General features: G+C 47.0%; 1 long non-coding RNA gene across 1 annotated transcript; it reads right to left on the bottom strand.

Moving 5' to 3' along the window:
* Positions 1–30,376: 30,376 nt before the first annotated feature.
* LOC135395324 (uncharacterized) lies at positions 30,377–119,717 on the bottom strand. Its single transcript, XR_010423024.1, has 5 exons — positions 119,686–119,717; positions 44,661–44,912; positions 42,312–42,372; positions 42,073–42,241; positions 30,377–30,451 (listed from the first exon to the last, which is right to left on the bottom strand). It is a non-coding gene; the product is annotated as an uncharacterized LOC135395324 (long non-coding RNA).
* Positions 119,718–122,487: the final 2,770 nt, after the last annotated feature.

Genomic DNA, 122,487 nt, shown 5'->3' with positions numbered 1-122,487 from the left:
ACAACTTACATGTACGATTTATTGCAACGCAGAAGTAGTTGATGTTCAAAATTTTTAATCGGTGAGCTTCGCCCGTTGGGCTGAGAGGACGCCTAATGACCAGTGAGTGCTCCTTGTCAAGGTTGATAGAGACGGTGACCTTTTATCTCATACAGTACAAATCCAAAAACCCAAGTCCTTGGTACGTGTTACTTGTTCAGAGGGTAGAGGCTATTTTTCTGCCGCTTTTGCCCCATTCGTCCGAAAAATACCAGAGGGAGTGAAAAACAGAGGTGGTAAATAAAGGTGACCCCTCAACCAGGGTAGGTCAACAACCCTTCTTTTGCGTTCTTCGTGGGTGTGGATGTGACCTTCTTGTCATTGTTGAAGATGGATAGAAAAAAATGGGGATTTTCCCGGATTCTGCAGGCACGGTCCTCGCTCAAGCTTTCAAGTTCCCGAACACGCAGTAACGCATAACGCCGTTACGCGTTAGTTGTTAAAAATGTAATGACGTTACGTTACTCATTACTTTTCTCCCAAATGTAATGCGTTACCATATTTCACTACTCGAATGTAACGCGTTACCGGTAACGCACTACTTTGTAACGCGTTACTCCCCACCTATGCCGTACGCTATCGCCTTTGGGTGCGTAACGCTACGCCGTAACGCTAACGCCTTTGGGTAGGTGAACAAACCGCCGTTCCGCTAACGGCCTTAGGTTTGCCGTCTGACTAGGGTATAGTTATCGTCTGTGGAACAGCTGATTCAAGCAGCGCGCGCATCTCATCTTCGTCCGTCCACTACAATGTTAAAGGAACATGGAAGTCACCCCCCAAAAATATATATATTGTTTTTTTCGCTGCGGCATCCTCTGCAACGAATAAAGTGAGCTCCCACGAAACAACAATGAGCGCAGGTGACCTACAGAGCACGCCCAAGGCTATGTCCCGCGCACCTTTAAAAAACCCTCTCCACGTGCAAAGAGCGCATCGGCGAACGAGAAGACGTTGTGACGTATCACGGGATCCTGCACGTGACCAGTGACGTCCAACGACACAGCTCAAGCATGTATAAGCGGCGCGTGAACCGAGAAGAAAAAAAAGAAAAAAGGCACCCAGCAGTTTCTGCGTCACGCGAGGCACGTGTCTCTCGTCCGCGACTGCTTTCTCCCACTGTCTTTTGTGAATTTTATTTCGCAGTGACAATACACAGCACGGATCGAAAATATTTTGCATGGTGACTCCTGGTAGACAACTTCACAGATGAAGCACGGTTTGGAGCCACGTTAAATGTCACTTCCATGCTCCTTTAAATAAACTGCACTTAGGAAGAAGTATATGGTTTTTTTTTTTCTCCTGGAAATGAACTATTATTTCATTTGTTTTTTATTAGACGAAGATATCGGATTCTGCTCCGAAACACTTTTCAGCGAAAGTGTTTCTCCCTGGCCTTTTTAAACTCTTTCTTCTTCTTCTTTCCTTTTTTTTTTTTTTTTTTTTGAGAAAGGATTTGAAAGATTCGAGATTCGTAGGATTCGTGGATTCACAGAACCGTCCATGGACTTAGCGTATACCATCGGAATGAAGGAAAGTGAAAACCTAGCGTTAGTTAGCTTCAATCTAAAGAATATGTGTTGCTGAAAGCACACTTGGTAAACGCTCGTCACAAAGTTTATCCAACGGTTCGCAAGCATGTGGTGAACTTTTTTTTCTCTCTCTCTCTTTAGCTCTCCGGTGGGACCGGCAGAAGCAACTGTGGCGATGAGAAGTGGTGCAGGCATGGATTGGGGGAACGTACACTCTTAAAAATGAACTTCACCGCATAGCACGCCCCTAGCCAACCATGATCTCGAATGTTATCGTTCTCTGCCCTGGGGGCTTAATCGCTTCATCGTCGTTACGGTCGTTACAAGCTAACGAGTGGCGGGAAATTCAAAAAGGCGGGCGGGAAATTTAAAAAGGTGGGCACGTGATAAAACACGTGCACGGCACTCTTCGCGCGATACGTGAAGGCCGTGGTACACGTCACGCGCAATCTGTCACGTGCCCACCTTTTTGAATTTCCCGCCATTCGTTAGCTTGTAACGACCGTAACGACGATGAAGCGATTAAGCCCCCTGATTTGCTGAAAACAGGAGGCGTACAGCTTTTTTGTGACACTTATGCTGTTCATAATTGTCACAGAAAAGGCGTACGCCTCCCATTTTTAACGAATCAGGGAAGATAACGATATCACTCGAGATCATGGTTGGCTAGGAGCGTGCTATGCGGTGAGGTTCATTTCTAAGAGTGTAGCTGCACGAAGGAATGGGTGAGAGGACTGCGTGAAAACCGCCCGAAGAAGCTCAGAGAGGACGCAGGGGGATTCCATCACCTCGCAGTCTTTAGCACTACGTTGGAGTCCCTATACCGAGGAGAGGAGGTTGTGTCTACTCGGTTACGGCGCTGCTATGCATCTTGCACAGAGGACTCTGTCTAAGGGGATAAGGCGATCGGTTAAATCATTTTTGAGTGATTTTATTGAAACTTTTCTCGTGAAGGAAAGTTCCTGGCCCCATCAACAAAAGAAAAGAGAAGGAAAAGCATAACGGAAAAAGAAATCATCCCTAAATATGCTGATAAGTTGATGAGACACTCAAGTAGCCAGCTTACGATAAGTTTCAAATGCCAAGGTATGGTACAAATTCGTGTATCTCCTTTGAACACTGCCTGTCTCGCAGAAATAAAGTACCGGTGCCCGCGGTGCTCGTAAATGATGTATGCAATACCACCGAGGACGTTAATTCGCCGCCAAATATCCCGAGTAAAGCAAGTTTGGATATCTCATTTACATTTTGAACGGCACCTGCGTCCCGGGTGAAAAGACGTCGATGATGAGAAGAATTTTTCGAAAAAGTAGTCGAGATATTTCTCTTGTTTTTTTTTTTCGACAACTCGGAGCAATTATGCAAATAAGCGGTGGACACGGTTCTCGATTCGTCGCAAGACGAAACGTTCCTCGAAGAGAAATTCGAAACACTCGTCCACGATCGAAGGGAGAAGCGTCTGCACCGTAATACGTCACATGGGCGTGATATAGTGAATGCTCGAGTAGAACTTGAGATAGATGAGATCGAAATGTATCAAATAAAGGCCGAATTTGCTTTTGCCATCGGATGAAACCTCGCGAAATATGGGCGTCACCCTCCCGATCTGATGAAGCTCTTGCTCCAATTCACCTCAGCCCGATGGCTGAACTCGTCACTTTTCAACATTATTTAACAATTCGTAAAACGCATGCACTGGTGCATATGGTTCATTCCTCGCACTGCTCTGTCCCTTGGGAGTATACTGTCTGCGCATAGTCTTAGAACACGTACTATGACTGCATAACCTCCGACTACCTAACTAACGATTTCGAGGATCAAATAGAAACACACAACCCACAATGTGGGTGCGAAATACGGTAGTACAGCGGCTGAGCACTTTTTCGAGCTTCCTTCGCCAAAACAAACAACGCTCATTTAAGCCCCCCCCCCCCCCTTCTCCGCCAACCCCCAACAACCGAGAGCTTATGCGCTGAAATCCCTGCGTCGTCATACTTCCACGAGATTCCAATCTCCTGGTTGTTTTTGTTAACAGCTCACGCACGAAGTGAGACACAAAGCAAACACTTTCTACAAACGCGAATATATAGTGTCACATTTCATTTCAAGTCTCTTTGCGCCAGAATGGAAACGTAGGAAAGGTTTACGAGCGTGAAGATTACCCTGTATCGCAACGAAATAATTGCATCTCCGTGCAGGGCACCGGTTCCAGTAGCGCGTCGTGTTCTAAAAATTCCGTGTCCTGTGGCTTTATAGAACAGCCAAGATGTCGAGAGAAACATAAAACAGGGTGCGAAGGCAGCTGACGCAAACTAATATAAATATCCCCGCATTTTTTGCGCGCATGCGAAACACATTTGGTCTCCATGCTGTCGCGATATGCTCAAGTCAAATGCACGTGGCGTTCTGCAGGAGTCAACGACCCTTTGAAGTCCAGCCATTTGTCCCTTCAGGTGGGACTTGACATCTCTCTCTCTCTCTCTCTCTCTTTTTTAAAACAACTGCGTTTTGTTAGCGTGCAGAACGTGTAAGAGAAAATAGAGACACAACAACAACTATATCTTTTTTTCCTTGGGTCCCCATGAGTCTGTTTCATTCGCTTTTCCCTTGTTGGGTACTCTTAATGTCTACGATATTTTGATGCGCAAAGTGGCCTGTATCATGCACACTTTCTTCTGTACACCATTGCACAGGCTTCAGGTTCCACTACAGACTTACATCACCCTTTATTCTTTAAGTCACTCTGCAAACACTTTCCAGTACCCGACTTCTGGCACTAATTTCGGTTTTCGCTCTGTCCTTTCTTCCGATGGGCAAATATGGAACGTCCTACCTTTACACATACGCTCTAACCAGGGCCTGCATCTACTTTTTGGTCCGGGGTGGGGGGGGGGCACACTGCGAGATTTGCCCCCCCCCCCCCCCGGCAACTACTGCAGGAGGGAGGAATGTCAATGTCCAGTAGTAGCAGCCACCGCCATCGCCATCGCTACCACAAGACGCCTGCCCTGGCTCCCAACCCTACGTCATTTAAAACAGTCGTTAAGGCACATTTCCTCACCGGTACATAGATTTCCCCTGTTTGTGTCTAATACTTCCCCGCTAAGATCTTCCAGGTATTTGTTTTTCAAGTGTCTTTTGACATCCTTCACGAGACGTATGTATTGTCAAGTGTAAACGTTTGAGTACCTGGACTGTTCGACAGGGCTTGCCCTCTCAGTCCTGTTTTTTTGTATGTATTTTGTATCGAAAAAAGAAAAGAGAAGAATAAAGAATCAAGTGACGATGAACGAGGGACAAAACAAAACAGAAAATATAAAACTGTAAGTTCTGTTGTCGCCGCGGACGCAACCTGTGGCAGGTGCCAAATTAACTGCGTTTACATGGACGGGTATTTCGACTGAAGGCCCCAGTCGCCTATCTGCAGCCACATATCGCAGCGTCATCGTCGACCACTTACCAGCACGCTATCGCGCATATTGCGGAGAATGAAATCAAATGTCTCAACGGCCACTCTCAAAATACTCCCATAGGCGCTTGGGTCCTCCACACGGATAAGGCTGTTTTGCATTCCATGACGTTTCTCTAGCATCCATTCCTTTGCCCTCAACTTGTCTCAGTTTTTCAGATGGCTGCACTTCGCATCATCCACAAGGAGCGCAAGTGTAGTCAGTTTTCTCTTTCGTTGGTCCGTTCAACGCTAGACACAAAGAAGATGAAGCGCGAAGACAGACACAGAAGAGATCGGGAAAACTCACGGCCTTTAGAAAACCAACTCTTGTGAATGCTAGAAGACGAGTGGCGTTCTTCAGGCTTGCGGGTAACCCGGTTTTCCTCAACCACCCTCTCACTCCTTCCAGACGGTCTTTTGGCAGAAAACTGACTCATGGGAATACACGGAAAGTCCTTGTACGATGACATTCATTTCTGATGACCCCTGCTCAACTCGGCGCAGTCAATGGTCTCACGCAGTCGAGGGGTGGCACCATTGTGGCGAATGCAGATTTGTTAAATTATCCGGGCCACCCGTCGCAAACGTTCACTTTGGTGGAATGGTTCCACCGCATCCCTGGCGAGAGTCGTGAGCCATCATCTGCTAGAAGGCATTGCCCCACAGAATTCGGTCCGACCGTCTCTCCACCACCTCCGGCATTAATACCCTATGCTAATTCTGCGATGCCCACTCGTCCGTTTGAACGAGTTCCCTTCCGACGCTCAACGGCTCGTCAATTATGAGATGCGGTACAGCGACCGTCGCCTAAAGGCCTCCATTGGAGGTATAATGATGATTAGGTTTCGAGCACTCCGAAGATAGCAATTTTGATATCCGCGGGCGGAGGGGATACGTTTATTATGAAGAAGGAAATTTTGATATACGCGTCCGAACGTACAACCGTGAGGCAAAGACCGTTCGATGCGTTCACTGGCACGGCGTTCACGTGGCACCGAAGGAAAGAAAAGCGCCAAGTAAAGCTCTGGAAGAGCACAATCTCTCTATTATTTTTAACCCAAATCCAATCCACTCGTCTTGCATTTTCTACGAAGGTGTCGGAACTGTTATGGGTACTAAAACCAAAGTTTCCCGTGTAGCGAAAAATTCTCTCTCTACTCTGCTGTTAGCGGATATTTTATCCCCACATATATAGGAGGGGGGGGGGAATATATTTATTAGAACAAAGAGAAAAAAAAGGAAGAAAGGTCAGCAAAACGGGCCGTCGGCTTGCTATTCCGCAAATAAAAAAAGAAAAATAAATGAAAGAAGAATAAAGTAAATAAAAAGAAAAGAAAGTAATTAGGAAATACACGACAAACTAACTATCTATAGGGAACGAAGTATCAAGCTGTAACTAAGGGACATAGAATTGCCAGCTGTGACAAGTTTAGAGTGTGTCTTCAAACTCTGTCTCGTGTATCATTGCTTTATCTTTGGTTTCATGTTTTTTTGTTTTTTTTTTTGCTTCACGTAAAAAATGCGGCCATATCTCTCGAGCGCCGAGAGCCCCCTCAATAACACCATCGACAGACACGACAGGAACCTTGAAGGGCGCTGAAACTACGACCGAAGCGACATGGCACAACTTCCAGCATGGTGGTGTAAGAATGGCGGTGGGGTAAGAACAGACTTGTACGTATTTGGAGTATTGTATTTAAAATACTGTATTTTAAATACAATTTGCGGTATTTTGGTACTCTACTCAATACTTTTTGTTTTGTGTATTTGTACTCTATTTAAAATACATTTTATGGTATTTTCTACTCAATACTCTAATTACATATTTTGGATCTCCCTCTCAAACTTTCTGTGTCTCGTCTTTCCATTATCTTGCGTGTTCAGTGGAAATTTTCTGAGTCCCTCGGACTTGACCCGGACATTGGCCCTTCTTGGAAGTCTCCATTTAGAGATCTTGCCCCATATGTACTAATCCTTTGCGGATGAAGGTTCTATTATGTGTGCCCTAATGTGGTAACACCGAATTCTGACCTCGCCGAGCAGGGGGGGGGGGATATATTTATTAGACGAAAAGGAAAAAAAACGGGGAAAGGTCCGAGCAGGGCCCTGCTAGAAGTTTGCTTTGTTCTGGGTCACATATACTTAGTGGAGATATGTGGTATCTCTTTGTCATCTTTTTGGGACTTCTGTTTAGATGACTCCTATCATACAGGGACGGCTTGCATAGTACGCGGGTTTCAGGTTATTCATGTCACATAGCGGCGACTCGCCGCATTGACCAGTGACTGGTGACTTTTTGAGTTCAAGGATAAATAGTATCTTAATTGTATTTCAAATACTTTTGAAGTATTTCGTACTCTATCTTAATTACTTTAATTTTCATGTATTTATACTCTATCTTAATTACATTCTAACGTCAGTATTTATTATCTTATCTTAAATACATTTTTGAGTAACTTGTACATGTCTGGGTAAGAATGGTAAGAAAGGTGGTGCGGGATGAGAAAGACAGCCCCTGAAGGGCGGGAACTTGATAACGTACCTATACTATACCAGCAGTCGAGCATCTTGCACATAATTATAGGCCCATTATGCGATCGATGAAGGCCGTAGTTCAGAAGGTTTGTGTTCAAAAAATTATTTTGTTCTGCGCTGGCGTCGCCAAGCAACCGAAATCGTGAGCGGATTGCATAGACGTGGGCAGAAGACAGCAGAGAGGAATCGGAGAAAGCGTTCTTATTACGCGTCCTGGGCCCCCATCAGGGGTATCCCCACCGACGTCCGTCTGCCGTGAGACACTGCGAGATTCAATCTCCCATCCTCTAAGTCTTCGGTACGACTTTGGAGGCACCACGAACGATCGAATACTGCATTCCCTCCTCCACGCAAGCGCTACCCTTGTCTACCTTTCCCGTCTACCAGGTCGACGACCGTACATTTTCGGCTAACGATACCCGTAGGAAATTTAACAGCGTATAGAGCGCTGACGCTCCACTGAACGCGTGTCATACATCCCCTCACATTTGCATAAAACGAAGTTGCGGAATGTCAGCAGTGACCGCACATTAAAGCACACATAATAGCACGGTCATCTTCCAAATGATGGGAAAATGGTCGTCAAGTGCACGCTGCGTTCTGTTCTCCCGAATAAGCCCACCTTATCTGCCCGCCCTAATTACCGGAGGGCCCTGCACTATATTAACTGTTCACTTTCGTTCGTTCTCCTCTGTGAGGTATGTCACGTTTCGTGTTACTCAAACAAGCTCCCTTATATGTGCGTCGACCTTATTACTCCCTTCGTTAGTTAGGACTTCCCGGGTATTCCTGGCTGTCCGCCCTCTTGTACTGAGGAAAAGTATGTCAAACACGTGCTGCGAACGGGTAATGTGCAGGTGCCGTTTAATGTACAGCACGATTATACGGCTATGTTATTTACTTTACATTTGAGTTGCCCAGAAGAAGAACAGTCTCTGTTCGAAACATCGGCGGCTCCTGTTGTTGTTGTTGTTTGTAAGTGTTCAGAGAGGTCAGCCAATATTTGGCTTGCTACTCTTCAGAAAAGAAAAAAGAAAAGGTTCACCCGGACAAAAAAAAAAAAAAAAACACAGGCGGCTGCTGTCATGAGGCAACTCCCTTCGTCCTTCTCTAGCGGTTCGCTGGATTTCTACCCGTCTACATAACTGCTTTGCAACTTTATAGTACATGATGCTATGGTTACATCATATATTAGGTTTACATATGAGGATAATAATTATTAGTACATAGCTATATTTACATGATTACGTCTCATGTCCCATCAGTATCTTCAGTAATTACGTCACTCATGCGCCATAAGACATTAAGTTGTCATAATTATTAAATAGGTTTCAGAAGGGTTGAGGATTGGGCTAGTTGGTGTTGAGACATCTGAGCTGAGAGCTGGTTCGTCCGTGTTTCTTGCGCTCTCAGCTCAGATATTAAATAGCTTGGTCGTTTGACACGGGTGAGTCACCTAGATGTCTGTGGTGACATGCTTCATGAACTGCAAGACAGGATGGCGCATAATTTCAACCGCTTCTGGTTCTTAAATGCTTTAGGTCTCCGGCAGACGACGCTGGTTCCCATCCCGACGTTGTTACCGCCCTCCGTCGGAAACGAACCCACTTCATCAAGTCATCACCTAATGTGAACGCCACTGTAGGCACTAATCCTTACAACCAGTCTTTCTCTCTCTCTCTCTAAAAAAAGTTCTCAACGAAAACTCATTAAGTAATCTACCGTTCAAGAAGTTTCGTGACCTAACCTCTAAACCTTGCACACGTACGCACGAAAATGGTTTTGTGTGAGAGGGAATAAAAGGAGAAAATTGCGATGATGGCAGCTTTCAATTCTCATGAGCGAAACAGCATTTTCGCAGTATAGTGGTCATTCAGGGATAACCCTGGATAACCAGTCTGTGTCAATGTCGCCGGGTGGAAAATAGGATTGCGACAGGCACTTGAAGTCTCTCGGAATAAAAAGTGTGGCTCGGGAAGCACGCCGGGAAAGATGCGAGATTGGGGTGATGACTATATTTCGCAGTGATATCAGACTACGGTGCACGGGTGCGCTTTACATGGCGGCACCAGCAGCGACGGCTTTGGATAGTTATAGCATAGCTTTAACATAGGGGGTGGGGGTGGGGGTAAACCAGAGCCCTTTGGGGACCCAATGAAATTGGATGTTGCCGCTGCGCACGCAAAAAACCAATCGATGTTACGCTTTTGGGGGCCGTACGCTACTTTTCGAAACAAATAGCGTGGGTACCCAAACTTGCTCAAAGTGATCTTGCGCCGTTGTAAATGTTCCGAGAGAGTCAAAGCCCCAGACAGGAAGTAAAAAAAAAAAGAAGAAGAAGAAAAAAAAAAAGAAAGAGAGAAAACGATGCTGCCGCTGGAAGCGCAACATGCTTGCGTCTTGGGTTGTTTTTGGTGGGGAAACCCTTTTATAATGCCCTTTCGCGTTGCCTTCGACTATACGCCCCGTTGACTGGGTACACTAAAATTGCGCCATCTATTCTTAAACTCCCAATGAAAGGAGCAATGATGTGACATTTAACGTCGATGGAACTCATGCCTCATCTGTGAAGCTGTCCACCAAGAGTCACCACGCAAAATATTTTCACTCTGCGGTGCGTTATAGCTGCGCAATCGAATAAAAAAAAAAAAACAGTCGGGGCAAACAGCCGTGGACGCCCGGCACGGTTCTCGCGTGACGTATTGGAGGTTCCGTGCCTTGTTTCTTTGTTTTTTCTTCGCAGCTCACGCGCATCTTATACATGCTTGAGCTGTGCCGCTGTACGTCACTGGTCACGTGAGGGGAGTCGCATACGTCACGAAGTCCTCTCGTTCTCCGATGCGCTCTTTTCACGAGGAGAAGGATTTTTTCCAAGGTATGCGGAACGGAGCCCTCGTGCTCGCTCAGTAGGTCACCTACGCTCATCGTTCTTTCGCAGGAACTCATTTTATTCGTTGGAGAACACTCTGCACCGAAAAAGAAGAAAAGAAAGTTGGGAGTCACTTTAGTGCTCCTTTAAAATTCCTTATTTCGAACAACTTACCCCACGACTCGGCTTTTGGACGCGCGCACCATCTCCAAATAAATTTCCGTTTGTTCCGCCGCATCCTCTCCGTCCTTGTGCCTGAGTAAAGGAATATACGACACGATGTCGTGTCATTCAGATTTGTCTTCTAGAAAAGGACTAATTGAGCTGGCAAATTGCTTTCATTCGCTTTTACTCGCTAATCGCGTAATCGGCCATTGAAATCAGGAGCAAAACTTCAATTAGGCGTCTTTGAAATCTTCAACGATTAGGTGAAAAGGATAGAACAGAGGGGGAAGTAGCGGAAGAAGACGCGAAATTCTTTTCCGTCCTATTGACGCTATTGATTACTGGTGAGTGGTTGCTCTCTTATCGTTTAAACGGGGCGCTCGCGAAAAGCGAACGAGGTTCCGTGTAAAGCTTATCACACGCGCAGCTGCATTCTGAATGCTCGTCCGGCACTTGAAATGTCCAAATTGATTTCTGGCGACATTTCTCTTTATCTACCGTCGTTGTGGGGAGAGGAAAAGAAGGACGAAACGAAATTAAATGACCGGTTATTCAGTTGGTTGTAGAAACGGGGCAAAGAATTAGCCGAGTTCAAATTTGGGGAGTCCAAATTTCTTTCTCTACCCTTTAACTTGTTGTAGTTTATGAAAGATTGTGCTGAAGCGAAAAGAAACGGACACGTGTTTTCGTATTCAAAGGGTGTAGTCCAGACATGTGCAAAATACTGCGCAAAAGTATTTAAAATGAGATACGAAATACTCCACGTAAAAGGTACTTAGAATAGAATATAAAATAATCAAAACTGAAAGTAATTTGAGTAGAGTAGTAAATACTCTGAGAAGTATTTCAGATACTATTTAAGGTACTGCAGTAGTAGCAGTAAGTGAAACGCGTATTCTGAACGTGGCCGCACAAATGAGAGGAATAACCTTCATGCGCCATACTTAAGCATATCTTTTATTTGCAAGGTCTCAAGTAATATATGGTGAACTTTGTTGAACTTTGGTGAACTCGAGTAAACTTTAGTGATATGTTCTGACACAAAACATCGTAATCACTATCCTGCAAGTCGGCTCGGGTGTTTCAACCTCTGGCGCGTGTTTATTGCTTTGGTGACCAAGGAAATTAATGCCGGGATTCTGTCGTACCAAATCCACTGGGGATTTACCTGGCAATATGAATAGGAACCGTCTTCTGACCAAGGGGTCGGGCTATTGACAAGCAAAGCCAAGCGTGGCACCAGCCTATTGTGCAGGAGGATAAATGACAGATGCGCGAATTCCCAAAAAGGAAAAAAAAAGGAAAAAAAAGAGGTTAAGTTCGAATGAGCTGAAAATCTGGACACGGCGGCGAAGTGCGCTGAATACGGCTTGACCAGGAAGGAAAGTATTTTAAGTACTGAACAGCAAATACTAAAAAAAAAGGATTTTAAATACTTTTAAAATACTCGTCGCAATAAGTATTGAGTAGAATGCCAAAATGCCGGGAAAAGTAGTTAAAATACTGTATTTTGAGCACGTACTCAAGATACGTATAAGTCTGGTGTAGTCGGACGACCTCGCCCACTCAATCCAACTTCGGATGAGTTCGGCCAAACAAAATTTCCTTTTAAGCGTGCAAAGGAGGACTGGAAAACTTCCGGTCGTGTAATCTCTATGCGGTTTTGTCAGCCCCCCCCCCCCCCACCCGCCCTCTTAATCGAACTACCCATAATATCTGCTGGTTTACAAAGCGGAACCCATGAGTGGATCCGACGAAAACTTCCAGACGCGAATGGGATGAATGGGAGAGAAAGAGCGGAAGGATTGCGTTACCGAGAGTTCCGGTACATCAGGATTCATCAGAAACGTTGCTCGGGGCACTGGCTACTATTTATGGGGAAAGCGGATTCCCCCGAAGGACAATAGATCAATTTGTGGATTAGCGACAAGACAACTGAAATCCTGGAAGAAGACGATGCGAGGAAACCATGTAGCACTCCAGAAAGGGGACCAGAGGAACATTTTCATATATTCAACCCATACAAAACAAATCGAAAACATAGAAAGACCAATAAAAAAAGACAGCAAGAAATACGCGTACGACGATAATTATGTGACAATCCGTAAATACTTGAATAACCTTCTTGGTGAAATATACTTTCCATAGAATGCGCCATTTAAACTATACGCATAACTGGCAGACGCAAAGTTATTAATTTATATTATTCTTTGTGGATATATCTGAAGCAGAAATCCTTCACAGAAGCAACTGCATCCTCTTCTTCCCTAGCCTCGTTTCTGATCACTAAGCTAGAGTCTCGGAGTTGCCAAACCCTATCTACTAATCAGAGCGGTGAGAAGACACTCTGACATCGTCCCCGGGGCAGTCGAGCAATCAAGATCGCTCCGTAGTCAAGGGCGTGGAGACTAATTTGGGAACGATGATCACAACGATAGTCGCTATGGCAGGCAAACGAAGAAAGGCCCTTTGGCGGACGGAAGCTTCTGGTGTTTCGCGGAATCCCGCTCCTGCTTCACTCTCCTGTCCGTCCGAAGGCGAATCATCAAATTCGGGTGATGACAGCCGTGAAGAAAATTGTTTCCCCGTCTTCTTTATATCTTCTCTTTTGCTTGGTTTTGAGTTAGGTTTTTCACCTCGGGACGTGGCTCGCTGATCCATTCCGAACGCCGAGACGTGAGGAGAAGCAACACCGGAAGTGAGCCGTCGTCGTTAACGTCGTATGTAAAAAAGCAGGAGGTATTAGGTGCTGGTGGGGAGGCTGCGTTGCAAACATTCTCTGTTGTTTACCTCAAAAGATTCTCCCCACGGAGCCATTGTTGGGACTTCGCGGAAATAATGAAGGGTTTTGTGCCTGGTCATTTTCTACAACGTGTTTTATTTGAGAGCTGACGAGTGCGTTCTCGTGTTACTCAGACGCAGCATGACTGCACTGGCTTTTCTTTCGTTGTGGAAGAAACTCTGCTCTTACCGTTCCACGTACTTATTCGTTATTAGGGGGCACGAACAACCTTCTTTGGCACGCAGGTTCAGTCTTGTATGTCTTGTACGTACATTCACTTTCAACTAGAGGCACAGGTACAAATATGTGCTTATAGACGTTCAAGCAGTGTACATAGTGTCGATAGAAACGTTTTGATAAACAGAGTAAGGAGCTTTAGAATGGCTGTTCTCAGATGAGCAAACAAGCTTCCTCAACAACAACAACAACAACAATAAATGATGGAGAAGTGATGATGACATCGGATGTTTCCCCGGGGTAGCCACAGTACCCTACTCCACTTCACACACGTTAATATGAGAGGATGAATTAATGATGAGCGCGACGCGAAGACAGGTCGGAGTTCTGTTTAGACCGGCCTCGGTGGCTCAGTCGGTAGCGTGTTCGCCTTCTGATCCCGAGATCGCGGGTTCGAACCCGGCCGAGGACGCCAGCAACTTGGTGGCAGGGTACAAGTTGCTTAGACACGCCGTCTTCCGCGAGGGACATTAAACACGGGGTGCCGCGTGATTAGCTTTCATCGCACGTTAAAGAACTCTCAGGTGGGCAAAAGCAATCCACAGACCGACCGCTGTGGCGCCGATCATCTCAGTTGTCTCGCAACGTAAACACCCAATTATTAAAAAAAAAAGTTCTGCTTAGAGCTCTTCGAGGAGGCCAGTGGCATGCACGAAAGCAAAAAGGGAACGAAGAACCCGGCACTGATGCGCAGGGGAGCTCCATGGGGAGCACATACTTTGGACAAGCTAAATACTCTATGGTTAAGAAGCTGAAGTTGTCGTCGAAACATCCGTCGTTTACACGTCTACCGGTCACTGTCTTCGATGATATGGGGAATCGTAGCTGGATTATGGCAAGACGGGCACAGCGCCGTGTTACTCTAACCCAGCTTAACCTGGAACACAGGGGTGAAGGGGACATTGAGTCGTACACGCTGCAGAAGTGACGTAAAGCTGCGAGGGAAGGGACCTGGCTTCCCCAAATGAAATAGATGCAATGGCAAATGGCAGCCACGTAACACGTAATATGTATCGCATTCGGTTCAACAAGTTCATCACCCGCTTCAACGTGAATGATATCCTACGCGAAGAACGTCGAAGGCATAACCGCATGCAAGGACCTACAGCAAGCCCTGTCGTTTTTCGCGGTGACGCGGGACGAACGAAACGAAAACCTCATTCCATCTTGTTTTGAAGCCCCATTACACGTTTCTCTTAGAGGTGCGGCATAGGCTTTTATGCGCATTGGTCTGGGAACGTAGCACGACATGTCCCACTTACGCTCACGTCACTGACAAAGCCGAACTCGCACAGCCTTCGAAGCCTTCGATTCACTTTCGAAGCTTCGTTACATAAAAGTTTGCCTCTGCACATACCTCGCAGTCGCACACAAGATATCAAATTTGGTTTGGATTCTGAGTTAGCGCTGCGAAGTGGCTATGGCTATAAGCGGCGTACCGACGTGGGCTGCAGAAAGCAATGGAATGAGTGTACGTCCTGGGCCGACTTCGTGGGGAACTATGTCAACATTCGTCGTCTGCAAAGCATGCTGTGAAACCCAGGGAAAACTTAATTCAGACACCCGGTTGTAGGATTCGAACCCACCACCTCCCAGTCTTCAGCACGACCTTTGCTACCACAAACGGACGGGTGCTTCAACCCGCTGGGCCATATGCCGCTGGCAGTATATCGAATTCCGGATCGTCAACAAGAAGGACGTTATACTCAGTACTTCATAGATTCGGTGATGCTTTGTGCACGAGCTAAAGTCGTCCGCGCTGCTGAGAACTGAAGAGAACTGCTGAGGAATCTTCTCAACGTTCGTGCGAGCGAGCTAAGATATGGATGCGTCTAATCCTCAATACAATCTACACCCTAATAACCCTAATAAGAGCTAGCAAATTAGGCGACGCTGGGTAAACCAGACAGGCTTGCACACAATATTCACGCGATGAATGACGAGAGACTGAGAAAAAAAAAGACCAGGTGCTGCCGTTTCCACATAATCAATCTTCCAGGGAATTCGCTGGCAAGTGCGCACAAGGTGCTTTGACGTGCAAAGAGCGAGGGTCTTCGCACGAGGAAAACGATCTGCACTCCAAACGCAAACCACCCGCTAGAAACGGTCCTCCAGAATAGAAGGAAGCAAAAAGAGGAAAAACAATGAAGAAGGAAGCGGCTGCGCTATACGTAAGTGTTGCACGAAAGAATCTAAAAAGAACGGCGTCATCTTCTTGTGAGAAGCGAAGATAAACGACTTGGGTGGGTTTTCAAAGGCGGTGGACGCAAAAAAGAATGAGGCCGTGGGAGGAACACGGATGGAACTTGTGGGTCGAAAATCCAATATCGAGAAGACGTGTTGCTCGCGTTATCCTTGCCGCAGTTGGGGCGATGAAAAAAAGAAAAACATGCGGCGTTTATCTCGGGGACGAAGCTCGTGCTTCCAGGTTTCTATATCTACGCCGCCTGATAACCTCACGTGCTAGCTATAGTGCACCGTGCTGCACGAACCACGATACAGCTGTCGTAGCATTAACCGTGTCGTAATGGTTCAGCACGCAGTGGGTTTAACCAACACCTTAGATAGTAGAAGGCCTGCGCACTACGAAATTCCCGGAGCCCTGCGTGAGCTTTGCGAACTGCTCCGAGCTTTTCTTTTGTTAGCTCTTTCATTGACGTCATAGCAGCATCCGCAGCGCGCCTTCCTGTGTGACGCTATGCCACGTGGGCGCAGGCCTTCTGCTATATAGGTGGTGTTGGTGTAACCGTACCGGTACATTTTTATATCACTTTTCTGCACTTTCGGTTACTTCTTGGTTACGACCGAGTTTATTGGAGAAAATACTTCCACAACAGGCCGTTGCTTGACAAGTTAGGAACAGAAGGCTAGGCTTGCCGTTGTCGGCCTCACGTACGTTGCCCACATACGTGAGGACGACAACGGCAAGCCCTTTCAACATCACCACCACCACCACCACCATAGGAACAGAAAAGCCAATCGTGCTCATCCTTGTGAGGGTGATGCAGGAACGAGAACAAAGTCGGGGTTAGTTGGTGGCGGTGGTAAGGTAAGGTAATTGGAATAGATTTAGACGTAAGGCGTGTCAGCCTGTTTGTGTGACAACATGCTGCACGTGCCGCAGGGTAAGACTGCGGATAATTTGGACCACCTGGGGTTCATTCGACGTGCGCCGGAGATCTCCGACACATGGTGCTGGAAGCAATGTAAATACTGCTTCCAGCACCCTCGCTTGGTGCGGTTCTCGTCTGGGATTGAACAGGCCATGAACGGCTCTGGGATTGAATAATAATTGGGAGTTTACGTCGCGAGACAACTGAAATCATGAGCGGATGCCACTGCAGTCGGTCTGTGGATGGCTTTTGCCCACCTGAGGGTTCTTTAACGTGCGATGAAAGCTCACCACACGGCACCACGTATATAACATCCCTCGCGAACGACGGCGTGTCTGCCCTGCCACCAAGTTGCTGGAGTCCTCGGCTGGGATCGAACCCGCGATCTCGGGATCAGAAGGCGAACACGCTACCTACTGAGCGAGCTACCGAGGCCAGCGGTAATTGGTGGAACAATGCATGGCACTCCCTTTAGACGAATCAGATGATAAAGAAAGCGCCAGTGAAGGCTACGCAATGCTACAGGGATGTCTAATATTTTAATAAATAATGTTTTGGTTGCAAACGACACAATTAAGAGCACAGAGTGAGGAGTGGAAGTTCGAACGACGCGCCACTTTGTAGGTTCCTTACTACTTTGAGCAGGACGGAAGAATTTAACAGCAGCGTGTCCCCCCCCCCCCCTTCGAATTTATCACTTTTTTTTTGTTTTTTAGCGTTTACATCACCATCCGTGACAGGCAATACGATTCTGAACTTTGTCCAATCCTGTACTGCGAGTAAAAGCTACGACAGAAATTCATGGAAGACTGCCTTCAGTCAGGTCTGTCTTTTCGCGCTTTAAAGTTGCACGTGCGAAGAACCTGAATACAAGGAGCACCCGAAGGAGACAGGCTTTTTACTCCATTTTTTTAGCCTAAACTTCCAATAACATTTATTTTTCGAACCCTTCGTAGAACCCCTTTCGAAGACCACAACTCAAGACCGTGTCGTACATTGAACCAGCAGCATCATATGTTTTTTTTTATTTGTTCTAAATACGACGAGCGAAACAAAACTTCCGGCCTTCAAAAGCCCGATCTAATTTATTAATTGGTCAGTGTATCGGATAACTGGCAGTACACGTTCAGAGTGCGTCGAGCGTAAATTTCAAGCCTACAAAATAACGCGTTACTATTTGTAGACTATACGCAATGGGATATACACTTGCTATAGCCACGCTACGCTTTATCGATTGCTTAAAAAAATATGAAAAAATGAAATATCATCATAACCATCGCAAGTCGCCAGGGGGCCGATACGTAAGCTTGCGAGATAATCGCGACCCATACACTATTAGCAACCCTGAGATAACGCCGCTCATCACTGGAACACACGGGGGATAGGGAAGCAGCCTAGCAGCGACGAAGCATTCCAGAATCTCTTCAAGAAATTTCCACGGAAACAGGAGACATACGCCGATGGGCGTCAGCTCCAGGAACGTAGAGTCGATCAGGGCAGCCAGCCTCGGAACCTTGAGGGCGAAGGTAATACTCGTAAGACCGTAAGAACACGTGTAATAGTGCATGGCGTCGAGGAGACTCCACAGCAGGCTTACGATCACTTGCACGAGCCCGCAAAGGAAAGCTGTAAGCAGCAGCAGTATCGAGAAGGACAGGTGTCCCAGCCTCTTCTCCAACGGCAGCGCTTTGCACAGGAAGGATAGAACGGCGTAACAGAAGTAGTAATCCCTATGGCCGTGCATGAGTGGAGCCGTGAAAGGGCTATACCAGTAGTATTTTCGGAAGAAGGCGTGTGGGCTTATGCACCAGGCTCCGGGTCGTTGTTCTAGTAAGGCATCCGGAACCATCTTGATATGTACGATAGCTGAGAGCAGTAACGTGCTTAAGGTGACCAATGATGCTTCGTAGACGCACAAATGAAGGCAGAGTGGTACGGCGAGCCGAGATACCGCCTGCACTATTCCCATGTCGTGGATGGTTCGTTGTAATGTTGCCGACAGAGACTGCGCGCCGGTCCCACTTTTAACTTCTTCTTCCCTCCTCCTGTCTTCATCTACTCGTACGAAGTGAGATTGGCCAGTGCTAAATAGTAACTATAAACGTGACTGTATTTGCCTCTATTTGAACGTGTAACACCACGGTACCATCATTATTATTATTATTTTCGCTCCTGAGTAACAGATGCTGTGTCGTAAAGGTGCACGGTGCCTTTTCTCCTCCTTATTCTCCCCCTTCAGGTGTTCCTCAAGGCGCAATTTTGGGTCCGATCCTTTTCAATGTCTTTATTAACGACTTCGCTGGGCATATTCGTCATTCTCATGTCCTTCTGTATGCCAATGACGATGTTTTTTCCCCCCTTTTAGTGCTATGTACTGTATATCTGTAAGTCTGTATGAATGTGAATACCTTGCTGTTACGTTCCTGTTCCTGAATATGTTATGTTTTGTCTAATCTGTATATGTATGTATATATTTGTAAGTACTGCATTGTCTACGTGCGCCAATACCAAGGCTTCGGCTGTTCTTGGGCACATTAATAAAGGTATTATTATTATTATTACTATTATTATTATTATTATTATCTTTGAACGTGCCGATGCGGATGTTATATGCGCTGTTGTTGGATGTTGTTCTTCCGATCGAAATCATCACTGCACGAGTGAATGTATGGATATGGATATAGGAGACTGCAGAAAGCATAATGTTTCGAGATAAAAACGAAGTGATGGAGAGCCCCCGTGCTAGGACAGCAAGTTTCACAGACGGCTCGACGTCAACGTCGGGGTCTTCATCAGCGGTTGTTGTACCACAGCACTCTAGAGAAGTAATGGTAAGGCCTTCCCACAGAACATCGTCGCCAACAGCGGAATTGGTAGCCACGCAGCTGGCAATGCAGTATGTGGCCGCACGCCAGGTGCCTGCGCAATGGCTCATATACAGGGTGTCCCAGAAAACGAGCCATTGAATTATAATAAAAAAACTACGCCACCTAGAATCATGCGGTCAAGAGCATTTGTTCTTATTAGGTTTTTGCCACCTCTTCATGTTAATGTCGTGTAACGTAAGTTTAATTATGCAAATTTTTGCGAGCTTAAGTCAGAAATTTGCCTAGTAAAGGTCACTTTTTTTACCCCACCAATGTGAAGAGCGTGTCTAATTTAGTTAAATTAATGATAATTGACAGGGATATTCAGGAGCTATCCCATCGGAAAAAATAGCCGAACATCATGCTCTACGGAGGTCGCACAGAATAGCGTACGATGAATTTTTCAGCGCAATCTTTGCAGTCCGACGAAAGGAGGTTGGAAACCCAGCCCTGCCCGATATCGCAGAAAGAGATAAAAGAGGCACGGCTTATCACGTCCGACTTTCGCTGGGATAATGCTTTCCCTCTCCCAATTTTAGGAACTGTCACTTTTTCTACTATCACTCTGTGGGCTGGCTTTGGAACCTCCTTTCGTCGCACTCGCAGCGATTGCGCTCAAAAAGTCATTGCGCGCTATGGTCCGGTGCTCCGAAAAGCATGATATTCGGCTATTTTTTCCGACGGGATAGCTCGTGATTATCACTGTGAATTATCATGAATTTGAGTGGATTCGTCACGCTCTTCATATTGGTGGGGTAAAAAAGTGACCTTTACTTGGCAAATTTCTGAGTTCAGTTCGCAAATATTTACATAATTAAACTTGGAGTACATGACATTCACATTAGGAGGTGGCAAAAACCTAATAAGAACAAATGCTCTTGATCGCATGATTCTAAGTGGCGTAGTTTTTTTATTATAATTCAATGACACGTTTTCTGGGTCACCCTGTATTGCGATTCAAAGGCCGGTCTCCAAGCCATAACATCATTCTTAGGAAGTGGCTGTATGGCACCAATAGTGCGGGACGTTCTCATAGCATACAATAAAGCAGTATACGGGTGATTGCTCTAACGTGTCCAGAAATTTTATTTAAAGCGAGCGATAAAAGAGAAACGAGCGCTACTTTTCAGCTACTTGACTAAGAAACAGGTGCTACTAGTGAAGAAGAACCTGTTTCTCACTCAAGTAGCAGAAAGGTACCACTTGCTTTTCTTTTATCGCTTGTTTTAAATATAATTTCTGGACACGTTAGAGCAAACACCCTGTATACTGGCCACGACATACTGCTTCAGTGGATTCCTGAACATATTGGCATACGGCGTAATGAAGCTGCAGATGAGACAGCAGATATAACGCACCTATCGTCAACGGAACACCCGGTGATATATTCCAGGTCAGACGTGAAACACATGTTAAAATAGCTGACAGAAGACATATGCAGAAGACACTGGTTACAAGTCGACAGACGGTCATCCTTGCTGAAACTCCGTGTTCCCTCCGGCGTACCGCGACCAATACAAACGCTTTTGCATGGGTTTCGCCTTAACGTTCCGTATGGTCAACAGTTTCTCCATAAAGTCGGCAGGGCTAGTTCAGCAAACTCTCCAGTGTGTGCATCTGTGGAAAACACGGAACACATCGTTATGCACTGCACAAGATATCCATCCCAAAGAGCTACATTAAAGACTGCTCTAGACCGCTTGGACAATAGAACCTTCGATATAGACATGGTGCTGGGTGTATGGGAACCCAAGAAGAGAGGTGCGGCGTTATCAGCGCTTGCCAACTTCATAGTGAGCAGTGATATGGAATCTCTATTTTAGGACCGCATTCTAGGCATATATCGTCGAGTTCCCAGTTCCTGTTAGATTTCTCGCAATTCATTTCATTTCTAGGGGATGTCGCCTGTGCGCGTACAGTTCGATGACCTGGCGCGATGATGGTTTTCTATTTTTTATCTTTTCATTTTTTTCATTTTTCTTTTTCCTTTCATTTAGGGGATCTTTGTGGGAGTAGCAGAACAAACCTCTACCCGAGAAATGTCACCATGACGTTTGTAGACAGACTGAAAACGAAACATATACGAAACGTAACATAAACGTTACGAAACATAACATTTCAATATCGTCAGTTTTTCTTTTTTTTTTTTTCTATAATCAAACTCATACCCAAATTCAACGAAGTGTCACTTGTGGCTTGGCATAAAAGCAAAACTACTTCGAAACGTTAAAAACGGGACCTGTTGATAACTGGCGTCTTTCAAACCGCACCTGATGCATAAAAAAAAAAAAAAAAAAGGAAGAAAAGGCTGCCTTTTGTCGTCTTCGCTTCATTTCCGTTCTCAAAACCTTTAACCAGTTATCGATTTAAAACATATCACCCGGTTATGGGCAGCGAAGACTCGTGTGAGGGCGAAATCTCTGTTACATATAGTACATCCTCCTCCAGTTTTTGTAATCGAATTCGATGTTTAGAACAAACACTTATATGTTCGCTTGCGTCGTATGATCATATCGATCGAAATCCAATGATGGTGTTAATAGAACACCAGTATCAAGGGCGTGTCAATGCGCTTTTGTAATCAAGAAAAGCGGCGTTCTTCTATAATTGAGCGGAATGGTCGCGAAACAAATTTGGAGATTGATATGTAAGGTGAGTCACTCTGCACATGTGTGGAGGGCACGGATGCTAGTGAAGCAGGGTAGGACTGCCGATAAGTTCAACAACCTGGGGTTATTTAGCCTGCGCTAACAATTTCCGCTACACGGTGTTGGAAGTAATATATAGCTCCACTACATTGCTACTCTTGTTTGCCGGGAATGAACCGCGATCTTGAGCTCAGCAGTCCAGCACGATACGGACTGAGCTTACCTCAACTTACCCTCCCCTTTCTTTTACGCAACACCTATGCTGAAATGCTGCCTGGTGTTACCTTCAGCTTCCAAACAACAACAACAACATATATATTGTGATGATGAAGTGGGGAGGTTTTCCACTCTAGGAGTGGAACGCTACCCCATAGCTAGGGGTCTAATATGAGTGGTGACAATGATCAGTGATGACGATGAGAGATGACGGGAATGATCGAAGTGGCGATGACGATGCTGGACGTGATCGTGGTGGTGGGAGTGTCCGAGGGCGCTGCTGGGGTCATAGTGAGTCCTTTAGGCCTGTCGCCTCAAAGAAGTCAACCACGTGACGTAAGGCCGCCCTGGAGTCGGCCGCGGTGTCCCAAGGGCCGAGGATGGTCGACAAGTTGAAGGGGCGGCAGCCAAGGGTGGCAAGCTGCGACTGCAGTGTACGCCTCTCGTTGAGATAGGTCCGGCAGCGGAGGAGTATGTGCTCAACGTTGGCAAGTACGCCACACTCGTTGCACATAGGGCTAGCCTCACAGCCTAGCTGGTATCGATAGGACGGAGTGAAGGCCACATTCAGACGTAGCCTGTGGATGAGTGACTTCAGAGGACGAGGAAGCTTTGCAGGCAGTCGGTATGACAGCGTTGGGTCTACATTCCCCAAAGAGGACATAGTTGGAATGTCGTGTTGCCACTGTAGGGTAGACCAGGAATCGGGCAAATGCCTGAGGAGGGATCTTCTGTCTCCTCTCGAGAGTATAATGGGCATAGAAGGTCGTTGTTGGTGTGCAGCGGCAGCGGCAGCGTCGGCCTCGTGGTTCCCAGTTATTCCGCAATGACCTGGAACCCACTGAAAGGCAACGTAGTGGGAGCGATCTTGTAGGGACTTCAGGGCGCACCGAATGTCTATCACCACTGAGGCAAGGGAACCGCGGATGCCCATGTTTTTAATGCACAGGAGAGCTGCTTTGGAGTCTGTGTAAATTACCCAGTGCCGCGGTTCACAGTCTTCCGCATATGTCAAAAATAACAAGATAGCATAAAGTTCAGCGGATGTCGATGAGGTACGGTGAGATAGACGACACCCACGTGTAACAGACTGTGATGGAATGGCAAAGGCTGAAGATGAAGTGTCCCTGGTCGACGATCCATCCGTGTATACAGCGGTACTGTTGCGGTATTGAGCCTCGACGAAGTCAAGGGTAAGTTGCCTAAGAATAAAATCAGGATAGTTCTTTTTGTTGTTCTTGAGACCGGGGATGGAGACAGTGACAGACGGCGATGGCAACGTCCATGGAGGCACCTTGGGTGCCGTCTGGTCGACTATGAATTTGGGGATATGAGGTCTGAACGATGTCACAGCAGCATGAACCGTCGCGTTCCGTCTAGCGTGAAGCTTGCGAATCAGAGTGTGACGGTTATGATGGGCACGTAGACGGAGATAGTGGCGTGCAGTTTCCCGAGTACGGAGAACCTCAATGGGGATGTCCCTGGCCTCAGCCACTACTAGACGGGTTTCAGCGCCTCGTGGGACCCCAAGACATACACGAAGGCTGCGCGCTAGCATGGCTCGAATCATTTGAATCAGTGTCTGAGGAAGTCCGTGTAGGACGGGAAGGCTGTACATCACTGAGCCACGAACCAGGGCATTGTGCAGCATGAGGAGATCCTTCTCGTCTCGCACCCATCTCATACCTGCGAAGTGACGAATCACGTTGACCCAGCGTTGGACTTTCTGTTCAATGACGTCTATGTGGCGCTTCCACGACAAATTCCATGATAGAGTCACGCCTAGGAACTTGTGATGTGTCACCTGCTCCAGTGGGCTTCCACCAATATACAGGCGATATCTATGCATGTCTTTGCGCGTGAAGGCTAGAACTGCGCTTTTCTCTACGGATATCTCCATTCCTGCCTGGAGTAAGTAGAGGCGAATGGCTTCTAACGTGCGCTGAAGACGCTGACGGAGTGCTGGACGGGAAGTGCCTGTAGTCCAAACACAGATGTCATCGGCATACAGGGACAAGTTGACTTTCCGCTGAATGCAGGTTCCAATGCCCGCCATAACGGCATTAAAGAGGAGCGGACTTAGGACGCTTCCTTGTGGTACCCCCTGAGAGATGGGGAATTGCTCTGTGTCGCCTTGTCTTGTCCGGACGAAAATACTTCGTTGACTGAGGAAATCGGCTATCCAAAGCAACGTTGTACGTGAGAGCGCAGCGCTGTATAGAGCATGTAAGATTGATGGATGGCTAACGGTGTCGTATGCTCTCTTAACATCAAGAAATACCGCCGCCGAGATCTTCCTGCCTCGCCGTGCCTCTTCCACCGACGTGACCAAGTCGAGGACAGAGTCTATCGAACTGCGGTGCCGTCGAAACCCAGCTTGCTCTTGAGGGAAGAAGGCACGGCTTTCGAGCCACCACTCAATTCTACGCAAGACCATTCTTTCCATAACTTTCCCCAAGCAGCTGGTCAGAGTTACCGGGCGAAATGATGCCAATTGGGATGTGTGTTTTCCTGGTTTTAGCAACGGTACCACTTGGCCGACTTTCCACTGCCTAGGAACCTGTCCATGCCTCCACGAGTGATTGCAGATGTTCAGCAGGGCCTGAAGGGAAGTAGGGTCAAGGTTTCGAATCACTGTGTATGTAATGGCGTCCGGGCCTGGAGAAGACTTCTTGCATGCAGCTGAAATGGCTGACGAAAGTTCTGCCACGGAGAAGTCCATATCCAAGGCAGGGACAGCTGCTGGGTTGGCATGCTCGAGAATAGATGTCACATGGGCTGTATGGGTTAGGTACTCCTCGGTGCTGGTTACATTGGCTCCCTTCGTAATGACACGGCAGAATTCCCTGGCCACCTCTTTCTCAGACGTAGATGTTAGGAGCGCAAGAGCTCCAAGTGGGTTCCGAACTGGAGGGTTCTCCTTTAAACTTCTTGCGACTCTCCAAGGGCTCTCAAAAGGTGATAAGGAGCAACAGAAGTGCCGCCACCGTTGACGGTCAAGGTTTCGGAGTTCTTTCTGGACAAGCCTACTCGCGCGTCTTGCTTCCTGTATATCAGAAAGATCTCCTGTCCGTCGAGCTTTACGTTCAGCGCGCCTTCGGACAGCACGTAGTTGCCCCACACGAGGGTTAGACCCTAAGTGACCAGAACACACGTTGACTGTTTTAGAGGACGAGGCAAGGGCATCGGCAATGACATTCTCTAGCTGATCCACAGAAAGCAAAGGGTGGGCCCTATCTCCACATGCTGTACGAAACGAACGCCAGTCTGTTAATTTCGCCGTTCTACATCCCGCTATCGTTGAATATCTATCATACGTGATGTATATGGGCACGTGGTCGCTTCCCCTGCCATCAAGGTCCGTGTATCAATGGAGCTTCCTATAGATATCTCTTGAGCAGAAGGAGACGTCCAGAACGTCCGTAGTGAAGGACCTCCGCAAAAACGTGTGTGATCCATCATTCAGGATGCAGAGATCCATGCTCTCGATCAGCTCCATCCATATTTTCCCTCGACGATCAGTTTTGGTGCTCCCCCATGCAGAGTGGTGAGCGCTAATATCACCGACCACTAGATAAGGAGACTCTAAATTGTCAAGCACAGCCTTCAGATCGGTCTTGGACACCTTAGCTGACGGCGGCACGTATAAGTTCACCACAGTGACGACAGTTTTACCCAAGCGAATTCTACACCGGATACAGTCTAGACCAGCCACTTTCGGCGTTGGAAGGGCAGCTGCATTGAAATCGCGTCGAACAAGCAGAACCGTCCTTGAGAAATCTGCATCTTCTTGCGTGACCAACCTATAACCGCTGAGTCTGAAGTCCTTCTCAACATAAGCTTCACTAATAGCCAACATGGGAAGTAGAAATTCTTTAGGATCTGGCAGCTTGTTGCGCAGCTGCGCGCGTTCCACTGCATTAAGACAGCATTCCTATAGATTTGCTCCATGACCGAGGAAAAGGCTGTCAATCTCTAGAAGAGCCTTGACTTCGTGCAACCGCGCAGCCTCAGGGCAACAAGCAACAATGGCCTTCATAGCAGCAAGAACTAAGAGGATGATGACACAGGAGTCATTCGAAGACTGGGGGGAGTGCCATTTCAGCCGTCGAGGCGCTGCTGGCAGAGTCTCGTCGGTCTTCCTTGGACCTCGCACTGCGGCCGCGAAAGTTGCACGGAGAGGAGTGGTAGCATTAGGGATGTCATGCTGGCTATCTAGGAGCCGCACATGCCTACTCGGTTGAGGCTTAAATGCTTGTGGTTTGGGGGTTTTGACTGTTGGTTTTGAGACCTGCTGAGGTGCCCTTTGGGATCTCGCAGTAGTTTGTGGTCGACCATCACTTTTGGCCACCTGGAGACCTGAAGTTGAACCTCCGTCCGTTTGTGCACTACGTCGTGCCTTCCTGATCCCATGGGAAGGGGTGTTGGTCAAAACACGAGCCTGAAAGCGCCTTGTAGCTGCCCTCTTCCGGGGACAAAAAGAATGCGATGCAGCATGCGGTCCCTCGCAGTTTGCACATTTCGGTTGGCGCCGCGCTGTACATTCCTTGAGCGTGTGCGGCTGAGAGCAGAACTTGCACCGTAGTGGCCATCGACAGCTTCGAGCAAGATGACCGAACCTCTGGCAGTGATAGCATTGCACTGGGCCTTCCACATACTCATGCACCTTATGCGTTGAGAAGCCAAACTTAACTTCCTCAGGTATCCTTCTGTTGGACTTGAAGGTCAATATGACATTTCGAAGGGGGATGTACTGGTCCGACCCATCTTCATGAGAGACATGCCGCACTTGACGCCGAGCGGCTATGACGCCATCCTCTCCCAAATACGAGGTGAGTTCCTCGTCGGTATAGCTTCCAAAAACTTTATAGAACTATATCTACACAGTGCATTATTGTTTCATATCCATCATAACGCGATGCAGTTTGAAACACCCCGTTCCCCTCAGGCATAAACACGGGACTGGTACATCATGAACACGAAGACATCAACTTTTCGAAACTTTTCCAACTCTTTCCTCAGGAGTGCGACTTTTCAGAAGCATAACATAGTGTATTCTCCCCTTTCCCAAGGTACTCAACAACATCCACACGTATAGTTTAAAGAGGGTGTCTCCAAGATCTATGGTAAGTTTTTAACGAGCGAAAAAGCGATAAGGTCCTCACTTCACACCCAACACTCGATAAGCCATGCCTCGCACTCTGCTGGAAGAGGGCTTTACTTATTGCCTCCGAGCCTTTATCAGGGAGCTTGTAGAGCATCCACTGCCTCAAGCAGATGAGCCGTGAAACGAGAAGTGTCAAAGGCTGCCGTGAGCACTCCCCTTAACCCAAACGTACTGATATCGCAACCGCGTGAAGCACCGACGTATAGTTGAAAAGTTTACCAGCAGAACACTTCCAGTGCCCCGAGAGATATTGAGGGAGCAAGAATCCGCTCATATAAGGGAAGTTGCGCGAGTCAAGTATAGAAAGAAAGGAGCTCCGTCGGGTTTCCGGGTTGATAAGCGAGCCTTTCTTTGGCATGTTTACTTCCCTTGGGCATTCCCACTCATACCTCGAAAGGCAGAAACGCTATGCCGTTCCGACTTCGCATAATTGGCTGCCTGAGCATGCGTAGGACACACGGAATTATTACGTAGTATTCTATTTAGCGTTATACTTTTTTTGCGCAGGAACTTGGAAACGTGTTTCTCGGCCCACTATCATATTGTACGAGGACGGGAAATATACGCGGTGAGAGGTATTTCCCAAGCTATACGGTTTATGAGACTACGAGGCTTTCTTCACTGCCACCGCTTAAGCGATAGGAACTGCATGAGATTGACGGACACAACGCATTCTGTGCACGAATGCTGAGGGTCACTTGGGGATGAAGGTTCATAATTCGTTGCTTTACGCGCTGGGAGGCGACTATCATAATCAGCGGGTGTACAGCGGTCGGTTTGTGGAATCGTGTCCCTGGGCGTTCTTTAGCGCTACCGCGGTACACGCCGTATTTAACGCGTTTTTGTCTGTACCTGTGTCTGTATACTTGGATGTGCCAGGAAGCTGCTGTTGCGCACTGCCGAGATTGAACACAGAACTTTGGCCAACTGATCCACCAAAACAGCGGGAGAAAATGTAAAGTAAGTTATAAAATTATGGATCTGCATGGGGTTCAAAAACCATCACTCCGTGTGACAAAATGTGAAGGGATTTGGCAGAATCGATAGATGGGACAGCGTGTCGACAAACAACTACGGTACCCTGCAGGATATTGTGCACCTCAGGTGTACATTCCCAGGTACGTAACCAGAAAGTCAAGAATCCTGCAGGATTTTCCTTCATGGAACGGGGCTAGTTTGAAGACGTCCACGATGCGTTAGATAAAGCTTGATCTAGACTTGAACTTGGAGTACTCATCAGCTATCAATTGATCCTTAATGCCTTCTTACCCCTCCTCTCTTTCCCTCACCTCATATCATAATCTTTTCTTATGTTCGAGCAACGGTCGTGACGATGCCCACAAGCGTGAAGCCAATAAGAATTTCCCACCATAACCACAACCACATTCCATTGCACGGACAGTATGACCCAGTAACGCATCAAGTCAGGCGGAGAAAAGTAAATCAAGAGATCACCGAAGGAAATCAGGCGGAAGCGCTGACGCCCCTCTTCTCTACAGAGAGTTGTCAGGCCGGCCAGTGAGCGCCGTCTCCAAATTAAGCAGAGTGAGTGTCGCGTCCCAAGACAATGATAGATGCAGGGTGTCTGAGAGAGCTCATCAGTATTCGTCTCCTGCTGAGACAGCCGGACTCTTGGCACCCCGCGAACGTTTATCGCGCTGCTTATATACGCGCGTATGCGGTAGCAGTCTTATTTCCTTCCGGGTGCAGGCAATAAAGGTGGAGAAAGATAAATAATAAAATATAATAAATATAATATATAAATAATATATATTATATAAATATAATACATCATAATATAATATAATATAACATATAATAAATAATAAAATAAAGAAGAGAAACTGAGATTTCTTACTAAAACAATGCTTCCATAAAACCATTTGCACTGTATCGTTTCGAAGCCGAACCTTCGTCAGAGCCCCTACGCGGGCGATGTCCTCCTCTCCCACCTCCCACGTGTTCCCTAGCTGGTTGGAAAATAGACGTGAGGAAGGAGGTGGATTCTACCTTTTTCTCCTTCATTAGCGCGCATGCGCGTGCTGTTATTCTTCTCTCCGTAAGAGGTCCGTTAGAGGTTCCTGTAGAGGTTCGTAGGATATAATGACAGTTGGGATACTTGCCAAGCAGCGAAATGTACACGGAGGTGACTGGCAGTTGTCTTATGAGAGCGGTCCTTCATTTCGCATATCTGCCCGCGAAAAAGAAAAGAACCGCCCACTTCTATGCACTCCCACTTGCGGTACACTGTGGCTAGACGCGATAATAACGTCCGCGATCGGACATTAGAGAGTTTTAGTACATCGTACGCTATCGCCTTTGCGTACGTAAGGGATAGCGTTGATGGTTCTACGCACGTCCATAACAGAAAGAGAGCGTCGCGCAGTGCGCAGAACAACCAACGCTGTCTGTTACGTACGGTATCGTCTTCGCTACGACGTACTAAAATTCTCTATTATCGCGTTCGCACGAACGGAAAATGGCACGGCAATTTAAATTAGTTGCCTCGGAGTGAGCTCTGTTAGTGAAGGTTATTTGCGAGCCGTTCGTACAATATCGGGTATTGGCATAAAATAACCAAAGTCATTCATGGCTCATAAAAAGCAATTGGAACTACGAACGACATACAGGCGTAAGCAGATGAAGGAGGGACAGTATGAATGAATGAATGGGAGACAGATTGGTTTATTACGCCGACGTCCGTCTGGAGACTTGGCAGGAAAACCTTGGACAGCAAGACCGATGATGGGACTCGATCCCGCCACCTGCAGTGTTTAGTGTGACCTCGGAGCCATTCATTGTGAGCCCATGCTGCATCCACTCAGCCACTTGGCTATAGTGGAATAGAAAGAACAACTTTTTCAACTTTTGCAATGACAATACGGATGACCGGAACAGCACAACTGTAGTAAAGATAATAAACAAACAAACATGAGGAACGAGTCAGCCAGATTGCCTAGAGAGAACATCCTATAGATGGCTGTTACGATACCATTTCTCCCCTTCTGACAAACGGAGCTTTATTTCTCCTACTGTATTCTTTGGTAATTTTACTTGTAGCGCCTCCTGAAGGAGTGTTATGGCCTTGGAATTGGCGTTTTCTCCCGTGTCGCGCTCCCAATATTAACAGGGAACCGATAAAATGGGCTCAGGGTCGTTAGGGAACTGTTTACGAGAGAAGCGTCGTTGAGAGCGAAATTGGGGGGCCATGCGCTTCATTCAATCCATGCGCTTTCATTTCAACCAGCGCTCAGCCAGATATCTTTCGGCGTGACATTGTTGTTAGTTCTCTGGTTCCTCTCACTTTCCGTTACCTATTAGTTTCGACTAGCGGAGATAAGCTCCAGAGTTCCTTCGGCCGGAGCTCCTGTTTCATTTTCGTAAATGAAACGAGCTCTTCGTGTGTGTGTGTGTGTTATCATCAGGGAACTCGTATATAAGGACTGTTTTGTGTTTACCCGTTAGAAAATGGCTCTTCTTCTAAGTGGTGGCTGCCGAAAGACGACCGTGAAATGACGTTTTCTGATCGCATATAGCGACCTTCAATGTACTGCGCAGCCCGGAAATGTTTATACTTCTCTTTAAAAGAGAAATGCGAGGCCTTAAAAACGAAATATGCTTTCCGAATGTGGGTTCCATCTGTGGTCGCGGGAAAAGGATTTCAGAGTAGGACGTACTACCAGTGCAGCGTATTCACAGGCCGCATAAAACATTTGAGTGCCGTTTCCACTTTTCCCAAAGCTCAGGAGCAGTCACGTGTGTATACGCCATAATGCACCGAAGAACGTAAACGTAGTTGAAGACTCGTGTACACATAGGAAGGAACAGTCACAGTCTATCGTTGTCATAAATATCTCGCCCAGCGTCTGGAGAGTACTGAATACGCATCGCGCAGAATCACTAGCAAGGAGCCGATGCCGTGTCGCTAGGTTGGTTGACTGAAACAGAGCAGTGACGAGCACACGTTCCACTTTATTCCGCCATCTTCATTACCCCTCCAAGTCGGCAGTTTGTTGAGCTATGTGCAACTATATACAGTCCCAGCAGTGGTTCACTTGGTGATACATACAGGTGCACTGTTACCTCAACCTCTCCTCTGCCATTCTTTCTTTCACTCTTACTCAGATAATTATCGAGCAATTTCTCCGAATTCTCCACCGAAATATCGCCCACGAGACGATAAAAAAATATAGCGTAAATAGCTCCAAACTATCAGGCCTTACGGCCTATGCATATAAGCAATGAAACAATAAGTTACGGTGATGGAGCATCGATAACATGCAACGCATGCAATTCAAACAACAGCAACAATAACAGAAAATTGGTGGGACCGATACACGCATCGTTTTAGCCACGTAGAGCTTTATCACGAAGGGCGTAGCAATGAATCAAGTCGCTCCGTTGGGTATATAATGCACCATGCCTCATTCGCTATCTTCGTGGTCATTTATCTTGATCTAGTTAGGAGGCAGCGAAGCCCCAATAATTAGCTGCGCGTACTGACGCTTCGCAAGTGCGAACGCCTATTAGGCTTACCGCGGTCGAAATGCATGAATGCCGCGCAGATAGGTGCATACAGAATGCCTGTTAGGTGCTCCGGAACAAGCCGCGCGCGAACACAAAGAACTGCCTGGAAGCTATTCTGAAGCTGGCACTACTAGACTATTCTGAGGCTGGTACGTACGAAGTGACAAACAGAACACAAGCCTCAATATGCCTATAGGGTGTTTTCGCATGACGTCAAAGGAACGCGGTTGGCCGCCATGGTGGTGGTCATGTTTTCGGCGCAGCTGCCGAGATTATATAGCATTTGTTCGAAAACGAAGCCTTGAATGGTGTTTGGAAATCCGGTCGCGTCCGTACCTTTCTTTTATCCCGAAGACACCTCGTCATTGTCGTTCCTACATTTTCTTTGGAAACTATGGTGGTCGCATTGAAAAATCGCGCAATTCGTCATCTTAGCTAGCACGAAAAGTGACCACCAGTGGGAGGAGAGCTGATCAGCATGCCACGTCACTGCCACGTCACAATGTGACGCAGGTGAAAACTCCCTATAGGAACATGGAAGATCGCAATATGGCAGACGTCGAACCAGTCAGACGGCGGTTTCAGTCAAGTCAACAGGTTTCGTTTCTCGTTGTTTCTCATACGTATCAAGTCATTTGTTTCTTTTTTGTTTTGTTTTTTGCATTTTTCTTTTTTTGCTGTATAATACAGTGCAAGAAGATAGTAGAGGGAATCGCCACTGTCTGTGTCTAATCACTCGGCTGAGCGAACCAGTTCCCCTTTTGCCTATTTGATCACCGACTTCGTTCTCGTTGTGCACATCGCTACGGCGTGTGTTTAGTTCACACTCGCAGAGCGCAAAAAGAAAACGCCGAGATAATCAAAGAAACGTGGGAGAGTGAGACGGGAGAGTTGCTTAAAACACAGAAGGTATCGCTGTGTGGAGAAAAATCACTACCCAACATAAAAAGTGGAAAATCGAGTGATCCGTCGACGGTGAGATCAAAACAAAAGCTATACATGTAGAGATTATTACGAACCAATAGACTATTCTCGTCATGGGCTAGTACAACACTGCACCTTCCTCATCTCCATTTAGAAGAAGCCGGAGCTATTCCCTGAAGGCATTCATCATATGAAGGCCACGTATACAAGCGTCGCATCGCTGCCAAACCTAGCCCACCCGCCTAACCAAGTCATGCTGCATATTCCTCGTCCTCTCGATAAATCGGTTGCAGCAAATGTACACAACACGGGACAGTTGGCATGTTCTTACGAATGGCATTAGCATACGCATCTCATATCCCTGTGACTCAAGACCATGTACGTAGCCCCGATACTGAATGTAGAGAACATATTTCCATGCATATGTACCCAAAAATTCTTGTCCGACGACGTGCTCGGAAAGATGCGATATTTCGTTCAAAGATCACTCGGAAGCGGCTTCATTCAACGGAGAACAATTTGGATGCCGCATTCCCGTTGCGTTCAGGTTGTTCAAGGTTGTGAAACTTATTCATTGTTCTATGCATAAAAATGTACACGGATAAGATGAGAATGGATAACGTGAGAATATATATGAGACACATTTCGTAAGAAACGGGACATCGCGGATTTCTGACAACGTTCGTAAACTTCTAAAACGCATAAACGCATTGACATGCGCATTAAAATTAACTACATGCGTAGAACTATGAGGCGAATGAATGGTCATCAAGAACCCTTACACGGCCTTGAAGCCTGACCTTGACTCACTAACCTTGCATGCGCATTATTAGTCCTCTTATTACTCACGCTCTTAACAGGAAAAAAGGAAAACGAAAGGCGAATAGATTTACTGCTGAAGAAGTGCGATTCTCCGCCATGACCAGGACAACAAGCCTTCATTTACTACACAACTGTTCGCAAAACACATGCCGAGAAGCACTGGAGAGGGTCGCTTCGAGCCAGTGAAGTTGGCGTCTGTCCGACTGTCGCCGCAGCTAAGAAACGAAAAACCCAATGGCAGCACCAACCGCATTCTGTCCGTAACTTCTCCGCACTTGTCAGGGACTCCGAGTAGTATACCTTTTTGTTGGTGAGCCTTAGAGAAGCCTTCACGAGGGACGGAAGGATACATCCATCCCCTCACATCTCCCCGGACACCGTAACGAGACGACCACCCACAATCATTCTTCTTTCTTAGCCGCCTGTCAGTTTGCGAAGCCCCTTTCGCAGAGCCGTTTATAGAAAGAGTTTGGCCACTAGGAGGAGCCTAACTTGAACAGCGTCATACGACGTCACGCCTGAACGACCTCCCTCGCCGCGCTTTGTTGTTGTTGTCCAGCCGTCAACCGCTCGCCGACGCCATGTCGATGGCAAGCGTTATTCACGATGCAAGGGGGAAGACACGTGCATATCGCGTCCTTCGAGAACACTTCGTCCTTGAATCCTTGCAGTTTGGTAACAAAGCCCCCATACCAGAGGCCCCCGTGGGTCATAAGCCGGCGAATTTGGTACATTGCATTGAGAGCGACAAAAGTACCTGTCGACCAGCCGGTGGATTGCATCAACATGGTGCCTACCTGCTGACTGATAAGCGGATCTCGTTTGGATTCAGGCTTTTTGGGAGGTGCAACAGCGACTCTGACGTCAAAACAGGCTCCGCCCGTGAAGCGGCAAAAGATCAAAAGATGGCCAAATTCTCTCTATATACGGCTCTCCCTTTCGCAAGGCCACAAAATAGAGCATGATAGTATGTGTGAGCAGCACCGCTTTGTTAGCGATGCAATGTTTACCTTAACACTGCAACGCAACAAAGTGCAATAAAATGACTTAAAATGCACAGGGAGCCTTAAGCAACAGTGTAGTGTTTGCCTTGAACATTGCACGAAGTTAATGTAATGTACAAAAAGAAAAGAAATTTTATAACTTCGTGTTTCACGCGTGTAGCATCCTCTCAGAAGTCAATGTGTTCTTTTCTATTCTTATAGTGGGATACATTGGAATACGATGCAATGTAGTAACCGTTTCACAACGTTCTCACACGGCGTTCTATGAACACGTAGCTCTACAGAAAACGATGGCTCGAAATACGGAGGATCATACAACCTAGAACGAAAGTAGCGTTGCTGGAAAAAGCGTCCTGTAAAGGGTGCTCTGCCATACTAAGGGTACATATGTGGCAGAGCCAACTTTCCTACCTGGGCCACCGCAATAAGTCGTGTCACCTGGATCTTAATTTGAAATTTTCTTCACGCTACCAGGTTACTTCGCTTCTCCGTCGTCAGACATGATTCGCTAGCGTCAAGAACCACGTGATCTTCTTATCTTCGGAACCTTCAATTATGTAACTGAGATTTGGCATACATTACCATCTTACATTACATTGCCAAAGCTAGAGTGCTGTTCCGTTGTATGGAATTGTATTGGAAATGGTTTGGCATCAACCATAGAAAATATATAACGCCGATTTACTAGAATTTACTTTGATAGATATCTCGGGAGACGCTATTTTTATGAATATAACAGAATACTTAGCCGTTGCAATATGGACACGCTGGTTGCGAGACGCAAAAGTCGAGACCTTATATTTTTCCGCAAATGTGTTCATGGCATTCTCGATAGCCAGTGTTTGATTGAATCAATTAGTTTTCATGCAGCAATGAGAACTTTCCGTCAGTGTCGTGTTTTTAAAGGTCCAAGATTTAGCTCACTGAGTCACCCTGGCCCGTGCGCAGCATCTTTATAATGATGAAACTTGTGACATTGATGTTTTTGATTGTACAATGTTTAGCTCATTAATTTTCCACTGTTTTCTACTAGACATTGTACCGTTTCAGAAGACCATCGTGCTGTTTATGGATAAGTTAATAAAACTATATAAAACTATATTACGTGCGTGACCCTCCCTGAAATAGCAGCTGGCATGAGTCTACGGTACAAGGAGCCGCATAACAACGCGACTAGCACACCCTCAGGATATGAATATTTAGTTGGGACCTTTGCGCGAGTTACTATCGGCGAATAGTGCGCGAAAAGTGTTAGATGAGTCTCGGAATACTCCGGAAACAGGGAGGACGAGACACGGTCTATGCTGTACCGCCTTAACGAGAAAAGCCTTTGCGCACAATAAAGTCTCTTTGTCCGGCGTTTATTGACACAGACAGCATTCACGAAAGTGAATGAATTCACACGCTAATTGCTTTACTTGACCGGGCTTCTTTCATGCAAATTAGCCCCGGAGACTGGTTCACCTGGCGAGCAGTCACAATTGTGTCAGTCGTTACGCAACTACACTCAACTAAAACTTATTATCCCAACAGTGACCAGAGCTATGCTAAGCAGAAGCCAAAGAAAAGGTGGTAGAAGGCTGGATAAAAGTTTCTCGGACGCGGGAATGACGGTATTTCGCTCCCTAATCGACCACCTGGCGGCGAACAGAAGCAGCACACTCTTAAAAATGAACTTCACCGCATCGCACGCTCCTAGCCAAGCATCATATCGAATGATATCGTTGTCTGCCCTGATTTGTTGAAAACGAGAGGAGTACGCCTTTTTTGTGACACTTATGCTGTTAATAATTGTCACAAAAAAGGCGTACGCCTACAGTTTTCAACAAATCAGGGCAGATAACGATATCATTCGATATGATGGTTGGCTTAAAGCGTGCTATGCGGTAAAGTTCGTTTTTAAAAGTGCACGTCAACCCAGTCATGAGAATGTGGATAAGTTAAATTCCCCGGATGCTTTAATTATGGCAAAGTTTGGATGCGGCGTAGAGGGCCTTCACTGGGTGAGAGCAATACAGCAACCAAAATTGACGATGTGCCAGGTTCCTTTTGTCGCGCGCATGTACATACGCAGAGCGCGTAATTAGGGTGAGACTGAGTTTCGCGTAAAGTGCCCGATATTTACTAAAAAAAAAAAAAACGATTATGCACTCTTAAAACGAATGTTTCGAAGATTACCTTCAGACTTTGCACCTCTAACCGAAAACAAAACACACACACACACAAAAAAAAGAAAACACGAATACTGAAGGCAACAAAATGTACCATCATTTGTACAGACCCTTAAAAATTAACTTCGCCGCATAGCACGCTCCTAGCCAACCATCATCTCGAATGACATCGTTATCTGCCCCGATTTGTTGTAAACGGGAGGCGTACGCCTGTTTTTGTAACATCTACGCTGTTCACAATTGTCACAAAAAAGGCGTCCGCCTCCCGTTTTTAACAAATCAGGGCAGAAAACGATTTCATTCAAGTTGATGGTGGCTAGGCACGTGCTATGCGGTAAAGTTCCTTTCTAGGAGTGTAGGTAAGCCAGTCACCTGTTCGCAGCTCCGTACACTCTTAAAAGTTAACTTCACCGCATAGCATGCTCCTAGCCAACCATCACCTCAAAAGATATCGTTATCTGCCATGATTTGTTGAAAACGGGAGGCGTACGCCTTTTTTGTGACACTTACGCTGTTCATAATTGTCACAGAAAAGGCGTACGCCTCCCGTTTTCAACTAATCAGGGCAGATAACGATATCATTCGGGATTTTGGTTGGGTAGGGCGTGCTATGCGGTGAACTTCATTTGTAAGAGTGTAGGTAAGCGAGTCACCTGTTTGCAGCTCCATACGGTACCTTTCGCTGCGAGCGTGTCACTCTGAAGAAGGAATGCGCCGGAGCGTGAACCGTAAACTTTCGCCCATCACAGTACAACCACGCAGGGCCGCTTTTGGTAGACCAGAAACACTCCGCGAAAACGAAGGGAACAAAGCTGTCAAATCAAAGGACAACAACGTAATGTCCCACATTTCATAGGAATACGGGGACTGGCTTATTCAAGTTTTCTGAGCCGTTATCCTTAACACCTTCCGACGCACTAAAGATCGCTATGCCATGTTGAAGAACCACAAACTACACATACATCTCTCTAGATGCCGTAACTGTGGCTTTTTTGCTTTAATCGGACGCTACCCGTAAACATAAATAACGCTCTATGTCATCACGGATTATATTCTAAAATACTGCCCTCACGTTTACACCGCGACAATGCGACTTATCCGAAAAAAACATACGTCGGTAAAACGTTAAATGAATGGGATTGAACTGAAAAACTCCGTTTTTTGGTGTTCCAGTAACCGAGAGCTCAACAAGAAAGGTGATGCCCGGGCAAGAGACAAATTGCAGTGTAAGAACCGAGACGAGTTCGTTTCTTCTTTTTTCCCTCGAGATTCCCTGCTATCGCGAGTCAGCAACCCCAGGGATAAGGAACGTTGGCTCTCTGGACCCACATCCGCTGTGTCTTTCGCTTAACGATGTCCAAAGCATCCCCCGTATAATGTGGGTGAACACCATCCTTGCCTAGGGACATCTCAACATTGGAATCACTGAATAGGGCACCCCATTTAATGGCTCTACTTGACATGAGGGCCATTTGAGGTCATTTCAGCCATTTCCTAACTATTTTAACTGTCTGAAAGTTCTCTGCTTCTCTTTCTTCTTCTTCTTCTTCTTCTTGTTCCCCATACGAACAAAAACGAGATGTTGTTATAGGAAAATTTAATGAGACAGGTATGAGACAGGTATGGTCACATGTTCAGGGGCTGCAGGATGACGCAACGATTATGTACAACGGTTATTTACAACATGGTGATCGATGAAATGATATGATATAGTTCACGGCGGCGTGCCCTTGATCGTAACGCAGCCACCTCGGGCTGAAAGCGACGGATGGAAGCGCCATCGACGAAGAAACCTGTCATCTCCAATAGCGAACAGTTCCCGCTGCAACTCAGTAGTGAGCAGTATGCGCGCTCTCCGCACCAAGCAAAAATGGGCACATCTCGACGACGTTGCGCGACTGCCTTACAACGAGCCTCCCAAAGCACAACCGCGCCGCAAGCTGTGAGAAGTACACTAAGGCGGTGTGGGTGACGTTGGTTAAAGCGCACTGGGCATACTATGTTCGTGCTTCGTCGGACAAGGTTCCAAAAGACGCGAGCAATGCGGCAGGCAAACAACACGTGCATGTTTGTCTCGCGTTCACTGCAGTAAGGGCACAAATCTGTCGCTGTTACGTGCCACGAGTACAGGCGGTCCCGTGTGGGTTGCACGCCCCACGCGAAAGACCACATGGTGTCCCGCAGAAATCCTGGGAGCCATGTAAACACCGTCCATGCTATGTTTGACGCCTGCTCAACACGCACTCGAAGGCTCTCGCTCGCTGACACGGAGTCCAGCAACAGCGCGCCAGCCATCGAAGAGGGGGAAGCCGCAACGAGGCTGCCATCAGGAACAAGGGGCGAGAGCTGTTGGTAGTACGTATGAACCGCGGCGTGAAACCCCAATGGTGCTACCGCCCGTGAACCACTGACAGGGTTTGGCCCGAGGAGTTCCACCCAGTAGGTGAGCAGCACTTTCGCCGGCGAGTCTTCCTCAGCGTGCACAATTCGCAACGTGGTGCTGAGAGCGATGCCCCGATTCATAAGCCCGATATCTGGAAGGCTCATCCCGCCCTTAGAATTCGTAAATGCCAGCATGGTCCGTAGGACAGGGCCTCTCCGCTTTCTCCAGAACAATGACAAGAGGCAAGAGTGCACCCGAACGACGACTGCACGTGGGGCAATAGAAACGTGACTAAGATGCCACAAGCGTCCCGGTAAGACAGTACGTGCGAGGAACGATCGTTCACAATACGACAGGTCAAATGCCTGTGTCGCATCACACTTCGTCTGGAGCTCCTCCAGCGCCCTGAACCAGTTATCGACCTTTGGGCCGCGGCAGTCGAACACAATGCCCAGTATTTTTAGTGACGCGCTGAGCTGGAAAGGCAGTGATGAATACGGAGAAAAGCTCCCGAGTGGCATCAACTTGGTCTTGGCGAAGTTGAGCATCCCACCGGAAAGTGCAGCATAGGACTCGTAGACTCGAAGGACCTCAGACGCAGAGCTTGCATCGCGCAGAAGAACCGTGATGTCATCAGCGTACGCACTGACCTTCCATTCCCCGGATCTGGGAAGCGGAAAACCGCGAATGCACGGGTTGGTCTCAATGTTCCATAACAGGGGATCAATTGCCAAGGTGAACAGAGCTGGAGAGAGTGGGCAGCCCTGCCGTACGCCCCTGGAGACTGGGAACTCCCTAGACAACTGCTGCATCATGTACAGGCTGCTGCGATGATTGCGGTACAGCTTGGCGATGGCACTGATGAGCCATCCAGGGAACCCGTACTCTCTGAGGACAGCGAACATGTAACTATGCACCACACGGTCGAATGCTTTCTTCTGGTCAAGTGAAAGTAAGCAACCATCCGGTACACGTGGAGTGGCGTAGCTCAGTGCGTCTCTCAGCCCTGACAGCGCGGTGTACATCGTGCGGCCTGGCACTGAACAAGTCTGAGAATGGTGGATTACTGCCGGGAGAGCATTTTGGATTCTATTGGTCAATACGGAAGTCACTATCTTGTAATCGCTGTTCAGCAGCGTTATTGGCCTCCAGTGTTCGGGACTACCAAGGTCGCCGCTTGTCTTCGGGAGCAAGACTATATGTCCATAACCAAACGACTCCGGGAAGTCGGCACCTTCGAAAGCCCTTCGAACAACGTCGAAGAGGAACTCCCGAATGCAAGGCCAAAACGTAGCATAGAATTCGGAAGAAAGCCCATCAGGTCCTGGACTCTTGCCAACTGCCGCACATCGGACCGCCATGTCCAGCTCTTCCAAACGCAGAGGATGTTCTAAAGCGTCGTGGTCGATCCGGGGAAGGACCGGAAGGCCCTCGAAGAATGAGCTTCGCGAACTGCTGACAGACTCGTCAGTGTACAAGTTCCGAAAAAAGTTTTCAAAGCCGGCGAGCACCTCCCCGGGGTCTTCAGTCACACTGCCGTCTGGTCTTCGGAAACGAGGAAGCTCACGCTGTTCGGTGCGGCGCACGGAATCCAGGTACCGGACCACGCCAGGGCCAGCAAGCGCCTGAGACCTGAAGTAATTTTGTCGCGCCCGTCCAGAAGAATCTTGAAGCAGTAGACGGTAGCGGTGCTGCAGCGTCGCGAGATACTCCTCCATCATGGGTGTCAACGGCGCTCCTCTGCTCACAATACGTATTTTGGCAGCTAAACGCGCAAGCATGGCTGTTCGCGCCCGCGCTTTCCGGCGTCCCCACGTCTGAAAGAGGTCGCGCACCCAGACTTTGAACTCATCCCACTCTGCTGGAGTTGGCGACCGACTTGCTAGGTACTCTGCGATTTTACCCTTGATCTCCGAAACAACATAGTCGTCATGGAGAAGCGAAGAGTCGAGACGCCAACGCACTGCATGCCCAGTGCTGCCGGGAAGCTGTGAAACATCTAGAATCAAGATCACAGCATGATGATCACTAACATGAGCGCCGAGCTGGGCAGTGCTGATTACGCTGCAGCCAGTAACGTACGGCTGAAGGTCCCCAGGTATGTAGAAACGGTCCAGACGGGACGCAGAGCCTGCACGTGACCACGTTGCCACGAATGTATCCCCATGCACCATCGTCCAGGCGTCGCGCAGACGGTGCTCCTTGACGGTGTTACCTTGAAAAAAGACTTACTGTTGCACTGAGCCCTTTTCAAGGCAGCGCCTCTTCTTTTTCTATAATCAAACTCAAACTGACCTCTTCTTTTCCCCCTTTTTTTTTCGTTTTCGCGTACGTCATTTTGCAGTCGTCGTTATCTTTTTTCTTCTTCTTCAAATGTAGGATATTAACTGAGTTGAAAAAACTCCGAATTGTCTGAAGGTAATAAACCTCGAAAAAACACCATTCCGAATATGCAAAAAAATAAAAATAAAAAAACACGAAATCACCAACTCCTACTTATGATATAGTACACATGAATACTAGGATGTGCAAATGTAACGGCAACACGGAGAAAGTAAATATTGTATAACGCGCGCGCCCGCCATCATTTTCGTCCTTCCTTTGCCTAAAATAGCTGCATCACCTTTTCGAGTGACCGCGTTCCGTGAATCAATAAGTGCAGTCCCCTTCTCCAATCCTGGGAACAACAACGGCCCATATTGGTTCTTCTTTTTCATGTCAGTTTACCCGAAAGGAATGGAAGGTAGATCGCATTCACGCTCCGCTCACGTTCCAATGGCATTGGGTGCCGCCTGGAATCCGCAAACCGCATTACTTCACCTGATGGATCCTCCTGCTCCAGTTGAAGGAAAATAAACTCACTGATTCGCCATGCGGGCTCACGCGGACTTGTTGAATCCGAGTGCGCCGCGAATCCAAGTTCCTGCAACGAAGAAATGTACATACGTATAAGTGGTCTTAGTTCAACACCATCTTCTGGATTCGCCGCATACAGGCATTTTCACGTGCATTGTCGCGTATTGTTGCGAAAGATGTAAAGCATTGCGTCAGCTCCAACGTTTCCAAAGCTGGTTTCGATTCTCAAGAGAGAGAAAAAGAATAGACGGGTTTGCGCAAAAATCGCGTCTGGAAAAGATGGCGGAGTTTTCGATGCACGCAATCACTTTTGCCGTTCAATCTTTCCCTACAAGTGCAGTGGAGTAGTCGGTTGTATTTGTGGAGTCACAATATCCGCATTATTTTTCTTTCAAATCCAATCCAAACCGACCTATCCCTTTTTCTTGTGCCCGTCTCACCAATGACTCATATAGAACTGGATAAATAATATATTGAGCAAAACACAAACACGGCAGTACATGAAACAGGCACCATGTTACACGGGTAACGGGTTTAACTAACTTTGCACCTGTTCAATGTGAATGAAGATCCGAACAATGATAAAATAAAAGCCAAATATCGATAATAAATATCAGATAAAATTCCTACTGGTTGCAATGCCGGTTCTTTGTGCGCGTCCGCACAAACCCAAGCACCACAACAAGCTTTGCCAGTTGTCCATACAGTTCCGCTACAGTATGCTGCGTAACGATGTTCTACATTAAAAGATATGTTCCCTTTTCTCTGCGACTGCGATCTCTTTGGCAGTAGTTCGCCTACGGAACCTACACGAGTTTGCGTAGGAAGCGGCATCCATAAAGCACCTTCAGACGAAGTTTGTTGAAGAGCAGTGCGACTGATGAACTCATTCCAAGTTTAAACTTTCTTGATATAGCGAGTGTCAAAGCAAAGCCCTCGCTCTGTTGCTTTGGCACGGGGTGCTGTAGAACGCGTTGATGCAAATACGAAACTTCTCAAAGTGTGTTTAAAGATTCAAGAGTTGGCGTCGTTATTCTGCAGATATGACCGTGAGTTGGAATCAATTTAAGTGTAGTGTCTCGATTTCAACAACCTTATTTGAAGATGATGAAAGGGGAGTTTCAGCGCAAGAGGCGATACTCTACCCCATTGCTGGTGGTGATTGGAAATGAGATAATGAGCTCCTTCACAATAAGTATCAAAGTCCGGTTGTGTCGAGAAAGGTCAGAAGAGCTTTGAGCGCAGAGCGTTGGCGGGCCGGATTCGGCCAGGGACCGATCAATTTTGATAGGGAGAAGGGGCGAGAGTCCAGCTGACTAGGAGACTCGGAGAATGCGGTTGAGGAAGGTTGGTAGTGTGGGCAATGAAGAAGAAGGTGCTCCAGATCCTCTAGAGCACCGCAGTGACAGCTGTTGAGGAAAATGAGGGGTAGGACAGGACCCTGCCACCGGCACGAGGGCAGGTGTTAACTTAGACAGTTGCACGCGAATAAACATTCTCTCAACCAGCATCACGACGAGTGGTCATACTTTGTATAGACCCATCTGGTGCCGAAACCCGGGACCTAGGATTGCTCTCGGTGATGCCCAGAGACGCGCAACCTGACCGACTCGATCGGGGATCCGCGGCATGATCACCCGCACCATTACGCATCTCAGTGAGATGCTCGCTCAGCACGGGCAGACGATATGGAAGTCGACCTGGAGTACCTTCTCGCACGACAGGCCCCATTGGAGGACTTCAACCGCCAAATCCTTGAACAGACCGCCGAAGACAGGTACGACGAGGAGACTCAAACGATACTGGAGCAGGAAAAACAGCTCGCAGCAGCTATCACCCTAGCCCGGGGAGTCCCCCTCAGACTGTAGCAGCAGACAGCCGCAGTTGGTACAGCATCCCCTGTCTCATCTGTCCAGGCAAGCCGCAACGTGTCTTCACCCAAGCTCCAAATTCCGAAATTCGGGAGCAAGTTGCAGGAATGGCAACGCTTCCGGGAGCATTTTGAAGCCACGATCCATCAGAACGCCACCCTAGCTCCCGTTGAGAAATTCAAATACCTCCTAACGTATGTCACAGAAGACACCAAGCGCACTATAGGTGGCATTAGTATGAGCAGCGACAACTATGACACTGCGATTGCAGCTTTGAAGCAGCGCTTCGGAGGCACCGACCTGCTTTCCGCGGAGCACATCGACAAACTACTTTCGTTCAGTATCGTTTAGACCTGCAATGACACAGCGCAGCTCCGTCATCTCTATGATGAAGTGTCACGCATCACCAAGGCTTTGGAGTCTTTAGGGGTGCCTCGGTCCAGCTACGATGTCATCTTATTCAGAGTTCTCACCCGCTGCCTACCTACAGACCTTTTCGTGCAGTTCATGCAGAGGAGAAGCGACCCTGACACGTCCAGCAGTTACTTCACGTCCCACGCAGCTGGCCAGACAAGAACATCCTCGATGACCGAGCAGGTGGGCGCTCTCCTGTCCTTCCTACGAATCCAAGTGGAGAGCAGAGAAGAAGCCCTTCTTCACCGTCAGCGGCATGTACGAAGGGACAAGGACAGTACCGACGACTTGCAAGCTCCCCAAGCTTTGGCAGCCGCCCTTCCTGTAAAAGGCTGTAAAAGATCAACGAGCGGCAGGGCATGGTGCACGTTCCACAGGCGCGCAAAAGTCACAAAGGGCTTGCGCCTTATGCCGCGGAAATGATCACGTAACGAAGGTCTCTGTAGTACGCATAGCGCCGGAAGAGAAGCGTCGTCGCCCCAGCACAGCGCGTCGCTGCTTCCGATGTGCAAAACGTTATCCGCTGGTTTAATTTGTACGAAAGGCGACGGTCATCACTTGACAGTGCTATGCGAAATCCAGCCCAGACCCAGCCCAGGTGTATCTGCCCAGCCGACGCAAACTGCAACAGTCTCGATGTCCACCAGAGGGACGTTACTTCAAACCGCAACAGTGCAGGTCTTTGGGCCCGCAGGCAGCGCTTTCGTACATCTCTTGGTCGACAGTGGGAGTCACAGATCATTTGTAGAGAGAGTCTCACACGCAAGCTCGGCTGCCCAGTCCTTGACTAGTAAGAATTGGCCATATTCTCCTTTGAATCAACTCGACGGCCCGCACGTCACAAGTTCAACGTCAAGTCGCAAATTGCGCTCCGTCATAAATATTCTGCTTTTTTGTTGCAAAAAAAAGTCTTCTACCAATTCGCTGTTCTAGAAACGGAGTGTTCACGTAAGCGAGATTTGGATGTCGCCGATGTCGTGCAACTTTTTCGTATATCCAGGAGAAGAGCCAGGATTGCGTGCCGCACTCATAGGCAGGCACACCGCTCGAACCCCTACGCCCCCCCCCCCCCCTCCCCCAGAACTCATACATTTTCTACGAATCGCAGGGATTGCACTCCTAATTCCTACTCCCGCACACCCCTTTTTTTTTATCGGATCTCTCCCATGCTTCTTTAAGTAAAAGAGAAAAATGTTCTGTTGTCACTCCCGGCCGGGTCAGGACTGGCTACTCCAATACTTAACACGTATCCTTGAGCAAGGCAACGAAAGGAACGGACACAGACAACGACGACGCACCAACAGGCCCCATACACTCTGTGACTTAATACGTAATCTGAGAAATATGCAAGGACAAGAGAGCGTCTAAAATGCCAACAAAAGCTGGCTAAATTATAGATAAAGAAAACCACAGTTAGGAACAATAAAGGGGAAGGGGGAAATGGAAATTGACGGAATCCATCCTGAGCGAATCTCACGACCATAGGTCGGCGCAATCATGATCGCAATGCCTTATCAAATCCTGATGATCGCGATCATGAGGGCGATCACGAAGCACTGGCAAGGCTGCCGCGATCATGATCGCGCCGACCTATGCTCACGACATAATCGAATGTCTATAATACCGTATGTCTGACGCCAACAAGAGGAATGGAAATAAGGTCGCAGGATATCAATAAGATGAGATTACTTCGAAAACTGCACGAGTGCATGCATTGCAGGGAGTTGGTGATGCGCGGATCATCGCCCTTTTCTTATGCTGAAAGGTCTATTATCGGGGTCGGGTAATCAACCACACCACCGCTCAACGATGGTCGTATTGTATTTTGAACACTATTCGTGGAAATGCTGTGAACCCTCTACTGGCGGTGCAGTAGTTCCTACATTTTTGCCATTTTCGCTGTTTGTCAATAATTATAAGTGGAAGCGACGGCTCACGCACAGCGTATAAGCTATAAATTTAAAAACTGTGAAGGAAGTATACACTCTAAGAAAAAGAAAAAAAGGTAGAGTTTCCTACACAAGCTGGTAAAGCGACGGTACACTCTTAGAAATGAACTTCACCACATAGCACGCTCCTAGCCAACCATCATCCCGAATGACAACGTTCTCGCCCCTGATTTGTTGAAAACGGGAGGAGGAGCCTATTTTGTGCCGTGCATAATGGCACAAAATAGGCTCCTCCTCCCGTTTTCAACAAATCTAGAGCGAGAACGTTGTCATTCGGGATGATGGTTGGCTAGGAGCGTGCTATGTGGTGAAGTTCATTTTTAAGAGTGATACTTCTACAATTTCGGGCCAATCCACGCGCGCCTACTGCTCCGCGGGTATAAGCGACGGTGTGCCTTTCCTTTGCTCCTCTTTCTCACCTTGGCTCTAAGAAATCAGGGTAGAATTACAAACCGAAGCTGGTAGAACGACAGTTTCTACTCTGCAGTTATACCCAAAAGGTAGAATTTGTTTGAGTAGAAATGGTGGTTGCAATACAGCTGTACTGAGATGGGTAGAAAATTCTACCTTTTCTTTTCCTTAGAGTGTACTTTTTATTTATTTATTTGGAATACTACTGGCCCCCTTTTGAAGGCCCAAGTCGGAGTGGAACAAAACAAGAGCATCAGCCACGCAACAAAACACTCCAAATGATCCTGAATACGCGACATAAAATTAGCAACAGATTCAGACGACGTAACACTGTCCGGAAGGCTGCTTCCATGTACGCTAACTCTCATGATGATCATTATTAGGTGCCGGCCTAAGTGGCTGAGTCGGCAGCGTGTCCGCCTCCCGATCCCAAGATCGCGGATTCAAACCCGGCCGAGGATGTTGGCAAACTTGGAGGACGGGTACAAGTTGCCCAGACACGCAGTCTTCCGCGAGGGACGATAAACATGGCGTGGGGTGTGTCGAGATTTCTGCGCGCGTTAAGGATGGACAAAATGAATCCACAGACCCAACCAGTGGGGCGTCGCGCTCATGATCACAGTTGTCTCGCGACGTTAAGCCCCGAATTATTATCATTATTAGGTGTTTTGGAGAAGTCAGCCATAAATACGTGGCTTGCTCCTTCACAGAAAGAAAAAAAGAATGAAACGGGAAAAAGAGACGTTCCTATACTCTTAATCTTCAACTAAAGTACACTTGGTCATTTTATTCTGTCAAGGGATTTCGTACAACGAGGACGTTTATTTGTTTACGTATTTACCGAAGTATACGTACCCCTTTTCGATGGGTACTAGGAATTACGTTAAACAGATGATACGGTTTCGAAAGACTGCGGGCGAAAAGCATGACTTGTAAGTCATGCGGTATTTCACCGGGGAGAATAGTGTTCCAGCACCGCGCACCCTTCACGCGCGTTCGGAACCGTTTTGCATGCGCAAGGTTACAGCGAGTGCACACTCCGCGTGTGCCGAACGTGGCTTTGCATTTAACGAGCGCGAACACACTATTTGCTTGCGTACGCAAGGCGATTTCCATACGCGACAACTAACTGTATCTACTAATTAGGAACTATTAGAATTAGAAAAGGCAGCGCTACCGCAATGGCGAAACACAGGAGGCAGAACAAGTCGCGAACGCCACGTGGCGCTATGTAGAGGAATATTTAATGTGTAGCGCTAGGCAACCTTGGGCAAAATATATCCGCCTCCCGCAGGGAAGAATAGATGGGGGCCGCAATAAATTTCCACTTTGAGTTGCCACTGGGGAGAAGAATGCGAATTGAGCTTCTCCCTAAAACGTTGCGAAACTCCGGCAATCAGAGACTGCGGAATTGGCTTTCTATCACGGCGCGCACAGCCCAGCCAATGTGTTATAGAAAGTTTGCACATATTTGCTTGCATTCAATGGAATGAAGGCCTTTGAGGGACCACTGTCAAACGTATTTTCCAACTTCCCAGAAGTGTATTAAGGTCTGAATGTTTTACTTGGCGCGTGAAAGCAAAACAGGAGGCTGCCGATGGCGTGAAAGCCACTGAATGTATGCAAAATAATATTCCTACCTTTCTGGTATAAAAAAAAAGAAAAGGAAGAAAGAACGCAATGTGTTTCGAATTCAATTCATTTTCGTGTTGATGCAAACACTTCGGAACCCTTTCGTAAGAAAAGTCTCGAAGCAAGTCTTCTTCAGCATACAACCACCGAAAGAATTTTAAATGCCTTTCGGCGTATTTGACGCTTCTCTGTATGGAATACATCCATTGACAGCTTATGCGCGTGAGGTCACGAATGTGGCTCGTGCGCCGATGGCGTCACTATGGTAACCTAGCTTCACCAGTATGGCGGGTCAAATTTACGTTTCAGAATTTTGCTTTCTTCCCCGGTTTTTATATGAGTTTCGGCATTCTGGAACAAGTTCACTACGGTAATCTAGTAGTCTAGTAGTAGTGTAGTGCTAGTCTAGTAGTCCTTCTAGCCCGCCGTAAGTTTACTTCGCATTCTCAATACAGATACCTCTTCTTCCTCTTCTTCATAACTGTGTTGTGTCTGGAACTATTTGGTTCATATACAGATACTTCCGCAAATACACTTAAAAAAAAAGGACTGCTGGAATTAAACAACGGAATCCCACTCTAAGCTTGCGTGGCTCACTTTTCTTCTTTCTATCCGCTGTGTACCAGGGGAGGCTGCCCGCAGCTACTCGAAGCCCCCGTAATTCACTCCAAGGGTAGAGGCGACCATAATTCCTGCGCACTTGCGTAACACAAGCCCCGCTTATTTCGCGCGATTCAAGGTATGAGCTGTCATTTTCAGACAGCATTTACCTTCCTGTGTGATCGTGCCAGTAATGAGGCCTTCGTGTCCAGATGTTGTTATCTAGAAAACACTAAGGCATTTCATCGCAAACCCGCGGTTTCCTTTATCCATTTGGAGCGAAATTCGCCGAAAACTCATTTCAAGAGTATAGCAGTCGACGTGGAAACTTGGTGTAATTGTAAGAGCCCAGAAGAGTGTACAGGATAAGTATACAGAGAAGGATACACGAGTCTGTACCTTTCTAGAAAAATGTCCTCACTCCAGCACCTGTTGTTTCTGGACCATATTGCAATAATATTTTCAACAGCTTGAGATGAAATCGCACCTAAGGCAGCTATGCGGCAGGATGCGCTTTTACCCGCCAGGTGCCCTCTACGACGCTACTTATTCGGGACAAATTTAACCCCCAGCATAACCAATACTGACTAAACGGGCCTGCCTATATTCCGAGATGGGACAGTCGTACGGAATAAATCGTAGGAACGTGAATCGAATCGAATGACGTCACAAAGACCGGATGAAAACACGGAGCCGGAATCGCACATATCTTGCTGACAGTTGCGACGCTGTACACAAAGGACGATGAGACAGACGATGTCGCACTTCCGTCTCTTGTGTCACACTTTTCTCTCGTCCTTTGTCTACTGCGTCGCAACTGTCAGCAATATGTACCAACCCGCCCGGTCTTTGTTACAATGTTTCGCACATATATGATCTACAGGACGTGAAATGTTCCTTCGGAACCGACTCCATTTAGAGAGTCTTCGGGAACCAGCGCGGTTCATACGATCCAGCGCCAAAGAGACGATCAGAGCCTCGCCAGAAAGCAGTTTTCAGTAGAGTCACTAAATAAGTGAGGAACTCAGTGTCGTTACTCTGAAGCGTAGTGACTCTAGTTTTCAGGAAGGGGGGGGGGGGGTCGAGGTAGCTTGCCGGTACTGGCCGCACTCAAGTGGGCATCTAGTTCTCAGGAACCGGAGTGGAACAACGGAGCGGCACGAATACGAGATGGTCATTCTTCCGTGGCACTGTAGAGATTCTTTCACAGAGCACTAACAAACGTACTAACAGGGAGTTTCTGGGAACCGGTTGAGCACGTCCGGTACGATCAGTCAGGAGCGACGCGCACGCGCTTTACCGCGTGACGATCCCCCTGACCGCTTCGAGGTCACTGTCTGTTCGCTTCCGATCTTTCTCCTTCTGGGACTCCCGAACGAAGCAGAAACATGGCCGACGCCAATGCGATGGATCCCATCTACTCTGCAGCAGTCTGGTATTCCGCGGATAGCGTAATGGTTCCTCGCAAATTTTCCGCCAACCTAGCGGTATATTAACATTTCTGGTACATCATCAGTCAGACTAGGGATCAGAAACTTGCCGTAGAAAATATTCAAAAAGACCGCTCCGCCATTGAGATTGCATTTCGTTGTGTGGGGATGCTGTGCCGATTTAGAAATTTTCAAAAGTTCCATTTCGCAAATTGTACAATGTCATGTTTTATCAGTCGAACATACGTGTGGGAGTACATTTATTTCTCTGAAAGAATATTTGCAGTGCCTCAGAGAGAGAGAAAAAAAAAAGAGTTTTTCTTCTATCCTTGACCAGAGATGGCGCCAGCGCCTATCGCTGCGATTGTTCAACTCCGGTTCCCGAAAACGTTTTCTGGCGAAACTCCGATCGGTTCCTTCCCACTCGACAACGCACCGACCAACCGATCGACCGTATGCACCGCGCCGATTCCCGCGAAGTTTTCGATGAGCGAAACTTTGTGAGGAACCATTACGCCATTCGTGGAATACGGAATCCATCGCGTCTGCGTTTGGTTATGTTTAGGGTTCCGCGTTTTCGATTTTTTTTTTTCTGGATTCGACGTAAGTTTTTCGATGTTGAGTGATTTTCACGAAATCTGCGTTTTTCGATGTTTTTCCTGGCGTGTACACGTTTTACCCGACAGTTATTGGCGAATAGAAATCACAATGCAATTTCCGCACGACGCTCATTCAACGTGGCGTTGTTCGCTGCGGTGGCGTTTTACGGCAAACGAAACAGTAAACGGACATTTTTCACAACCATGGGTATTTCTGTATATGGTTTTCTGATCTGTATCAACAACTTGCTGGGCGTGTGCAGCAATTTATCTCTGCCATGTCCTTGAATGTCCCTCTGTAGTTTTTCGATGAAAACCGAATGAGGAAAAATTTACCGGGCGTATGTTTTTCGGTGTTTTTCGATTAAAACCGAAAACACGGAACCCTAGTTATGTTTCAGTGGGCTCTGTTCGGGAATCGCCGTTGGAGACTGACCGGAAACGAACCTATCTTCACCTCGAAGCGGTCAAGAGGATCACCGCCACTACAATGCTGCGACGACGCCATATCGTAGCTCTACTACTGCGCTGCTTTGGATGATGCCGCTCGCCTCAACCTGCTCGTGCACTCTTAAAAATGAACTTCACCGCATAGCACGCTCCTAGCCAACAATCATCTCGAATGATATCGTTATCTGCCTTGATTTGTTGAAAACGGGAGGCGTACGCCTTTTTGTGACACTTGTGCTGTTCATAATTGTCACAAAAAAGGCGTACACCTCCCGTTTTCAACAAATCACAGCAGATAACGATATCATTCGAGATGATGGTTGGCTTGTAGCGTGCTACGCGGTGAAGTTCATTTCTAAGAGTGTGTAGGTGAGCGTGACTGGGAAATATAAACAGGAGGATGGTTGGAGGGTGAATGCGTGTATGCGACCGATGCTTGTTGCGTTGATGAGACAGTAACGAGCATGATGTAAGGTAGAATCCTGTCCGGAGATCGGAAGAGCGCTCCGGGTTTTAGGCCCACTAAAGAAGCTTTTCCATCAGCTATTGTTCTTTAATTGAAATATGCAATTGGCCGTTGTGAGCCTTAAGTGGTCTGTCTGTCCTCGTTGCCCTCAGCTGCCACCACGCAGCCGCACTTTAGTAATATGCTGTTCTACAAATCAAGCGTAATACAAAAGTTTCGTCTGTATTGGCCAATGTATAATTTCCTTTTCTTTTGTTTCCTTTCATAAAGAGACCTAATATTGTCGTTACACCAGCTCCCGTGACATAGTGGTTAAGATGATCGCTTTTCCACGCAGAGACTGGGATGTGTCACGGGTTCGAATCCTTTCACCGGCTGTGCTGTCTGAGGTTTTCCCTGGGTTTTCCGAAGGCTTTCCAGGCGAACGTTGGCACAGTTCCCCCTTAAGACTGCCCAGGACGCATACTAAGCCCTCTGTCCCCTACTCCTCCCTGCTGTCCTCTCTCCATCTGACCACGTCTGTACGCCGCTCATAGCCGCAGTTACTTCGCGGCGCTAACGTGGAATTAAAAAAAAATGTCGTCAGAAAATTATTCCGTACACTCTAAGAAAAGAGGAATGTTAGTCCTTTTTAGGGAATAGATCTAGTGCCCTTAGATCATTAGTCACATCCGGGACTAAGCGCGGCAAGTTAAGGCAGCTTAGGGACTATCTGAGGCGATGGGAACTAAATTTCAGGGTCAAGAGACTCAAGTGCAGAGTAATAGCAATGCACACTCTTAAAAATGAACTTCACCGCATAGCACGCTCCTAGCCAACCATCACCTTGAATGATATCGTTATCTGCACTGATTTGTTGAAAACGGGGGGCGTACGCCTTTTTTTGTGACAATGAACAGCATGTATGAACAGCATAAGTGTCACAAAAAGGCGTACGTCTCCCGTTTTCAACAAATCAGGGCAGATAACGATATCATTCGAGATGATGGTTGGCTAGGAGCGTGCTGTGCGGTGAAGTTCATTTTTAAGAGTGCAGGAGAGAAGAAGCGGTTGTTGTCCCTCAGTTTATTCATTTTCTCTTGTAATGTAGCCTGCATGGGGTGCAGTGTTATGGTGACCGAGTCGTGCAGGTTCCTTTACGTTAAACGTCTTGAACGCATCCTTCTGCTCGTTTATCGTATCTTTGAATATTCATGAAATCGGGGACGAGACAGGGACTTTGCACATGGAAAGTAACACGAATTTGTCCAACGGTTACAAACAGGACGGCATATTTTATGTTGATGTTGATGAAGAAAGAATAACAGGGAGAGGTTGAATCCGGTGACACGACAAATTCGGCTACTCCGATAAACAGACACCCTTCCAAAGGGAAAAAAAAATAGAAAAGAGAACCCCCCCCCCCCCCGCTTTCGCGATAACTATCGGCCAAAGGCCAAATCACCGGTTAAAGTTGCGCACAATGAACGACATATTTTGTATTCCGTCTGGGCGAAGAAGATACCCTGAAATTAAAACACCATTAGCGATGAGTTGAGTGCGCGAAAAACTTGCTCACACTGCTCCGACACATTTATCCCATACTTTCGAGCGACGTTAGAGCGCTGGCCTATCAACAAATGGCGACCCTCCAAACTATTAGCTTTTTTCCCTCTCTGTCCCTGTGTTCGTCGCAAAGAAGTACAGCAAGCTTGATAACGAAGTTTCACAGTATCGTCCCCGCGCCCACGGGAAGAAGAGCTGTTGAGAAATTTATCCTGTTTATCCTGCACCAGCACGTAGTATATGTTCGCCCCTCGCAACACGAGATTAAGCGCGAGGAGCAATTTTTCAACTTTGAAGTATGGTGTGTGTCGACACTTTTACTCGCAAACAAGCCATTTTATGCCGTGTACGCGCTTTCCATCACTCCCGAAAACTTGCATCGCGAACGAGACTACAAAAGGCAATTCGGGGTAGAGACTGAGTTAGCGTTACAACGAGGTAATATTACGGCCCTCGACTGTGAAAAATAATGTGTACAGCTGGAGAGCACGTAACTCAGTCTGCTCCCCAAATTGTAAGTCATTTGAGGGTAACTCAAGAAAATATCCTTCTACTTGAGTGCCCCTTCCCACTAGTGTCTTTCTTCTCTATTTATACGTATACAAGCACATAGTATGTGTGTTTATGCGCGATTATTCTCAGGCCCCATTTTGACCTCATTTGATCATTTATGACCCAGAAATATGCACGGAGTTGTTATTTTAAGGTACTACGGGCAACGAAGTGTATTTTGAGACAGTTAAACGCTACTGTGACCAGGATCCGTTTACTTCTCTTTCTTTTCTTTTTTTTTTTGTTTTTTTCGTGTTAGCGCGGCGAAGAGATGGAGAGAGGATAGCAGGAAGGAGTGGGGGACAGGGGGGTTAGTATGCGTCCTGGGCCGACTTCCGGGAAAACCGGTGGGAAAATCGGCCATGCCGCTGGTGATCCACTTAAGTGTCTTAGTATAAGTCCAGTTTCACATTCATATCGAAGTAAAAAAACGATGAAAGTAAAATAAAAAATGTAAGTAAAAGAAAGTAAAATAAAAAAAAATAAAGCAATGTAAAGCAAAGCAGAAGTAAAGAAAATTGGCACTTTCCTGTAGGGCACATTTTCTTTTATTTATTTCGAACGTATTTTCGTCCCATATATGTCAACATTGGCAGAAAATTCACAGTTGGGCGCACTATTTCCTATATAACCTTCGAATGCAAGATTGTTTTTTATGCGGAATACGAACGGTTAGAGCCCGACAGGACGAATGGTTTGACACCTCATTTGTTTTGCTGCGACACACGGTACGTGTGCTACGCGCAGTGATCGCTCGGTGACTGACGACATTCCTGCCCTCAACGAAGCTTGTGCAGTGACGTCACGTTCGGTCATGTGACTTGGGAAACATATTGCCGCACAGGAGTCGCCACTGATCTCGATTGTAAAAGGCTGGATCGCGGATGGGGAGCGCGAGCGTGAGGAAACCGGCCGCCATCTTACTGTACCCACAACAGTCGCCGCAGCGATCATGGCAACTTCTTGCAATTACGGTCGCACCAACCGTACTGGCAAGGATACAGGGCCTCAATTTCTACAGGTGAGTAATTCTTTATCAAGGAATAAATAGGCGTCCATTCTGTATATTTAGTTGACCATTATGAAGTGTTTTTTTGTTCAAAACGAGCACTGGATGCAGGTTGTTTGATCGCTCTTCCGACGTTCAATCGAGCACACTTGCATGTTACCTGGTGGCAAATACAGTTTGAGTGCATAATGTGCTTGAAAGAACATGTTATAGTACACTGGTAGTGTTGTCATCAATATATGTGCGAGCACTCGAGCGCTTTTTTGCATGCATTGCTAGCATTGTACACGGTGTTCTCTACGGAAGCGAGTGCACATTTATTTCTTTGAATTACCTTCGCGCACAAGTTCGGTATTACGTCGTAACTAGACCGAGATTGTCACCTTTTTTCATGTATTGGTATTGTTTTGTGCCTTGGTTTGATTTGTGACACAGAGTGCTACGTGACGGTGGTGTGGCGCGACTTGGATAACGCCTTGTGTCTCACCTGTATCGTCAGCTTGTTACGATAATAATAATTTGTAGCGTGCCGTGCTATTTGTAGCAGTTTTTAAGGCAAAAGTGGTGTCTCGTCAATACAGGTTTCGTCATGTGGACTACCCAGTGAATAATCTGTGCAGTGTGATACGACTGGGTGTACAGATAAGTATCAAGTTCCTCATCCACTGGTTTCTACTTTACAGGGAGGAACCACCTCAGTGCACGCACTGTGGTTAGCCTCTCTCAAATTTGCACATTTTCATACATGTTGACATCAGAAACACACCTTAGGCTCCTTCACCCAGCAATATAATAATTATAATTCTTTTTAGAAGAGTTCCCCATATTCTTTTTAGAATAGGTTTTAATCTTTTCAATTTTTAGAAGATACAGGGATTGTAAGCCATGTTTTAAACTGATGTTTTAACATTTGTCCAATGCATTTATTAAACAACATTCATTTTTAGCTGGTTGCACCCAAACCAATGTTCTGATGTATTATTGCCTTTGTTGTCGATGCACCATAAAAATTAGAATAATCATCCATACAGGTTACTTCACAGCTGCCTCGACATACTCAAGAAATGGGTGCAGAACCTGCGTAATGCCCACAAACTTTGACTACCACAGCACCTCCAGAAAGTAAAAGCATATGTGTCACATGCGATTTTTAAAGGCATTCACAGTATATAATACCTTATGTGAACTGTTGTAGATCTAAGCAGCCTCTACAGTACACTCTCAGAAATTAAAACATGTCAGGGAACTGTGATAAGCGTTTCAGTTAATAGGCATGCACATATATGCTATAAGAAGAAATTTATTTATTGAGGATGCATTTCTCTGGTACTGATGTTGTTTACGTCTACCGTTGATCACATTAAATTTAAAATTCAGCATATATGAGAAAATATCAGGAGGGAAGTTGCTATTCTTTGCTCATTCCAACTTAAAATTGAGTGCTACAAATTTAGAGTGTGTACCTGTCCATTGTCATCCCTAAAATATATGTTGTCATTGTAGGAAGGTCACAAAACAATAAATGTAGTCTTTTGCGACCTCCCTGCACGTTCATTGTATCCTGAAATGCATAAGTGCAAGAAATAAATGTTGAACTTGAAAAATGTATACTCTCTTTACTCATCATCAGTGATCTTCTTTACAAAAGCATATCGTGTTAGACTTTTTTGTTTACGCTTCACAGACAGGATACACGAGGTCCAAAATGACAAAAGCACAACTGTTTCAAGCTCCAAATCGTTCTGTTGCAATTTGCAGACCATACGTGTGTAGTGCAAGAGGGCCCCTGCACATCAAAGGGTAAGATGGGAGTCATTAATGAAAGTGGTTCCTATGAGAGACTTCGATGCTGAAGAAAATTGTGCAAACTGCGGAAAGTGCCATAGAAGATCTCCAGAAAGCGTGTATGGTCTCACAACGGTGCCCCTTTTAGATGACGATGATACTGACTGGTGTTTCAGATGTGGAGCTGCATTTTTTGTAACGTGCTTCACATAACAAGCATGACAAAGCCAGTGCTGGATGGACATTCAGTTTGGCACAACCGCGCCTGCAAATACGCAGAACAAATGAAGGAAGCAACAAACAAACATAGAAGGGCCATTTTTTTCTTTTAAAATCAATCAATCAAACATAGAAGGGCTGTACTTCAAAAAGAGATAACTCCTGTGTCTCAAGCAGGTGTCACCACTTCCTAAGTAAGTTAATTGATTAAGCTTACATCACTACCTGACTAACTGTTCTAACGAGCGCGAACGAATTGCGTGAAGTAATTATTTGAGCTGCTTGACGGTGTGTCCATATGTGCGAGGCATGGCACCCATGTCGTTCACTAAAAGACTCTTTCTGCGGCGATGCTTGATATAAATCATACTAAACGCATACACGGCTAAAACAACGGCTGAGAGTCTACAGAACGATATCTTTCTGTCATGCGAGTATATCTTTTCCCGGACCGTTCGTGACGGAAAAATTTTTGTCCAGAACGCAGCACAGGATATCATATACATGGTTGTTGTTAACCTCACATCGTTTCTTATTGAAATATTGGCTGGGAAACGTGCTGCAGTACAATTCCCAGCGCTGCACTGCAGTGACAGTCTAGTTTCGGAATGCAAAACATAACGTTATTAAGAATCGAAAAGCAGGGCACCTGCGAAACACTGTTAGGATACATCAGTATACTGGCACCTTACAAAATCGCGTGACGACAAACAATGATCAACGCCTGTAGCGCAATAAATACTCACAATCTCTGTTGCCTCCCATTGTTTCCAATGGGCACACACAGCGTTTTAGGGCCCACCAACATGGCGGCCCGAATGCGTACCTCTCTCCCACGAGCCCCTCTCCCATGCGTGATCCAGCCTCTATGCATAGAGATCAGTGGGAGTCGCAGTAGGAAGGCATGACGTGAGTTGTTCCGGTATGCGCGCAATTAGCAGAGAAAATTGTAAAAACACACGTTGTGCCTCATTCGGCCCGCAGTTTGACGTCTTTGACGCACCCTAGGTCACGTAGCCCAGAGGCGGTCAAAAGCTGCGCGTGACCCAATGTTCCAAGCTTCATTGCGCAAAGTAACTCCCTTCCATGCACTATTGCCGGTGGCGCACACATGATAGCATGAAACCTTTACAATGCCACCTCACTCATCGCGATACCTCGAATAGAGAGGTGAGCAAAGTCACGACTGACGCTCCGGGGGAATGTGCGTCCTGGGCCGACTTCTAAGAGATTGCCGACATATGTCTGAAAGCGTCTGAGGAAAACCCAGGAAAAACCCCAAACATCTAAAATCTACAGCAGCGATAGAGGTGTTCACTTGAGCTCGCTTGTTGCGACATGCATGGTTCACCCTCTCGATTATGGTCCGTACTAATAGAGAGCTGTCTTATAACGTGCACTGTCGCCTTTGTGTGCGCAAGGGATAGCGTGTTGGTCCTACGCAATGCACAAAGCTCCGCTTCTGTCTTGCGCGTGCGAAGAACCACCAGCGCTATCGTACGTAAAGGCGAGGGCGTACGATATAAGTGAGTTTTAGTATATCGTACGCTATCGCCTATGCGTACGCAAATGATATCGGTGGTGGTCCTGCGCGCGCGCAAAACACAAGCAGATATTTGCGAATCTGCGTACCCAAAGGCGACAGCGTACGATATATTAAAACTCACTATTATCTTCTTCCGTTCGTACACTTCCTAGGACGGCCCATAATGCCGTTGTTCACCTCCGCGCACAGACGTAATACCGTCTACGCTGCGGCTGCGGGCGACGATAAGCCGGTACGCGCGCGGAGCAACTCTTCCAATGCCCTGACACAACACTTCCTAGATAGCAGAAAGCCTGCGCCCCGCGTCACGCATGGAGGCCTGCGTGAGCTTTTCGAGCTGCTTCGGGCTTTTCTCTCGTTCGCTCTCTTATTGACGTCGTAGCAGCATCAACAGCTGTAACAGCAGACCTCCCTGTATGACTTAGGACTCAGGCCTTCTGATACCTAGGAGGTGCTGCCTGACATGTGAGGCGGCAACCGGCACTGCCACTTTTTGACGTGGCGTCAACGTCACAGTCAACGTGACTCTCTGAAATGACCAACCTGTATCGCGCGCCAAGGGAGAGAAGGGTTTTCGGCGATGCGACGTACGGACAAGATCTTTACGAAATCGAGTCCTTAACAGCTGTCGCTGTAAAATTCGAAAAGTACTCTTTGTTCAACTGACAATGTTATTATTATTCTTTCTTCCTCTGGTTTTTTTTTTCTTTTGCTTTTTTTCTTTCGCACTCAGGACGTAGGCTACGCAGCGCTGTCGCCTAGTATAAGCGCACGCTGCTCCTGCTGTCCTCGGAAAAAGTAGAATAAAACTGAAATTATTGCAAAAGAAATGCAGAGGAATTGAGACCGTTCTCTCAGCGGATTAAGTCAATATAAAAAGTGTGATTTGCCTATCGACCTTTTTCGACCGCCTCAATATCAGGGTTGCAAGAGGCCTCAGGGTCGCTTCAAGTGCGTTTGACGGCTGTTTTCCCTTTTCCCCTTTTGGCCTTTGCCGCCATACGACCATAGAGTTCAAGAAATGATGACCGCTGGAGAAAATGCACCAGCAGTGAGATTCGAACCCACGCCATTCAATTTAAGTATACAACTGGGCGTTTTGAGGCTTGTGTTTTGTTTGTCCTTCAATGTGAAACTACCTCATCCACTGGATCCCAACATAAAAGATTTATTGCTGCCTGTAGGTCTCGACCTTGTACACCTTGCATTCACTCTTGGATTTCCAGCTGGTTCCTTCAAACCTCAGAATTTCTTTTAAAATCTTCGTATGACGCTTGACCAATGAAAACGTGCGAATTTTTCAGCACACTGCGCTGAAATTGTATACCCACAACAGAAATAACGCGAAAAAATAATCGATTTAAGATAAGAATATATTATTAAGAATATATTAAGAGGCTCTAATAAAAATTAACAGCATTTTAAAAATAGTTTCGCCAAAAAGTTACCGCCACGGTGTTCCTGTGAAGCTAGCAGATTTAAACGCGTTTGACGCAATGCCCAAGGACGCAGCCAAGAGTCCAAGTCCAGAGTCGCCTATTAAATATATCAAATGCGTTGAGCATTGTAGTTTTGTAATGTATACAATAAAACGTTAAAGGTGCTGTAAAGCAGTAGACATGCAATCTCAGAACCGCTCGATAGCCTAAGGCCGCAGTAATATTAAGCCACGACTTTCATTCCAATTTCGCTCACAGCTTTCTTTTTTTTAATGTGTATAACAACTTGTTAATTCGAGGCTGTTTCTACCCACGCTCTTGTAGCCCCAGGACCGATTTCGTCTTCAGAAAGTAGGGAAGACTTGATTAGCTGCAGTATATGACAAAGGATAATCGGTGACAACAACAACTTTATTTGGAGGTGATGAATGGGAGTTTCATCGCCAGGGGCGATACTCTACCCCATTTCTTGGTAGTGATGTGGGGAATGAAACAATGAGTCACCTCACAATAGGGATCGAAGTCCTGTGGTGTCCAAAAAGGTCAAAAGAGCTTTGAGGGCAGAGCGTTTGTGGACTGGATTTGGCCAGGGACCGAGCAATTTTGAGGGAAGGGTGGGGGTGGGGGGGCGAGAGTCGTCCAGCTGATTAAGAGACTCAGAGAGTGCTGTTCGGGAAGGTTGGCAGTGCGGGCAATGAAGGAGAATGTGTCCTAGGTCTTCTAGAGCACCGCAGTGACAGCACCTAAGAAAGTTAACTTGTCTCAAGCGGTAACGCCACTGAACTGCAAAAAGAAGTATATACGGCAGCAAATCCTACATCGGCTGCGCATCAAACTGGGTCTAAAATAAAACAAGTCCTGCTACGTGTCGTTTTTCTAGTTGTCAGGAGTAGCAAATTATTCTTGAGGAGATAGATCATTGTTGCTCGACGAATTGGGAATTATTTGCTACCTTACGCCGCCATGAGGCATTTTGCCGCAATGTTTGCTAGCGAGTTAAAAATATTTATCTTTCCCTGTCCCATGTATAACGTGTAGCGCTGAGTTGGCAAGCAAGAAACTGTTGAACTGCGCCGCCATCATAAACTGTCTCTCTTTTTTTTTTTTTTTTTTGCGGTACCTTTAATGACGTAATATATCGACCGAAACTCCGTTTATATTCCGTAATTCAGGAGGGCGTAGTTTACATATAAAGGAGCCGTTCACTGCGTTTGCTCCTTCACCCTCTTTATGTAGAAAGGTTCATCCGGGGCGAGCTCGTATGCGGGACGAAATCCCAGGGGCCGAATGGCATCCATCTTGCTTATAAAAATTGCTTCCGTATCAGAACTAAGTCGGCTGAATGAACGGCAAAAAGGAATCGTCTGTGTTCCGTTGCTTTGGAGTGGTATGCGCTCTGACAGCTATCGCATTTCTACAGATGCGGGCGAGCACAAAGGATCACGGATTGGGTCGCGTTATTCACTTTTCCTATCGCAGGACGAAAGGAGCAACCCAATAAGGTGATTTCGTACGGAAGGGGGTACCCAGTGACGATAATACAACCAGGGCTGATGCGCACGTGCTCTGCCGTAGCGACGCCGCAGAGATTCTAGGAACAGTTTTTTGAAGAAAATATTGGCGTTAAGACTGCGAAGGAACTGCGGCTGTGAGCGGTGTACAGACGAGGACAGATGGAGAGAGGACAGCACGAACAAGAGACAGAGTGTGGGAGCCGGGCGGGTAAGTAAGCGTGCTGGACCGACGTCAGGGTAAACTTATGCCGGCATCTCAGTGGATACCTCAGTAAAACACCAGATGGCACAGTCGATGGTGGCATTCTAACCCCACTACACTTCAGTCTCCAGCATGACTTTCAAGAGAGCGCATACTCTATGAACGACGCTGGAAACGCCGCGATAGTAAGGAAAAACAGATTTTTACATTAGAAATAGTGTTTTTTGTCGTTGTTGTTTTTTTCTGCGATCACGTGCTGATGGCACTGTCTCGTGGTGCCACATGGGTAAAAAGAGGTAACTGGAGTGGCCATACAAAGCCGTGGGCGGACCCATAATGGGGCCGGCCCAATACAATCATCGTTTTAAAATTTGCAGTCAAACGAAAGTGGATGTACCGCGTGACAATATTTCGAGAAAGCTTTTAAGCGTGCTATCGAACAAACAGCATCAAATATAAACCACTTATTGACACCCGGATCCATGCAGCTATAGAAGGGTTGCGCAATACGATATATTGTACTTATTTATTTACAATACTGTTGATCCACATCGCGGATTATTACAGGAGATGGCTCGATAACAGGTATTCTATTTTTTTGCGACAACCATATGCTCTACAGTGACAGCATCTTCCGGAAGGCTGTTCCAGTCACGTATGGTTCTTGGATAGAACGAAAAAAATTTAGAATGTCAGTGCGACAAACATATTCCTTCAGTGCGAGACCATGCTTACGTCTTGATAATCATCAATCTTTTAGTAGGTAGCCAAAAAGGGGGCCATTGTGAAACATATTGTATATAAATGTGACAGCTTTCTTAGTAGTAGTTCAGTATACATGTCGTCCATTACTCCTTGACTCACATACTACAAGTTTCGAACAGCCACTGTTGCCCGTGACGTGAGACACGCTTGGAAACTGTCCAATAATTGTCGACACAACAGGGGATGTCGCACGACTGGAATAGCTCCAATGACCTAACTATTGTCCAGCGTGTACTATAGGGAAACCTAAGCTGCGCGGCTAGGAAAACAACATGTCGAGGGAAGGCAGGACCGATCAATACTAACGCAGTTGCGGCCCTGTCTGAGGAACTACTCGGTCGGTATAATGAGTTGACTAACTTCTTTCTTTGCTAACCCCACGGAAGAGATTAAGACCGCATGCTAGGGTCGCTAAGCAATTAGGGGAGAGCACTAATTTTCTGCGACACAAGGTGAAAAACTGTAGCGCGAGAAGAGCTGACCAAATCCCACGCATCAAGTTTGTCATTAGATTAGATTCTAATCTAATCCAATGTTTGTTAGATGATATAAACGAAGGGGGGGGGGGAAATAAAGACGTCTGGTCATCCTCTGCAAGACCGCTTTCCTACAACTCCAATGGTGTCCGGTGATAACACGTAAAGCAAGAAGGTCTGGTGTATCGCCTCGATGCAGTAAAAAAAAAAAAAAAAAAAGAAAACGAAATTTTAATCAATCACGTACTGTCTTCGCGACTCAAAGCCAGCTTCCGTAGCTTTGAATACTAGACAATAGTAAAGACGTTGTACGCAGAATTCCCTCCTGTCATCCCCATATCATCGTCATCATGTATCTCTCTCTCTCTCTCTCCTTTCTGTCATATTTCGCTTTGGCAAAAGTTATCTTCACATTTAAATGCAATAAAAATATATTAAAAGTTCTACTTCAGCGCAAGGAGGCCGTCCTGAGTTTGAGCGCGACTATAGTTTATGTCATTATAATCTGCCTGTCTCATATTGTATCCCCCAAAGCATTGGTTTTCCATGTCTCATTTTAATTAAATTTTTAATATAATCAACTAATTTTTTTACGCGTATGACCTCACGATGTGCGCAACCTGGCCGTATAAGCAACCTGCAAAAACGGTATCTATGCTGTTCTCGTAGCTTTTTTAAAAGATAAAGATCTGTAACAATAAAAAATAAAATAAAAAAGACACCCACTATAGTAATACCAAGAACAATTCTATTGCTATATTTAGAACCAGCGGATCTGAAAGCGTAACAAAGAAACACCTTTTCAGAGACTCTCCCATACAATGTCTACATTCGGAATGAGTCCCCGTCACAGCATGAGATGGCAAGGAAGAAATATCCCCACTCGAAGGCGGAGTGTATTCCCCAAGGAGTCTCTTGGCGAGCACATATTGACCTCCTCCGAGTGAACTGTCTTTCCTTGGTTGTCGCGTAATGACGCCCTTTTCGTTGCCAGGGCAAAATCAGTGGCAGCGGCTCAACTAATTCATGTTGCCGCTTTCAGCTTTTGCTTCGCAGGATTCCTCGCCCATTTATCGGGACTGCCTTCTTGGATGTCCCCGGGGAATTCATGCCTCGCTTATCCGTTCTGTCCGCTAGGGGGCTTCAAAGAGACTCGTTCCTAACATTTCGTGCAAAGGGATTGAAAGTTTCGTTGCACTTCACGCACGGGGAATGGTGGGGCGACGCTCTGTTTCTATCGATGGAGTGACGTCGTCTTAACAACAACCACCACAACTAGAGAATACATTATATGACGATGCTACGGGGTGTCTAACAGCTTTATGGGACGGTCAGGGTCTGCGGACTGATTTTCAGATATGTGTGGATACCACATGCAAGCTTTTAATCCTTCAACGCGGTGTATTTTTTTTTAGATAAACAAAAATAAGAACATCAATTTCATATCCAGTTTCGGTTTCACACACAGGTACCGTGGCCTTGGCGGGCATCTTGAGGGTGAGAAGCCGAGATAAAGGTGATTGAAGGCTGTTTCGAGACACCCTAAGACGTGACAACCTGGCTAACAAGTTTTGTCTCGAATCGGTGGAATTTTTCGGACTAAAGTTCGTATCCTCAGAAACTCAGCATCCTACCTATAGTCGTGCTAGGAACAGCATTGCCGGTGCCTTTTGTTTCTCCTTGTATTTACCCACCAGATGCAGACATAGTGTTTGAAACGATGTACGCAGAATTTCTCCCTGTCATATTTCGCATAGGTTATTTCGACATCCTAAATGCAATAAGAATATATTAAAAGTTCTACTTCAGCGCCGGAGAGGCCGTCCTGAGTTTGAGCGTGTAGAGCGAGAAATGAGGCGACCAGGCTCTACTGAGGTTGATGGGTTTAATGACGGTTAATGGCGATGAACCGAAAACGAAAGCTCGGGTCACGCGCAGTGCTGCGCGTAACCGATGGCGGTGCTGGTGATGATTATGACGCTGCTTCTACTGAGGTTGATGGGTTTAATGACGGTTAATGGCGATGAACCGAAAACGAAAGCTCGGGTCACGCGCAGTGCTGCGCGTAACCGATGGCGGTGCTGGTGATGATTATGACGCTGCTGCTACAGGGCTCCCCCCCGTGGCGGATGACAAGGCTGGCGAGGAGGGCCGAGGTTGGCGGAAAGGTCGGGCGCCGAGGCCAAGGAGTGCAGGAGCCGGACCCGAGGCGGCGGGCGGCTCGTAGTGTGCGAGCTGCGGCGCCCAATGCACCCGACGTGGAGGGGAAGGAATGCTGGAGACAGGAGGTGAGGACGGACGTAGGGAGGGCGGGTCGGGCGATACCAGAGGTGCCGACTCCAGGAATGCGGGCTTGAGCCTGTCGATGGCCACAGTGTCAGGTCCCCGCGGAAGATCGAGGCGGAAAAACTTCGCGGCTCGCGAGATGACCCTGTAGGGGCCGTCATAGGGAGGCTGCAAGCTGGAGCGCACAGAGTCCCGGCGGACGTCGCCCAGTCCCGGCGGACGTCGGACGGCGCCCAGTCACGGACGTCGGCATTCATGCGAGGCCATATGTAGCGCTCTGCGACGATCTTTTGCGTGCCGCGCACGCCAGGGTGGAACAGCGAGTGGAGGGCGTTGAAAACATGCCGGCGGAAGGCCAGGGGAACGAAAGGGCGCGGGGTACCAGTAGAGGTGTCGCACCATAGACTTGCCGTCGAACCGGGGAGCGAGATCTCCCGAAAAGTGGTGGATGAGGCGGGGGATGAACGAAGGGCGGCGAGCTCTTCATCAGCCTGTTGCGCCTGGGCGATGCCGTCCAAATCGACCGCGGGGGGCGGATGGAGAGCATTGACGTCCGGCCGCGAGAGTGCGTCGGCAGCGGCATTGTCTTCGCCTGCGACGTGTCGCACATCGGTCGTGAACTCCAAGAGGTAGCACATGTGGCGGGTTTCACGAGGCGAGTGGTTGAGGGAGGCCGATCGCAGGGCGAACATGAGAGGCTTGTGGTCGGTGTACAGCACAAACGGACGGCCCTCGAGAAAATGGCGGTAGTGTCTGCATGCCAGGTATGCGGCGAGGAGCTCACGCCCGAAGGTGCTGTAGCGTGTTTCGGCTGGCGAGAGGCGTTGGGAAAAGAAACCGAGAGGTTTCCAGTGGCCATCCTGACGCTGCTGCAAGACTGCGCCGACAGCAGCAGTGGAGGCGTCGACGAACAACGCTGTCTCGGCGTCAGGACGAGGATGGTGGAGCAGCACAGCATCTGCCAGGGCCTGCTTGACCTCTTCGAACGCGCGTTCTGCTGCCGGTGTCCACTCCAGAGTGGCAGCACGGGCCTCTTTCGGATGGTCAGCGCCGAGAGCTGCGTAGAGAGGCTGGAGCAAGGCAGCACAGCGAGGCACAAAACGTCGGTAGAAAGTCACGAGGCCGAGGAATGAACGAAGTCCTTTGCGAGAAGTGGGGGCAGGAAAGTCTCGGATGACCTGGACCTTGGATGCGAGTGGCCGGATGCCTTGCGGGGTGATGGTGTGTCCCAGGAAGGTAAGGGTGGTAACGCCAAACTCGCACTTCGCGGCATTGATGGAGACTCCGTAGTCCTCCAGGCGCGAGAACAGGGCGCGCAGATGGGCGCGATGAGCCTCCGGAGATGGACTTGCGACGAGGATGTCATCCATGTATGCGAATGCGAAGTCCAGGCCGCGGAGCACTTCGTTGATGAATCGTTGGAATGTCTGCGCAGCATTACGCAGGCCAAAGGGCATCCGCACGTATTCAAAGAGGCCAAAAGGGGTGGTTATAGCAGTCTTCGGGATGTCAGGGGGATGGACGGGAATTTGGTGATAGGCTTTGATGAGGTCTATCTTGGAGAAGATGGTCGCTCCGTCAAGATTCGCGGTGAAGTCCTGAATATGGGGAAGCGGGTATCTGTCCGGTACCGTGACGATGTTGAGTGCACGGTAGTCCCCACATGGGCGCCAGTCACCAGGTGTTGCTTTGGGCACCATGTGGAGAGCGGAAGACCACGGGCTGGAGGAAGGCCGAATGATCCCCAGTTCGAGCATGTGCTCAAATTCCCTCTTGGCAATGACGAGGCGCTCCGGAGCCAGCCGTCTGGGGCGAGCGAAGACAGGGGGGCCCCGTGTCACGATGTGGTGAGTGACGCTGTGGCGAGGTGGGCAAGAGGCGTGCGATTGGCGCAGGACAGCGGGGAACTCCGTGACAATGTCGGCGAAAGCAGTGGGCAACGGTAGCCGTATGGTGGGACTAATGGCGGCTATATGCGCTGGAGCGCCATAAACGTGCAAAGAAGTAGTGTTGTCGACGAGGCGCTGGCGTCTAATATCCACAAGAAGGTCGAAATGGTGGAGGAAGTCGGCGCCAAGGATTGCGAAGGGGAGGTCGGCGATGGTAAAAACCCAACGAAATACTCTGCGCAGGCCGAGGTCAAGGGTGACGGAGCGTTGACCGTAAGTTGAGATGGTGGACTTGTTGACAGCCTGCAAAGCCAAGTCTGGTTGTCGGTGTCGTTTTTCTGCGGGGGTTGGTGGAACGACGCTCACGTCAGCCCCGGTGTCCACCAGGAAGCGACAGCCGGACACGCGGTCCGTGATCCGGAAGAGCCGGCTGTTGTCGCCCCCAGCCATGCCAGCCGTTAATGGTTGGGGGGAGCGTTTCCCGGCCACGAGCAAGGGGCCTGGCAGTTCCTTGCGGCATCGCCGAATTTTCGATGATACCAGCAGAAGTGGTGCTGAGAGGGCGAAGGAGACCGTTGACGGGATGGCGAGCAGCGACGGCAAAACGGGCGCCGAGGGGAACGTGGTCGCTGCGGGGGAATGGCGTCCACCCGGTTCACCAGGGCCGCCACCGTAGTCTGGAGTTGCTGGAGCGACGTGCTGATGGCATTGATTGCAACGTCCACCGGTGGAGGGGAGGTGCGGGGTGCCAGGGCGGCAACGGCTCCTGGTGATGGAAGGCCAGCAAAATCCAGAATACGGTCCGCCATCTTCGCCAAGTCATCCAGGCGGGAATTTTCGCCGGCTGCCAGGATCATGCGTACGTTGTGGGGCAAACGTTGTAGGAAGAGCTCGCGTAGTAGTGAGTCGTCCGTGGTAGGGTTGCCCGCGAGGTCGCGCATGCGGCGTAGTAGCTGTGTGGGCCGTCGATCGCCGAGCTCTTCCCTGTTCAGAAGCTGCTGCAATCGCCGCTCCTCCGAAGCAGACGTGCGGCGGATTAACTCGTCCCTTAAGGTGTCGTAGGGTAATTCGGGGTGAGGGTGGATGATTAGGTCGCGGACTTCCGCCGCAGCTTCGGGAGGAAGGTTTGCGATGGCGTAGCCAAACCTCGAGGCTTGAGAAGTGACGCGGCGTCCGTCGAAGAGAACCTCCGCCTGCGCGAACCACAGCTGAGGGTCGGAGATGGAGAAAGGCGGCAGGCGGAGCGGTGCCACAGAAGCCTCAAGCGGTGGAAGTGGCGGTGGCCGGCTGGGAGGCGAAGAGCTGGTGGAGTGCTGGTCACCGTTCATGATGGTGGAACGCTAAGACATCACGTTCGGGTCACCAGTTGTAGAGCGAGAAATGAGGCGACCAGGCTCTACTGAGGTTGATGGGTTTAATGACGGTTAATGGCGATGAACCGAAAACGAAAGCTCGGGTCACGCGCAGTGCTGCGCGTAACCGATGGCGGTGCTGGTGATGATTATGACGCTGCTGCTACAAGCGCGACTATAGTTTATGTCATTGTAATCTAGCCGTCTCATATTGAATCCCCCAACAACAACAACAACAACAACAACGACATATATATACTGATGATGAAGTGGGGAGGTTTTCCACTCTAGGAGTGGAACGCTACCCCATAGCTAGGGAGTCTAATATGAGTGGTGACAATGATGAGTGATGACGGGAATGATCGGAGCGGCGATGGCGATGCTGAACGTGATCGTGATGGTGGGAATGTCCGAGAGCGCTGCTGGGTCATAATGAGTCCTTTAGGCCTGTCGGCTCAAAAAAGCCAACCACATGACGTAAGGCCGCCACGGAGTGGGCCGCGGTGTCCCAAGGGCCGAGGATGGTCGACAAGTTGAAGGGGCGGCAGCCAAGGGTGACAAGCTGTGACTGCAGTGTACGCCTCTCGTTGATATAGGTCCGGCAGCGGAGGAGTATGTGTTCTACGTTGGCAAGTACACCACACTCGTTGCACATAGGGCTAGCCTCACAGCCTAGCTGGTAGCGATAGAACGGAGTGAAGGCCACATTCAGACGTAGCCTGTGGATGAGCGACTTCAGAGGACGAGGAAGCTTTGCAGGCAGCCTGTATGACAGCGTTGGGTCTACACTTCCCAAAGAGGACCTAGTTGGAATGTCGTGTTGCCACTGTAGGGTAGACCAGGAATCGGACAAATGCCTGAGGAAGGATCTTCTGTCTCCTCTCGAGAGTATAATGGGCATAGAAGGCCGTTGTTGATGTGCAGCGGCAGCGGCAGCGTCGGCCTCGTGGATCCCATTGTTCCACAATGCCCTGGAACCCACTGAAAGGCAACGGAGTGGGAGCGATCTTGTAGGGACTTCAGGGCGCACAGGATATCTATCACCACTGAGGAAAGGGAACCGCCGATGCCCATGTTTTTAATGCACAGGAGAGCTGCTTTGGAGTCGGTATCAATTACCCACTTCCGTGGTTCACAGTCTTCAGCATATGTCAAGAATAACAAGAAGCATAAAGTTCAGCATTGGTTCTCCACGTCTAATTTTAATTATTTTTTTTAATTTAATTAGCTACTTTTTTGATAAGTATAACGTCACAATGTGCGCAACCTGGCAACATTGCTCCTTCAATGGCGCTCTTCGCCTCCTCACCCCAGCTACATGAGGACTTCGAGGTGCGGAGAGCAGTGATGTTTTGCCGGTTGTTTCGAAAACTCGTTGAAGCGTGCAGTGTCCACTGACGGCGTTTGTATTTTGCGTACCGGAGCTTTGAATGAAATTGAGTTATGATACGAAATAAAATAAATATTTTTGGATGGTACTTTAAGTCAGAGATCGGAACCGAAACTGAACCCGAACCGCAAACCGCTAAAAACCCGTATTTTGCGCTGAACCGGAACTAAACAGAACCTTTTTTTTTTCTCGCGTTGAACCGAACCGGAACTGAACCGGAAAAAAATTAGGCGGTTCAGATGTAATGTGCGTTGTGAGAGATCGGAACTACGATTCACACAGCGGATTGAGCAGCGTTGCCAAACAAGTTCGAAACCTAAACTGAACAAAACAAAAGCTGCAACCCAAGTGCGTCAGGTATTTCCTCCACGCAGCTATTACGTTCATTCAGTTGTGTAATACCCCTGTCACACGGCAAATTGAATGTCATTTCCAGCAAATGACATTCGCACTGAATGACATTCGTTTCGTGTCACACGGTGAAATCAAATGGCAATACATGCGAGTGATATTCGCCAAACGAATGAGTTCGGTGAACTCATTCGTCGCTTTTTCCTCTCGCACCGACAGCGTATCCTCGCAGTAGAGAAGTAGCAAAAACAACAACGATAAACCGTTTTAAGAAACGAAAGACGAATGAAAAGTTGTACTCCAATATTTTATCACGAATTTGGTAAGTTTTTGCACGAAGGAAAGAAGGCTAAACACTGCTGTTTTTCAGAGAACTACCCTCGTTCCCAGTCGCCACGTTGCCAAGTGCGGTGCACATAGGCTTCTTATTTGCCTTTGCTTATAGTACTTAGCCAATTAAGTGTCTTTGAAAAAGCAACGAATTTGTGAAATAATCTAAAGTTTTTGTCTAGTTCCGAGCAAAAGAAATAAAAATATAAGTAATGTACCTGTATAATGCTTTACATGTTCGGCCCTGGTGTCTTAATTATCGACACTGGCGTCATTTGCAAAGGACAATTTGTTTCTTTGTGTATCTCGATGCACGACAAACGAATTACATTCGGTGCGACTGTCACTCGCTGGGAATGACATTCGGTTTGCTGTGTGACAATGGTATTAGTTTTGCGGTTCGGCAGTGCTTGATTTCACCAGCTGAAGTAACACCGATCATTCATCGCGTACTTCGGACACCAAATGTAAGGTGAAATGACATTCTAAACACAATTGTGTTGGAGATCGTGCTATGGAGAGTCAACTTTCTGGCTTCCGAAGGAAAAAGGTAACGTCTGACTGCGCGTTCGGGAAGGTGCCGTTCGGTCCAACGGGCCTGAGCCAACACTGAGCGTGCATGCTATGTAATGTTAGATGGCACAATTGAATATATGAATATACGTGGTCAAAAAGGACAAGAATATTGGTCGTGTTTTACTTTTTTCTTCTTCCTTTTGGCAGTCGTAGGCTTCCTACACTCTAAAAACTGAACTTCACCGCATAGCACGCTCTGCGCCAACCATTGCCACGAATAATAGGGTTATCGCTTCTGGTTCGAAGAGAGAGGGGGGCGCACGCCTTTTTGTGTCAATTTGGATACATGATAATTGACACAAAAAGGCGTACGCCTCCCTCTCTCCTCGAATCAAAAGCGATAACCCTATCATTCGTGGCAATGGTTGGCGCAAAGCGTGCTATGAGGGGAAGTTCAGTTTTTAGAGTGCATTTTTTTACCATCCAGCAACCTGAATCTTTAATTTTGGGCTGTGAAAATAACGGCCAGTTCCTGAGGAGGGGGGGGGGGGATATGTTTATTAAGAAAAAAAGAAAGGAAAGGTTAGCCAGGCAAAGAGCCGGCTTGCTATTCCGAAAAAAAAGGGGGAAGGGGCAAACGAAAAAGAAAAGGAAGGAAGGAAGGAAAAAGAAAAAAAAAGGGGGATCGAAACAGAGGAAAGAAAGAAAAACAAAAAACAACAGAAAGAAAGGAAAGAGAAAGAAAACAAGAAACAGAACGAAAGGGAAGGAAAAGAAAAGAGAAACAAAAAGAAAGGAAAGGGAAGAAAACAAGAAACAAAAAGAAAGGAAAGGAAAAGAAAAGAGAAACAAAAGGAAAGAAATGAGAAACACAAAGAAAGAAAAGTGGAACAACAAGAAAGAAAAGAGAAACAAAAAGAAAGAAGAGAATAAACACTAGCACAACGTTACAGGCAGTTCACGAGTCCTGAGACTCGGAGAAAACCGAGGAGAGCGGCAGTGACAGCCCACTGGTTGGGGTGCAAGACGGGGCCAAGAAGAGCGGCCAACGAGAAGTCGTTACAGCCAATCTGGAGCAGACGGCAACGGAGGGTGTCCCTATGTTGAAGGTGCTGCTGGCAATACAGGAGTTGGTGTGGGATGTCCGCTTCCACTCCACAGATATTACAGTTTGGTGAATTTAGCCGACCCATCTTGAAGAGAAGTGATGGTGTACGGGCAACATTGAGACGTAGGCGGTGGAGAAGGGATTCTTCTTTACGGCTGCGGTGGCAAGTGATGACGAACTCCATCAATGGGTCGATAGACCGTAGGAATGAGTTGTAAGTCGTTGTTTCGGCCTGAGGAGGATGTAACCGGGTGTATATGACGAGTGAACATAGAGACTACTGTATACAGGGTGTCCCAGAAAGCGGGTCATTGAGTTATAATAAAAAACTACACCACCTAGAATCATGCGGTCAACGCCATTTGTTCTTACTTGGTTTTTGCCACCTCCTGATGTTAATGTCGTGTAACGTAAGCTTACTTATTTAAATTTTTGCGCACTGAAGTCAGAAATTTGCCAAGTAAAGGTGACTTTTTTGCCCCACCAATGTGAAGAGCGTGTCTAATTTACTCTAATTAATGATAATTAACGGAGATATTCAGGGGCTATCCCATCAGAGAATATAGTCGTACATCATGCTATACGGAGCTAGCGCGCGACAAACTTTTCTGCGCAATCCTTGTCAGGCCGACGAAAGGAGGTTGGAAACCCAGCCCACGCCTGCACCGCAGAAAGAGATAACACAGGTATGGCTTATCGCGTCCGACTTTCGCTGGGATCGCACTTTCCCTCTCCCAATTTGCTTGGAACCTCCTTTGCGATTGCGCTCAAAAAGTCGTCGCGCGTTATGGTTCGGTGCTATTAAAATCATGATGTTCGGCTATTTTTTCCGATGGGATAACTCGTGAATATCACCGTCAATTATCATGAATTTGAGTGAATTCGGCACGCTCTTCATATTGGTGGGGTAAAAATGTGACCTTTACTTGGCAAATTTCCGAGTTCAGTTGGCAAATATTTACTTAATTAAACTTACAATACACGACATTCACATCAGGAGTTGGCCAAAACCTAGTAAGAACAAATGCCATTGACCGCCTCATTCTAGGTGGCGTAGTCTTTTTATTATAATTCAATGACACGTTTTCTGGGACATCCTGTATATGCTACCGTGGCGTTGAACCTGAAATGCAGATCTGTAACATTAATGTGCTGTGTCGTGTGCTGTGAACCATTGGTGTGTCGGGTCGGCAACAACAACAACAACAAAAGTACATTTGTGTTATTTGACAATCGTAAGGACGTGCTTGCTTTTAAACCCATGGCAATCAGCTCAAAATTCACTTCCCTAAACCGGTTCGAATCGATATTTTGCGCTGCTGCGGAGCTGAACCCGAACCGAACCAATATGCCTGAACCTGCTGAATCCCTGCTTTAAATACGGAAATATACGCCGCACCGTAATGTGTCTACAAATAGAGCAGGTGTTCAGTACTGCCGCCTGAATACACACAATGGCAAAGCAAGCACATCATCATCCAGAACCGTAGATAACGTGCGTTGATGATGATTAGAGTAGACTGAACTGGAGTTACGAAGGCCTGCACACAATTTTCGCAACCCGCGGCCGTCACGGTAAAGCTGTAATATATTTGAGTTAGAATGCAAACCTCGATCCGAACCTCTATACTAACCACCCCGCAGACGGGAGAACAAAAATAAAAAAACGAATGCGAAACTCACTGATAAATGACCTGATAAAGATGTACGGCTGCGATGCAGTGAACGCTACTTTGGCCAATTAAGCCCCGGTGAATATTGAAATAGGTGGTTGATTTATGGCCTTCATGATGTGATAATCATGTAGTTGTATAGTTGGAAAGTTAACAGTAAAACCGAAGTCGTAAAATGTTGCGTTGATATCTATAATATACCCCCTAATATAGACATCGACACAACATGTTACGAATTCGGCTGGGTATAACATATTTCTGCTTCGTGTACGGTGGTGATAATGGTGTGAACAGTTTTCGCCGTTGTAGGTCTCACGATGATGGGCAGCGTCACGACTGTCGCTGGAAGATGAGACCACAAGGAGATTAGAGAAAGGGCGTTAAGGTAGATCGACCCATTTGTGGTCCGTATACGTACAATAGGATGAATCAAGGGTGACATAAAATACCGTGAATGGATGAACAGGTTTGTGGCAAGGTGAAGTCACACATGGAGGTGTTGCACGCTGTTCTTGCAGAGACCATCAGATAAATCGAGAACCGATTCGTACGGATTTTTCTGATCTTCCGGCGCGAAACATATTTTTATTCCGTATTAGCACCGCGTATCAACTGCGGCTGTAAACACATTAAGTATCTGGGCGGGTACACAGAGGACAGCAGAAATTAGTGGAGGACAGGAGAGCACGCGTCCAACATTTGCGTGAAAAGTGTGCGGGTATAACTCTCATAAGCCATAGACAGCGCATCGGTGAAGGGACTCGAACGTGCTACGTCGCAGTCGTCAGCACGAGCTTGAAGCCACCAAGCGCAAGCTGTCCAGGCCGGCGGTTAGGAACAGTAGATATTCAGGTAACAACAGATGCTCCAGTGAAGCGGCTTCGTCCTCGACTTCGACCCGAAAAAGCGACCATGTTTTGGGGGAAACCTGTTTGGTGTTAAGCTGGTCGTTTATCCATGTATTCGCACGGGCGACATCCGCAAGGAATATGCCAGTGGAACAAGAACCAAACACTGCTCACGGGGAGGAGTTCCGCCTCGCGGTATGTTGAACATTCGCACGGTGCCGGAATATCGGGGGTCACGTACTGCGCAGTTAGCAGACGACACTATCTTTGTGTTTTCCTGTCGTCTGCTACGAAATATCTTGTGGCAGCCACCGCTGTGTATACCCTACGATCTCTGCTGGAGTATTCTGGGGAGTGTCTATTCCTGCAAAAACAAGGCATTGTGAACGAGCGATTGCATGGATACTAGGAGGAGGTTACATGGACAGTATGAGCAGTATGAGGAAGGGGGACATAAGGGTCGCCTTAACAGTCATGCATGGGGCTGATTGTAGATGGCGCCACTCGAATTATACATACACAAACACGTTTACCCTCATAAGCTTGCTCACCAGTTTGGACTTCATTGAAGAATCCCGCGGAACAGGTAAAATCATGTGCCCCAGAATGCACAATAAAACTTTCCAAAGCACACTGCAGCCATAAAAGAAAAACCCAGAACGCTGCTGCTGCAAGCCCGTTGTGTGGTCTCCAATAGCGATGTCATTTGAGCGAACGGTCAGGGCCTCGTTGTTTTTTTGCCGTCAGTTATTATGCTCGACGGGCGAATATTTGACGTGGGAATTGGCCTCCAGCAGACGTCTCGTATTCACGCTTGGTAGCGTTCCTGATTTGTGGGGCCGTCCCAATTCTTTCGGCCGCGCTTTCGAATCATTGCTCATTGGGGCGAGATTAAACTTCATCTCGAGGAACGATTTCCGGTCGCCTGTTTTTACCCCCAGGCTTTTTTTTATTTCCTGCCACGTTCGCTACGTGCGTGCCTCGTAGCGTCTTCAAATCCGGATTATGTGAATATCTAAGGTCTACAGATTGCATGGTTCCCAATGAATTTTGAAAGAAAAATTCGAGGGTCTTTCAAAGACATTTTAAGGCCCAATCGTCCTTTTTTTCTGGGACGGTGTAAAACACAGTGGATTGTGGTAGCACACAGTTTTCACAAAGGGGTACATAGAGAATACATGAGGGCCGCACATTAGTGATCCGGACATTTGAGGGACACATCCCTCTCTTCTGACGTGTACACTTTACACTCCGAAGTACACTTCTGCGAGAGCGTGTGCGCAGGGGACGGTAGAATTTGCTTGCCGAGAGTGCCAAGGGACAGTCGCATTTCCTCTCGTGCGCTGATGTGACATCTATATATTGATTTAAAACGGAAGATGTATGCATGTCTGTGCGATTATGAGTGTTCCCGTTTTGTGATGTCTGTTTGTCACTTGGGGGGGGGGGAACCAGCCTATAGAACTCCAAGTGCCGTGTGACAGTCATTTCCGGTTGCCATGGGGCCGCCGCCTCGTGTTGGCTTACATGATGATGGTGCGCTGACATTCGTGGTCACAAAATACTCGCACGGCAGTGTTAGCGCTAGGGGAGTTGTATGATCTGTCTTCTACTAACTGGGCTCCAGTAAGACATTCAACTCGCTACCTGTCGCACGCAACGAGCAAAGGCAACTGGCTTTGCTGCTTGCCGGCAAGTGTGGAAGTGTGGATTTGTCGGATGTCGTTTAGCATTCAGTGTCCCAGATCGTGGAAGCGCGTGTTTCCTCCGGGCAGATCATCCTATACTTCAAGGACATGAGTCCGTGAATGTTCTCGTCGTTATGCTAGTCCGGCATAACAATACCGCCCTGGGAGGCGGTTCGATCGTTCAGTCTAGAAATAGCTTGATGCGTCCAGAAATTCAATCAGAACGCGTCTATTGGACAGCGGGGAGCACCATGCGCAACGATGTCCAACAGGCGCGTTCCGATTACTTATCTCGACGCATCAAGTAGTCTCTGCACTGAACGAACTTATAGCGAATTCAGCTGGTCGTTTTCGCGCAGCCAAAGTTGCACTGGCTCCAGCGAGCATGTTCTGCTGGTCGTTCGCGTGCAGCGTGTGCTCGCGAGCACCGAATCCGTGCATGTTTGGCCACACCGATAATATCAGCTGTGTGGACCGGAACACGAGCCCTCAAGTTCCGCTTTCCGCTCCTTCTCACCCTCCTTTTCATTGGGAGCGTTAGGCAGGTTCCCGAGCCATACCCCGGTTTCTCAGGGGAACCTTGGAACCTAAGTAAACATAGTAGTAGACCATAGCAGTCCTCTATAATCGTATAACTATTTACCGCCGACATATCCGATGATTCCGGAAACACAAAGAGCATGGGCGGTTGCAACGTGTTCCAACGGTTGCGCCATTTCCAAAGGCAGTATACACCGGAACATGCGTCACGCTCCGGAAGTGGCCTCGCTCTTCCCCAGCGTCCTCCGGCTTCGAAGAAGGGGTGCGCAGGGTGCACCCGGGAAGTCGCTTTGGAGGTATTAAGTGATCCCCTGAAAGAGGGAATGTTCCCGGAGCACGAACCTAACGCGCCCAATATTGTTTACACTTGCTCAACATGGCCGCCATGGAACCGGCAGATCTACTGCAGATGTTGGATGCTTTGGATTAGTTAAGTTCGTCGAGTTCAGTAGCAGCAGTTACACCTCGCTTTATGCTGAGGAGTTCAACAAACTTTCTTTTTTGTCCACGGGCGAAGCGTCCGAAGGCGGAGAACTATGTGGGCACTGTTTCGGGCTACTCGGACGATGAGGTATGAATGTGGTTTGTGGTTATGAATGTAGGTTGCGAATGTGGATTCTGGCATTGTCATGTATTTTATGTTTAAAGTGGTTATTAAACTGGTTGTCCTGCGGCTCCATCTTGTACATCAGTTGCATGAGTTCCCCCGTTGCCGGTGCTGCCATTGCGGTGCAGCGATGGTTGAACACGGTTTCGCTTTTTTGGCCGACACTGGCACCGTCTAGCATGATCGGCTGGGCGGATCGGTGTAAGCAGCACTGGCGAGGTTTTCCTGCACAAGTTCTACACCGGCGCACTCTACTGGCCTGCACTTGAACGACCAGCTGAATTCGATAGTAGCCTCCCTGCTGCAATTGTCCACGCGAACGGTAACATTGAAAATGCCTCTTGGAATAACATCTAGCGCGAACTGATTAGATGACATATTTTCAGGCTTTTACACCACATTTCTTGCACGCTGACACACATCCTTATGAGACAGATTCGTACGATGCAGAACAATGGTGCGTTTTCGTCTTCTATATTATCTCTATGTACTGAAGCGTCGGTCACCTACGGTGCAACATTACTGAGGTAGAGCTATTGCATCCCGCCTACCTTTCCCTCCTTGAGGCACTGTCGTTAAGAGCAAAACAAAATTTCTGCGTGACGAAAGTTTGTATGAACTCAAATGTCTCGGAAGAGAAAGGTAAAGATCAGGGCTAAAAAATTCGAAAGACAGCAGCAGTGCAAAGATTTTAGTATACGTAACGGAATATCATCAATTCAAGCCCAGCAATAATATATTAGATAACAGTGACGCACATCAAAATCAGCCAAGTGACGTACTGGAACTTTGGCTGGACTGAATGTGAAGCACAAGAGTGTTGGCTCCAGAGCATGTCATGCTTGAAGGGGCAGGGAAGTGACTCGCACTCCGTTGTCAAAGCCTTTCAGATTTCACTGCGACAGGTATTGACATCCACAAGAAAAGAACAACTCTTCTGAAAGGAAACGTCAAACCGGCGTTGAATGAGAGGCATTTTCTTGGCATATCGAACACGTTGAGGAACAAGCAGAGTGAAGGGACATCTTCGTGACTAAATCTCTCACTTTTGCTGACGTGTCTTTACGGTCTGACTTCGGTTTTCACGTTCCCTCGTTTCCTTCACGTTTCTCTCAATGTACGAAAGCAAAGTAACAGTGCATTCCAACGGCGATCGATATTCGTTTCACGAGTGGAAGACTATAGCGTAGGAGAGGCTGTAAGGGGGGGGGGGGGGGAGCGTGCGACATTCGGACAGCTATGAGGAAATAGCAGCTAACTTTCGAAGGAGCACTTTGGTACAAACGTGCAGAAATAATTGCCGAAACCCCGTTATTAATTGTAGGATTCGGGATTATCTTTAATCGCTTAAGAACGACTTCACAAGGACGTTATATGTAATCAAGAAGTGTTAGTACAGTCATGCCGTTGACTACCTTACTTTACCTTCTGTATTATTTTTCGTTTAAGCCTCGTTAACGGCGAGAACACGTTGTCGAACTCTAAATCGAAGTACGTAGTGGTATAATTATTCCGCTTCGCACTCAGACTCAGAAATCTTGTGTCGTGATTCTGAAAGTAGAGAGAGAGAGAGAGAAAAAAAAAAGATTTCTGTCGTCCCGGCATATACCACTTTTTTTTCTCTCTTATTTATTTTGTTTCTTCTTCCAATTACAATAATTGGTGTCCCTTCATAAGCGCCACACAGTTCGTTTTATTCTTTCTTCCAACGAAACAAACCAGACCAGATAAAGGAAGAAAATATGTATAAAAAGAGATAAAGAGGAACGAAAGTAGAGAAATAATAATTGGGAGTAGATTTACACGTAAGGTGAGTCTACCTACACTTGTAGGTAATGCTAATTGGAGTTGGTTTACACATAAGGTGCCTATAGTGTGGCGACATGCTGCGCGTGCCGCAGGGTAGGACTGCAGATGGTTTCCACCATCGTGGGGGTTCGACCGCTCGAATCCCCACGTCCACCATTTTCCTGGATTTCCTGCAAGTCATCGGTCTCCTTTATGTCCTTCAGTGCACCTCTCCACATTCTTTGCCTCTCGTGTCTTCCTTCGTTTACTGGGATATTCGGGTATCGCCGAAGATGCTCATACACTCTTGCTACCATATCTCTCATCCATCGTCATCACTTTGTCATTTTAAATCTCATACAGTCCTGTCGGTATGGGGTAGCGGGCCACAACTCAGGTTTCGAATTTCCCCATTCATCATGATCATCATTATATTTGTTGTATATATATATATATAGAACAAATAGGTTAATATATCAGACGGCTACGAAGTTGAATAAAAGTGAAATAATAAGACTTGGACTACAGATTACAGGAACGTTAACAAAAACTAATTTATTTAATGGGCAATTTAGCACATAGATTAAAAAAAGAATGGTCGACGTTTCGACAGTGGCACTGTCTTCGTCAGGACAAAAAAGAACAAAGAAAAAGACAAAGAAAGAAAAAGAGAGAGAGAGAGAAAAAAAGAGAGAAAGAGAAAAATAGAAAGAAAAAAAGAAAGAAAAAAGACAAAAAAAGAAGAAGTTTTTGTCCTGACGAAGACAGTGCCACTGTCGAAACGTCGACCATTCTTTTTTTAATCTATGTGTTAAATTGCCCATTAAATAAATTAGTTTTTGTTAACGTTCGTTAACAAAAACTAAAAAACTCGTTCGTTAAAAAACTCGTTGTTTGGATGCACATATTACAATGTATAGCCGAGTAATGCCGACGTCCCATTTGGCTGACCTCCGAGTAATGCACAGTCCCCGCTGTTAACCATGCACAGCTGAAAGAGGAACAATGCTGCCCTTACTATTAAACGGATGGCTTTCTTTTATTCGTGTTATTCCACCCCAGGTCCAGTTCTTCCAGTTCGGTTGGTAATTATATTCGGGACAGAAAAAAACGAGACGGAACGAAAAGTCTGTCAGGAGCAGAACGCACTCATTTGGAGAAAGCAATTTGCCCGTAACGATGAGAATCAACCGTAAAAATGATGGAGATCTCATAGAGAACTACCTGAGCGTTATATGAATGCATACATACGATTCATAGTACTTTGTCAAGAAGGACAAAAGGCAATGGAAGAAATCGAATAATGGAATTATTTCTCACCGAGACATCGACAAATCACGCACCGAGATTTTACGTGCCAGTGCTCTCGTCGTCGGTGTGCATTGAATTGAGATGCTGACACAGTGCATGTTAGCATTTCAGGTATATTGGATTCGGGAGCATCGATGCCGCATTCGTTGCTTTTTGTTTCAGACGGGTTATCTACACACGAACCAGATCCACTGACTCATCAGATGCCAAGATGGGGTCAGAAGAAGGAAGGGTGCCCTTCTTGAAACATGTTGTGATTCTAATTTCATTCTGTTCGTGGAGGATTCGCCTGTTCGCCTTGTCAGTGAACTGTAGCGCTGCTAACCGGTACCAGAATCACTAACCCAGTGCAAGTCACGTTTAATCAGTGTATTTACGACTGCTATGGAACCAAGTGAATAAAAGATACAGAAATGGTGGTTCCACTAAAGGTGAACGGAGTACTCCAGATCAATTGCTGCTAATAACTAACAGAAGGGTCGGAGTCTGATTAATATCGGAAAGAGGGGAAAGGGGAGTAAAACGAATGGCGTGACAGCAGGGGTGTCGAAAGTCACTCACGTCACGTGGGGGGGGGGGGCGAAGGTTCGAGCTCTACCCCAACCCAACCCAACATAACCTAACCTAACCTAACCTAACCTAAAGGGGCCATTGATGTGCTCATTAGAAACGACTCGTCCATGCAGTCCGACGACTGTAGAGGGCGTAACGCACATAGGAAGGCTGGGGAGCCTGCATGCGCTCCCTAGGGTCACCTCGCGTTCTTGTTAACCTTGGCGCGAAAAAGACATTGGCGTTCGAGCAGCACAAACTGAAATATTGGTTGATTGTCTCATAAGGCCCGGTTCACCAACGCCGATTAACTTCCAACCAAGATCCAGCGTCTCCTAAACTTGAAGATAGCCGTCAATTCTTTTTCAATAACGCTAGTCAATGGCGTAAGGTGAAGTCCAGCAACACCAGCTACCGTTACAGAAAGAGGTTTGAGTCGTAATTTCAAGTTCAGGAACTCTGGATCGCAGATCAACTCTTAACCGGTGTTGGTGAAATTGGCCCTAAGGTCAAATAGAAGTAAGCGATCGGTGGCCGTGTTCCTTTATTTTTTAACTTTTGTTCTCGTCAAAGGCGCAATGGTGTCGTCTGCAAAAGGTGTCATTATTGTTGCACTAAAAGGCTCTGCCCGGTGTTCTGGCCATGGCTTAGGCAAAGACAGAAGACTTCCAGTGGTCCTTTCTAGCCTGGAATGCTTCCCTGCGTTGATGATAATCAAGTAGACGTCTTTTGCTGTAGCGAAATCTGCGTTTTCCCGTATCAAAGCAATGCTACTGAATGACGTGTCGCGACTCTTCGCGCAGTAAGTCCGCTCATTTATAGTACCGCATAGTGTAATTGTGTGGATGGCACCTATTCGGTGAATTTAGTCTTCTACTTTTTAAACGGGTGTTCGTTTTCACTCTGCACGGAAACACAGCTGACTGTCTTGGACGACACGCACATATGAAAAATTGGGTGTGGGGACCCTAGCTGTTGTGTGGGTAGCGAAAGTTCAAGAGGAGTGGAGGGGACGGGCGACCGCTCCCTCTGCCCCAACAGTCCGACGTTCCTGCACGCAAGTGTCCGAGACCACGGAGTGTTCAGGTATACATTCTAAATCAGGCACCCCATATGTACCGCACGAAAGACGACTCGCACTTGGGCCAAGCGGTACACATAAGGTACAGTCCTCAACCAGCAGCTACAGTTCTCAGTCGCAAAATTAAAACGGCACAAGGGCTCCGACACCCATCCGTACCGGCTAGGTACCTTTTAACCGCGGTGTACCAGCTGTACCTTGTGTGTACCGCGTGCTTCGGGCGCATGAGTACGAACGGCTTCTCACGATCTTCGTCCGCTGCAAAAACATTTCGCGTGATTCGGAATACCTGTCTATAAATCCCCTTACGCAGTGCAAGTGCCCCCCGCAATTGACGAAACTGACGACGAAGTTCTGTTGTGCGCGCACGCTCAGTTCTTCTGCTCCGCCGTCCTTGGTTGATTCTCAGCATTACGCCTTATTTTTCTTATATCTCGTCTTCCTGGGGAAACCCCTGGTCTGGGGTCCACAGACGCCTCGCATCACCTTGCTGGGTGGCCCACCAATGCCCTCCTGGCCATGGAGGGGGCAGACGACCCCCTCAGCGGGTCCTCAACGGAAATGGCTAGTGGCTGCGGAACGGACTCGTCTCCGAGCCGTGGCACCGTCATCTCTCGTAAAAGGTCAGCGAGCCGCTCAACGCTAGCGTCATCCGACGATGAACGACCTTTCCAGGACGTCGTCAAGCGGGCAGAAAGGTCAACCTGCGCGGCGTTGCTCGCCCTGGAAAACTGCACTGTGCTCCTCACGCCCCTGGACCGATCTTCGAACCTCGCTAAGATTAACCACTTGAAGCTTTCTCAGTCCCTGACGTCTGAACTCCCAGGCAGGATAAAGGAAATCCGACCCAACTACGCAAAGAATATTATTGCAGTCGACGTGGTTACCGCATCTGCGAAAGCGTCTTTCCTGCGACTCGACAGGGTCTGCAGTCCGTGCCTAAGAGCCTCGTCCGTCGAACTCCAGCTATGGTGTCATCCTTGGAATTGACACGTCTCTGTCGGATCAGCAAATCACAGAAGCCATTGTGTCCGACCCCCCCTCCTCGCGGCGAGGAGGATACGGAAAGATGCTGGGGCTGTTAGGTTGACCTTCTTCGGTCCGAAACCCCCGTTGCACGTAAGCTTCCACCTCCTGACCATGTCCGTCCGAGGCTACCTTCCGCGAGTACCCCAGTGTGAGAAATGCCTCTAGCATGGGCACGTCGCCGCATGCTGCACCCGGGAGATGGCCTGCCCTAACTGTGGCAAGTCCCATGTAGGCTCAGCGTGCCCGGCGAGCGACCCCACCTGCGTTAACTGCAGGGGTAACCACCTGGCTACGTCGAAGGACTGTCCCAGATTCAGAGAGCAAATGCGCATCGCACGAGTGCGTTCGCGCTCGAACAGCAGCTACAAAGAGGCAAAAGAGAGGGTCCGCAAGAACGAGCGCAAGAGGAGAAGTAGGCGCAAGCGGTTTGCGAAAGCCTTTGTCCCCCATACCCAATGTCTTCTATGGAAGCAGAACTCCTCGGCATCCTCTCTGCACTACAGCACGTGCTCGGTCTGTCGGCTGCACAGTGGGGTGTTCTGACTGAGAGCAAGGCTTCACTGGATTTGCTGCTCTCGTTTCGCCCCAGCACCATATGCACTCTCCACACGCTCATACTACAAGCTCTGACACAACTTGCGGCAACTGGCCATTCTTCAATGGACGCTTCAATGGATCCCGGGACACGTAGGCCTCCTTGGTAACACCCGCGCAGTCACAATAGCAAGAGACGCAACATCTAACAGAGCTCTCCCTGCCACCCCTCTGCCCCTAACGATCTCTGTCTGCTCCCTGCAGATTCGCCGGTGGCGTTCTGTCCGTACCCGGCAGTTCCGAGCGGACTCGGATTTCGTACGTCTCATTGACCCCATGCAGGGCTTCACTATTGCCTGCCGTTGCAATAGAGCTGAAGAATCACTCCTCCACCGTCTGCGAATGAATGTTGCACGGACACCCTCACTCTTGTATAAAATGCGCCAGACGAACACCCCCAATTGCACAACTTGTTGTGTGGAAGCTGACATCGAGCACTACCTCCTATCCTGTAACCGGTACCTCTCAGAAAGACTCGTCCTCCAACGCCACTTGCGACAGCTTGGCTACCCTAACGTCACTTTGGCCACCCTGCTCGGCCCGGTCCTGCACAATCAGGGGGCAATTACGACTGCCCTCTTGAGCTTCCTCCGTGCCACCGGTCTTTCGACCAGCCTCTAAGGCCCTTTTGTGTATCTGTCTGTGTGTATTTGCGTGTGTGTGTGTGTGTGTGTTGTCGTTTTCTCTCCTTTTTTGGTTTTCTTTCCTTTTTTTTGTTTTCTTTCTGTTTTTCTCGTTTTCTTTCTTTTTGGTTTCTTTCCTTTTTTCGTTTTCTTTCTATCTTTTCGTTCCCTTTCCTTTTTCTTGTTCCTTTTTATGAAAGGAATAGCAAGTCGGTCTTTGCCTGACTAACCTTTCCTTGCTTTTTTTTTTTCTCAATAAACATATCCTCCGCCCCCCCCCCCCCTTATGCAGCATTACCGTAATGGCTCTGCACTGTCATTCTATCAAAAACGTGCAATAACGGGAATCCGTGACCGTGTGGGATCGCACGTTTGGGTAGAATGCGTTTCTTCCAACCTCCGGCAAATCAGTCCGTCTTGAAACGTCGGGGAGCGAAGACGAGCCTGCTCGGTTTTTGAAGAAACTCGCTCGTCGCTTTCAAGAGTGGAGTCTCTCGAGGTGCGTATTATATCTATGAAGTAATTATTCGTCCGCCCGACGCACTTTCGTTCACCTTCGCTCTGATTCCCAGTTGTCTTGACCACGGGCAGGCTAGAGACACAACGACTGAGGGATGGAGACAACGAACTCTGCGCTTCATGCAATAACCCCCTGGAAGCTAACAACTGATTCTCCACAGCATGCGTGTTAAAGGAGCAGTCTAGAGTCCCACAACTTTGTTTCTGTTTTTGGTCAGTGTGGAATGTTAGGGGGCCGAAAACAGTTTTTCCACAATTAGTGCAACCGTAGCGAAATTGGGACGCCTGCAGTAGCTCCCCGAACCTCCCGTGCGCGAAACACCCTCCTTCGCCTTCACGATAGACACGTGATGAGCGCCACCGCGCGCGTCACTATGTGACGCAAGTGGAAAGGACGCTCCTCATTGGACCTGGGATCACATGATCGAGGTGAGCAACATCGCGCAGGCCGGAGCGTCTGCTACCGCTTCGGAGACGCCATGCGTTCTCCGGCTACGTGATGCCCAAAACGGAGGGTTTGAAGGCTGTCTACGACACAACCACGATTTTTTGGGACCGCAGACACCACGGGAAGAAGGAGTGGTGCAGCCCGAAATTAACCGCCCTTGTACAGCGAAAACCCTGTGCTTCGCGACATTGTGCAGCCTGACCGACCGTTTTCACCGCGCAGTTGGTTCAGTGGCTAACACGTGGCGCCACAATACCGCCGCCATCGCTTGCTTTCTGCTACTGTGAATTCTGAGATTGCACAGAAGCCACGGATATATTACTCTTGTGATCGTAATCTTATTTTCTCAGGCTGCATATATGCTTTGTTTTGTTTTTTTTAGAAAACGTGATATACATCATATAAAGAATAGCAGTCAACAAGAAACAGCCCGCAATGTTTTCCCCCCGGGTTTTCCTACGAAAGAATGAGGGGCTCTCTACCACCAACGTCACAGTAGAGTGAGTGTGGTCTACAGTTGGAGCGCTCCGGCCTGTCACCGCGGCAGCGATTTTCCAAATTAGTTGCACCGTGGTGAAACAACTTTGGACATAAATATTTTGTGGGAATGCTCTTCACATGCTGCTTTACAAGATGACAGCAGTTTTTGGCCATGTTAGATACCACTTTAAAGGGACCATGAAATGATTTTCGCGAATTCTGAGTACTCTGCAGGAAACCGTTCTCTCGATCCTTCACTATCGTACACACATCGACTTTTAACGGTATTCAGTACAGCGGGGGCGTAGTTATCAGAAAAAAACAGCCGGGCGTGACCGCTGGATATTTGCCTTCTAAGCGGGCTTACGTCATCGCCATCCAATTCTCTCAGCCAACTGTGAACGACGAGGAGGACACACACTGCAGGACCATGTGGGTGCATGGTTTCGGTTTGGACAACAACGACGTCGTATATTTGCCGTCGAAATCATTTGAAATATGGTGAAAGGCAAATTGTCAGCAATGGAGGAAGAAATTATGCGACACAAACAGCGTCTATGGATCGTTCGGTACTCAGCAATTCGTAAAATGTCACCGACAGAGGTATGTTCTGACGAAGAAGTTTAAAGAGGAAAACGTGCTCCGGTAACCATGCTGACAGTCAACGGCTATATTACATTTCTCGTAGGATTCTGTGTCAACGCTGAGAGTCAACAAAGAGTGAACGCTTCAGTACAGGGGAACAAATTAAAAATGATCGTGGGCTTGTCAAATATCCTTTCATGGTCCCTTTCATGGTCCCTTTAATGCTCCTTTAACGCTGCACGAACTCCGCCACTATTGTTGAAGATACACCAACTAGCACTCGGTACTGACCAATTTGTGATGTGTAGCCGGACACGCCACCACTCCCTATTGAACTGCAAACGATACCACTCCTCCTCGTAGCACTCTCAGAGGATGCTGGGGGATGTACAGTCCTTTCATTGGCGTCATTATTCGACCGTGTACGGTGCCTCCTGCAGTTGAGTGTGACAAAAGGAGTGCTCCGCTTCTTGCGATACAAAGGACCTTATGAATAGCCTCTGAATAAATGAAACGCCAGTTACCAATTATACCGCCGTCACACGAGCATTTCAAAGGTCATTGAATGACGGTTGCACTGAATGGTCGTAGGTCGCTGCTACATGACCACGTTCAATTACCATTGACTCGCACGCTCGATTCGAGAGAAGTTCGTGAAATACTATTAGGGAATCAGGTTCCCTGGAAAGTGCCGCTGACAGCCTCGAAAGTAGTATAGGAGTTGTGCTAAACTACGACAATGTTAAACTACGACATGGACCTCTGGGTCCTGCCCTGAGCCCTGCGCGTATTTTTCCCCGCGCGGCGCGTGTGCGAAGGGTTGTCCGAGCGCTTATCGGCGAGGGGGGGCTTACCCTCTCACATTTTTCAGCCTCGGCCAACTTCTTTGGTCATTTTTCAATCTGTGCCGACTTCCCTCACAATTTTTTTCTGATACAACAGGTGTGGGGCGGGCGGTTTACATGCAAAGGATAGCCATACACAAAAGTACAAGTGGAAATATTTATTAAAGTCATTAGTGTCAGGAATTATGTTATGACTCTGTGTGAAGGAGAAAAACTTAGCCAAAAAATCTGATGCAATAGCATTGAAGGGGTATCCCAATTTTTTATTAATGATAATCACGCAAGTGTTCAATTAAGCAGAAGGAGTAGCACATTTTAATCAAAGAAGATATCTTTAATCAATACGATTACTATCAAAATTAAAAGTTTTATTATAAAAAGTCTAACATGAGCACCCTAGTGGAGTTTTAATTACAAAGTTTTGACAGATGTACGTAACTTCATGCACAACAGCTAATATTCCATTATGACACATTTAATGAAAGAAGCTATTTTTAATCAATATGATTACCATCAAAACTAAAAGTTTTATTATAAAAAGTCTAACATTATTATACGTGACCACCATAGTGGAGCTTTAATTACAAGTGCCGGTAGATGTAGTTAATTGTGGACAGCAGAGAACCTGGAAGACCATGGGACAAGAATGACACGAACACCAGAAGAAATAAAATCTATAACACTACATTTATCCAAAGAAGATGTTTTTAATCTTGCAGCTTGCTCAGCTTCCCTCTCTCACTCTTTCTTTTTTTTTTCTTTTTTTTAGTGGGCTCTGAATGAAAAAGATGTGCTCCTGTGATGTATCGCCCTGCTTGGTCAAAAAGTGGTTCCCTAAATTAATTACTGCTTTGAGTTTGCTTCAGATGATCGCTCGATTGATATTAATGAAAATATTCTACTAGTTGGGAATGTATTTTTAAGTTGTGTGCGTTGATTTTCGCTGTAGCAAACTTTTACATTAATTTGCATTTCAGATGAGTTGTTTGTGGCTTCTGCGTGTAGAAATTACTATTGCAAAGTTATCATAAAACGATGTAATTAAATTGATTCTCGTTTTCGAATGAGTATTGTTTCTATCATTGAATAAATTTGACTTTCTCTTTTTGCTTCAGATATTCACTCGATTGATATTTTGTGAGTTGAGAATAATATACGAGGGTGGTTCCATAAGTTTCCGGCCGGACCAACTTTAAGTAGTCATAGAGACGAAACAAGAGTATCACTTTCCGACATAGTCACCCTTAACATCGATGCACTTTTGACACCTTTCCACCAGCATTCTTATACCCTTGAAAAAATAGTCCGAAATTTTCTCCGCAAAATGCTGGAAAACTGCCTCTTGCACCTCACTACCGTTTTGAAATCTCCATCCTCTGAGATCCTTTTTCAAGTTTGAGAACAGGAAGTAGTCACTCGGTGCCAGGTCTGGACTGTAGAGTGGATGGTGGATTTCTTCGAAGCCGCACTCCTTCAGTGCAGCCTCTGCAACAGAAGCCGTGTGGACAGGGGCATTGTCCTGGAACAACCGGACAGCTCGACTCAACCTGCCGCGCCTCTTTTCCTTGATGGCGTCTCGCAGTAGGTGCAAGAGTGAAGCATAATAAGTCGCGTTCACTGCGGTGTTCCTCTATTTGAAGTCGATGAGGAGGATCCCGTGAAATCCCAAAATATTGTTGCCATGATCTTCTTTGTGGATTGTATGACCTTGGCTTTTCTTGGGGGTGCTTCTCCTGGTTTGCGCCATTCCATCGACTCCTTTTTCGAAAGGGGATCATAGTACAGCACCATAGTCTCATCCCCTGTGACAATTGACTTCAATATTTCTTCTTCGTTTTCTTGATAGAGCTCCAAAAACTCTTTGGCACAGACGACGCGCTGTTGCTTTTGAACTGACGAGAGAAGTCGTGGCACCCATCTCGCACTGACCTTTTTCATGTGAAGATGATGCGAAAAACAGTTGTTTTGGAAAGCCCTAGCCTTTCAGAGATTTCCTTCACCTTCAGACGGTTGTCACTCAGAATTTCCTCTTCGACAAGAGACAAATTTTCTTGTGTCACCACTTCCACTGGACGACCATCGCGTGGATAATCTTCAATGGACTCTCGCCCCAGTCGAAACTGCTTAGCCCAGTCTTTTACCGTTGGGTATGACGGAGAGGCTTCCCTGTACACGTTCTCCAGTCGTGCTTTAATTTCTTTGGGCGAAAGTCCCTCTTTTGCTAAGAATTTTGTCACAGCGCGGTACTCGTTTTTTATTTTTTTATTTTTCATTTTAACTGAAGAGTGCACTGTGGCTGTTTGAAATGCCTCTCTCCAACCGACAAAAGCATGGAGAGGGTTGAGGGTGGTGCGCCGGCCCTCCAACAGATGGCGCCCCGCGTCCTTAATGGCATTTTCAAATTCGCGCACATTTTCCACCTCGGGCCGGAATTTTATGGAACCACCCTCGTATGCATAATAGTTGTGTGACATCGGAAATACATTAAAATGCATCGTTGCTCGTTTTGGTTGAGTATTGTTTGCGCCGATAATATTTCTCATTTGCTTAGATAATGTTTCTCTAAACCCAGCTTGCACAGACATAGTAGACTATTCTTAGATTTTTGCATGCTATTGTTTGTTGATAGAATTCTTATTGTGTTCTTGAGAATCGAATAATTCCAATGTCTATTTGCGATCAATAAAAAATTTCATCTCTGTACACCAGTCCTAAGAATATTTCCTTTTGGAGGAAAGAATGTGAAAAAGAGAGAGGGTTTCCACACCCCATAGATTGGCAAAGGATGTGCGGTTTCTTTACTTTTGGGGTGTATAGAGAGAGAGAGTGACCCCACCGGGCTCTAGTCTGGTTGTACTGTGTAAAGCATAGCTGTGCTGCGTGTTTGGATACCTCTGTCAAGGTAGGTCATTGTTAGGTCGCAAGGTTGATTTTATGATAGTTCAAAAGATATATTATTTCCATTTCAATTTGTAATGTTTGATAGTTTGTTTCTCTATTATTTTCCTGTGTGTTTGTTTGTTTGTAAGAAAAAAAAGAACAAGGAGAAATTGTTGCTTACATGTTGGCAGATGCATCGTTCAAAGCGTTTCTCTGCTGTTCATCCGTGCATGTTTATCGTGTTGATAGATTGTTTTCCAATTATTTTCTTTTGTGTACCTCTTGTTTGCTTTGGTGCATTTGTTTGGTTCTCTATTAGCTGTTGATTGTATTTGTCATTATTTCATTGCATGTACCTATTGTTTACGTGTGGATGGTGTGCCGTTCAAAGTGTTTCTCTGCTATTCATCCGTGCATGTTTCTCGTTTTGTTAGATTCTTTTTCAATTATTTTCCTGCATGTGTCTGTTGTTTACACGTTGGCTAGATGCGCCGTTTAGAGTGTTTCTCTGCTATTCAGCGCTAGCTCTCTGCTGTATTAAATTCATCATATGCATCACAGTGTTTTTCTGCTATTCATCCGTGCATGTTTATCGTTTTGACACATTCTTTTGCAATTATTAATCCTTTGTGTACCTCTTGTTTACGTGATGAGTTTTGGTTCTCTATTAGCTGTTGATAGTTTTGTTTCTCATTATTTCCGTATGTCTATGCTGTTTACTTAATAAGAAATTGATTAATTGTGTAATGTTGGAATAATCAACTTATCTTCCCTATTGCGATCGAAAATGTTCATAACTGTCACAAAACAGGTGTACGCCTCCCGTCTTCAACAAATCAGGGCAGATATTCTTAGAGCTGGTTGTTGGCTAGGAGCGTGCTATGCGGTGAAGTTCATTTTTTAATATGTTTTCTGTGTTGGATTCATAAAACAAAGTAAGGTTTGTAGTGTCTCTTAGAATGAAAATTGTACGGGGTTCGACTAGATTAAGTCACGAGGATGATTTTATGATAGTTAAAATGATAGATTATTCTCTTCCTCTGTTGTTTTGATTAAGAATAGCTTCTTTGGTTAAATGTAGTGTTATAGATTTTATTTCCTCTTGTGTTCGTGTCACTCTTGTCCTATGGTCTTCCAGGTTCTCTGCTGTCCACAATTAACTACATCTATCGGCACTTGTAATTAAAGCTCCACTATAGTGGACACGTATAATATTGTTAGACTTTTTATAATAAAACTTTTAATTTTGATTGTAATCATATTGATTAAAAATAGCTTCTTTGATTCAATGTGTCATAATGGAATATTAGCTGTTGTACATGAAGTTACATACATCTGTCAGAACTTTGTAATTAAAACTCCGCTAGGGTGCTCATGTTAGACTTTTTATAATAAAACTTTTAATTTTGATTGTAATCGTATTGATTAAAAATATCTTCTTTGATTAAAATGTGCTTTAAATACGGGGTGCCGTGTGATGAGCTTTCATCGCACGTTAAAGAACCCTCAGGTGGGCAAAAGCAATCCACAGAAGGACTGCTGTGGCGTCGCTCATGATCTCAGTTGTCTCGCGACGTAAACACCCAATTATTATTATTATTATTAAAATGTGCAACTCCTTCTGCTTAATTGAAAACTTGCATAATTATTACTAATAAAAAATTGTGATACCCCTTCAATGCTATTGCATCAGATTTTTTGGCCAAGTTTCTCTCCTTCACACAGAGGCACTCTAAAAACTGAACTTCACCGTATAGCACGCTCTGCGCCAACCATTGCCACGAATAATAGGGTTATCGCTTCTGATTCGAAGAGAGAGAGAGGCGTACGCCTTTTTGTGTCAATTATCATATATCCAAATTGACACAAAAAGGCGTACGCCTCCCTTTCTCTTTGAATCAGAAGCGGTAACCCTATCATTCTTGGCAATTGTTGGCGCAGAGCGAGCTATGCGAGTTTTTAGAGTGTAACATAATTCCTGATGCTTTAATAAATCCACAATTTAATAATCCTGGCTTTAATAAATATATTTCCACTTGTACTTTTGTGTATGGCTATCCTTTGCATGTAAACCGCCCACCCCGCACCTGTTGTATCGAAGAAAAAAAAATTGTGAGGGAAGTCGGCACAGATTGAAAAATGACATAAGAAGTTGGCCGAGGATGAAAAATGGGAGAGGGTAAGCGCGCACGCAGCCCTCCCCTCGCCGATAAGCGCTCGGACAACCCTCCGCACACGCGCCGCGCGGGGAAAAATGCGCGCAGGGCTCAGGGCAGGACCCACAGGTCCATGTCGTAGTTTAACATTGTCGTAGTTTAGCACAAGTCCTATACTACTCTCGTACTCAGCGAGCAGCTAAATCACTCAACAAAAGCACAAGAAAAAATGAAAATTCATGAAACCGCACTATCACTGGCAATGCAATTATTACATGTTGCTGGCATTCGCAAATTTCCGTTTCTACTCTCGACGACGCACACCGGCACTTTGTTGACAGAACACACTGTCGTACAAAAATGTTTTTGTTAAAATTCAAAATTAATTAAAATTCTAATAAACTGAAATAACAATTCAAAAATCGTCTTTTACTTGACATTTTCCGTCACTACAGACGTCCTTTGTCCATTTACTCAGAGAAAGTATTAATGTTAGTCCTTCTTTTGTCTCCGTGACTAATTTTCTTGCTATCGTCATGTACCAGCCAGTCTGCGCAATCTCCCTTCTGTCGGGAAAACCTGCGTAGATGGTAGGGAGCCTCAATACTAGCTGCCAGTATTCAAGCACCCTAGTAGATAGACGCGCGCAGCGCATTCCCGGCGTTCAGCGTGTCAACTTCTCAAGGAGCATTGGACCGAGACGTGTGGCAGAGGTGCCTGAGATGCTCAATGATCATTAATTCGAATTATCATTCGAATGACCGTGTGACAAAGGAGCTTGTCTGAATCAGTGACTTTTTCTACTTTTCATTCTTCTTTCCCTTTTCTCTCCTCTTCCTTTTAGAAGAGGGAAATAATCGGTCAGTGCACGTGCACAGAACGAACACGGAGTGCAATCTAGTGCAATCGGCTAAACATACTTGACAAAGACCGTCGTCTTTGTGAACGCGCAGCGACAGGAAGGAACTTGGTGCCGCGCATTTCTCTAATTGTTCCAAGGCCAACGACAAGAAGACGGCCATTAATTTCCCGGAATAGAGAAATTCCCTCGCCGCGTGGTACGGCCGTTCAGGGAACGCTAAATCGAATTTATTCCGAAACTAACTCGTCCAAAACAGTAATAAAGGTTCTGCTCAAATGGTATTACTTTTCCTGCAGAACGTGAAGAAAAGGCGACCTGGGAATACGCAAGTTTACCCACGCTGTAGCTTCAGGCAAACTCGTTTTGCTCGTAAGAATAGTAGCTTTAAACGTGCCTTTGTCGACAGAGCAGGCAAGGCGTAATGTGCGAAGCACGCGCCTAGTTATATTAAGAGTGCTCAAAGGCCACACATGCACGGACAAGACAAAACAGTACGCCAAGCGCTTTCTCGTCCTGTCCTGTGTGACGGTGGAACGTGCACTCTTAAAAATGGGGGGGGGGGGGGTCGAGGTAGCTTGCCGTTGTTGGCCGCACTCAAGTGGGCATCGTCACGACTATAGCCAAAAAAAAGGGAAAGTGGGAGAGGGGAGTTGAGGTGTATACACACTGTATAGGTGAGAGGTGCACTAGAGTGGTCTTTCTGCTAGGCTCGTTTCTGGAAGAAAGCGCACGAGGCCGCGACCTTTTGAAAGTCGTTCCGCACAAGAACCTTCGGGAAAGAGGACGTCCGTCAGTATGCCAGGCCTGGCGTGGGGAAGATGAGTTTCCCGCATAGTATGGTATGCACGGCATTCAGGATATGCGCGATAGTCCCCGGATGATTACAGTGTCCACTCTTAAAAATGAACTTCACCACATAGCACGCTCCTAGCCAACCATCATCTCGAATGATATCGTTATCTGACCCGATTTGTTGAAAACGGGAGGCGTACGCCTCTTTTGGGACACTTATGCTGTTCATAATTGTCACAAAAAAGGCGTACGCCTCCCGTTTTGAACAAATCAGGGGGCTTAATCGCTTCATCGTCGTTACAAGCTAACGAGTGGCGGGAAATTTATAAAGGTGGGCACGTGATTAAAAAAAAACGTGCACAGCGCTCTTCGCGCGATACGTGAAGGCCGTGGTATACGTCACGCGCAATGTGTCACGTGCCCATCTTTTTGAATTTCCCGCCACTCGTTAGCTTGTAACGACCGTAACGACGATGAAGCGATTGAAGGTACTGTAAAGCAGCACCGATCAAATGTCATTTAGTGTGGCTATTCGATAGTCCAAGCCACCACGACAAAAACGGTGCAAGTTTCATTCCAATCGACGGTGCAAATAATTAGAAAATTACAATTAAAGATTACGGACAACACTGTACTAGGTATTCGAAATGATTCCGTACTCCTGCCACATACGGCGGCAACCACATTGCATCCGTATAACACTGCGCCCTACATAACAATCCACCATAAAATCCCTCCACAACGATTCACACAACGATCCACATAGGAGGATAAACGGATAAACGAACTGAAATGAAATGCTGAGCCGTTGAAAAAAAATGTGTTAGACGTTCAAGAAGCCAGACAGCGTCGAGACTTGTTTGTTCACAGAGATTGACAGAGATAGTTTGTTCGTTCGAAAGAGGCCGCGAACAGAAGGAGCGCGCAGGCGCAGTAGAGAAGTAGGGAGAGCCTCCATCGAACAGCGGCCTGCGCTGGGTTACTTCGCAGAAAACACTTAACAGGGGTTTCAGAATGCATAAGTAAACAGGGAAACTAATAATATGGTTACTAAAATAACGAAGTTCCGATGTAATAGTGTGTAATACCAATTTTCGGTGTTGCACGCTGTACAGGGGGTTGTCTGACACCAGGCGTCACACCGCTCCACTACGCCGCATTTTTCATGGCAAATTAAAAATATTTATAGCGCGTTGTCGGTCGTATGGTTCCGCATATGGTATTTAGAAGCAACAAAGTCTCTAGTCACATCACCGGCATATCATGCTTGTCTACTGCTTTACAATACCTTTAATACCCCTGTCAGACGGCATGCTCGAAGGACTTCGGGGAATTTTCATTTGCAAAAAAATGACCTCTGACAGCCGTGTCAGACGGCAGCTCAAAGGACCTTTCTAAGAAATGACCATCAACGCGAAAGGAGGCCCCCAACGACATTTGAGGTGCAGAAATGAGCAATCTCGACAACAGTGTTATGCCATTGTACCCTCGCTATCTTCGCAGCTGTATGTAGGAAAACCTATAAAATGCGGATTTATGGAGTGAAACTGTGTAAACGTATTTAGATCCTATATAGAGAAGTGCATCTGGCTTCTGCATCTTGATTTGTGGCGCACAGACCAACTTTAAATTTCCACAGCAGACAGGGAAAACGAAACAGAAAAGGGGAGCCAGTGAGGGCAGTCAGTTGAGGAGCACTCCTTTCCCGCCTGTCTGGCAGGCACCCCCGAACAAAGTTCATTTGAGAGGGCTAAGGCCATTTCTCGCAATTGACATTTGAAATGCTGTCTGACAAGGGTATAAGCCCCCGGGGCAGATAACGATATCATTCGAGGTGGTGGTTGGCTAGGAGCGTGCTATGCGGTGAAGTTCATTTCTAAGTCCGCCATGCAAAGCGGTCGAGTAAGCCAAAGACATACAGGCGTGGAATGTCCCGTCCAAGCCAGGAAACCCAGGTGCCCGTCTGCCATCTAAAAGCCCCCACGCGTCTCCTCAGCAAGTCATCTGGGCGGACACTGACTTCCCCCCGCTGGAGCCCACAGTGGTCTCGGTGACGGAAGAGAGCCTGCCCCCACAGATACGTAAACGGAAGACTACGGGCCCTCCCACTTCCCCACGACCCCCAGCCATCTCCTCGCCAGCTTACCAAAAGGCGTTAAACCGGCCACAGGGTACAGATCTGCCCTTGGTCATCATTCAGCTACTCTTTGCTGCGTTGAAGGCCATTGTCTCAGCCGTCCCCGGATGTACCGTTCTAGCTGAAATCCAATCGATCCTACAACTGGAAACCGTGATTGCGCCCCTGCTCGTGTCTGCCAACAAGAGCTAAGTGCATCGTCACAACAACCCAACAATCGTTCTACATAGCAATTATGCCTGACAGAAGGAACACGAGGGTGTTCCTCCCCCACATCCTTCAATGGAACGCCAGAAGTCTCTCCCATAAACAAGCCGACCTTAAGCTCCTCCTGCGGAAGTCCGACTTCGACGTGCTGGCGATCCAAGAGAGTCTTTCCCGACCATCGTTCAAGATATCGCCATTTGTATCCTACCACGCCAAGGGCCACCAGGCCGACGGCCTTCCGCGGGCTTCTCTTTTCGTCAAGCGGTCCATTGCCCAGGCAGAGATCAACTTGTCTGGGCTCTGCTCGTCAGCCGAAGAATATGTTGGGTGTTCCCTGAAGTCTGGATCCAGATCGGTGTCGGTGGTTTCAGTGTACCATTGGGGTCAAGCCCAACCCTGTGTCGACACCCTAAAAGCGCTGCGTCTTGCCTGCCCTGGCCCTCTCATCATATGCGGGGACTTCAATGCGAGCCACAGTCTCTGGGGCAGTAGGAAAAACTGTAGAAGAGCTAATGCCCTTGCCGATTACCTTTCTACCAGCGACCTTGTGGTGCTTAACACTGGCTCGCCCACCTACATGAGACCTCCGCGCTACGTAAATGCCCTTGATCTCACCCTGGTTTCTCCTGATGTCACCCTAAAGTGGGAAGCCTAAGCGGACACATGGGGCTCGGACCATTTTCCTATTCTCCTTTCCCCGCCATATCGGAGTAGCGAAGCCAGGAGAACGAAAATTGTCACAAACTGGGCAAAATTTAGGCAGGGACTGACTGCAGCCACCACAGACAACTTGCTTGATGGTATTCAGAACTCCCTGGCGAACAGCTCAAAAACAATTTCGTATCCGGCCCGTAGACCTGCACCTGATCTTCATTATCTAAGTCTCCGCGCGGCACGTAGACGGGCACAAAGGAGGGCTCTGAGGACAGGTCTTCAAGCAGACTGGATCTCCATAAGCGTGTCTCGGCTGCCCACAGACGATATAGCTTGAAGTTACGGCGGACTCAGTGGCGACAGTTCAGCGGGTCCCTCAATGCCCATACGCCGACCACTAGAGTCTGGAGCACCTTGAAAGCTATTGAAGGCCTTCCCGAACCCGTAAACCCGCTCGTCACGCTATCGGTCGCGTCTCGACGTGATCCGAAGGTCATAGCTGAAGACTTTGCCAGGGAATTAGCGCAGACCGCCAGTTCCAGTGATTGCCGCCCCACACTTCGCCAGTCAGTCACCGACCCTTCTCCGGTGGACGACGATATCACCATGTCGGAACTGAAATACGCCATTCGTAGCCTCAAACGACGGAGCGCGGCTGGCCCAGATGGAATCCCCAATCAGGCACTGAAGAATCTGGGTGAAGAGCAGCTGGAGGCTCTCCTTCATCTATACAATTCTGTCTGGACCTCTGGGGCCATACCGCCTGACTGGAAGCATGCTAGGGTGATTCCAGTCCTCAAGAAGGGTAGACCCCCCTCGCAGTTGTCCTCCTACCGTCCTATTGCTCTAACCTCATGTGTCGGCAAGCTATTGGAACGGATAATTCACAAGAGGCTGTGTTGGGTCCTGGAGCGCGACAATCACTTCCCCGAACACATTACAGCTTTTCGGAAGGGTTGGTCTGCATCTGACGCCATCGCTGAAGTGACTACATCGCTCAAAGAGGCAAGGGAGTCAAATGCATTTGCCCTTGCTCTGTTCCTTGATGTAAAGCAGGCCTACGACTCTGTCACTCACGCAGCATGTTTGGCTGCGATACAAGGTGCTTGTATCGAGGGCCGCCTGCTGAGATACCTCTGGGACTTTCTCTCTGCCCGTACGTTCGATGTGTGCGTCAATGGGCGCATGAGCTCAAAGAAAAGGTTCGAACGTGGGGTCCCACAGGGCAGTGTTCTCTCTCCTACTCTATTCAACCTGATCATGGCCGGTGTCCACTGCAGGATTCGCCCATCTCCGTATACCCTTCAGCTTACCATCTACGCGGACGATATCTGCCTCCGCGTTGTGGGAGACAACAAGGAGAAGCTTCGTGACACCGCCGAAATTGCATTGAACGGCCTCAGTGCGGCTCTTCTTGAAAGGGGGCTTGTCGTATCTCCAGAAAAATCTCAATGCTTGGTTTGCATTCCCCGCCGAAAGTACGTGGGCAAGGGTTTCCCTAATCTCTCCATCAACAACACCCCCATCCCAAGATGTGAGGTTTGTCGTTACCTTGGTGTCACCATTGACAGCTCTTTACGCTGGTCTAGGCTAGTAAGCCAAACGGTGTGTAAAGGCAAGAAGACTCTTAATTTACTCCGAAGGATCAGTGGCAAATCATGGGGCTGCAGTTCAAGTTCGCTGCTCACGCTACACAAAGCCCTCATTCTCTCGCGTATCCTGTACGTGTCGCCGTACGTGGATCTGGGACCTTCACAATGGCAGGCTCTTGAGCTGCTCCATCGGGCAGGGATAAGAACGGCGCTTGGAATACCCAGCTTTTCTGGAATTACCCAGACCTACCTGGAAGCCAAGGAAAAGCCTGTCAGTATCCACTCCGAGCTTAGGGGGCTCCGCCACTTAGACAACTTGGCCACGTCCAGAAGCAAGCACTCTCTTTTCTCTGCCCTCGTAAAAAGGTCACACACGTCTCTCGGCCGCTTGGCCAGCGTATACGCTACTAGCGCCCTGGCCCACAGTGAGCGATCGCCTCAACATCCTGCTGGGTTACCTTCAGTGCCATGGCGAGAGTTTGTACCGGGTGTAACGCTCGACGTTCCGGGCCTTCATAAAAAGAGGGAATGTAGCCCCCTGGTCGCTAGAACGGCGGCTGAGAACCTCATAACTGACGTCTACCACTCACATACTCTGGTATTCACTGATGGCTCTATTGACGATCGTACCAAAAGTGCCACGTGTGCCTTCCACATCCCGTCAGTGAACGTGTCCTGGCAAGGGAGATCATCGCGTTACCCGATATCCTCCACGACTGCTGAGCTCCTGGCTCTCCTGCATGCAGCTGCTGCGGTCCAGGTACGAGGGTTTGCCAGAGCAGTCCTACTCACAGACTCGAGAAGCGCCCTATGGGACGTGATGAACCCCATGTGTGACAACATGTTAGCGCGAAGCATCAGAAGATCGTGCGCCCAACATAAACAAGCTGGAGGCGATATCGCCTTCCAATGGATATCGTCCCTCGTCGGTGTCGGCGGCAACGAAAGGGCGGACCAGCTGGCGTCCTCGGCACACCTGGGCTGCAGCAATGTTTTGCCAACTCCGGACGACGCCGACAGGCAGATGTCTGTTCAGTTCCTTGTTGAACAGCGCCACCCTGGAATACGGGACATCATGCATCATAATCGCCTTCCTCTTTCCACGAAAAATCTTCCTCGAAGCATCCAGACCATGCTCCATAGGCTCCGCACTGGGTGTGCGTTCACCAATTCTCAGCTGTTCAAGATAGGCTCTAGGGGTGACGCCTGCTGTGGCCACTGTCAACAACCCGAAACAATCGAACACATCCTGCGAGACTGCCGAGCATACCATTCTGCGCGCGAAACACATCTCCCTCGCTCCACCTCGGGCTCGCTAGCAGACATCCTCTACCCCGCTGGTTCTTCTGCCGAACGTTCCGCCAAAGCAAGAAACCTCATTCTCTTCCTGCTGAAGACAGGCCTTGCTGATCGACCCATCTAATACTGTACTCTCCCCGATGAACTCGTGCACCTCACCGCATCCCCATCCTTCAACCTCCTCTATCCTCCATCCGTCCGTCCTTCCTTTGTGTTTTGTTTTGCTATGCGTTCTCCTTTTCTTTTTTTGGCTATAGTCGTGACGACGCCCACTTCTGTGTGGCCAACAACGGCGAGCCTATCTTGCCATCACCCCCCCCCCCCCCTCATTTCTAAGAGTGTGGCTCTACGTCGCGACGCAATTATGATAATGAGTAACGCGACATGAAGTAGGTAGGATAAGGTGAAGTACACTCTAAAAACAGAACTTCACCGCATAGTACGCTGTGCGCCAACCATTGCCGCGAATGATATGGTTATCGAAGAGAGGGGTGGGCGTACGCCTTTTTGTGTCAATTTGGATATATGAAAATTGCCATAAAAAGGCGTACGCCCCCCCCCCCCCTCTCTCTCTCTCTTCGAATCAGAAGCGATAATCATATCATTCGCGGCAATGCTTTGCGCACAGCGTGCTATGCGGTGAAGTTCTGTTTTTAGAGTGTAGCATTGATAAATAAGCTTGAAAGGGTACAAATCCAAGCGGTTAGGTTCGTTACGAACACTTACTCGCCATTGGTCAGATCTGCCGATTTGAGGGCCATGCTCGGATGGGCAACACTGAAAAAGCGAAGAAAAACTGTTCGTTTAAGACTCTTTCACGATATTTATTATTGTTTGGCCGTCCGCGATGATTACGTGGATAAACCGCGTTTCTTTTCCCAACGAATTGATCATACGTATAAGGTTGAACCATACCATTGTCATACCTCTGCCTTTAAAAATTCATTTTTTGTTAAAACCATTAACGAATGGAATGCCCTTCCGAGTGACCTTGGTCTTTGTTGCTCCAGTGACGCTTTTGCAAAGAGGGTACCTAATTTTCTTTCTCGTTAGTGCCACGTGATACCTGTCAACAACAACAACAATAATTATATCTTGACGATGAAGTGGAGAGGTTTCCACTTCCACTTAGCGTTCCACTTTAGGAGTGGAACGCTACCCGTAGCTAGGGGGTCTAGTATGAGTGATGACAATGATGAGAGATGACGATGATGATCGGAGTGGCGATGACGATCCTGATCGTGATGGTGGGAATGTTCGACGGCGCTGTCGGGGTCACAATGAGTCCTTTAGGATAAAATTATGGACGTTTTGACACAGTGTCTGTCTTTGTTTTCGTCATTGTATTTGATGTCTTCCCTCTCCCCTACGCAAGTCACTAGAGTGGAGAAGAAGGGTATCGATAATAAATAAATAAATAAATAAATGCCACAGTGGTCGTTCTGTGAATTAATTTTGCCCACCTAAGGGTTGTTTAACATGCGCCGAGAGCTCAGCACACGGCGCACCGTATTTAGCGTAGCAACGGTCCGTCACGGAAGATGGCATGTCTAAGGATGTTGTACTCTCTCAAGAAGTTGCTGGCGTCCTTAGTCGGAATCAATCCCGCTACCTGGGATTCCGAGGTCAAAACGCTACCAACTGATCCTCCGAGGCCGGTGCTGGAGAAAAATATGGATATACAGTTCCACTTATTGTGAGACCACCTGATCCCGAGCGATCATGTAAAAGCACGTGGTTAGGAAAATCTTTAAGTGGTGGCTCCACCTCGATTTAGTAAGGGTCCCATATGGGAGAAGCACACAAAGCTTCACAAAGGATTTGAGTGATCGTTGCGCAGTATGTCGACGAAAAGCAAGTCAATTACCCAAGACTTTCACTATGTCAAAAGGTCTCTGCTATCGATTCTGTGCAGGGTTGTTCGAAGGCTTGCACAAAGCGATCGTATATTCTATCACAGCCACAGCTGGGCGGTCTCACTCATGAGGCCCCTCATGAGGACGCCTCACCCTCACCTCTCGACGGTGAGGTGATGGTGAGTGAGGCCGGACCACACTGAATGTTCCTCATGACGACAGCAGCGAGGCATTGTCCCTCGTGAGGCCCACCGTGAGGGCCCTCATGAGGCCAGTCGTCGTGAGGCCGTTAATACGTGAGGGTACAACGTAATCCGTGAGGAACCTCACGGATGAGGCCATAAGGCCTTTCGTGACACGGATGAGACCATGGGTCAGGCCTGTATGGCGTTTTTAAAAGTCCGTGCAACTGCTTTTCCCCGCTAATTTCGAATGATTGCAAGTGGACACACGCGTGCTATGTCGTGTCAAAGGTGCCATGTGCGGTATTTTTGCATTTTCTTTTTAAACAAATGTTACCACTGCTGGGAATGTAACGAGGCTTTCTTTCTAGCTTGAGGCCTATTGTTCAGCATAAAGGTCAATATAAAGCAGCCTTTACTGGGTTCTCCAAAGTCTATGCGACAACAATAATGAAGAAAGTACCAAGGAAGGAACTAACAAAACAAAGGCACGATGTGATTGCCGGTGTGATCAGTACCATCGTTGTGCGTAAACACTTCGTCCCTATCATGGCAGCAGCGTCACAGGGGTTCTGAGAATCGAGTGCAGGATCTCTTCAAGCTCTTTCCACGCCACCACCCGATCATTTCCATAACGATATATCTGCTCTGTAGTATTTTGGGATTCTCTTTACTGATGCCAAACACTAAAGCTAAACTTCACTGTGACAGTAATAACTGTTACCAAATTTATCCAAGCACAGCAGGAGACCCTATAAACAGTTTCATGCCACGCAGTATCATTAGTACTGTTGCAACCGAAGGTCCAAATGGTAGCGTGCAGGCAGGGAACCATGCAGAAGAACGTCTCGGGTAACAAAATAACGTTTAATCACATGTTGAGGCGATGATGACAGCAGAATGTTTCGTGTCCTCTGGATCCCGCGCTTAAATATCTTACAGTCCGGAAACTGTAGCTGATTGTATGCAAGTTTAGACGTCAGCTCCGGTCCAAATAGTGTCTGGGAATGGGGCCAAACTTTCGTTGTTTCCTGTCGTCGTGTCCTGAAGTCTGTAGGTCACGATGCTACCCCGTTACCGTTATTGTTGGAGCCTCCAAGGTCCGGTTAGGTCCTGCTGGCGGTCGGGATGAATAGGTTGGTTATCCGCTCGTGACCTACTTTCCCTAAATGTTGCGCTGCAGAATGTGGGAATGGGTTCACGTGGCATGGCGAATTGAAGCGAGTCGTAACAGTACCAACCACCGACACAGTAGTTCAACGCCGAGACCTCATGTGAACATGACGGAAAGTTCTTTTGAGGCTTGAGGCCTAGTGACTCGAAGACATGTGAGGCCATGAGGGTATTCACGAGGCAAGGGCTCGTGAGGATGAGGGGTGGTGAGGCCATGAGGGTCCTCATGAGGTGAAGTACGTGAGGCTGAAAGGGCCCTCATCAGGTGAGGGCACGTGAAGATGAGGACTCGTGAGGCCATGTGGGTCCTCATTAGGCGAAAGTATGTGAGGCGCCGTGACGACATGAGGGCACTCATGAGGTGAGGACACGTGAGGATGAGGACCCTCATGAAGTGAAGATACGTGAGGCCATGAGTGTGAGTTGTGAATAGCCTCATGAGGTGAAGGCATGTGAGGATGAGGATGGTGAGGCCTCTCGGGATCCTGATGCCCTGAGGTGAGGTTTGTGAGGACAAAATTTAAAATGGAATGTGAGGGTGAGGGCGACCGAGGTTAAGTTACTGGTAAGGAAAATTTTGTGAGGGTGAGTGAGGGCGATAAAGTCTCTGCTTCGTGAGGTGAGGCTGAGTGAGATTCACAGCATGCTGCGAATCTCTTCTCACGCCTCAGGTTGGGCACATTGGCGAGGTTGCTGCAGCGATTGTATGAAGAAGCTTTTGCGAATGGTACATGCAGTCGGCGCAGTAATGCTTCCAGCGGTCGACACATCCACGGTGGTAACCTGTATGAGGGGCTAATGTCGACTCTGTGAAACAGCCATGTCGGCCCCGCTGCTCTCCTCCATTTGCTTGAAGCTAAGCGGTGGTGGATGTTGCAAAACATGCGCTTTCGATCTGAGCCTTGAAATATATCTTTTGCGTGGCATTGCGCTGGAGAACATGGAGCGCTTCCCGGCCAGCAGCATCGTTACCATCAATGTTCCACTGCAGCCATGACCCCTAGTGTACGTGTGCATTTAACGCTTTTAGTATGCATACGAAATACAACAAGGCCAAGGGATAGTTTTAGTTGTATGTACACCGTCGAATGAGCCCTGTTCTGCAATGCGTAACCGTTGCCTTTGAAACAAAAAGGGGACTGTTCTCTACTATGTAAATTGATGTCCTGAGGCTGGAACACAGAAGAAAAGACTTCAGTGACTTCCTGCTTTCATTGCCACTGTTCGCTTGTTACGAAAAAAAAAAAAAAAACTCCATCTAGATCCTGCAGTCTTACGAACCCGGCCTCGGTAATTCGGTTCAGTTCGTAACGGCTTCGCCTACTGATCCGCAAACTGCAGGTTCGAATCTCGCTGAGAGGGCCATCACTAAAAGCGATAAAACCCCGGTGCAGGGGACACAGAGAGACAAAACAGACGTAGACAGATTGTAGGATGTACCACCAAACAGCTCGTGTTGCCTCCTGGGGATCCCATTCGTTGCCGCAAAAGACGGCTCTGTTTTCATTGCGTTTTTCTTCTAAACGGTATCGCTGTGTGAACCAATTTTGCTTGCATTATACTAATTGAAACACCGACTTTCATTTGAGAGCAAGTTGTTTTTGCATTTTAGTGCCCCTTTAATGCAGGGTACAAGTCAGATGTGTAATGTAGGGTGTATGTGTGACTTAAGTGGTGGAGGTGGTGCTACCATGTACAAAAAGGAAGTGTGACGTATGTGCATGTTGAAAGTGCGACGTTCCCTGTCTCTCTCCGTGTTACCCTCGTTGTTTAAAGGTCAGATATGCCGATTTTGAAGTGCCGCAGAACCGAGCGATACTCGCGCTGTGTGTTCATTAGCGAACACTGAATTTGTGTGCGAAATATCTTGGTCCAACTGTTCGTAGTTTTTTAGAAAACTTTCTTTTTTTTTTAGTTCCCACGCCCGCTCATCAGACCGTCGGCAAACCCTGCGCACTGGCGCACCGACGTCACTGCACTCGGTTTATGTCTTTGGCTTGGCATGAACTCGTGGCTCGGCCGCTTGGCTTCTTTCGTTTCGTTCTCTGTGCATCGTATATAAGCGAACAGCTGTTACGTTATTGCTATGCCGAAAACAAAGCATGTGAATATTTTTTTGGCACGGCGTCGTTTGGAAAGTGCACTTCCTTGTTCTGACCTTGCCTTTTATGGGCTGGAGCGATATGATACGTGATATGCCACGGCGAAGTTGTCGAAAATGCGACGGTGCTACGCTGTTAGAGCAATTCATCGGAGCATTCAAGTGTTACCTATTATAAGCTGCCAAAAGACCAAGCAGTGCGAAGCTCTTGACTTACAGCGACAGCGGTGCCTGCTAAGTTCCACTCCAAGTATTTCGTCCACGAATGTTATCATAGGTTACGCGCGACTCCAGAGGCAATTTGGAATCTCGGCACGAAATCGTCTGATGAAAATCTGAGGTGCCCGACACACAAATTTTGAACGTGCCACGGATGATCAAGGCAAAAAACAAGAGCAAAAAGGTAAGTCGAGGGCGATTCCACGCGAAATCATCCAGCGGACCTGCTCGGCCCTCACAAAACTATCGCGAATTTTTACGAAATTTTTTTTAGCAGTCCCTAATAGTGCAAAACGACACACCACGAAACATTTCTTCCCAAATATCAATGTGGCGGGTGCTACACACGAGCAAAGTTCACAGCGCTGGCGAAAACTGTGCCTGGCGTGAACGGCAGCTGCGGCTCATAGAAAGCACCTAGAACTGTACGGTTTTCTTTTGCGTATAGAGGAAACCATGTTTTACACGGCGCTCAAATCCAGGTTGTCGTGCTGCAATCGGTGCTGGTATACAAAGGCCGGAAGTTTCGCAATTTTCCTCCTACTTCGCGATTTTTTTGTGGAAAATCAAACCATTAAATTTTAATGAATATTTTTCCCTGACAAGGTCTCGTGGAATACTTCAACAGGAAAAATCGCAAGACACGTAATTGTTCTAGTCATTGCAGGAAAAAAAGAGGAAGTATGCGATTTTTCCAAAATTCGCTACAATCGAGCGTAAAACACGCAATGAAGAGGTCGGAAGAGACGCCTGAAACCAACGCAGTTTTATAGAATGAGCCTTCCTCTACAACATATTAAAAAATCTCGAGGGTGTTTTTTCGTATACTCTAGAAAATATTTTTTTTGTAGTAGATGGTATTACGGCCACTGACTCACATTGCATGTATCCGGCGGGGTGCTATATTTGTGTCTTGGGCTCCCGTTTTAATTATTCATATTTCCGATTTTTTTTCTGGTTGGTTTGCAATATGACAGCCACCCGGACCAAAGGAACATGGCTCCAGTTGAGCGCTGTGGCGTTCCAATTCACCAGTATGAATATTATAGGCGCGTAGATGCAGGTTCAGTTGATGAAAGTTTCCTTTAACTGAATGCTGAACAATTCAGCAAAAATATTAACCACGAAAAGTCTAACAAATTATAACGCTAGAGGAAAAGACGAACGTGCAAAAAAGTCATTTACATGGCAGTACTGGAAACGACGGAATCTCGTGGTGGTGGTTCATCGTCCATGCTGTCCTAGATTCCAGTGAGGCTCACAGCTATATAAAGCCTCGCACCACTCGTGTATGGAAGCGTATACCCGCGGATATCCGCAAGAAACTTTTGGGTTCGGATGAAATATGGACGCTTGTTGTGATCTGCGGATCGGACGTGGATGGCGCCGGATCAGGAGCGGGTCAGACTCGGATAAACCGCGAGATTGCGCCATCAGTTTGCTTCATATTAGGTACAGAAGATAGAGTACAAGGTGTACGAAAGCAGCTCGCGCATCTGAGAGAGATCTCTGGCTCTGGCGTCTCGAGTCGAGGTGCGCGTTCGGCGCCGATCTTGCGTTTCACTTGCAATAAACTCTACTTACCCCGTTTGGTGCAAAATGTGTTGCTGTGCTTGGTGCCGTATAATCTTTCGTGGAAGCTAAATCTGTACTTGCTGTCGTGTATCCTTTGGTAGCATCATGGACGCTCAGGACCTGTCCTCGCTAAAAAGCTATGCCGCTCCGGGGTTTTCACTGTCGGAACGAGAGAGAGGACGTCGCCCGTGTGGATGAAGTTTGGTGACAGCTTTTTTTTTTTTTTTTTCTGCGTTGTGCTGACGGGAACGTTTATTTCCTGGAAAATTGGCCTGATATATCGAGCATAGAAACTGAACTATTGCTGCGTGCCGTGGGAGACGCGGATTTTTCGGATAGGATGCGGATGTGAAAAAGCTCATCCCCGCAGGGCTTTAGCTCACACGTCAACAAGTATTACTTAGACCTGCCCATCACCGCTAATCCCCAATCTCCGTTGCCGGCACCGTGCACACCGGAAACAATGCCATAAACTTAACCACCCAGGATTGCAATACGCGTGTTATGCTACAGAAGCAAAGGCTATGGTAACCTTGCAGAAGTCTGTGCCACAGCATATTGCTTGCTCATTAAAACCCAACCAGACCAGAGAAAAAGTGAAAATAAAAAGAATTAAAACAGGAGCCCAAGAAACAAGTATAGCACCCCACTGGACACATGCAACGTGGGTCACTGTGGTCGTAATACCCTCCACTACAAAAAAATTATTTTCTCCTGTATACGAAAAAACACCCTCGAGATTTTTTTATATGTTGTAGAGGAAGGCTCGTTCTATAAAACTGTTTTGGTTTCAGGCGTCTCTTCCGACCTCTTCATTGCGTGTTTTACGCTCGATTGTAGCGAATTTTTGAAAAATCGCATACTTCCTCTTTTTTTCCTGCAATGACTATGAAAGTTACGTGTCTGGCGATTTTTCCTGTTGAAGTATTCCTTAGGGCCTTGACAGGAAAAAATATTCATTAAAATTTAATGGTTTGATTTTCCACAAAAAAATCGCGAAGTAGGAGGAAAATTGCGAAACTTCCGGCCTTTGTATACCAGCACCGATTACAGCACGACAACCTGGATTTGAGCGCCGTGTACAGCATGGTTTCCTCTATACGCAAAAGAAAACCGCACAGTTCTAGGTGCTTTCTATGAGCCGCAGCTGCCGTTCACGCCAGGCACGGTTTTCGCCAGCGCTGTGAACTTTGCTCGTGTGTAGCACCCGCCACATTGATATTTGGGAAGAAATGTTTCGTGGTGTGTCGTTTTGCACTATTAGGGACTGCTAAAAAAATTTTCGTAAAAATTCGCGATAGTTTTGTGAGGGCCGAGCAGCTCCGCTGGATGATTTCGCGTGGAATCGCCCTGGAGGTTCAGATATAAAGATAGCAAGCTTCATGAATCCAATTTGCAGCTGTCCTACTGCGCTTACTCTGATATAACCACGATTAACGACACAATAGTATTGATAATCTAACTTCTGAATTACCACAGGTGCATGCTGAAGGCGGAAATGAAGGAGGATCTGGCTTGCATCTGGTGCATGAAGAAATTGCTGACACGTTATTGCAGTCTACCTGTCACCATGCCACCAACAGGTATGACAATGTGATGTTATAATTTAAGTATTCACCTATGTTCCCATTTTCATGTGCGCTCTCATGCAGACATCCTTGAGACCACTCTTCAATCTGCCCTCAACGTTACAACCTGTGCTTTCAGGGTGGAAAACAAAGGTCGTCATTCCGATTAGCTGCTATCTCCCAGCTCAAGCACTTTTGCTGTCTGGACACTGGTTCCTGTGGATGGGGTGGTACAAGCTTCACTGTCTGATATAGAAGGTACGTTACATTAGTTCAGTTAATTTGTCTTCTGCACATTTTTGTTACTGTTAGCTGGATTACCGTTGGACATACAATCCTTTCTGACACTGTGATGTCGTCTCTGATAACGTTTTAGAATTTTCACTGTCATCAACGTCCACTGAGGAAGGTGCCTTTACTATCTGTGAATCTTCGGTTGAAGAATAGCCCCCAGAATTCACGTTAACATTGTCTACTCTTATTAATTCACTGTCTGTGTTCTGAGAGCTAAGAAAAATGGGAATTATTTATTTGTCACAGCTTCACACTGGATGTGGTACTGGATTGACATGTAAGCTAAAACACCTGTATTCTACAATACTTGGGTTGAACTTGGTGCATTACTGTGGGCAATGCCACATTCATTACATTTTTAGTGCGTCCAGTGCACAAATACTGTGTGCATAATGCATACATGCTGTTCGATAGGCAAAAATACCCGAGCAGTGCTGTGTAGTCTTTTTATTCAAAGTCCATAATCTTACTGCAAAGTACGTAGAACAGCAATGTGCAGGTATGCTGCGATAGAGATTCACAACAGAAAAAAGACTGTTGCTGAGAGCGTCTAAATTTTAATGAGACGAGACTTTCGTTCACAAGGCTGCTCTTGTTAATGTCTAACATGAAGTTACAAAATCCCAGAATATATAAAACATGTTGTAAGGTAGAGAGCGAGGGTTGGTACAGACATAAAAGTAAATATACAACCATATATAATAAAACAAAAAGGGGGTACAACTCCATCAGTTTCAAGCCGGCAATGGATGAGTTGACAAGACACTGTAGCACTGTTTCCCTGAATGTGTCGCCCGTGAATGCCTTTTGTGCCAAATACTTATCTGGCCGCCGTGGTCATTCATGTATTATGCTGCACAACTCATCCCTTGTCTGTTTGAAACTGATGGCGTCGTACCCTCTTTTATTTTATTATACTATGTTTGTATTTTTATTTGTATATTTGTACCAACCCTCACTCTACTTGTTCTCTACCTTATAACATGTCTTATATATTCTGGAATTTTGTAACTTTATGTTAGACCTCAAGAAGTACAGCCTTGTGTGCGAAAGTCTTCTTTCTGTTGTGCACAATCATTATAAAGTAAACATGACAATCCATTTCTTGTCATTAAATCCTTTTTTTCTTCTTTTTTCTGCAGTGGTGAGCAACCGTAAGGACACATGCAAGAATGGGAGTCTCTTTGGGATGACAAACCCTTTTCACCTCATGAGGATACAGTGGTTGAGGAATGGTTCATGTTCTCAAGCACAGGGAAACTTCAACAAATAATTCATGAAAAAGCCAGTCAGTGCTACCACCAGGAATTGAACGTGGACCGTCCTGCTACCAGTCAGAGATGTTACATTTCAGGCACTCATTGACTTTTGGTGAATTACTTGTTGACTTTGTCCCAAGGTGGAGCTCGCCACAGCTTATTTGCATATATGTTAATGTTGTGGCGTGTGTTGCGTTTTTCTTTTTGTGTGTTCCAGACTCAGAACGGTTGCTTTGGATCGGGTCAGGTACGTTTCATTTAGACATGGCAAACAGAAAGTGGTGTTTCTCAACACAACTTAGCAGTGGCCTTCATGCATTACTGCTGCGGCCATTAAGCGTGAATGGAAAGCTGCATATTATGTTCACTCTACTTTTACCGTGTGCTATGTAATCTTGTTCAAGTTCTGTCAAACAAGCGTGTAATGCTATCAGAAAATTCAGTACACTCTTTAAGTGGGATGAATGGTAGCGCATGAATGCAGGAAGGAAACTGTCATGTTATGGCAAGTGTTTATGTATCGTACATTTAACTACTAATTTTATTTCTTAGCTTTCGCCGGCGTATCGTGTCAAGCCATGTCATATTAATTAGGAACATGTTCTTCTCAGTAGCCAGAGCAGCTGATACACAGTGAGAACATAGCCCGTGTGTGTTTGTCTTTTCCACCACAGCCCTTGGTTTTGCTCCCTGATGGCTACACATGTCAGGGATAGGTTTCAGAACCGGTAGTTCCAGCCAAGTGAGAATTGCTTTTCAGGGGATCATCACGCTGGCATTTGAAACACATTGTTTAAATTATTTGCAGGACAGGAATTGCGTAGTTTCACACAAATACTACTACTACGACGTAAGAGTGGTTTCACATGTAGCTTTTTTATGTTCCTGACATTATCGCACAAGATGTAGTATCCACTATGATCAGACTTGTGCCCGTTACCGAAAAAAAGGAACTAAATACCGTTACCCGTTACTTCACAAAAAAGTAACTAAATACGTTAGTCGTTACCAACTTACAAAAGTAACGAGTTCTCGTTATTCACAGGTAACGAGTTACTTTTACGTTACCGCAGCATAGTTAAAGGAGCCAACAAACATGCCGTCACTTGCCTTCAACTCTTTAGTAATGAGGAATTGCACTTCAGAAGACGTTGATACTCGAAATTTGTCGTCCGTCCTTCGTGTTCCGTGTCTCTCGGCCCGTTACCATGAATCTATATCAGTTTGCCTAGACCTTCTCCCTTATTTCCGAAGTGGGGGGGATCGGAGATTACAAAAACACAAGAAAAAACACTGGTTTTCGGCCACCGATCACCAATGGTTCCCAAAAACAGACGAGGGGTTGCGTCATAATTTAGAGCGCTCTGAAGCTTAGCAAAGACCAGAAAAGGCTAGAAGTCGAAATGCGTTTTTTCTAGCCATATCACAATTGGTGGCCATTCTTGAGAAGGAGTGATGGTCGGAGATTACGGAAATAAGAGAAAGGGCAACAACACATCCAGTGAGGGACTGCAATAATACTTTGAGTCACACGTCACGCAGGTCAAATCTGCACGCATTGCGCCACACGGAGTGCCGAAATGTGCTCCCCCGCGCTCAAGAAAAGGAACAAGTAACGTCAGTAGCCAATTACCAATTTTTGTAACTGATTCCGTTACTATTACCATTTTTAAAAAGTAACTGAATCGTTACTCGTTACCAAAAAAAGTAACCGTTACCAAGTAACGAGTTACTTGTAACGAGTTAGGCACAACTCTGACTATGATCCTTTATATGGGGGGTATGTACAGTGCAATCAACAGATATGCTATTTACAAATCTGTGTTTCCTACTGTGTTGAAATGGGGTACTTTGTATCTGAGAGCCATAGTGAAACACAGGCAGCCAAGGACAGTCTTTTGGTGCCCTCGAGAAACATGGCAACACATTGCAGGGACTCTGGATGCTGCCTAAATTTCCAGAACAGAGAGCTCAAGGCAGCGTTTAAACAACAAATGGTTAGAGAAATCCAAGACAGTTGCATGTGTAAGCAGTCCGCTGTTGGATTTGCTTCTGTCCGAGATATGTTATCTCAAACGGGACGCACGGGCACACTCAGAATGATACTAGGACCGCCCGTGAAATAGAATGGGGAGAGGGGGAAGACCTGGAAGACCCTGGAAGTTTCTCGAAGATGATTCGTGGCATTATATAACCCTTTTTTCTTGTCTGTTATTCTGTTGGTTAAATCGTCATTTGCTTAGCAGCATATATGTGTATATTCTAGAGTCTGCTAATAAATATATCAGTTGAGAGCTAGCATTCGCATTGGAAATGCCTCATCCTGTCCTTGGCTGCTTGTGTTTCACTATGGCCATGTTTGCTATTGCAAAAAAACAAAAACCAAAAAGACAATAGAAAAACAGGAAAAGAGCGACCCGGAAAGCTTCCTGCTCTAGTGCGCACATGGAGGTAATGCAATGAGGCAACATGTTCCATTCATGAACTGTACATAACAGTACATATCACAATGGCAACCGATTATTCAGATTTTTCTTAACTACTTTGTCTTTTGGAGCTTTGATTGTCTAGCCTATTATTGGAGCTTTATGTGATTCCCCTCTTGAGATACTTTAAGATTGCTGATGCTGTGCAGTTTGTTAATTTTGAAACTGTACTGTGCTGAGGTACAAAAAGGGAATTGTCATATCTGCATTTGAGTATATATAGGAATAATTTGTAAGTACTTTCCTTGGTGGCATTAATATTTGCACCAGGTCACAACATTGTTGATTGATGGAAAATGTAAATAAAGGTATATATAAATGCACAAATGTCGTCTTTTCTAGTGAGATATTCCCTGTTCACCAGACACAAATGTGGAAAAGTTAAAGGGGCACAATGATGGTAGAGTCTAGCATTGCTTTTTGCCGCTTCACATATATTCACTGTTATTCGTGTGCACATGTAGGACTGGGAAGGTAAAGCATGCGCATAAAAAATAATTTGGTATGCAGCCACACATATGGTTCAGAAGATTAGATAGATTGTCCAAGCATATATAATTGTGCTTCATGTGCAATGGGTATGCTAACGCATTGCTTCCATGAAGCCTTTTAATTTATTTTTATTCCTTTTATAAATTTTATTTTTATTTTATATAAATTTTATATTACTTATTATATACTCCTTTTTTTAATAATAATATACTTATTTTTTTAAATAAATTTTATAAATTCAAAACTCAAGTTGCACGGCCCCTGTAAGACAGCCCTTTGCGAATGGTTTGGTAACGTGTCTCTAACAGTAAAGGTAAGAGGCAGTCGAGAATGCTGCAGACAGTGTTGCAACTTACATGTTACGTCCCACATGATAAATATTAAATACAAAGGGATTCGTGCAGTAATTCCCGAGTACGGAATTAATTCCGAGGCTGGCCAGTGATGTCACCCAGGACGACAAGTCACATAATTGCCTCTAACACTTTTACACCACATGGGCTGAGTTGTGAATTGAAACAGCACTCTACAGAAGGATAAGGTGCACCCACTAATTTGATTTCTAGGATCTATGCTATGTCCTAACTCTTCAAACCCCACATTTCTAAAAACACCATTTCTAAGTGGCAATATGTGCTCTCGTACTCCTTTTGCGTCTGCATAGTGTGCAACCACATGGCTTCTGGAGCTTTCGTGTACATGTTTTTGTGCTACGGTGCTCATTACAAACAATATCCAGATGTTAGACATGAAATGCAGTAGTTTGTAGCGTGCCACACAGCGCAGCGTGACATGGGTGTGTGTGATTCAAAGAAAGCTTCTGGAAAATGCACAGAATCCCACAACAAGTTTAAAATGTGACTTGTATTTCGTTTTACGTCGCTCGTCGTTCCGTACCATCGTCGACGGTGTTGCACATTGATAAATCGTACGTAAAACTTGTCTCATAGCAGTATGCGGTTTCTCAAATACATAGCACTATTTTTTCCTGCAAGAATAAAACGCTGTCGGTATTTCTTGCTAAAACGGCTGTCGAAACGTCAGTCTCCAGAATGGGCAAGTGCTGTAAAGGGGCTAACGCAGACATGACTTGATACAAATTGTACGTGCTCACAAAACACAAACGACGAATTCCAGTCACAACATCGCACAGAGGTTGGTTCACGAATGAGTTCGCAGCTGCTGCACTGTTTACTTATCGCGGAACCAGTGGAACCCGTCTGTACGCCATCTTCAAGCACAGATACGTGAAGCTACGAAAAGCCGTAGCTGGAATCCACTGACAAGTACGAAGACGCGTACACGTCACAATGCCCGTTCGGGTGCATCTACGTCATAAAAATGGCGGCGCCCATGTGCGTTTCGGAATGAATTATCTATTTTTTTTTTTTTTTTTACATGGGACTGTACCCAACTGAGAGAATGAAGGTGCATTTTGGGGAGAGCTGGATGTGGGCTTTCAGAATATCACAACCGTTTCGACTATTTGGGATATCGGGATAGCTGACCTTTAAGTGCATGCGATCACTCGTTCAAGTGTCGTGTGGTCCATGTGTTTTCCTAGGGTAATTCCCGTTCTCATCCTCTCTTCTACACTTCCTTTCGTCCTACCTCTTTTATTTCTCTTTCATTTAGTCTTATTTAATTCTCATTGGCTTATCGTGTGTAGGAGTACTGCGGAAGCCAGTCTGACCCTGTCGCGGCCCTCAGATCTCCATTTTCTTTTCTTGTTCCTATCAACATCATCAGCAGCAGCAACGGGCGAACCTTCAAGTTTGCGTAAGAATCGGTGGGGATGATGTTCAATAAGAAAAAGAATGAGGTCTGCCTGCCCAGTTCAGCCGGCAAGTTTCATACCAGTAAAAAAAAAAGAAAAGGAAGAGCGGCGCGATGCGATCACTCGTTCAAGTGTCGTGTGGTCCATGTGTTTTCCTAGGGTAATTCCCGTTCTCCTCCTCTGTTTCGTCCTACCTCTTTTATTTCTCTTTCATTTAGTCTTATTTAATTCTCATTGGCTTATCGTGTGTAGGAGTACTCCGGAAGCCAGTCTGACCCTGTCGCGGCCCTCACATCTCCATTTTCTTTTCTTGTTCCTATCAACATCAGCAGCAGCAGCAACGGGCGAACCTTCAAGTTTGCGTAAGAATCGGTGAGGATGATGTTCAATAAGAAAAAGAATGAGGTCTGCCTGCCCAGTTCAGCCGGCAAGTTTTATACCAGTAAAAAAAAAAAAAGAAAAGGAAGAGCGGCGCGATGCGATCACTCGTTCAAGTGTCGTGTGATCCATGTGTTTTCCTAGGGTAATTCCCGTTCTCCTCCTCTGTTTCGTCCTACCTCTTTTATTTCTCTTTCATTTAGTCTTATTTAATTCTCATTGGCTTATCGTGTGTAGGAGTACTCCGGAAGCCAGTCTGACCCTGTCGCGGCCCTCACATCTCCATTTTCTTTTCTTGTTCCTATCAACATCAGCAGCAGCAGCAACGGGCGAACCTTCAAGTTTGCGTAAGAATCGGTGGGGATGATGTTCAATAAGAAAAAGAATGAGGTCTGCCTGCCCAGTTCAGCCGGCAAGTTTCATAGCAGTAAAAAAAAAAAAGAAAAGGAAGAGCGGCGCGATGCGATCACTCGTTCAAGTGTCGTGTGGTCCATGTGTTTTCCTAGGGTAATTCCCGTTCTCCTCCTCTCTTTCGTCCTACCTCTTTTATTTCTCTTTCATTTAGTCTTATTTAATTCTCATTGGCTTATCGTGTGTAGGAGTACTCCGGAAGCCAGTCTGACCCTGTCGCGGCCCTCACATCTCCATTTTCTTTTCTTGTTCCTATCAACAGCAGCAGCAGCAGCAACGGGCGAACCTTCAAGTTTGCGTAAGAATCGGTGGGGATGATGTTCAATAAGAAAAAGAATGAGGTCTGCCTGCCCAGTTCAGCCGGCAAGTTTCATAGCAGTAAAAAAAAAGAAAAGGAAGAGCGGCGCGATGCGATCACTCGTTCAAGTGTCGTGTGGTCCATGTGTTTTCCTAGGGTAATTCCCGTTCTCCTCTCTTTCGTCCTACCTCTTTTATTTCTCTTTCATTTAGTCTTATTTAATTCTCATTAGCTTATCGTGTGTAGGAGTACTGCGGAAGCCAGTCTGACCCTGTCGCGGCCCTCATATCTCCATTTTCTTTTCTTGTTCCTATCAACATCAGCAGCAGCAGCAGCAACGGGCGAACCTTCAAGTTTGCGTAAGAATCGGTTGGGATGATGTTCAATAAGGAAAAGAATGAGGTCTGCCTGCCCAGTTCAGCCGGCAAGTTTCATACCAGTAAAAAAAAAAAAAAGAAAAGAAGAAGAGCGGCGCGCTCTTCTTTCTTTTCTTTCGTTTTCTTGGAATACCGGAACAACTGAGACATAGTGAGTTTTAGTATATCGCGCGCTATCGCCTTTGCGTACGGAAGGGATAGCGTTGATAGTTACGCGAACGCCCAAAACGGAAAGAGAGCTTCGCGTAGTGCGCAGAACCACTAACGCTGTCGCTTCCGTACACAAAGGCGATAGCGTGCGATATATTAAAGCTCTCTAATCTTTGACATGTACCATCAGGGGGTGAACGAACGGAAAGCTGAGATATGCGAAATACACTGTGTGTATTCTCGCCAAGTACAGAATCTTCCTGGAGCCCTACACTCTTAGAAATGGACTTCACCACATAGCACGCTCCTAGCCAACCATCACCCCGAATGACAACGTTCTCGCCCTAGATTTGTTGAAAACGGGAGGAGGAGCCTATTTTGTGCCATTATGCACGGCACAAAATAGGCTCCTCCTCCCGTTTTCAACAAATCAGGGGCGAGAACATTGTCATTCGGGGTGATGGTTGACTAGGAGCGTGCTATGTGGTGAAGTTCATTTTTAAGAGTGTACTGAGGCCGTGAAAAAGAGAAAGGAGGTTTCTGCATCGGTCCTCATATCAAAGACTGGTATTTGCTATACTGCAGTCGTTGGTACCCCGGCCATGGTTACAACAACGACGGGCGCGTTGAAAGCAATACTGTGGGTGGCCTACTAACCATGTTTCAACTTGTTGCGAACCGTAAACCATTTTTGCATACTATATACCACACGTTTACGTACAACTTATTTATATAGAGGACGAATGAACAGCACGCTTTGATTCATGAGACTTTTATGTTTGCTTCAGCAGTCAATCGAGAGAGGAGCACGACACTGCATTCATTTGCTTTTCTGTGCCAGAGATTTACATATGAAAACTGTTCCCTAGAAACGACGTTTTTTTATGCAACACCGTGGGACTCTGTAGGGTTGATTTCTGCTACAGAGCCAATATTTATGCGGAGGATAATACAAAGGCTTGTTCCATTCGAACAAAGTGTTCTGCGCACGAGATATTTTCGGCGAAGCTTGATAGAATGTACATAGCTTCGTTCTTATACACAGGAATAGTCTGCGATTGCCTCACCGTCTAATATTTGTCGCACCAGCCGTCGTCTATATGAGGAAACTATTCAGGTTTCGCGCGCTGCTTTAATTTTCGTTCAACGTCACCATGCCGCTCAAATGCAAAACGCCCACGAGTTTGGCGGCAGTTGGGGCAGTTGTATGTTGTATGCTCTGAAAATAACTCGTAAGGTCTGGGAATTTCTTAACTCAGCACGGTGATCACAGAGCGATGTCCATGCCACCGCGATTCTCCGGAAAGTCTCGCAAGAGGGCGCACCGCCCTCTCCCTCACTGCCCACGACAACAGCAACAACAATAGGTGATGACGATGAGATGGGGTGTTTCACCGCGGTCGTGCGGTACCCTACCCCATTGCACGTGGAACATTATGTGAAGATGATGAAGGAAGGATGAAAATACAAGAAAGAACTAAAGCGTCTGGAGCAATCCAGTGGACGACAGGAAGTCCATGAAGAGGTGAAGAACCCGACGATGGAGCACAGGATCTTCATAGGGGCCAATGAGTGCAGCTAAATTGAGCTGCCTCTTGCTGATACGGGCAAGCTCATCACAAGTATACGCCTTTGCTGGCAGTAGAGTGTACGTTCCATAAGAATGTGCTGGGTAGTCGCCACAACACCGCAGGTGGAACAGAGGCTTGTGTCACAGCATCTGGTCATCCACTTGAATTGTGGGGTGAAAGCCACATTGAGACGGGGTCCACGCAGGAGGGAGGTAAAATGGCGTAATAAACGAGCAGGGAAAGAAAACGACAAATTTGGGTCTGCCCAGAGATTGAGCCGTGACGTCCCGGCGCCATTGCTGCAGAGCCAATGATTGAAACCACGCAGTTAGTAGGGTCCTTCTGTCACCCCCCGACAGCACAATAGGCACGGCTGTCGGGGACTCATGGGCAGCCGCACTACCCACGAAGATATTACGTACGTTATCGTAGGAGACGAAACGAGCTCCCCCTCTTAGGAATGTGCGAGGTGTACCCGAGTAACCGTGTATGTAGCCCTCTGTGCTACTCTCGAGGAAAATTCCCCGTTTGGCGTCGCGGTCTGTCTATCGAGCGTTGTGAAAACACACTGTTGTTGTATTATTACAGACATGGTGTTGCACAGAAAACAACTAAAGTTTTGCGTTTTCATTAGTTGGACAGTGTTTGCATTAAACACATGCGGATGAAGACGATTTCTCAGTATCTTTGAGCTCTCATAGCTTTGTGGAACAGCTTCAGTCAAAGCGAAATCGAAGTTTCTACTTTTCTTACTTGAAACCTTACACTGATCTCTGTACGTAAACCAGAACCTCACGTAGCAAGACCAAACACACCAAAGTTATAACAGTGATACGCGCTTGCAAGCGGCTTTTAACCGTAACCAACAAAACCAAATCCTTCAGTTCCGCACTTTCTACCAACACTTTGCAAGAGCTATGCGTTCGCGCACATTTGCAGGGTGATGTAAAGCAAAAGATTGGTGTTTACGGCAACAAATGCCCGTCTGTTCTCCTGGGCAAGCGTTCCTTTCCACAGGCAGGCAACACCTGGGCGACGTGTACCTTCTTCGTGTAGGCTAAGCGGGTCATTAAGAGGTGCCGGAAATTGCTGCCACTTTGAGCCGTGCAGAAAACGCTCGTTATGCAAGGCCGCAAACGAGCTAATTCCATCATGCTCTTAACGTCAGCCCGTTGATGTGAAGTTCCAGGAAGCAGTCCCGACAGCATTTTATATTCAGGACTTTCTTAGGTTTGTGTACGCCGTGAGACATTTGAATAAGTAAGCCGATCTTAGTAGTCCACACTGACGCATTATGAAACTGCGCGAAGGAGAAAACCGCTCTCACCTTAACAGCCTCTTGCGTGGTCAAAGATGACGGCTTCTCACTCTTGGGACTACGGATGACCTAATGAGAGAATAACAGCACAGTTAGTTCGCTTTCTATCCACGTGTTTCTTGGAATTCGCAGCATTGCCAAGGAAGATGCCGCAGGTTATTTGCTGGCGCGACAATCGCCTGGCTGGATATAGCTCTAAATACGTATTGGACTTATTTGCAATGTCTGCATTAGTCGTTAAACAACTCAGCCGCGCAACATAGACAGGACTGCGTCTACGTGCATTCCTTTTATTTATCCCCGTAACCAGGTGGGGACGCTCAAAAAGCCCCCCCCCCCCCCTGTGTGTTGGGTGGGGGTTGATAATTCAACTGGTTTGGCGCCGCTTTCCTACTCGGGTTGCGTATCCTGTGTGTCTATTTTTTCTTCAATTGCTGAAAGTAAGCGCTTGTTCGTCGCCTCTACTCTGTGGAGCCTCTCTCGTGTGGACTCCCGAGCCTTCGACATCGCGAAACTGTTAGGCGCCCCGTCGTCCGACAAGGCGCTAAGGGCACCTGAAGACTTTCCGCATACAACCGGTCTTACGGACCGGTATCTATATAACTTCTTATCTATATAACTTCTTCTATAACTCGCTGAATGTGTGCTGTGTGTGTCCAATGCGATTCCGACATTTTACTCTCATTTGGTCGAAACTTTTGAACTACATGTTGAACTCCATTATCATCGCTGTTCTTCTCTGGGCATCATCTCTTCGGTTTTTCATCATCTTATCATCTGTTTGTACTCTCTGTGTGTAAGTGTACTAGGGTAGCCAGTTCGACTTCGTCAAAGCTCACATACACATTTTTTTCTCTATCACATCCATAGCTGGGCGAACTCACTCATGAGGGCCCTCATGAGTGCCCCTCACCCTCACCTCACGCCTTTGAGGTGAGGGTGAGTGAGGGCAAGCCCGCGATCAGGCCATCCGTGAGTGCACTCATGAGGTTCTTACCCTCATGAGGTCTCCTGTGAGTGCACTCATGAGGTCTTACCCTCACGAAGTCTCCTGTGAGTGCACTCATGAGGTTTTGCCCGTCATGAGACCTTCTGTGAGTGCACTGATGAGGTCTGAGGGGCGCCAGGTCTGTGTGAGTGAAGTCACTGGTGAGGCCTGAGGGTGTGTGGTCAGTATGAGTGCATTCAGAAATGAGGTCAAATGACGCTTACGGGACGTGGGCAAATTATGAAGGCACTAGTGATATGGTTCCAGCGATCCAGCTACCGGCAGGGTGCACTTTAAAGGGCTGGTGTTCCTGTTTTTAGCAATTTCGTCTACATAGCGCTAGGAACACAGCCATGCGTCCTGAGCTGACGGATTAGTTGGTGATGGTTCGAGTGACCCAACTACACGCAGTGTGCACTTTAAAGGTCTGGTGTGCCCGTTTTTAGCAATTTCATCTACGTCGCACTGGAAACACAGCCAAGCGTCCTGAGCTGACTGATTACTTGGTGATATGGTTCCATCGACCCATCTACCGGCAGGGTGCACTTTAAAGGGCTGGTGTGCCGGCTTTTAGCGATTTCGTCTACGTCGCGCTGGGAACACAGCCACGTGTCCTGAGCTGACTCATTACTTGGTGATATGATTCCAGCGACCAAACTACAGGCATCGTGCACTTTACAGGGCTCGTGTGCACGTTTTTAGCAATTTCGTCTATGTCGCGCTGGGAACACAGCCATGCGTCCTGAGCTGACGGATTAGTTGGTGATATGGTTCGAGTGACCCAACTACCGGCAGGGTGCACTTTAAATGGCTGGTGTGCCGGTTTTTAGCAATTTCGTCTACGTCGCGCTGGGAACAGAGCAAAGCCTCTTGAGCTGACTGATTACTTGGTGATATGGTTCCAGCGACCCAACTACCGGCAAGGTGCACTTTAAAGGGCTCGTGTGCACGTTTTTAGCAATTTCGTCTATGTCGCGCTGGGAACACAGCAAAGCGTCCTGATCTGTCTGATGACTTGGTTATATGGGCCCAGTGACCCAACTACAGGCAGGGTGCACTTTAAAGGGCTGGTGTGCACGTTTTCACCAATTTCGTCTACGTCGCGCTGGGAACACAGCAAAGCCTCCTGAGCTGACTGCCAAGTGTCCTGGGCTTTGCTGTGTTCCCAGCGCGACATTGACGAAATTGCTAAAAACGGGCACACCAAGCCCTTTAAAGTGCACCCTGCCAGCAGTTGGGTCGATGGAACCATATCACGAAGTGATCAGTCAGCTCCGGAGGGTTTCCTGTGTTCCCAGCTCGACGTAGACGAAATTGATAACGACGGGCACACCAGCCCTTTAAAGTGCACACAGCCGGTAGTTGGGTCGCTGGAACCATATCACCAAGTAATCAGTCAGCTCAGGATATTTGCTGTGTTCCCAGCGAGACGTAGACGAAATTGCTAAAAACCGGCACACCAGCCCTTTAAAGTGCACCCTGCCGGTAGTTGGGTCACTCGAACCATATCACCAAGTAATCAGTCAGCTCAGGACGCTTTGCTGTGTTCACAGCGCGACGTAGACGAAATTGCTAAATACGTGCACACCAGCCCTTCAAAGTGCACACAGCCGGTTGTTGTGGCGCTGGAACCATATCATCAAGGCCTCCATAATTTAATTTGCGCACGTCTGGTATGCGTCATTTGACCTCATTTCTGAATGCCCTCATACTGACCTCACACACCTCAGGCCTCACCAGTGACTTCACTCAGAGACCTGGCGCCCCTCAGACCTCATGAGTGCACTCACAGGAAACCTTATGAGGGTAAGACCCTCATGGGT

The sequence above is a fragment of the Ornithodoros turicata genome, chromosome 5 (genome assembly GCF_037126465.1).
Source record: "Ornithodoros turicata isolate Travis chromosome 5, ASM3712646v1, whole genome shotgun sequence".
Classification (NCBI taxonomy): Eukaryota; Metazoa; Arthropoda; class Arachnida; order Ixodida; family Argasidae; genus Ornithodoros; species Ornithodoros turicata.
The sequence above is the reverse complement of the archived record's forward strand: the minus strand, read 5'-3'. Positions and strand labels throughout refer to the sequence as shown.